Here is a 143,194-nt window from a genome sequence, read left to right on the forward strand (position 1 = left end):
GCTGCAGAACTTTAAATCGCAAAATAAAGTGGAAAAAACAGCCATATAAGGCCACTGGCTTTATCATCTTGTCTTGGGCACAGGCATATCATCAGTGAATTCTTAAAATGAGCCTTGTTCCCCTTCATGAAGTCTAGTAGTGGGTCCTAACTTGCCCTATCACACCTGTCCACTCTCCTCAGTTGTTACTACACAGCAGCTGCCGGCCGTAATATTGACAACTCACGGGTCATGTGGAAGATGCCGTCACAGGCACTGATGTGGGAGAGAAAGGCATTTCCAAGTCCCTGTCCTGAGTGAGCTCCCTTCACCAAACCAGCAATGTCCACAACGTTTAGGAAAGCTGGAACCTTACTAAAGAGACAAAACAGCCAGACAAGGAAGTGATCGTTGGTGAGACAGAAGTCCATCAATGTTGGACAAATAACAAAAATCAGGAAACACAGTCATAACACACACCTGGCTGGTTTGTGGTATTGGCAGAGGAACTCAAAGCGCTCATCGGGAACTGGTACCCTGCTCTCATTTGGATCGATGGTGCAGAATGGGAAGTTCTCTGCAGAGGCTTGGCTTTTGGTCAGCACATTGAAAAAGGTGGATTTCCTACAAGGAAAGAGTCAGGGCTGTCAGCAATAGTGCACTAATAGTGCACCTTCAATGATGAACCCAGCACTTTACAAAGACCCACATTAATTATAACATGTACATACCCGACATTAGGTAATCCCACGATTCCAATTTTCAGAGAGGTCCCAAAACGTCCGATTAATGGAGGTGGTTTGGGGGCTTCTTGCTTTTTGGGGGGCATCTGCAAGAATTACAACAAGTTGGTTACACCATGACCCCATGACAAAATACTTCACCAAGGCCAGACTTGTTTGTGCCAACACGTCACTACTACTAAAAATGATTGCCATTTATCTCCAAATAGCCCCATCCTACTCAACTAGCCCCACTGAAACGTGTAAAGCCTGCCCCAGTCATATGCTCATTCAAACACAGCATGCTAACGCTAGCTTCTGGTTAACTGAGACCACTCCTAGCTACCTGTTAGCCACAATATCTGACTGAACTGACACTACTGCCTGCATTTTACAGTCACTACAAGTAGCTCGAGAGCTAAATAGCACAGAAAATGTCAGTATTATTACCTTTATATCCTCTTTTAGCCTATGGTCTACGTGGTGTTCACTCCTGGTTTCTGCTCACACCAGCCGCTCCGGTGGAAAGGCAAGTTGGAGAGCAAACCGGAAGTGTTTTCACGCGAGCCGTCTGTGATTGGTCGGAGAAGGAGCTGGAACGCAACGTCAGAGATGGACTAACTGACAGACTACATAAAGTTACGTTTTAACGTTATCTGTTAGCATATTTTCATTTATTAGCATTTTAATGTAGTATATGTTAACTAAGTTCTACTATTCTTACGTTATTACATTTTTAAATAAACGGGGAAATATCCTAAAAGTTTACGGCCTTTACATGATGCGTTCAAGGACATACATACAACCAATAAATAGGCCTACGTACTGATGTATGTGGTAAAATGGGTCATCCTGATATGCACATGCAACAACATTTTTTCCCCTAAGAATTACTTCCCTAATATTGTCTTTCAATAAATTAAATTAAATGGTCTTCTTTATTACCTAAACAAATAATAATGCACAGTATTTTTTTTAACTTTATTTTTTTACCATGTCCCAGCTTAGATTTTTCCGTCATGTTTATCTGTTTGTCCCTAAAATCCCACCCTTTTAGAATGCAAACCACTCAAATATAATTCTTTCTTAACTTGTTTAAGGTATTAAATACATATCTTAAGTGTTTATGTTGATGGAATTTTTTTTTTTTTTTTTTAAAAACCTTTTTATGTAAAGGCAGAGCATATCATTTTGGAAAAACCTCAAGCTACTCTCAGTCAAGATGAAAAATACATATTCAGAAGAATCACAGCACTGAAACAGATGGAAAGTGACTCACAAAATAAGGAATAGGGAAGATGTGCTTGAGAAAAGGTGGCTTATAGAAGATGGGAGACTATAACTATACTGTCATTGTATTAACTGTGTAATTCCATTTTTTTCTCTTTCATTATTATACTGTGAATGTATTGGTTGTTTATATCTTTTATATAAAAAAAATCCTTTATCTCTGACTGAAAATTTTCTTCGTCATGAATTGTGAACTAAAAAGTACAAATGCTGTATATATGAAAACGGGCTTGAAAAAAAAGTATAAAAAGATAATAATTATAAAATCCCTCCCTTTTAGACTTAATTATGGAGAACGTTGATAAAATTCAAAAAAGCATATGTATATATATTTGATATACTTATAAACATTATGTGTAGGTTCACAAGCTAAATCTGTTCCTTTCAGTTCAACAAGTCCATCCATGAGGATTATTTTTCTCCCAAGCTATCACGCCAAAATGTTGCTATGTAACGGGTATGACTCAAACCGCCCTAATTACTATATGATCAAATAGTATTATTTTAGAATGAAAGTCTATTCTTGACCTGAGAAACATTAAAACAACAAAACGTCATCATAATGTAGAAACTGTGCTTTAGCTTTTCATCCTTAGATACTGAATGCAGTTGACCAGTTGTCATGAAAATATAAAATGTTTTTCTTGTCTACGCTGTTTTAAAAACTGAAGTGTATTCTTGACCTTTAAGACAGTAGTTGACAAAAAAATCTCCAACTAGGCCGATTATTATTGCAGTAATATGTCAGTTTTCTTTTGAGCTTAGTGCGAACAATCTTTCTTGTAACCGCTTCACATTGTTTCGTATTTGCATTCAGTTGCACAACATTTGTTCTCCTTTCATAACAGTAGTCTGGGTGTTACTAAAAACAAAACTTCAATCTTGGCACAGCTGTCCAAAACATACTACCACACTTCTGTTTGCAGAAAGCATGTTATCCTGTGGGACTTAAACACAGCATTACAGACAGGGCAGCCTGAAGGCATCATTTGCATGTCGGTTTTTTATTTCTGTCAGGGAAACAGAAAAAAAAAACACCAAATAATATTTCAAGATGTTGGATACCTGCAGCGCTCCTGCCTCTAACACTGCGGGGCACTGTGGCCAGTATAATACACAACAATGTTACTAAACAACAGAGCAAATGACCCAAGTATTTCTTTATTGTTTATGTACAACACTCCAAAACAATATTTTCCACCAGAAAAACACAAAATTTAAAAGAAACATGGTATCTGAAACAGTTCAAAATGCAAACTAGGATCTTGACAGATAAAGAAACCAACTACACACAAACAGCAAAATGAGAAACAGTAATTTAGCCGCCACAGAAAATCCTGCTTTATAAAAACAAGTCTGTTAAGCCGAGCAGAAACAAGCCAGCCCTTCATGCGATTACCACCACCAAACAACTTGTGCATTTGAGTCCTGTTTGTTAGCTGTAAGGAGGGATACTTAAAAACATTAATTCACAGATTTTCTCCAAAGAGAGGGGAACAGTTTGGCCTTGAGCCGATAAACAAGTGATAAAATCCTGGTGCTGATCCGAACCTTTTTTAAAGGCATTTCAGGTTTTTCGTTTTTATGATTCTTCCTACAAGTTTGGTCATCTCTATAAACCTATATCTGCACATAAATGCAGGATCTGCAGGCAACATTACAAGATTTGGTATTGGAAGCATTCTGGTTTCCTTTTGTAGTCCGAGTAGTATATCATGCAGGTTAACAGTCCGTGTGGAGAGCAGAGGGGGGACATACTGAAATGCAATGTTACTGTAGGTATTTTTAATGTATCTGCATTCATATAAAGACATCTGTAAATAGATCGTCATGACGCCTGAAGTCGCTTATCAAACTGTTAACAATGACGGGCAGGCATAGGAGTATGTCTTGATCCAGAAATCTATAACGATTAATTCACCAATGACATTGTGGTTCTTAAACAGACTTCATCAATACGGACCATTTCTTAAACTTTCTTCAATATATTAACAAATCACATACATAATCTGGTCCGAAAAAAAAAAAAAATCAAAAATCAAAAGACGAGCATCTCAACAATAAAACTGAAACTGTTGATGACTCGCCCCTCCCTGCTCAGTAGTGACCTGTGAGAAAAAAGGACAGTATATATCTGTTAGTGCTTCTTAATTTGTGAAGGGTTCATAAAAAAATCAGTGTTAATGTTCAAATCTCTGCGATCTAATGATAGAAACTTGGTTTAAACATACGTGGAGAGTAGGACCGTGATCGGGATCGTGAGCGGTACCCTCTGCTGTAGTAAGGAGACGGAGATCTGCGTCTGTGGAGAGAAAACAACCACATTACACTTGAGGCTTTTAGTGTTACACATGTTTAGGATCACTTAAAGAACTAGATTAATATGAGCCATAAAATTCTAAAAGCTTAATGTGTTTTTATATTCTACTTTAAATTCACTTAGCCAACTAAATGTCAGTCAGATTTACTCTTGATCTTTGCTAGTACAGGAGTAAAAGTATTCTAATATGATACTCAATGAACCATAACACTAATCAACAGACTAAGGGGCTGCGTCCGCCTGGAAAACGCGACGTCGGGAGCTGGGTGCTACTCTTGTGCTTTTTTTGGGCCAGCTATTAAGAGCACGGCAGCAGGTTGCATCTGAGATTGCTAAGCAACCTCAGCAAGCACAGTATCATGGCCTATTTACCCGAAATCCTGAGTGCAGAGCTGATCTTCTCCCAGGCGCTATTTATAAGTGTGTAGGCGTATTGTCCCTGGGACAGATATAAAGCTCTGGGTGGCCCTGCACCAAAACTTTTCCATATTTATCACAGACTGATATTTACAGAAGAAGGTAAAGATATCTGCCAGCTGTGATTCGTTGTTCCTCATCACATGATATGCAGTGTGCGCTGTAGTGTTGTTTTTGGCGGCCTGTTTTAATTTTAGTTTTAGTCTAGTCTTTGTGTCAAACTGTCATTTTAGTTTTTATTAGTTTTAGTCACGTTCATACTCTTTTTTGTCTAGTCAAGTTTCAGTCAACTAAAAGTCCGAGCATTTTAGTCTTATTTTAGTCAGAATAATCCATGACTATTTTCGTCTCGTTTTAGTCGACAAAAACTGATGACATTTTAGTGCTGATGAGGATGAGGGAGAGTGGAAGCTGAATCCGGCCTGAATCCAGGTTTGCCAACGTTTCATCAGCCGAACTGGACGAAGTTACACAGTTGCAGATCAATGTAAATACAAAGTAGCTTGTGAGTTCCTGGTGTGTGTGCTGCGTGACTGGGGGAACTGTTTTTTTTTTGCGGAGCTACATAACATACTTAAATAATTTATTTCATCACCTTTTGTTAACATTTCCTTGATCAGCATTGCTGTTTAAGCTGTTGTTGAACTGTTGTATAAAAGCAATATGTCATGAGAGCGAGTGATGTTGTACTGTAGATCGTCACGGCTGTAGTCCGTCTGCGCAGTGCGACGCACAGCCTAGGAAACAGAAATACTGCAAAATAATAATAATAACGCAACTAAACATTATAACGTTATTTCGTCTCGTCTCGTTTTGGTCAACGAAAATGAAGAGACATTTTAGCAGAGGTTTTATTTTGTAAACCACATTTAGTCTCGTTTTTATTCGTCAACAATATTGCATTATATATTTAATTATAGTTATCGTCACATGACCACCATTTCCGTTGCGTCTCATCTCGTTTTCGTCACGTGGTAAAGGTTCGTTGACGACGATATTTAGTCATACTTTTCGTTGACGAAAGCAACACTAGTGCGCTGCTACGTTCCAAAAGTTGAACTCAGTTTATCTTGGGGTGCAGCTCTTGCACCCTGAAAAATAGGCACTTGTGAAAGTGTGCGCGCCCTGACAATGTCGCCCTGGAGTTTGAGCACGTCTGCCGCAGGTCTACATTGAAAACAATAAATTTGAGGGTGCAAAAAACGCGGCATGTGTATGACCCCTAATGTGCCAAACAGGCTACAGGAAAAAGATCTCACCTGTATGATCTGTACTCTCTGTCGTCATAGCGATCATAGTCACGATCGTAACCTCTGTCATAACCTCTGTCGTAGCCCCTGTCATAGTCCCTTGAGGCACGCCGTGATGAACCACTGCTGCTACTACCACCGCCGCTGCCACCACTGCCGCCACCACCACCACTGTGAAAATACACAGAATAAAGTGGAAGATATCTCACACACACACAAAATAGCACCTGGAAAATGTCCCTACTGTAATGACAAAGCTGCCTGGTTAAGAAACACTCACTATGTGGGACGACCCATGTAGATTCCAGGAGTGGGCGTATGGGCTCGTTTAGTGATGGAAAAATCCACTCTGATCCTGCGCCCATCAAGCTCCATCCCGTTAGCACGCTCCTTGGCCTAAAACCCCCCCAGAAAAACACATTTTTTATCTAATAATATAACGAAACAGTTTGCATGTTTAACCTTTGCCCTGATCCCGAAGCACTGCAGACTTCCGACAAATGCTCCTTTCATACAAAGACATGTAAGACGTGGGCTATTAAAAGCATATTCAACCCGCACATAACCCAATTATATCATAGCTATCATTGCTTCATTACTTACTTACCACTGAAACTCCCAAAACATTTAAGTGTGATCAAAATGAACTGTTGTGTAATGGGTAGTGAGGAGTCAACATCATAAAAAACATAAAATCAGTGTCTTATCTTCCGTACCTCTTTGGAGTCCTCACAGTTTTCAAAGTAGACAAAGGCAAAGCCTCTTGAGCGACGCGACTGCTGGTCGTACACGATGTTGACGTCACTCAAAGGGCCGTATTTTGAGAACACCTCCCTCAGATCCCTCTCTGTGGTGTACAGACTCAGCCCAAACACACCCAGACAGTTGTTGGGGTCTGGGTTGGCCTGTTGGAGTAAAGAGAGGAGTGTGAAAGTATTGTGAGCAACTGACCTGCCATACCACTGCAATAAATCTGAGCAAATCAGGCCCTGGTTATCTGACGAGAGGTTTTATAGTCCTAAAGATTAGACACTGCAAAGAGCTTTTATACATGAAGTCAACATCAAATTGTTAAACACAGACTCTGAAAACCACTAATGAGACAATGAAGTCTTGTTAGATAAATACTAAATCGGGCATGCAAAGGAAGCACCTATCATATACCCTGTTGCCGATGTGTCTGCGACGATTTGACATGGGGGAACGGCTATGGCTCCTGTGCCGCCGGTACTCCCAGCTACGAGATCTGCTCCTGGAACGACGTCGGTGGGAGCGAGAACGAGAGTGGGAGTAGCGCCTGCGTGAGCTTCGATGGGAGCGGGACCTGGGGATAGATGTAGGGACAACTCTGAGCATGTGATGCTTTACACAACCTTCAGAAATATTTCGCTTGTCACAACCTAACTTTGAAAACACCATCTTCATATGAACAAGAAAACAAAACCTGTCTCACCTGGATTTGGATCTGGATCGAGATCGGGATCTGGACCTGGAGCGGCGGGAGCCATCTTTTGAACGTGCTGGTGAGCGGCTGGTGGATTTTGCTGACTCCCCAGGGGACACGCTCCTTGAGCCATGCCGCGAGTCCTGGACAGACCAGACACTGAGATAAAAACCCTCCAAACCCAAATGTGTACCACACAACAATAATAAAGGGCCAGGAGGTGACCGCATTGCCTTCTACATGCCCCCTCCAGAAAGAGTTGAACACATTTTGGCATTTATAAAGTTTGACACTACACATTAAGGGTCATATATTGCAAAACATATCTTAACAAGAGATCAAGTAACTTAAGCTAAAAGACAGGTTTTACAAAATAAAGTCAACCTAAAATATATGGAGGGATTAATCAGTGATGTTTCTGATAGAGAGGAAAAAAAATGTGCATGCTTAAGAGAAAGAAACAGGATGAAACAGAATAGCATAGCAGGCTGTTAGGAAATTACTCATACCCTGGAAAACTTCTGATCTTAACTTCATAACTTCTGTAACTTCATTACTTCAAAACAACCCTTCATTTCTTCTTTCTTCTGTTTGACCTGTATGACTTCTTTTTCCTCCTCTTCCCCCATTTACCATCTGCCATTACAACACTAGTAGTGGGGACAGATCTTGATCGCTTCTTTTTCAGCAGCCAATACATTAGCATGCATCAACACCATCAGCGCCAAACAATAACAACTTCACATCTGACACGTCTTCCGCCTTTTTCTTTCTTCCAACCTCAACCTTAACAAAGAACAAACAAGGGTGATAAGGCATGTTGGTTTCTGTAAGAGCCAAGAGGTACAAAACATGACAACCAGGAAAACAGAACTAACTTACATTAGCTGGATAATGTTGCACGATTGTAAGTTAGCTTGATATGGTCTTGACTGGTCCTAAATTATTATGTACGGAGTCAAATATGAACATTACAACCACTATGTATTGACTATACGTCATGATTTAACGTTTACCTGTAATATATATGTAAATAATCCAAGTTGAGTAACGTTAGCCGAATGGTGCTAAAGTCGAAGTAGCTAACGTCGTGCTTTGTAGGCCGTTTGCTATAACGTCAAACATTTACGATTCACTCTGTACTCTTTAAGTTACTCAAAAAAAAGTGTGTAAGAACATATTTCAGTCAGGTTTGAGGCCAGTTTAAAATGTGTTGCCATCGCCCGACCTGCAAACGCAGCTAACGTCTAAGCTAGCTAGCTAACCTAGCTAACCTAGCTTAACGTCTTTCCAACTGTTATCTTAACTTATAACAGTAACTCACCTGCTCTCTAAAATCGTTTTCGTTGTCACTCATGTTATTATAACTATACTGCAGATGTGTAAATACTACGCGGTAAACTGGCTCTAACGACCGATTTCTCTGCCAAATTCACCGTATGTCAAACCGGTTTGATCCAAAACAAGCTAGCATTAGCTACCGAGGTAAACATCAGCAGCTAACACAGACCATTTCCTGTTACGGGGTGACTGTCAAAATAAAAGAGTTTTATTTGACAGAAAGGGCCAACAAATAATGTAAAATTCATAATGTAAAAAAAATAAAAATAAATAAATAATAATAATACCTCTACATTTTATTGGTCAGGTTCACAATTGCCTGAGTCGGTCTCGATCAGGATGTTTTCCACCTTGATGTCACGTGAAAAATGTTCTGATCCTGAAGATCGAGTGTTGCATCGACGAGCTACAAAAGCTTCTAAAATCAATTTAAGCCCATAGGTGCTAAAATACTTTTCCAGTGGCATGGGTAATAACCTGTGTATTCTATTTGTTAGGCTGAGCTAGGGCTTCTGATTGCCTAAATTGCAATAAATAAATAAATGATTCAAAGGGACTGTTTGGATTTTTTAAAAATGGGTTTGCATGGAGTACTTCAACATAGTCAGTGTATTACATACAGTAGATGTCAGCTAGCATGTCCACAGTTTGAAGAAGCACGCTAGAGTCTGAAGCTAAGCAATCGACTGCTGTGCATGGGTCAGTAACAAAATGCATTTTAGCCCCCTAAAAAGAGTCCCACCTATGATTATCAATATCAGTTTAAGTGTTCGCTATATCGAGAGTATTTTCACCACATGTAAAACCATTTCCTTTTAGGGGGTGTCTTGCTTTTGCCTCTCCATTGCACCTGATGTCATTTTTTTTTCATTCATAAATCTTCATGTTTGGACATCACTTGTGGAGTCCCACAGGGGTCAGTTTTAGGGCCAAAAGTGAAAAATTGTTTGTTTTGTATCAGGAATATTGAAATTCTTGTTATTTGCGGATGACACGAATTATTAATGCTCTGGGGACAAATTATAGCAGCTTCTGAAGGTGGTCACATCAGAATTTAATAAATTAAAGATGTAGTTTGACTCAAACAAATTATCAATTATCAACAAATTTAGCATTTATTAAGAAAGACAATGTTATTATTGTATATGAAAACGAATTCCTTGGTGTGATAATAGACCACAAAATATGCTGGAAACCACGTACATTCAAATGTAAGAACAAAGCTGAAAAGGAGTGTTGCAGTTTTAGGTAAAGCCAGACACATACTGGATTACAAAGCATTATACACCTATCAGCCAAAACATTTAAAACCACTGGCAGGTGAAGTGGATTACATCGATCGTTTTGTTACAGTGCAATGCTCTTCTGAGGAACCTTGGGTCCTGCCATTCATATAGATGCCACTTGACATGCTACAGCCACCCAAACCACATGACAGACCAAGTACATCCCCCTACTGGCGACTGCACTCCCTGATGGAAGTGCGTCCCCAAGGCAGGACAATACACCATGCCACACCGCAAAAAGTGCTTAGGAATGGCACCGTGGACGTGACTAAGCTCAAGGCGTCAACCTGGCCTCCAAATTCCCCAGATCCCAATCCAATCAACATCCACTGGGCATGCCTGTACCTTTCCTCACAACTCACAGGACTCAAAGGATCTGTCAACAACGCTTTGGTGCCAGACAGCACAGGTAACCCCCAGAGGTCCTGTCTCCATGACTCACCAGGTCAGAAGCTCCACCTTAGATCAGACTTGGCTCTGACCAGTCGAGGCATGGACAAAGTTCCTCTGGGGTACTGGTTTGTCCCACAGATGCTTGATCAGATTGGGATCTGGGGAATTTGAAAGCTAGGCTGATGCCTTAAGCTCTTTGTCACGTTCTTCTGTTTTTGGACAGAGAAGGGGGGCACAAGTTAAGAGATAGACTAAATTTGAAACGTTTTCGCACCACTCTGAAAACTGTGTATATCAGTTTGTGGGGTGATTTAGTGGAATGCACTGGGTGAAGAAATCAAAGTAAAGAAATTAGAAGATTAGAAGATGTACAAACACAGGATTTTCACAAGGTACAGAAATGATTAGCGGGAATGTATAGCACACTCAGGGTGAGACTGTTGTCGTATTCTTAGTTCGTATATTCATATTTGTTTTATACACGGGGTAATATTGGTTCTCAGGTATTAAGAAGTGCAGTGGTAGTGATGTTTTGAGCAGTGTAATATTGTGATGTAACACTGAGAAAAAGGTTACAAGTTACTGAAACAGAGATTTTAGGTGAAGCCATCCGGCTCCAGATGAACCCTTGTAGCATTGCACAAGCCATTTAATGTATCAAACTCCAATTTAAAAAATGAAATACTTTATTACAGGGAGAAAAAACAAATCACATTTTAAAGCATGAACTCAAACATGCATATGTGTACAGTAGTTTGCTATGCAGTATACTATACTGTAAGTCAATGTAATAGCCCTAAGTAGCCTCTTGCAGTATGCTCATGGAAAAGATTCACAGATCTAACAGCGCCTTATGTTACATATGGGGTAAACAACTATTAATGCTCCAGTCAAGGAGGGAAAACAAACCATACACACAATCTGAAAACACTTTCTCATCCAGTCAAGTCATAAATAATAGCAATACAAACATACTACAAGCGTACAACCATGCATCTTTTGTCTGAAGGAGAGGGGGGAAGGAGGTATTTTGATTTTTCATTGTCTAAATTTCACACAGATTGAGTTTCCTGACTAAATCATATTGTAGTGCTGTCTGCTCTGCTGATAATCAGTAGAAGAGGGACGTCCAAATTCCAACAATCTAATTCTATAAATTCTGACTTTTAAAGTTGTATGTGACCACATCATTTCTCAAAATATACAAAAGCATTTTCTCAGTTGAGCTCAGCGTCAGAGGACTGAAGGCACTTCAGGCAGAACGTCAAACAGCAGAACCAACAATCCAAAGTCAATTAAAAAAACCCATTCAGTCAGTAGTGCCAAAGCTTGTGTAACACACACACTTCTTCCATTCCGGTAATGTCTCCAATTACAACTCAGAGATTACAATGTGTTAATACGTCCCCCGACAGGAAACAGGACATAATTAAGACTAGTGTTTTGTTTTTTTTATTCTCCAGACCAGAACAGCTAGGCTTGGTTAGGTTTCAGTCAGTTGAGTCCATATCTTTGGCCCATTTGTTTCTGTTTCTTCACCATGTTTCTGTACACACATGCTGCTCCCAGTAAGAAAAACACTGTTGTTGTTGTTGTTGTTAGGCGGTTAATTGAGATTGTTGCGACCCTCTATAGCAGCTTCTGATTGAGGATTTCCCAAATCATTAGTTTCCTGAAGAGAGGCATGTGACACTGTAGAGAAAGAGGAGAATGTTACTTTCAGCATTTATATTTAAAAACAAATGTAGAAAATAAAATTTAACCAAAAAATAAAAAGGGGTTAGAGATACAGTGATTGCAAATTTCTCTGCTGATTCTGATTTCCGATATTTAAAAGTCCAACCTGCTGCGTATTTGAGCCTATTCCAATTTTACTTCTTTCTAACAACTATAACAGACAGTATACACAAACATATTTGGAACTTTATTTAAAGCCACTAGAAACTTGGCTTGAAATAGTAAAAATGCATATATGCTATCCAAGATGAGAGCCTCACAAAACTCTGAGTGAAACTAAATGTTCGTAAGTATTAAAAAACCTAGTTCAAACACAGGTTATCTGGCAGCTCAAACCATTTCTCAGGATTGTGGGGGTGTGATCAGATCACACTTGACTAATAGCTCTGTTTCAGCTCAAGAAATAATACAATTTTATATTCCTTTCAAACACTAGCATTAAAACATTTTACTACTGTATAAACTATCAAATCCTATCAATGGATGCTACTTGGAAAGAAAGCTAACTAGACGCACTGGTAAACTAGGTTAGACCACCCAAATCTGTGTTTATATTTGACTATACCCCCTGAAATATGGCGCTAATTGTTTAAGCATTTTCCATTCACTTACATGAAATTGTTAGCATTAGCTTTTTTATGTGAAACTTTTGAGTTCACCATCAACTACCCCAATGGTCTAGTTATCTTTAAGACCAGTTCAGACCAAAAATTTGCGACGAGACGAGTTGAAACAGGCGACTGACTACCTGCAATGTGCCAATCTGCAATGCTCTAAAAACCTGCCAGTTCACACCAATGCAACTAGATGACACAGTGTATCATCTCTATGCAACAACTCTCTGTACTTCTGTTCTGATTTCCAGCTTTTCAGGCCTATTTTGTGGCTGAATATAATTTGTAGCTTCTTAAAATATGAATGAGACAGTTATAGTGAGATACTGGCTACAGGTGAATTTGTAGTAGTGATGAAACGGTGAAAAACAGAAACAAAACGAGCATCAGATGGACTGTATTCATAATCAATACGCCACAATAATATAAGTAAGCAGCACCAATTAATCAGTCAATGAGAATGTGTGTGTGGGCGAGCAGCAGCAGCGACCCACTGTCTGACAGGACGGAAACAGAGGGCTTGGCGGGGACAGACAGCAAGTTAACATGTTGCCTGTGGTCATTTTGACTCAACCAGCAGGTGTCACTACAAGTCTGTAGAAACAGGTGAAGTGCTTTACTTTCTAAAACCAGGCGCTACGATTTGACCAATGGTGTTGCAGGTGACACCATCAGCCTGCTTGAGTTGAGCTCAGACGGCCAGTTCACACCACTTTAACTTTTCTCTGGAATGTCCTACAATGGTTTGGTCTAGTCGCGAATCATTGGTCTGAAGTGGGCTTTAATAATCAGCTACCAGACTAGCTCATCATTTTTGTGTTTTTATTGAGTTATACCTCCCAGACTGAAATGGTTAGCATTAGCTTTGCTATGCTTCCATTTCGAGATATTCATCAACTCCGTAATTAATAGAGATTTGGGTGTTGTATCCCAGTCTGCCAATCAGCTGAACACAGTGGATTTCAAACCATGTGCAGCATGAATGAGAATAAATTACAATTTATGAAAAAGGTTGCAGCATCTGTAGTCAGTTACTGTCTGTTCGGCTGTTCGAAAACATGAACCACTGTGCTGCACATGCAAGTAAATTTGACCAGCACGAGATTGGCCATGTCTGAGACGTGGCAGATCAGGCTAAAATCATCTGATCAAGGTCACCAGCCAATCGATTAGTGCATCTCTGATCTTAGGTGAATATAAAGTGTATACCTGTTTAAAGGTGAGAGGCCTTCCTTTTGCGATATAGTCAGCGTATTTACAGGCAAAAACACCACAGTCACTGCCGTTTTTCTGCTGGGGAATCTCCTGCACAGGTGCAAAACATTAATCTCACAGTAAAAACAAAAATATTCTGTTTATTTATACGTCATTCATCCTAATGTGACTTACAGTGGCCCTCAGGCTTCCAACGGTCCATTTGGTGCAGTCGAGCTCTCTGCCTTTCTTTACTTTGTGCTCCTCTTTCAGGTAGAGTCTGGAAGATGAACATATTATTGCATTAATGTGCCAGAATACAGGGTGATATGTGGAGAAAGTATTTAAAATGGCAAGATGGACAAAGCGTAAATGAACAATGAGGACTCACAGTAACAGACTGCAGATGTCATCGTGTCTCTGGCCCATCGAGTCATACGACCTCACTGTCCTGGACTTTAAATCGATCACCTGGAATGAGAGAGAAGGAAGAATATTATCACCCCCCCTGAAAATGTTCTTTTTTCCCTACACTGAACCAGAGTGGATGTAATTCGGTCAAAATACACAGACTAAAAAGCAGGGGTGTGACATCATTGTGGTTGTGACTCACAGCCATTGCCCAGTGGACGCCCAGGTGCAGAGGGACCAGGATGAGGTCATAGAGGAAAAGGTCCACAGCCTTGGTCCAGCGCTTCACAGAGGCGTGTCCTCCAGCTTGCCCGCCTCCTCCACCCCGCAGCTTCGGGAAGAAGAAGGTGCTGAACGAGTAGATTTTAAAACCTGCTGCTTCGCCAGAGCAGCGCTCCATGACCAGGGACAGGTAGAAGTTCATCACCTTGGTAGAGGAAACATTTTAAGACTTTGTAAGGACCCATAGACACCCCGATAATTAACTTACTCTCTTTGCATTCTTAGCACATACCTCATCGTTGAGCCAGCTGCCTTCCTGCAGTGTGGCCAGGTCTCTCTGTGTGATGCGCAGTTTGAAAGCGGCACTGAGAACCAGGTTTGGATCACTCTGCGCCAGAGCACAGCTCACCTCCGCCGCCATTTCCTGCACAAAAACACAGCAATAAAATAAAACAAACTGTATCCATGCTTTCACCAACACAGTGACTAAACCTCACTCCTGAGCATCTCACCTTGGTCAGCCTGGGTATGTCCTCATCGCTGTGCCTCGTGTGTGATAAGTGTGCAGGATGTGTGTCAGGGAGACTGACAGCAGGAGTCTCTCTGTCCACTAGATTGAGGCGAGTAGCTACCTCTGTAGAAAGGTCCAAGTCTGCGGCCTGTTTCTGCTAAGAATACAGATATAATACATTTGCTTTTTTGCCCATAATCATAACTTATTGGGTGCTTTGACATGTCATGAGAGAGTGAGAGAAATGCCTACCTTTGCACATCTGACAGTCTGTGTGTCCTCAATGGCTCCACTGAATGTCTTACTAAATGTCAAGCTACCCCGCCTGGAGATGAATCATACAGAGGTTAGTAAAATAGTCAGAATAACACACACACAACAAGTATGAACTCAGACATGCTGCACTGACCTGTCTTTGGTTGCTGGTGCATTCCTCCATGTAAACACACTTGGGGCAGCTGTGCAAATAGGACACGTGTCAGTCTAACAGTAGATTCATTAGAACATGTTTCATATTTAAACAATTAGTCTGTTTATTTAAAGTATCAAAAACAAACACGTCACTTTCTATTAAGGTGAACAAGCGCCTTACCTGTGTATCCCATCTTCCTGGGCACTGATTCAAAGGCTTTTCCTGAAGCAGCAGTTTTGTGATCACCCTGTGAAAGCGACTCACTGGGAGCAAGAGGAGAAGAGGAAATGAGAGCAGCTCATGTCCTGCGGTGTCTTGTTAAATGGACCTTGATGAAATTTCCAAACACTCCACATGAAAAATGGGGCTATACTCACTGTTGCGGTTTCGTTTGGTTGAAAGGTAGTGGTTGGCTTTTGCTGTATTTCTCGGTCACCATCTCCAGCAAGCGCCTGTAGTGCTCCTTATTGTTCTGTTTAATGGCCTGAAGGGAGAACCCAAATACATGATTACTAACACAGCCTAGTGGTAGAGATTCTTTAAGCATGATTAGTGGTGTTATGGGGTGTTTGTCTTGGTACAGCTCTCTGTGGTCTGGCTACAACTTGCTGTCGTTTCATCCACTGCATGGTGTCATACCACACTGGGAGCATTTTAGAAACACAGCATTTCGCTACCCTAATTTTTAGTTTTGCTGATTTTGTTCTGTTGTGTGCAACGGGCTGTGACTGTCAACAAAAAGACAAGGCGTGGATTTTCATGAGCTTAGTAGGTCGCTTCTGAAACGCGTTATGGCACGTCTGTTGGAATTACAAAAATTGAACTCTAGTCTAAGGAGTGCGCTTCTCTAGTTTTAAAAGGATCCCTATCAAGATTGTTTATTTGTTTAGGTGAAAAACATATAAGCTCACATTCATTTTTAGACTTTTTTTAAACTCCCAAATATTGATACCAGTGTCGGACTGCCTTTAAATTTAACATCATAATTTAGACACACTTCTACAGAGACTTCCAACTTATGAAAAATGTGTAAACAATACTGGATTATGAAGTATCTTTACACAAATCCAACCAATAAAGCCAAATTATTATTCTACCTCTTCCACAGTAAGACTGGGCTTGTAGCAGCGGTTGTGTCCAAAGCCATTGCAGGTTGGATCAGGGTTAGTGGTTCCCACCCTCAGAGCAGGTCTGGAGGGCAGCAGCTGGAGGGAGCCTCTCCTCTCTCTGTCCTTCCCCCTGTCGGGGAGCCCTGCAGACAGCCCTGCCCCACTGGATTCAAAAAGATTATGTATATTAGCAAGGGAGCATGTTCAAAAGACACATTGATGGATATGCAGACCTGTAGGTATGTTTACAGCAAACTGGGGGCGTGAAGGTAACTGGATTGCATCTTACCTGTATTTCCTCATTAGAGGAGGTGAGGAGCTCTGAAAGGGATTCTTCCCACTCCTCTCATTCACTCCTCCTACTGGTTTACCTGTGGAGAAAGAACAAAATCAACCAGATGAAAATGGGGATACGGATGAGAGGACCACACAGTTAAAAGATCATTCTCTCCTGCAGTAAAATCTGTCTTCACTTACTCATTCTCCACTCAGTACTGTTCAGCCACGAGGTGTGGAGCTCATCTATCCCCATCAGAGTAACAGGCTGGACCAAAACAGGAAATGCCAGGCAATTAAACATGGAGAATACAAAGCAGGAGGATTAAATTTAAGTCGTGCTTACTTCCTGATCTACTTCTCGAAACTCAACAGGATAAAAGCAGTTTTAAGTATCACTGCAGCTCACACCTGCAATGCAACTTAAGTCACCACCTGTGTTCAGATTTTACTTCTTGGATATGACATAGAGGACTCTGGTCACGACGTTACAGAAATAAATACAGAGAAATAAGGACTGTGTTACCCCCTTGACTGAAAACGGTGTCTGGGTTGTTGTTATGTAGGTGAATCAACTGTGTCCACGTGTTTTTGTAGTTTTATTTTAGTACATACAAACTACAAAAAGTGCGTCGGTAGATGTTTAAAGAAGTCAGATCTGTTATTGCTACACATACAATACAACATTCCTAAATGTGTCCTCAGTGCATTTTGTATGAACGCCTTTATTCAGAACTGTTTACTTCTGATCACTCAGGAAGCATTAAAGTCTGTATCAAACTTAAAATTGACGTGTGTGATGGAAGGAGTTGAAGCACAAACCTGTGTCTCTTCATAATGTCTAGGCTTCTCAGACTTCGTTGTCAGCGGGCGCCGCAGCCTGAGCAGACCTGCTACCCCGGCGACAGTCTTCTTCACAAAGCTAATGACTACATCTGACACACAGAGGACACCACAAATCAACAACTGTCTTCATTTGTGGGAGACATTTTGGAATGAATAAAAATTTTCTGCTTCTTAAACCAACCTCGTCTCCGTCTTTTCACCTCGACCTGGTCACTCTGGCAAACACCGTCTGCAACATCAACACTGTAACAAGAGAAACAAGGTTTGTCAAAACAATGTCATGACACATTTCAGTTAGCTTCGATTTGTGAATATTTTATATCTTGATTAAAGTTCTTAATGTTTTAGGTTCCCCTTTACGGTTTTACAGAGCTGTTCAACTTGATGATCAGTCTATGGTGCGTTTGAACTGTTGTGGTTTTACCAATCAAACAATTTATTTGTCACATGAAATCATAAAATATAATTCCAGTGAATTGTAACTCCCTAAGTTCCTTGAATTTATGCATTACAAAAAAAAGACTGTAATAATGAATACATGTTGGCCAGTCTTAGGCAGGGTCTTCATTTAGGATCTTTGTGGCCTGAGGATAGAAGCTCTTCCTGAGCCTGATATATCAGGTACCTCCTTCTTGACCATCACACAGGTTGGGTAGAGCAGCTCCTATTTCATACTGAGCCAAACTAACAACTCTTTGCAGGGCCATGTGGTCATGTTCTGTGCTGTTTCCGTACTAAGCTGTGATGTTTACTGCCAGGATGCTCTCGACGGTGCAGGAATAGAAATTCCTCAGTGTTTGAGGGGATACCCAGAGCGTCTGAGGTCAAACAGTCTCTGCCTTGCCTTCCTCACCACTGAGTCAGTATGTAGAGCCCAAGTCATGCCCTGGGTGTTTCAACTGTTTAGTCTACCAGTACTGATGTGAAGGGGGTAGACAAAATATTTGAGTTGCAACTAATGATTTCTATTGTTAAGCAATCTGTCCAGACTGCAAAATGTAAAAATGTTGTGGAGGAAAATGCCTATCGTACTTTCCCAGGGTCAAATGTGACATCTTTAAACATGTTTGGGTTGTCTGAGCAACAGTCCAAAACCAAAAGATACTCAGATTCAGTGATATAAACAGAGAAAAGCAGCAAATCCTCACTTTTAAAAGGCAAAAAAACTATAATATATAGTGTTTGCTTAAAAAAATAATCCCAAGGATTACAAGGCAATCAAAGTAATTGCCAGTTAATTATCTCCCACAACAAACTGTAACAAAAATGTATTGTTATACCTCACTAATATAAATGGGGGTGACATAACATTTAAAACACATCTCTCAACACAATACAGTTCAATACTACAATAAAAATCATGCCCTGGATGTTTTGACTATTTAGTCTACCAGTACTGATAGAAATGAGGAAGACAAAACGTGTGGGTTGCAACTAGGGCAGGGCGATATATTCTGAAAATTATATGATGATATTTTTAAGCTTTATGTCCACACATAATATATATCTCAATATGTTTAAATCTCCTCAAAAGCACTTGAATTAATGCTAGGACTGGGAGACAGAATCAAACATAATTTATTATTTTATTATATACTATTTCTGACCAAATACCCTCACTGATGCAAAAAAGTTGTACAAGTACGACTATTGTTTTGTTTTTTCAAAAAATATTACACAATGAGATTTTTGATCAATAATCATCAATATGTGGATATAACTAAGTGGGTTAAGGCAAGCGTTACATAAAAAGTCTGGTAAATTGTGCAATATCACGTTACAACAATATCCAAAATCTAAGACGCTTTATGGTCTTATATCTCAATAACAATATAATATCTTCATATTGCCCAGCTCTAGTAACTAAGGATTTTACTGTTCTTCAAACATCTTTGAGTTGTCTGAACAATGGTCCAAAATCAAAAGATAATTACATTCAGGCAGCAAATCCTCACTTTTAAGAGGCTGACAACAGATAATATATAGTGTTTGCTTAAAAAATAATCTTATGGACTAAATGACTATCAAAGTACTTCCCAATTATTTTTTTACCACAACATAAAGTATCGAAATGTATTGTTATACATCACTAATATACATGGGGGCGACATAACATTAACATTTTAAACACATCTCTCAATACAATACAGCTCAGCACATCTGTACCATTTATAACAGCATCCATAATGACCACAAAGTTGAATCAACATCTCTTTAAAATAGTTCAAACAAAAAATGAACATTACATCTGCTGCTGCTGCTGCTGCTGCTGCTAATAACATGTCCTGCTAGTGTTGCAATGTTGGTCTATATTGCCTCTAGTGCTTTTAAAAATGGTATGTCCTTTTATATCAACTTTGCCTCAAGTTGTAGCACTGAATCACATGTTTGATAATCATTACATTCTTGTGACTAAAAAATCATGTTAAAATCATTTCTTATTGATGTGCTCGAGAAATGTTTTAACTGTATGCACTGTTTTCTTTTTTTGTGTGTGGCTTTGTTTTGGTTTTTGTGCTTTGTTGTATTTTGGGTAGCCTTGTGTAACATCCTGGCCAAGGGACTACAGATGGAAAATAGCTTTTTGGCTAAGTTCATTCTGGCACTTTTATACCATGTGTATTTATCAATTTGCACTGAAACAACCTTCATGAAAGACTGTATTAGCTTGTGTTAGGTATAGGAGTGTACATGATAATACATGTAATTTGTGTTAGCCTAAACATAACATTTAGGTGGCTTCAGGTGCCTTCAGAAAATCATATTAGCATACAAATGTAACATATGTTATTATATATTTTATATGAATGTGTTAAGTTATGCTCAAAAGAGTTCATCGATTAACTGAAATGGTTTCTGTGTGAAATAAAGGAAGTGTTTAAGCTAGCAGTGTGACAGTTTCACAATAACTAACAATACCTGATGATAACTAAGCTAATTTAGCCGTTACTATGTTATGTTGCTCATTGTTAGCTCTGGTCATGTACCAACCGTTAGTTAACGTTAGCTAAAGTTAGCTAGTTAGATGAGTTAACGTTACCGTTAGCCACTCACCTCCTTGGTTATGTTATCGATTAACAGCTATAGGTAACGTTAATCGAAGCATTAATTAGCTAAGGAGATATAATGGTGAATTAGTGAACACCTCAACAGAGTAGAGAAACAGCTTAAATCTACAACTACCGACCTCTGGTAGTTCCGTTTAGCCGGTCTGCCGTGGTTCTCCTGCCGCTGTGCTCCCGCTTCTACGCCAGGTCGCGTGGATACCTCCTCGTGAACGTTACCTTTCCCGGGCCACTCGGTGGGGTTTTGCCTCGTAACGGGCTCAAACAGCGACGAGATTCCGTCAACTATCCATCCATACATCCCAGACAAATACGAGAAGATTGTAGCGCGGTCTTCTACGCGGTCCAGGACTAGTTCACCACAGGTAAGATGTCACACAACGATCTACGACACACACCCTGCCATTAGGTTAGCTTAGCGTTAGCAGTGCGAAGGATGTGCGTCATTTACTGTTGATGTTTCACGAAGAGCGAACGATTTAGACGCGTGCGGAAAACGGGTGAGCGGGGCTCTACAGTGCAACAGAAAAATACACGACCGACCACAAGCGGCTTCTACGGAGATAATAAACAAACAAACCCCCTGACCGAAAGGGTAACGAGCGTCAGTGGCGGAGCAGATGATCATTGGCTGCTGCTGAGACGCTCAAACATCGATTATTGTTACATAATAATGATCAATATCACTGTTACTACATCTCAGCGACTCTCAAGAAGAGAAATAACGGGGAAAGGTTATGTGTTGATTGATTTATTTTATTTGCCAAGCTTGAGAGATAAGACAGAATATTTTGATTATGACCGAGCTGTAAAATGTACTGTAATAAAAATGAAATGTGCCTTTTAAATCTTGTAAACCCATGAAGGTTGGGTCGTCTAGTAGGTAATAATATATATATATTATACATATAAATATGTCCTGAATTAATGGACAAATAATCTAGTTTTGTAGTCACATATTTTGCCATGAGTAGACAGAAAGTAGTGCCAAACAGCATTGGTGGAAAAAACTGCAGTATTATCTCATTCATTTTATTGGTTGAATATCTGTCTCTACTGCTCGGCTGCCAAAAGACTATACACACACTCCTGAAGTAATTTAACACATCAGTATATATTGCAGAGGCATGCTAGCAGAACTTCATATAACATCACCAGATGAAATAAAAATGCTCCTGCAGTGGAGGAAAAGAAAAGAAAAGAAAAGAAAACACACACCCACACACACACACACACACACACACACACACACGACAAATAGTCCATCATCAGCAGGGCTGCTACACTCTGGTGTCTGAGGATAAATGTCTTGCAGGGTTTGTATCTATTACACCAGGTGTGGCTTGTTAAAGGATTATTATGCTTAAAATAAGTGTGATCAATTAAAAAAAAATAAGGGAAGGCAATGTCAGATAAAGGAAAACATTATGAGATATACAAGAATAAAAATGCCCATGGTAAGTCAGAAATAATATTAAAAAACACAAAGTTGAAATATACGGAAGCCCAGATCGGCCATATTCCTAATTAATGTTTTAATGCCTTTATCTTACATTTCATAATCCCGAGAAAACAAGTTCATTATTTAATAATTAAAGCTGAAAATATCAGATCAATGAACACTTTACCACCATTGCCTTTCAGCTTAAATCAGTTGCTACAGTTGTCAAGATACCATCTATGCACACTGGCATGACACTCCAATCCCCACACTACCATACTATACAGTGTGCCAGAGAAAGATTTCGTATGTCCCAATACATAGTATGTCAAATGCAGTATGCCAAAAATACCAGGATGTTCTTCTGTATCCAGTCTGATTTTGCAGTGTGCAAGTAAGCATGCTTTTCTGGCTATTCTGACCCACAATCATCTACGCTGTGGACGATATGTCACATCGACTGAGCTGCAAAAAGATGTCAGCTGATTGACAGCTGTCGGAAGTTGCAATGCAGATGACAGCGCATTCAAGTAACTGATGACTAGTGAATTATAACAGGAATATTAATTGTTTAAGTGAACAAAATAATCATACATATTACTAACAACAAAAGGGTGCAACTATAAAAATAACTGATGGAGAACTGCAGATGTAATTTCATTGTCGCAAATATATTATTATTAAATCGATGCAGTTGTAACAGTGCAAAGTAACAACAGCAGAGCTCTCCGGGTTGATCTCTGTCTCTGGTGAACTCAGTAAGTGGTGTTTGTTTATCTCTAAGATAACAGTTATAAAAGCGTGAGGGTCAAAGTTCAGGGCATAATGTTATGACAGTATTTCCTGATCGTGTGCATACTGCATGCAACAGTACGTACGTTTTAAGGACAGCTACAGAACCTAGTGAAAGTAAAAAGCAAAAGTATGCGATTTAGGATGCATTCCTGATCTCTGAACATAATTAGCCTAACAAGAGGAAATGCTTTTTAAATTTATCTCGTTATCTGGACAGTACAAAGCTCCTTTCTTTTTTGTCTTCTTTTAAGATTATTTTTTGGGCTTTCTGCCTTTAATGAACAGGACAGAGTGACATGGGGTGAGAGAGAGAGAGTGGGGGTTGACATGCAGCAAAGGGTTGCAGCCAGAATTGAAATTGTAAGACAGCTAAAAATTGTATGAGCCTGTACATTGTTTATTGTCTGTTACAGCAGAAGAAAATTCTGAGAGCTGCCATGAAATAAACCCAGTCTGTTTGCTTTGTAAACACATTTAAAATATTTATCAACTTTATGGTAGAAACATAGATAATACAAATAACACATATGGTTCACCTTTATGCAACAATGTGCTCACAAGCTGTGGTGATCGTGGACTTCCAGTAAAAATCAGTGCAAATTTGGACGCTTGTACAACGAACACCGGTCCTATTTACATAGCACAAACGTGTATAAAAACATTAGTAGAAAAATAACAAACAGCATTTAAAATCATGAAAAACATTTCTTGTTACATCTCGAGCGTGACCTTCAAATACCCCCGTACAGAGAATAGAAAAATTACAAATAGAAAATATTAAAAATAATTTATGTACTTATAAAATCACGTCATTAAAAAAAAAATCAACATGTGTGATATTTCTTTCTACATATTTCTACATGGGTGTAAGGCATGGACAATTTTGGATATGCAGACAGCAGACGTTTATTCATTCAGTGGTCGGATAACTTCGGGTCGGGCTGGAGAGCAGATGCTGTTAGGACACACAAAAAAAAACAAAATATTAGATGAGGCGATCAGCATCCAGAGTTTAGTGATATAAATCCGCACATAAGATATTGTCAAGTTAAAGACAGAACCACTGGTGATGGTGCGACTTTTCATTTTTTTGAGTAAAGACAACTGTGTATTTGTTAAAAAATATATTTCAGGACAAATATATGTATATATATTTGTCCTGAATTAATGTATGAGCAAAGAATCTAGTTTTGTAATCACACATTTTATCCTCCTTTGAACCTCCTATATCATCAGCAGATGAAATATTCAGTTCAGTAAAACAATAAATGAGAAAATGCTCCTGCAGTGGGGGGAGAAAAAAAATAAAATAAAATAAAAATCACACATGACAAATAGTCCATTATCAGCAGGGCTGTTACACTCTGGTCTCTGAGGGGAAAAGTCTGCAGGTTTTGTATCTATTACACCTGAGGCCTGTACTACGAAGCTATTTCAACTTACCCAGGATATCTTTTCATTACCTGGTTTGACTAACCCTAACACTGGCCCTTTGGATAACCAGTACTACAAAGCTGGTTATCACCTAGTTCAGTCATCTCTGGGTTTTCTTTTCCAGCCACGTTCATGTGAAAGAGGCGAGGGGGTTAATCACAAGCGACATCATCAGAACCATGAATGAAATGGGCTGCTTCATAGGATAGGCTATGAAACAGTACCAAAAGTCACAGTAAAATGTCAGTGGTGTCTGGTGTATAAACACTTCTCGGTAATCTCAAAATGGCAAGTCTAGAAACATTGAAAACACTGAATTACATCCAAGTAAATATTGCTATTTAGTTGGACGATGATGAATATGTCACATAAAACACTGACTGTTCTGCTACTGAAGTGCTGGAAAAGTAGCCCAGTGAATGACTGATGAGATCTGTCTGTCTGAAATGTAGCATTTATAGTAACGGGAGCCAATTAACAGTGTGTGGATTATTTTACTAATAAAACGTTATCTTTCCTCACAGTGTTCACGACACAGGTGTCTCATGTTATTTATGAGCTGCAGCGATGGAATCAGAGTGTAAAATTAGTGGCACTGTCACTGCAAACTAAGATAAACTTTGCATAAGTTAAAATGCTGCTAAAATCATGTGTTGAGTGTGTAAACAATCTCTCTGTTTGTTAGAAGCTCTGTTTTAAAACCTGTGACCTATTGGCAGGCAGGCAGAGGACGACCTCTTCTGACCTAGCAGTACAACAGAACAGAACGCATATGAATCAGTGTGCAAGGCTTCTGTGTGTAACAATTTTTTCAGATAATGGATTTAAAAAAAAAAAAAAAAACACGCATCTGAAAAAATGGACTCAGTGTGCAGAAGCCTTAAGTCAGAGGTTATACATGTGCACTCAGCAGAAAATGGGTTTTAATAAATTAACATAATTAAAAGGAGGACAATAAGCATGCAGTGCGTATATGTGCCAGACCACAGTGTCATCACCTGACAGTGCACCCAGTGACTGATAAAGAGTCAGCACCCACCCCCACAGGTGCACTGTGCTGCCTTATAATTTGGTGGAGTGAGTACGTTACACTCACACTCACCTGGACCTTTCAGGTAAAGGGGCGACAAGCAGCTCAGGTACAGCCACGTCCTGTTCTCCTGCAGCCAGCGCTGCCGATAACCAATCATATCAGGGGAACAGGCTGACTGTATCCTCCTTTCCTCTTTAGGGGGCGGGGCTAAATGAGTCTCGCTTACTAGGTTGGGAGATGATAGAGCACACAGGTTTTGTGGGGTTTAATAACATGCTGTTTTGCAGGAAGTGTTTGGCCGCCCATCACAAAATCACTTCCAGGGAAACGAGTGACCAGATTAGGAGACATGCATCTAATGCTGGGATCAGACAACACAATACTGATGTCTTTTGATATAGTCAGTGTGTCACATTAGGCGATCAGGAAACATTACTGTTCCACCTGTAGACTGTATATAAAGATGGATGACATAACAGCTCCCAAAAGTGATGCCAAAACATCTCAAGCGCCCCCTGGAGGCTGGCTGCAGTACAGGTTATAAAGCCCGCCCCCTCCCTGTTAGCGGATGGGACATGGACCAAACTAAAAACTCAAAATACGCATCAAATTAAGTTTTTACCAAAGACAGTTTCTATCTTATTAGGTAGTTCTTATCATGCTGATGTTTGTTAAACTGTTTGTTTTTCTAAAAGGTTAAATTAGTTATCTGAAATGATAAAAAGGGTGGGTTGATGTCATGATTGACAGCTGTGTGCGCCAATCAGTGTGCTTGCAATCAATGGCGCTGTTCATGATTGGTTGGACCGGTGTATGGACAGGAACTTGATAACCCTGACATATCTACTGCATAGACTTTGGCTCCAAATGACATCACCAGCGCAAGATTGCAGCGACTGTATCCAGGATATTTTGGCTTCATTTTTGTACAGTGGGAGAAAGTGGAGACCTGTTGTCCATCTTTATATACAGTCATCGGTTTCACCTGTCAGCACCGACACGAATTACAGTGAATCTGGGAGCATTCCCAGTTGCTTAGCAGTAGAGGTGGGTTCTGTCTTTTTCCTTCCCAGGAATTAGAAAGTTGTGAATGTGTAGAGGGTGATGCACATTCTTGTGGCCCAAGGGTGAGATCATAAGACATAATTCCTCAATTGTACATGTTTAGAGTTGCCAGTGGCTCTGTCGTTTTCCGCTATGACAGTGAACAGGACATCACAAGGCTGATATTGTGTGGTCTGATCTCCGCATGAGAGCTATAAAATATAAACCCAGTGCCCTGTAACATCTCCCAGTGTGATATCACTTGCTACTGTTTTAACTAGGCAGCTCAGAAGCGAACAAGTTGTGCTAAATATTTGGCTGTTTTTGAGTGGGATGCCTTGAAATTTGTGGGTGCCTTCACCAGTGTAATTTCTAATGTAACTACACACTGCTCAGAGCCTTGTACATCAAACCACTGTTGAATTAAAAACAAAAACATGAAGCCATGACGCAAGTGCAGTGAATTAAAGCCAGGAAGTGACAGTGTCCCAATCCTTTAACCAATGAATTCAAAATGTCATCCACCCTGGTGCATTCAACTCCATCTCCATCCCCATTTTACCTCACTTATACTTGGTGTTGCTCACCTTGTCTTGCTCCCACAAGCCGCTGTTGGACTTTCTCTAGATGGTGGATATATTCTGTCAGGGATCGCTCTGGATCCTGAGACGCTCCTCCTGAATGCCCCGAGGCCAGAGCACTGCTGGAGTGCAACCTGAGGAGAAAAGAAAATGAAATTTTACTTTAATACCATTAAAATATTTGTGAAGGCTGCTACTTCACAATCTGAAGTTTAAGGAGAGCTCAAACCTGTTGTGCAACCTGAAAGGTGATTTGGCGGGTGGGACGAGAGCTGACACTGCGTCTCTGTGGACGGCACTACTGTCTCTGTTTGGTGGTGAGTCAAACTTTAATCTTGGCTGTTGTTGTTGTTGCCTTAAAACTTCAGCTTTAGGTCCTGTAAGAGACATTAAGATTAAACATCCAGCCACTCATACGCACATGTGGTCAAGTGATGCTTATGATCAGAAAACGTATTCACTGAGCTGACCTGCAGCGTGCCCATTGACAGTCCCAGATACAGATAATCTTCTGATCGCTTTCTGCCATTTCCTGGTCAGGAACCTCATTCTGAAAAAAATATGTGGTCAGTTTTATCCACACACAAAGCTTGGTTACTTAAACCTTTACATCCTGGTTTGCTCCCTACCTTGATACAGCAATGACAACTCGTACAGCAGCCCTGAATCGTCCCAGGGGTCTGTTCTGGGAGGAGAGTGGGGGTGACGGCCGTGCCCCCATGTGGGCAATGAGACACAGCGTGGCCTGCTCACACTCCTGGAAACCTCCCAGCAGCAGCAGCAGGTAACGTTTCTGGTACACCAGAGCTTTCCTGAAGCTCTCAGCACGCAGGTAGCGCTCGTACAACCGCTGAATCTGCAAACCAATAAACACAGGAAAATATATTTGTCAGTGATGCGCTGTATTTAAGTTACTGCTGATGCAAACTGAATATTTCCCACTGCTACACCTTCACCTTCACATTTAAAATTCTATCAATAGAAAAGAAAACAATGCAGTTGTTAATTTTGTAAAAGCTGTTCTTGGATAGCTGATCCCAAAAACTATTATGGCACTCATAACAAATGTGTGTGTGCATGTGTTTCATACTGACCTTGCTGTTGCTCATCACATCATTGATGGGTCTGTTTTCAGTCTCTGTGGTGACCTTGGCGAGCTCGTTCTCGGTGCGCCGCAGCTGTCGCTCCAGGCAGGTGAGTCTATGTTTGAGGGTGGCTCTCTCCTGACTCAGTGATGTCAGACGCTCCGTCAGCTCCGAGTTCTCCTTCAACAACCTTTCCAGCAGAATGGGCGATGACGGCGTCTACGCAGAGAAAAGTAAATTTATTTTACAACAGTCCAGTAAGTTTACGTTTCTATAACACCAGCCATAAAGTGCAGGGGTCTGTGGCAGAGCACCAAGTTCTAGTTTTTACTGTAGTGTTTGTGTACCTGCTGGTTTTTCTGTGTGCTGCCTGATGGGAAGTCACTTTGGAGCTGCTGTGAAGATGCAGCCGCGTGTTGCTGCTCTGTGGTTCGTCCAGACAGCCTCTGAGCAGCCATCTCTCTCTCCTCCCTCTGCAGCTCAGACAGAGTGCGCTGCAGCTCCTGCATGCGCTGCTGGTCCTGTTGCCTCAACAACTCCAACTCACACTAAAAGTAAGAAAGATTCATGGAGGTGTTTGTGTGGATCCGAAGTTATCTTAAATATGTCAAAAATAAGATGATTACATCTGTGAAATTGGTAATTAAAGAAGTAGGTTGATGATATTTTACCAGTTTGCTGTTGGTCCTCTCGTGTCGCCGCTCCCTCTCGATCTGCTCCTGCCTCCCCTTCCTCCTCTCTCTGTCCCACTGCTCCTCCCTCTCCCTCTCTTTGTCCTTCAGCAGTCGCAGTCTCTCCTTCAGCTCGGCCAGTTCCCCCCTTTGGTGTCTGGACCGCTCCCGCTCCACCTCTAAAGCACAGGTGGCCTCCTGTTTCTGCTCCTTCAGCGTCTCCATAGCTACACGATGTCGGGTGGCAGCCTCCTGCTCCCTCTGCAGCTCCTCCCTCTTCGTTCTGTCCTCCTCTTCCCATTTCCTCCTGCTCTGCAGAAGCTCCGCCCTCAGTTTGTCCATCACAGCTGCCAGCTCCTCCCCCTGCCTTCGCTCCTGCTCTAGCTGGGCGCGCATGTCGGAGATGAACTTCCTGTCTCTGGCTGTGTCCGCCTCGTGTCTGCGGCTGAGTTCATCCACCTGCCTGGAGCTACGGTCTCTCTCTTCATCCAGCTTCCTGTGAGCATCCGCAAGCTTGGAGTGGATGTCTGTCAGGCGAGACTCTGCTTCAGTCAGGAGGCGCTCAAGACGAGTCTTATCTTGCAAGTTGAGCTCTTGTTGGCGAGCAGAAAGTTGGCGTTGATCTTCTAGCTCCTTCTGGGTGTCGGTGAGGCGTTTCTCCAGCAGCACGCTGCGGGACTGTTCGATCTGAAGCTCTCGCCTGAGGTTGCTGCAGGCCACCGTCTCCTGCTCCAGCTGACCCTTCAGAGTCGTGACCTCTGACCTCTGCTGCTCAGAAGATACATGCACAGCCTGGAGAGGGAAGAGGAGGGTCATCTATTAAGTTTAAAAAGGGAAAGCTAAAGTGCACTCTGGTTACACATTCTTGATGAAACAGATAAAAAATAAATAAATCAGGCTCCTCCTGGTGCTCCTAATGGCATTTGCAAGAATCCACCATGCCTAAACAAAAACAACAAATTAAAGCCGAGGAGTCTGTAACACACTGTCAGTCACTGCTCCTGCAGTGCGCACGGCCAACAGGGCAAGAGACAAGTAAGCAGAAGAAGACCTGTGAAAGTGACAACAAGCCTTTTGTTGTCGGTCTTCTTCTATTTACTTGTCTTTGCGGTGTATACTGTTGTTGGGAAAGGGCAATGGACAATGACCGGAGCTTCTCTTTCACACATGTAGCACACAACCGGAAATTGTCTCTGTCAGAAGTGTTCTCACGTACTGGAAATACGCTGTTGAGTTTAGGTGAAAGGTTGTACTTGGGTAGAGCGTGCAGGAGGGTGACACCATGGTCAAGTAGCCAGTTCACAGTTTGATCTTAACCAACCAAGTAACCAACTCATCTTACCTCTCTTTGTTCCTCCACCTCTCTGTCCTTACGGAGACTGAGCGCTCTCTCCTGCTCCAGTTGTTGTTGGAGCTCCTGGACTATGGTCTGCTCCCTTCTAAGAGCCTCCTCACCCTCCTCTACAGCCAGCCTGAAGGAGAAAAAAGCAAAACTGAAACCTCACATTTTATCAGTTTGGTAGCATTACATGAAGTTCGTGTGAGTGTGACAACATGGTGAAGAGAGAGGAAGTTCATATCAGCACCACCAACACCTAAAACAACACAAAAATCCACTGAAGCTAAAGGACTTCCCTAAATCATGTTGTAACAATACATAAAATGTGATTATTTGTAAATTAGGGAGGCGAGCAGTTACACCAGGCACTCACTGGTTGATGTAAGCGTAAAAAAAACCTTTTATTTATTTGGATTTAATCTAATTCACTAATGTTTAAATATAGTTTGAAGAGCTATGGAAGCCGAGAACAGCCATGTTTGCAATTACCTTTTTTAAATGGCGCTATATCAAGATCGGAAGTTAATCATTTCCTTATCACAAGAAAATAAGCTTTGTTATCCTCAACATCCTCTTATTAGACTACTTATCATGTTTATCAGAGAACAGAGGTCCTGTGCCAGCACGCATAGATAGCGTCTTGACAACTGCAACAACTGATTTAAGATGAAATTGTCAGATAAAGTCGTACCCATTATTGATTAACCCTCATGTTCTCTGGTGGTTCTTAGTGTGGGCCTTTTCAGCCCTTTGAAGGCAGCAGGTATCTGTTCCGTCTGCAGTCTCTAACTGAAGTGATGTTTTGCACTATGAAGCACTGGCGTCAAAATATGAGCAATGAGACTTTCAGGCGATACAGTAATAAAGTGGGAACACTGTGTCCTCTTGTTTGCAGACACCACAGGCTCTATTATCGTAAATCACAGTGCAGCCAGAGCGAAGTGCGGCAGGAGCATGCCAAACACACTTTTGGTAATGTCATGGTTGGGCTCCCTTGGCGTACTTGTGGTGCATTTGGGGCACGAGGTGGAATAAGAAAGAACACATTATTATAGATGGAGCCATTAGAGGCTTATCACATTAACTACTTTCACCCCCTTTAATCACAGAGCATATGATGCGCTGATAGTTTGTGAATCCTGCAAAGAGTTTTCCTCAGAGGACACTTATTGTTGTCTGGGACTTGGGACAAAAATGTTTTTTTAAGTTCTGAACCTGAACAATCCCTACCACATTACTGATGATCATTTTCCACAACTTGTGAAGACACTGTGCTTGAATGCGGCTATCCAGTGTGTGTAATATACCTCAATGACTGTATTTTGTTCTTCTGCTCTTGCTGAGTGTCGTGAGCATATTTCAGCTGTTTATGGCTCTCCTCCAGCTCAGACCTCAGCTGGGATTCAACCTGTCCGTCAGTCCGGAGTTGATCTCTGTGCCAGTCGCCTTCATCTCTGTAGTCAGTCTGAGCAAGAAAGAGCGTAATCAGCACAGATACTCAACAGAACTGAGAGATTAACTCAGATTAAAGGTTGAATCTCTCTTATCTTAAACTTAAATGAAAAGCGGAGGAACTCTGACAGAAATGTCTCAAAGCCAATGAGGTTAAGATTTAAAACAAACTGTCCTTTCACTGGATGATTGTAAAGTCTCTTTAACACCACAGAAACTCACCTGTGTGTGTCTCTGGGCCATTCGACAGAGCAGCTCTCTGAGAGCAATCACAGTCTCCTGCAGTGCCCTCTTCTCCTGCTGCCAGCTCATGGGAGGGTTGGAGGATGAATTGTCCTGGCGGTCCCTTATAAAGGAGCTATCTTTAGAGTGATGCTCTATGTGACTCAATGAGAAGGCTCTGACATCGGAGACATGAGGTTGTGTTGAAGACGTGGCACGGCGTTGGGACAGAGTGAGAATTCTGCAGCTTTCTTGATAAACTTTCTTCAACAAACCCTGAAAAAAGAAGAAACTGAGTAAAATCTAAGATGACTGTCAAATGAACAGAATCACTGCAAAGTATAAATGAGGCCTACCTGAAGCTCAGGTGACAACAGGTCATCACTGTAGCTCATACTGCCTGCAGCACTGTCTGTGTTGACTGTGGGGTTCATTCCTCGGCAGCGGAGGTACTCAAGAAACTGAGCATCAAGCCTTTCAGTCTGTTCCAGCTCCACTCTCAGCCTCGCACCCAACTCTGAACTCACGTCTGAAGCACAAGAGGAGAGCACAAGGGTTACATTTATTCTTTCATTTTCTACAACCACTTACACCCTGGACAGGTCGCCAGACTATCACAGGGCTGACACATAGAGACAGACAACCATTCACACTCACATTCACACCTACGGACAATTTAGAGTCACCAATTAACCTGCATGTCTTTGGACTGTAGGGGGAAGCTGGAGTACCCGGGTAACACCCACGCTGACACGGGGAGAACATGCTAACTCCGCACAGAGGGGTTCGAACCCGGGGTGGGGGGTTCGAACCCCTCTGTGCGGAGTTTACATGTGGAACCCTCTTGCTGTGAGGTGACAATGTTAACCACTGCACCACTGTCACAGAAGAGTTTACACATCTGGTGATAATCTATATACAGGGCTCCTACACTTTTCCCAAAGTCAAATTCAAGCACTTTTCAAGCATTTTCAAGGTTTTCCAGTGCCTTACAGCTGTGGTAAATTACATATTTATATTCAGTACATACACTCAGTGGCCACTTTATTAGGTACACCTGTACAATCTCGTACAATCCAACTTATTTTATTTCTTTATCTAAAAATGAACTATTAGGTCAGACGGTCATTTATCATGGAAGTGGTGCAAGCACTTCACTAATTCAGGCATTCAAGCACTTTGCAAACCTTGAAAACACGACATTAAAATTCAAGTGTTTTCAGGGCTTTCCAGCATCAATACGAATCTTGCCTATCTTTCTTATTGTCAACATACTCCAAAAAAAGATCAAAACCAACAATAAATTGATGCTGCTAACTAATTATCGTCTATCTCAGCAGTTTCCAACTGGTCCAGCCACAGGGTCCAGATTTCTCCTATGTCATTAATATATTCAGCGTCATACTTGCATTTGGCCATGTTGTCTAACTAGTTTGCTGTCTATCTCAAGTAGCTGTCAGTTAGTCACTATACTAGTCAATATTGTCCAAAAATTATCTAAAAAAAAATGTTAATACTCACTGCTGCCATATCCATCACTGGCCCATTCTGGTGCTGACATGGAGGAGGTGGAGCCAAGAGGAGATGGAGGCTCTGTTAGGTCAAGATCTTCCAACTCATGCACCTGAGAAAAAGAAAAATTAAATATTTAACCACATCTGCACCAAAGGAAAAACCAAAATGGCATGTCTGTAAGTGTAAGGCCACGTACTTTATCAGTGTCCAGCGAGTCAAGCATGGAGAAGTTGTCAGACACCGACACAGAGCCTGGGGAGTGGGTACTCTGTGTGGCTGGATCTGGTGTGATGGTCCTGGAGTGTGGTGGAGGCTCCATCAAAACCCTGGGAGATGTCTTGACCTGGTGGACGTCCACGCCCGTGCTGTTCAGAGCGCTCAACTCAGACAGACGAGAGCCGAGAACAGAGGCGTGGAATCGTTCTGGGAGTCTGTCCTCGGAGCATTCGAGTCTCCTTAAAACCTCTGGAGAACTGAGGGAGGCTTCGTCACGAGAGACGCTCACAACATCCTCAAAAGCTCGGTGAGAAATATCTGACAGATGGAGAACATGTGTCATGATGAGAACATGCTTCTGTTGTTGTGCCTTCGTTTTCAAAGGTTCCCTGTGAAGTTTGAGAGCTCTAATAGTACATAAAAATAATTTGCAAGCTGGGGGTGTGCTGACCACCATCTACTAACATACTGGATAAGTACCTTATGCAACCCCACTTCAAAACATCACAGCTAGTACTCACCCTTTTGTGGGTATCCTTGTTGGTGAGGAAGTGCGTCCTGCCGGTGACAGTGTTGTCTGAGTTGCTGTAGTTCTCTTTTCTGATAGGCCAGTTCCTCTTCCTGTACAGCCAGGTCTTCTTGTAGACCTTGGAGCTCCTCCTTTAGCCGCTGGTTGTCAGTCTCCAGGTCGACGAGGGCACGGTCTTTGGTCTGAATGACAGACGTAAGTTTACGATATTGACACAGACAATCTCACAACAAAGAGTCTCACTGGTGTACAGTTTATATCTGATATTCTGTACTCAGTTGTCATATCCCCACCTGTCCTTCCTCATGTAGCTTCTCAGCCCTCTCTGTACTGGTACTCAGACCCTGTTTCACCGCAGTCAGCTCCGCCCTCAGAGCCTGATGCTCTGCTCTCAGTCTGCCGAGCTCAGTCTCTCTCTGTCTCAAGGCAGCGTCTGCTTTAGCCAGGGTCACCTCAGCATGGGTCTGAGACAAAGACATACATTCCTGTTAGCAGCAACATGGTGCCTTTCTTAGATTCATAATCATGAGATCCTGCATCCACATCAGTATTTAAACTTTTGTTCATAGTTTCCAGAGTGCTCTGGAAGAAGTTGCTTACACAAGAGCAACAACCAAACCTGCTTTACAGTGTAAAAAGCAATTTAACCGGCACCACATGTACATGCCGTTTTTATCTGTTACATTCTTTTATATCTACTGCTAGATACCTCTTTGCACTAGAATAATGGCTACATTTGCCTCAAACAGCTATCAACTTATCAAAAACAGATCAGACTGCAAAGACATGCAGCAGCTCAACACATGCACTACAGCCTCCATGCATTCTTTAACAACCACAACTTCTCCTTACCACATCCTGCCAAGATACAGCGTAAAGAAATGAAAGATAAAGTGCATCAGAGCTTTAAAACAACTACAGCTAACAAAGATTTTCCCCTGTCTTCCTCATTTCAGTGTCACTTCCTCTGTGTTAGTAAGATTCTGCTGCCTCAGGAGCGACGCTCTGTTGTGACGTGTTACAGCGGTTAATTATAGCCAGATGTGGTCCCGCCTGCAGCCGCTGGCACAGCTGTATGCTCGCGAAAAAAAAGAAAAAGTAGCAGCAAGATATTTCCTGTTTGGACATGGGGCCTGTTGAAGCAGGTTTACTAAATTATCTGAGTGACTTTGCCAGTAGAAACCTGGTTCTTGTTCTGGTTCTTACGACCAGATTAAAAAGGTACAATCAGTGCTTTTTTTGACCTCATAAACTTCCAAGTAATGTATATTCAGAGACACAATTACAGCGACTGAAAAATGGTGTGTTTAACTGCTGTATCTTTAACTAATTATGTACACAAACTTCTTTACACCATTAAAATCTTGGGTAATTCATACCTTACATTTGGTTATTTTCTAGATTAGGGTTCCTACAGCATAAGGCAAGTTAGATTTACGACTTTAAGACTTTTAATGCCACCCGCAATGAACAAAAGACCACTTTTTCAATTACTAAAATTATAGAAAAGAAAAACATGAACCAACATATTTCACGGCAATGTTGCCCATAATAAGTCTCCTACTCCCTCCTTTAACACCAAAGTATCTCTGAACATTCGAGTGTATGCCTACACAGAAAGCAGAGATCTGTTGCTGACCCTGTAGTGGTATCGGAGATGAGGGTGGAGGCGTGACAAAAATGAGGGTAGAACAGAACTGGGAATTTACTGGGGTTTGTTGGCAGGTTTTCTGGATTTTATGTTTCTCACTCTGCATGTGGGATTCCACGACCTTCATAGCCATCGTGCCGAGTTTGAAAAACCTTTTTGCATAAAATACATGGACCCTCATACACATTGTCTTGTATGGGTGTCCGGCATGCTCCGAAATCTTGGTTAAATAACCAATTTTCTGTGAATTTTATGGTACAATGACAACTAGCTACCAGACAGTGCATCCTCTGCTCTGAGCATCCTGGCTGGACACAAAATACAAGTGTTGGTTCTGCTATCCTGGGGCCGTATTCACAAAAGTTCCTCATACCAAGAGTTGCTCCTAGTGATGAAATTCTTAGAAAATTCTAAGACTAAGATTTTAAGACTAAGATCAAAGTTATTCGCAGAGTATTTTAGCCCTTAAAAGAGCTCCTAAGGTGAAAAACTGGTAGGAGTAGAGAGGAGGACTTTTAAGAGGCTTAAGAGTTCCTTAAGTAGAGGAGAAAATGGTGGAAACACAAAGAGGTCGGAGAAATATTTTCATTGGATGAAAGCGAATAAATGAAATGCTACAGATTAGACTGTGCAGGGATAATATGTGTGGTAGATATCATTAGGGACACGCACGTATTTCCCACCTAACACAATACAACGATATTTGGAAAACTGGAGAAATTCATCAGTGCAGCAGTGATGACTTGAAGTCTGTCTCAACCTTCCATCAGCAGAGTGATCACACTAACAATGAGAACACTGTCACAGTCAGCAGTTCATTTCATTTCCACTGGGTGTCCACACCTTGCAGGCTTACTAAAGGGCATGTCTGTGACAACCAATCACATCTGTTAAAACAATGTGTCACATCTAGCAACAGGGTCAACCACACCTGAGGTAAAAGTTTCTGTCCCTTTTTGCTCTAAGCTGCTCTGAGAACTTTCCTAAATCACTCCTAGGCTAGAGTTCCTTACTAAAACTTTTTAGGCTAAGTTAGGAGCTCTCTGAGAGTTTTCTCAGAATGTTTGTGAATACGGCCCCTGATCTGTGAGACGTTAATGCGCGTGGTAAATCGGTAAATTATTTTTAAAAAAAATAGGTGTTACCAAATATTTTGAGGTTTAAAATGCAACGTCAGTTAAAGGGTCATTTTTAGATTCATTAATTCAATGCCTTTTAAGACTTTTTACAGATTTGTGGGAACTCTATAGATATTTATTGCCTTAATTAAAAGGCTCATCATTTAACTGGAATTTTATTTTTTTTGGTTTAAATTTGCGTTTAATACAGTTTACTGTGTAGCTGACACTCACCAGCACTTCCTTTTGAGCCTCTTCTTGACTGTTTTCCCTCTCATCAAGCGTCACTGTCAGGTCCTGAATACGGGCTTTCATTGAGGTCACTTCCTGCCTGAGTCTCTCAATTTCCTCCTGGAGTTGCCTCTCTCTTTTCCTCAACGCCTCACGTTCGGCAGAAAGCTCCCCCTTCACTGTCTCGAGGTTTATAATCTTTGTCCTCTCCTCAGCAACCAGCTCCTCCATGTCTACCACCTCAGCTCTCACCTCCTGGACTTGTCTCTCAAGAGTGAGACTGGTTTCTCTCAGGGCTTCCATTTCTATTTTCATCTCCTGCTCTTTTGTTTTTAGAGTCTCGATGACGCTTGCGCTCTCCTGTTCTTTCTTCTGCAGTTCCGTAATCAGAGAGCTGAGGTGGGCGTTCTCCTCGTGAAGGGCGCTCATCTCTTTGGCTTGACTGTCCCTCTCCTCTTCAGATATTTTCCTCTTCTCCATCTCTTCTTTCTGGGCTTTGATTTCCTTCAGCTCAGCTTCTCTGACTGTGAGGACATCTTGGAGTTCATCTGCCCTCTCCCTCTCAGCTGTCAGCCTCTTCCCGAACTCCTCCCCGTGTCCTCTGTACTCTTCCTCCTGGGTGAGCAGTAATCTCTCAAGTCCCTCTTTCTCTGCCACCGCAGTCTCCAGCTGACTCTGGATGGCCTTGAAACGAGATCGAAGGGAGCGTGAGGAGGTGGAATGACTCAGACTGAGCTCCTGCTTCAGGCTGTTTGGTCCTCCCCTCCTCGCTTGTTCCTGGATGGTGTAGTGGTGAGGTTCGGGGCTGGGAGCCGGCGAGGGAGTGATGCTGTCACACTCCTGAGAGTCACTGACTTCATGGAGGTTGGGCCCTAATGTGGCGAGTTCTGCCTGCAGTGTGCTGATGACCTCATGAAGGCGCTCCTCCTCTTCCTGTTTGTCCTGACGCACTCTCACAACCTCAGACTTTAAGTGCTCCACCTGTGTGCGCAGATCTTCCAGCTCAGCCTCCAGAGCCTTTTTATCAAAAAGATCACAATTAATCAGACAGTTACATTTCTCTCATCATCTCTCACTTCTAAACTGTCTTCTATGTTTCCTGCGTGCACATATTCTGACCTTGTTGTCCTTGGTGTTCTCCAACTCCTGCTCCAGTCTTTGGATCTCAGCGTTGAGGTGGTCAATCTCCTGATTCTTCTCCTGGAGTAAGGCTGAGGGGAGATTCTCTTCCTCTGTATCCTCCACTTCACTTTGTTCCTCCCTCTCCTCCTTCAGTACGGTGAGAACAGACACATTTTCCTGCAAACAGAGATGTTCATATCAGTTTAATTATGCCATACATTTTAATTTGTAGGTTTCCTTCTTTGTATTAAGTACTAATATTTTGTATGATCAAGATAATAAATGGAGAATAATAAACAGAATCACAAAGGCCTTTTAAAGATCTGGGAGGAATAGAACAAACATTTGAGGGGAATTATAAAGAGTAAATATTTTAATTTGTTTTATTTTATTTCAGTCTTCTTCTAACTTCTACAACTCAAATACGAGACAGTAAAAAAATAACTATAATTAAGTCATTACCTCTGAAGCAGTTACACAACAAAGCAAGTTTATGCTGACAACAAAGGTGTAGGTGAAATCCATAGTTTATTACACCCACCCTTTTTAAATTAATTATTCTGTACATCTGTATATCTACAGATATATACACTGAAAATAAATAAAGAAACAAAACAAAATGTGTATTAAATGGTAAATGTATTACACATTTTTTATTTCCTTTTTTAAAACTATTTCATAAATTAACTCATTTGACTATCACACAATTTTTTTTTATTTTTTTTTTTGCATTTTGTTATAATCTTTGATTTCGTAAATGTACAAATTCCTCTGACTTCATACTGACTCACTCTAATTTTGAACAACTTTTGGATACAGTCTGGGCTGGAAAAATCATATATTTTTAACTTATTTTTTAAAGTCTGAATCTCTAAATTTGAGAACATGTGAGTTACTACATAATTTGTCTGTTGGTTTGTAATAATCAGCTCCATTTACATTTTTTTAGGTCTCTTCTGTTGCAATATAATACAATAGACACACCATGGAAGGCTACAAATTACACAGCATGGTCTGTTTATGATGCATATCTAAATATCTTGTCCGTGGGACTAAACATAAATAATCAATTTTTTCCATTTCTCAACAAATATATGTTTGGATTCACAGATTGTAAGTAATTCTCTCCTTTACATAAATATTGTACACCAAGTCAATACATTTGTCAACTCTAAGTTATCTATCACTTCAGCATTTTGTTATGAATATCTGACCTCTTTTGGACAGGTGTACAGAAACAGTCTTCATGCGTAATTCATTTTAAGAGGGAGCACATATTGTTTTTTCACTGTCCTCTACTTATAACTTATAAGTTTTGGTTATAAAGCAGTAAATAAAAAACGATAACAAAATGGTATGAAGGTGACATGGCATTTACCTTTAGAGCAGCAATCTCTTCTTGGAGCTCGTTAACATGAGCTGCATTCTGATTGGTCAGCAGCTCCAGCTGTAGTGTGAGGTGTTTTAGTTCAACCTCTTTGATGCTCAAGTCTCTCTGCACCGTCTCCAGTTGGCCAAGGAGGTACTCGACCTAAAAGGACAAAGGCAACCTTTTAAGAGCCACCAATGAGACTAGAATTCTGTCAGTCTGCGAACACCTATACATTAGCACCAACAGGTGGCACTGCAGCCAAACGCATCGATCAATAACCACCACTTATCAGCCCAAATCATCTCAGCTACTATAAACCGGCTTTGTGTGAAATCTTACAGACCTCTTGCTCTTTGCTCTGCAGGCTTTGCTGAGCAGCGTCCAGGGCATCGCTAAGCTCCTGGGTGGGGTCACGGGCGTTGTCACGGTAACAGTGTCTCGTCTCATCCAGTTTGGACTGCAGGGCGGAGATCTGGAGCCTGTTGGACAGGTGCTGCTGCTCCAGTGCCTGCTTATCCTGACAAAAGGTGAGCACATGTGTGAGAAAACGAACAGCTGGGTACAGTGCAGTGATTTAAAGTTTATTTACAGGACATTTTCGTACCTGTGTGAGCTCCTGTTCTCTCAACTTTGCTCTGTGGAGCTCTTGTTCCAGTTGACTGATGGATCTCTTACTCTCAGCGCTGTTGAGCAGTGCTTGCTCCAGCTCTCTGATTCGCCCTGCTAACTTGTCTATCTCTTCGTTGCGCTCTGTGAGATCACGCTGGGCTTGCTGACTGGCTGCGAGCAAGGAGGCGTGGTCCTCTGTCTTGTCTTTGATGATAGCTTGTAGACTCTCCACCTGCAGAGACATAGAGGGGACAACATTTAGGATGCCAGGATTTTAGAGTTTTAATTAGCAGAAAGGGATTTGTGAATGGAAAGCTACTGTCTTGTAGATAGAGAAGCCATTCCGGATCTGTAGCCACTGGTATCGAGCAGCGAAGTTAAAGGGATAGTTTGGATTTTTTTCGAAGTGGAGTTGTATGAGGTACTAATCCATAGTCAGTATTACAGGAGGAGTATCGCCACGGACGCTAAACAATGTACTGCTGTGGTTAGCTGCTAGGCTAATTTACACAATGTAAAATGCCATAGGCTTGTGCTAATAACGTTAGCATGTTGTATTTGTGGGGAAAATGTGTCCAGATAAAGACAAGTGTTTGTCTGTGAATGCTGCGAGTTATAGTGAAGCTGATTTGTGTGCTTGTGTTTGAACTGAACAGCACTTCACAGAAACCCTGCCGCCGACTAGTGTTTCGGAGGTGTAACTGCAGAGCGACACAGACTCACCACCGGGCAAGTAAAAATGGTCAACGGCGTAGGCCACGTGCGTAGGCTACGACGTAGGGTCTGCCGCACAAGTATAAATCCTCCTTAAGACACTAATTATGGAAAATTACCTCATACAACCACATTTCAGAATCTCCAGACTATCCCTTTAAGGCCATTCCAGAGAGCAGTGATATGAAGGTGAAAGACAAATGAAGTGCGAAACGGAAGCAAAAGAGTATAAACAAACGAGGATGAAATGGGAATGAATGTAGAACATGTGACAGGCACATAGAAGCAGTAAGAATTAATCTACGGATGATTGCACAGGAATAATGATGTACGATACACGCCATGCACAAGAGTCAGAGGAGCTAAGAGAAGTATGCTACAGTCTGATTTCATACCTGCAGAACCAAGTCCTCAAACTACAGCAATCCGTTCAGCACAGGGATAAACACATGGCAAAGGTCAGGCTCATCAACAAACAAAATGCATTCATCACTTCAACCTCTGTAAGTACTACTACTACGTATACTTCAGTTAACTAGCTCATAATCCCATCAGCAGAATTAGACACTCATCACAAAAAACACATCAAAAACACACACACTGCAAATGCAATGCACTTTCTTTATCTGGAAACAGAAGCATTTTGTATGATAGATTAGATGTAAGTGTATATACTCGCTAAGAAGTGAACGAGCCTCACCCTGTGTCCCTTGTTATCCCCACTGGCTGACTGTCTGAGTTGAGCCTCTAGCCTTCGGATCTCCTGCTGGAACTCGTCTCTCTCGTGTTCACGCTCCACAGCCTGCTCCTGTATGCACAGGGAACAAGTGGTGTGAGAGACTGTGTCCACAACATTAAACAGCAACATGAGAAACTGCCTGTGACACTCTCAAATAACACTGAAAAGAAAGTACAGCGAGTACATGAGATAACTGTGACGGTGTAAGGTTTAGATAAGAGGAAGCAAATAGATAAGGATCATTTTTAAACTTTCAGATTATTTTCATTTGTCAAATCTCACCTCTATAAACTGCCGGTCGTGTTTCAGCTGTTTCTCAAGTGCTTGGACGCGCTGGTTGAGGTCTTCGGTGTGGGTCTTGAGGTGCTGCTCCGTCTCCAGGCCCTTTGTTTCCTGCTCCTCCAGCTCCCTCTCCAGGGCCCTGAGGCGCAGCGACAGAGAGCTGTGGTCCTTCTCTGCCTGCCGCTGCAAGTCCAGCCTATCCTGGGTTAAACGCTCTGTCTCTGCCAGTAGAGCTTGAAAAATAAAAGAGGAAGATTAGGGCAATTGTTTCGAGGAAATTTAAATGGAAATTTAAAAGCGAGCAAGACATTAGAGAGGTTAAATACTCAACTATTATACATACTGTCCCTTTCGTCCTGGAAAGGCACTGAATGCATTGACAGCTCTTGTTTAAGAGGTAAAAATGACACAGCACTCACAGATCCTTTGCTACACGCTACTGGCAATGGCAGTGTTACAAACAGCAACCTCACACAACACTGCAAACATACTGCATATTCATCCCCCACCCCCTCGTCACACACACTCATACTCCACTCTGACCCACAAACCTGCGTCAGGATCTAAATTGAGCCAATGGCCTACGGAGAGAAGACACATCTGAGCATAGACATTATTATATGTGTGTGGTCAAGCTCGCTAAAGAGGTCATGTAACGTTTTATGCCGACAGAGACACATGATGTCATGATTTCTCCGCTCACCTTTCTCCCTCTCCCCCAGACCGGTGGAGAGATGCTCCTTCTGGCGCAGGAGCAATGCGTGCTCCTCGCTGAGCTCCTGGTGCTTCGCTCTGAGGTTGTCCAGTTCCGTGGAGAGGCTCCGCATCTGGTGCAGCTTCACCTTCAGGCCCTCCAACTCCTCCACTAGCCTCTCCTCTTGGGCCTCCTTCTGCTGCAGAGACTCCTCTAGGGCTGCTTTCTCAGCCACGTAGCCCTCCAGAAGCCCTGAACAGATTATATTATGTTATGTTTGAGTTATGTTTCAACTTCAGTGCAAGTCCAGTAAGTGGATTCACTACTGTAATTTGGCAGCATAAGAGGAGTCAACTGAAGCAGAGCCGCCAAGGATGCAGTGCTCACCCTCTGCCTTGTGGAGCTCCAGCTGGAGTTTACTCTTCTGTTTTGCCTCCTGATCGAGCTGCTCCAGTACGACCTTGTGCTGCTTCAGGAGTTGGGCTGAGTCCTCTTTGCCCTGAGAGAATTTCTCCTCCAGAGAAAGGTGGACACCATGAGTCTGCTCCAGCTGGAGGAAAAAGTGACAGCAAACACTACTATGAAACAGAAAAAAACAACAACATTTGAACAGAAGGTTTTGTTGAGATATCAGTGGGTCTATGCATCATTTACCTGTGTGTTTGCCTGGTTGAGCAGCTCCAGCAGTGTGTCAACAGTGTGACGTAGCCTACTGCAGGCGTTCAGGGCCGCTTCTTCTCCCCCAGGATTGAGCTGACTATCTGAAACCAGTAGGCTCTCACAGAGCAACTGGGTCAGCTCCATGTCCTCTGAAGACAAGTCTGCCACTGAAATACCTGTGACAAGAACGAGACAAAAATAATTTGTTATATTGATGCAAATAGTTAAATAGCAAATACAAGAAAAGCCCTTTCTAACATAAACTAGACTAAGCCAAAAGAAAGCAGTAAGGGCTTAGTCACACATGAGTAAATGCAGGAGAGTGACCATCGCCTGCCGAGGCAAATGTGGGCAGTGCCAGATGTAACACACATAACTAGTCCGCTAGCTAAGAAATTATGTTAGGTAGCTTGCTAATAAACACCAGAAATATGATGTTATTGGTACATTTCTTATGTTCCATGACCATCTCCAGACTAACTGGCAGCTGAGCAGCATCTCTCATGTGGGGTAGTTTGTATTTTTCATGGCCAACACAATAAAATATTGGCTGGTTACACAAGGAAACAATTAATGTCTCCTCCATCTTGGCTCACTTGGAGAACTACAGCCAATGACAGTCACATTGGGGCAGCTACACATGCACAACTTTGCTGGTCAAAGTTCACAAAAGTTAAACTCCACAATGCAAAGATGCTTCGGCACTGGAAACAAACGTTTCATTTCCCCCCTTTAATCGCACTAAATGGAAGTGAACGAGAGGCAAATATTCGCCAACTTGCACACGTGACCGTAACCTAACATGCCCTGCAACTTCAGAATGAATGAGGGGCCGACAGACCTGATTCTTGTGCATCTTTGTTCCCTGTTGAGCTCTTCTGAAGGGTCGTCCGCTCAGGAGTTTTGGCTTTGGCGTTGATCTTGTGTCCAATCAGGTCTTCTGTTGCAATGGTGCTGCGGATCATCTCAATCAGCACCTTCTTCAGCTTTTCATTGGCCTGGTGCAGCTTACGTCTGGGAATACCAAAGTGACATTGACACTGACTAAGGAAAAGAACATGACTACGCTTGGAGACTAAATATTTGCTGCATTTAAAAAGCTGGTGTCTGAATTTTCCCAATTAACTTGAAACAGATGTGAAGAAATAACATAATTTCAAGGTTAACAAACAGGAAAATCAAATAAAAATGTGCATTTTAAGCCACAAAGTCACAAAGAGTATTCACTAAATATACAGCTCATTTATTCTCCAGGTTGGGAGGGCAAACTGAGTCTGGAGTAGTCTGAAAAAAAACCCAACACAGATCATATTACCTCATGGCTGGGGTTCTTGCCATAAAGACACATCTCAAAATATAAAATTCACTTAGCTGTAACTGAACATCACTTACCTTTCCTCTTTAGCCGCCTGCAAGTCATCAGTGAGCATCTTCAGAAGGTTGCCTCCCTCCTGACTCTCTCGCTCCCTTCGCTGGAGGAGAGTGTCCAACGTCTCCATCTCTGCACGCTTCCCTTTTAACTCCCCCTGCAGACAGCCAACCTCTGCTCGCAGCTGGAAAAACAAACACAGAGAGATAACTTTTTAATTCTGCTAACTCTTAGCACAAACCCATTAACTAACTCTCTCCCATCTGTGCTATGACTTATTTAAGAAGTATGCATGTGTGCAACTGAGTGCCAGGGAGGGGAGAAATAACTGAATGACACACAGTTATGGCAAGAAAGTTTGTTGAACAATGAACATCTCAAAGACTGGCACACTCCCCACCAAAACTCAAGAGGTAGCCCAGCTTAGAACATAAATACTATGCACATGTTCACGTCCGTTATGTTTCACCATCCAGTTGGTTCAGCTGTAAGGACGACAGCCTGGTCTTACACAATAATTATAAGCGACCATAATGGCAAGAATTGTGTTTTAAATTAGTACTTTTCTGCATCCAGACATAATCTTTTCAGAGAGATTTGAAATGCATTCAGAAATCTGCATTTCCCCGTCTCCTTCACAAGAGAAACACAATCACATGGCCACAACATCCCGTCAGTGCCAAGAGCATGACAAAAGCAGAAGGCATGTTCTGTATCCAAATGAAAATCAAAACCAGATGTTGATTGTTAGAGAAATCCTCCTTATCCAGAGAAAACAGCTAGCACCACTACCTAAAATACATTGAATAAATCCACTGTAAGACAAAAAACACATTCCTCCTCCCTTACAACCAGCCTAAACCAGCCACACATACACACACATACCGACTGTAATCATCAGGCATCCTTGGCAGAAGTTCTCCAGCTAAGAGCCAAGTCAGTGTGGGATTGAGGCGAGCTCAACTTCTGGATACACTGCTGCACTTTTTCTCAGAAAAGCCTTCATCAGCGTTTTCTTACACGTCAGTAGTAGATTTTTCTTACCTTTCGTTCCTCAGCCTCTTTATTCTCTCCCTCTCCTCTCACCACATCTTCCCTCTCTTTTTCCCTCTCCCTCCCGCTCCCTCCTATCAAACACGTCTCATGCAGCCACCTGTCTTGACAAAACAATGCTGTTGCCCTGACAACAGTACCCTCCCAACCTCTCTTTGCTAACCTCAAGGGGGGGTGAGTGTGTGTGCGTGTGTGTGTTAATATCACACTATCAAAAGCCAAGCTGGGAAGGTGCCATGGAAACAAATGTATACAGACATTAGCCACATTTATGCTGACTGTGCCAAAGGGATTTATTATGGATTTACTGAATTAGTGGAAGTAGCAGAAAGGTATGGACCTGCAGACATCACACATTTATGTTTTTATTATGAAGCCAGTCCCTATGCAGCCAAAATCTTTGGGTTTTTTTGGAAATAGAAATTTAGGCCTTTGGTGGTAGCGACCATCTTGTTAGTAACCAAGGGGACAGTAAAACATTAACATAAAAGTTTCAGGATGCGTCATATCTCCACAACAACCACCAACAAAACAAAACTTTGCTTCAATTCCTTCTGACAGGACAGGCAAAATCTGATCGAATAAAAGTGAGTTGAAAGAAACAGAAATTTGAATGAATGCAATGCATGTTCCTGTGCATTTGAGTTTACAGATTATTCTGCCATCAAATGTACAATGAACTATTTTCTGCATGACCATTAAAGTACCCATGAACTCTATTAATGTTAATTTTCTTTTAATCACGTTTGTCTTGCACTGATCTTCCCTATACACCACTATCAGGCCCAATGATGACAAGTAAGTCGTTTTGATGGTATTCGTAACGGTATCTTAGAGTCGAATTGTTATCTCCCTCTCCCATGACTACAAATTCTGCCAGCTACCGACTAGTGTTCATGAGCTACAGGCTAGCCAGCAGTTATGGAGCACTGTCGCACTGTTGGACGCTTACCGCTGATTAACACTGTCCTAAACCACAGTGGAAGGACAGTGTTGTCTTAGAACCTTAACACCCACTCTCTGGGTCCCCCCGACATCACCCCCATAGAGTGTTGAGGGATAATATTTTGTAGTGGGCTGACCCAAAGGTTAGCATCGCTATGGTTATCTCGACAAAAAGCCAATGGGATTCTTCCATTGGATTTTGGATTATTACTGAAAATTAATTGTGCCAACAAAATTTGATACTAACACATTTTGTTCAACAAGACAATCCTAACAAATAAAGACCACTTTTATGATTTTTGAAGCCTAAATGCAACCACCATAAGTAAAAAGCAAATGTTAGACTATAAACAAACTACACCATGGTCGTATGATTTCAACTTCACCACCACCACTAGAGTAAATTAGTGTAAAGCCGTGGTCTGCATGATGACGCTCTGTAGTCTCATTTAGCCACTTGTCAGCAACCACCTTTTTTAAGACAGGTTAGCGCTTCAAAATTCCCAAGTGGGGTCTTTACTGATGTATTTTTTGTTGCAGAACAAACATGAAATCTCCTAAACTTGTGTTAACCACAGACATTATTTCAGGCATCTATCCAAAAACCGATTCAAAAATCCCACTGACTTCAGGATGAGGGAAGCTGGAGTGCTAAAATGCTGACTCATTTCCAGGTTTAAAGTCCATTCTCACTGAGGGCAAATATCCGCGTAGATTATTCTCGCGGAAAAATATAAAAGTTGATTTCATGGGTTCTTAGGGAAGTTTGCACACCGGGGCGGAACTTTCGTGCGGTGAAAAAAGTTTCCGCCCAGACTTTGACCCCCCGCGGAATTCGCCGGTGGAACTACACAGCTGAGCCAATGAAATTGTTTGTTTATAGTCGCGCAGACTGGGAGAGTCCGAAATCCAGTCAGGCAGGACAGTATGGGAGAAAGGCTGATAATTTCACAGCACCCCGTCCTTTTTGATAAAAGACGGGATGATTTTATGAACAATGAATTAAAGGACAACGTCTGGCAGTCCATTGTCCAGCTTGGTGGCTGCGGTGAGAGTGGTAAGTGCTAAAGAAAGTTGATGTTGACGCTTGTTAAACTTTAGCTTGCTAGCCTGCTGCCGCTGCTACTCTCGTCCATGTTCATCTGCACCCGTTCATGCAGCGCGGACTTGGAACACAACAACGCGAAATTCCGCACCGCATCCGTACCGCGCCTGTGTGTATGGTTTGAGCGCGGAGAGGCGCTGCATTTCTGTATCGCAGCAGTGAGAATGAACCTTTAGGACTCATTCCTTCACCACTCTATTAACATCGTTAGCTTTGTCAGCATGTTGTCATTGTTAGCACCGTTAGCAGCCGCCATTTAAGCTCAGCCACCTCCATGTTTGCTTGTGACATCAGATTGACTACTGTAAACACCAATCAATATCCTTGACATGTCACTCTCTAGCTTCCTGTTATCACAGGAAACACATAAGTATGCTGAATCAAACAGCACTCTGCTAGCTGTTTTGAGGAAACTTTAATCTGCCAATTATCATCTCTAATTAATCTTTAAGTCTACAAAAAATAATTTAAAATATTTCCTAAAGCCTAAGGTAACATCTTTAAACGTATTGTTTTGTCCTACCAACAATCTAACACCATAAAATATTCAGTTTAATCACACAAGACAAGCAGCAAATCTTCACGTGAGAGGGAGAAGTGACCAATTTTTTAAAAAAGTTGCTGATTATTTTTCTGTCTATTGACTCAATGATTACCCAACTAATCATTTCAGTTCTGCTGCACGCTTTAACCAAGAGAGCATGACTACACGACACACACATCACACACACGAGAGATTAGTGTGGCGATTCATTGATATGATAATCTCTTTAACAAGATGTAATCCCCTGCGAAGAAAAGAGGGAAATCTAGTCTATGGATGCCATGCAGCAATATCCTCTCTTCACTCTCAATTCCCAGACTGTCTGTTTTCTATTTACACTTTCTAAGTCACCATAACTTCTTGATTTTGTCCTTTGAGCCTCAGTTCCCATGAAACACACATTTTTCTCAGGCCTGTCTAATCTTGTCCCGAGCAAAGTGAAGCTGCAGGTGTCATTTTCATTTGCACAAAGAACATGACAATGTATAACATGTAAAGACACGACACTAGGCAGGGATTTTATGTATGCATGTGTGTCCAGTACCTGGGCCACCACAGCATCCAGCTGCTGCAGCTGGATAGTAAGCTGGCTCATTTTGCCCGTGTAGCTCCGCTCCTTCTCCTCCTGTTCAGATGTGAAGCTCCGCCTCAGGTCCTCGAGCTCCGCCTCCTTCTGCTCTTCAAACTCCGTCTTCAAAGAAAGCAGTACATCAATTAAAAAATGCAGATCACCATCTTAAAAAGTCGCAGTAAAACGTAGGTCTGTTTGCTCCTCAGCCGAAGAGATTTCCAGCCATGTCTCACTGGCTTATGGCGGACTACCGGCTTGCACATTTCAGATGGTCAAATGCCAAATGTCTGAAAAAAAAAAAAGTACCTTCAGCCTTAAAACCTTCTGCATCAGAGGATAAAAAGCTTAGGGCCATCCCATTTAGCCACTGTTCAGATGGCGGCAACACAAACACACCCACAGCACAGCAACAGAGATTCAGAGAGCAGAGAGACAGACGGACAAGGACACTTCTACATATATGATGATGGTGGGATTATGTGGAAACTGGGTTTGAATAAAGCTCCAGTGGGACAGAGTCCAACAGGAAGAGCTATCCTGAGGAATGAACTGGTGCAGCTGGAGCTTAGAGAGGGCAATGCCACAACACACAAACAGCTCTCAATAATCCAAAGATATTACATAATGTTGTTTCAAACAGGCTTTCAGAGTCAAATAAAGACACAACTTAAAATAAACTGGTAAAAAACATTATTATTTTGCATAGAATTAATAATTATATGCAAAAAATATTGAAGATCTTTAGCAAAAGGATGCTTCTAAGCTATCCAAACTGTCATCATTTTTCTCATCAGTCCTCTTTTACCTTCAGTTGATTAATCCTGTCCTGCAGTCTCTCCTCCGATTGGACTTTGAGGAGCTCCGCCTCTTCGAGGAAATGCTGACGTTGTCTCGACGACTCCTCTTCAAGCTCCCTGCGACATGCCTCCAGTTCCCGAGCAGAGACACCCCTTAACTCCTGCAGCAGCAGACGTGTGCCATGTAGTTTGTTTAATACCACAATATGAAGTTGGGTCAAGTGCTCAGATTCACAGTGCACCCAAATAAATACTTTGTGCCTCTACTTATAAATACACCATTATGAAGGATGAACAATAATTCTGTGTAATCCCTCCTCTAATGGGCCGTAAGAGCCACAGAGACAAGAACCCTATTGACAACCATTAAAACAACTCACTAGGCAGAGAGCTGCATGTTAAAGGGATAGTTTGGAATTTTTGAGGTGGGGTTGTATGAGGCAGTTATCCATAGTCAGTGTATTACCTACAATAGATGGTGGTTAGCGTGCCCCCGTGTTTGGAGAAGCAGACCGAGGTACCAACACAGAAACTAATAAATGTACTGTTGTGGATGGAGGCAGCAGCCAAAAATATTTTGACCACGTATAAAAAGGCCCAGCTTTAGCTCTCTTTATGCTGTCTCCACAGCCACCAGACTCCTTGACAAAAACAGTAATTTTACTTTACAGAACAAGGGAGTTGGTGGTGTACCGCTGCGGCGATCGGTTAGATTGTTTGTGTTATTGTGTGAGTTTGGTGTTATAAAGGGTTAGTTCATATTTGAAAAAGTCACACAATAAGACAAACAATCTAACTGATCTAAGCAGCGGTAGACCAACAACTCCCATGTTCTGCAAGGTAAAATTACCATTTTTGTCAGTGAAGTCTGGTGGTTTTGAAGAAAGCATAGATGGATATAACAGCTTCAGTTCCCTGTTGGAAAAAGCTGTCAGCAAGAGCTGATGGTAGTGAAGATATTTTAAATTTAGCATACACTTAAACTGGTATTGATTTGTTTTTAGGTGGCTAAAATACATTTTGCTGCTGACCCTGTCCACAGTCTGTGGTAGTACTTCTGTCTGCTTCTCTAAACTGGGGATGTGATGCCCTCCATCTACTGTAGGTAATACACTAGTATCTATATACAGATATATATATATATACATATATACTGTAGGCAAACCCCGGAGATCTTGCCTCCGGAAGAAGAGCGGAAGAGCCCTGGTTTCCAGTTGTAGGCTGTTTGTAGTCCGCGTGATACTGACCAATCACGTTTGAGCCGGCTGCAGTTGTTGCCAGGTTAAACGGTTCGTGCAGTGAACTAACGAGGCGGAACATAATTGGCGTCACTGCAAACTCTGAATCCATCTCAATGGTTCAGCATATTTACTTATATATAAACAGAAGTTGGAAACGGAAATTCGCCTCCTCCGCCCAAATCAAACCGCAATGCCAAAAAATCGGGGGTCTGCCCCCAGAGGCTGTATCGCCATCTGCCAGAAGTAAGACGCCGAATACAGCTGATGGGTTCCGAGAATGGTAATACACTGACTATGGATATGTTTCTCATACAACCCCACTGCAAATAATCCGTCAATCATGTCAATATCGACTCATGAACTGCGGTCAAACTTCCAAACTAGGCAGCGCTGATCAAATATAATTCAAGATTCTGTTACTGTATTGCCTATTTCTACCCTCATATTGTTTTAAGAAACATTTTTAAGTGTATTGTTAAGCTGTAACATGAGAACGTTTGTGACCCGGCTGCCATGTTGGATACAGTTAAATGGGAGTACCAAGCACTACTGAACACCTACCAACGTTCTCATTTTACAGCTAAACAGTACACTAAAATGTGTCTCTGAAAACATTTGAGGTGAGAAACAGGCAATGCAGACACAGAATCTTGATTCATATTTGATTGACATGACAACTTACATAACTGACAGCTGCATTAGAGAGTACCCTGCTCTGATTTGTTGTTGCTGCCCCATGGCAGTTTGAGTCTAGCAAATGTCATTAGAGGAAGCAGGAGAGGAGGTGGGGCACTCACAAACTGTCTCATATACTTATTTAAGAATAAAGTGACAGTTTCAACAAATATGACAAAAAGTTATTTCATTTAAGTTACCAACTGTATCTTAAACTCACGCTGTAAAAAAAACACAGATTCACACACACAATCAAACACACACCTGTAGCTGGCGCTGGTGCTGTGCAATGAGTTGCTCTTTCTCAGAGGCGCAGGTGTGTGAGAGCTCCTGAAGGGCAGTGCTGTGTTGTTGCTCCAGTTCTAAAACCTGAGACAGAAGATTAAAACAGAGAGACCATTAACAGACGTGCCCTCCAAAAAGATTTTATAGTTATTATTTTGCATTTTACGACAGTGAGGAAATGCTGTTTCAAGTTAGGAATGACAGTGGTATGTGATGGCCAAGCACCAATATGTTCTCAATCAGTAGGAACGACTTTTTGCTGTGATTAGATATCGAATTTCTTTGCATCTGAAAATAACATCACAGAATAATCAATATGTCTTATTTATGTCAACATGTAAACTGCAAACTATTAAGCCATAATCGCCAGTGTCCTCATGAGAAGACACTTAAAATTTTGGCCTTTTATGGGATTAGGAAACAAAAGTACTGGTAAGTACCTGCTTCTTAAGGGTCTCCAGGGCTTTGCAGTGTTCAGTATCTAAGGCCTCTTTCTGAGCAGCCAGCTCCGTCTGTAAAAAAAACATTTTGATAAAAGTCAAATGAGGAAGTTGTTGATTATGTGTAACTTTGCTTGTTGATTGAAATTTTAAATTTGATTGATGACTGTATGTCTCACCTTGTGAACGTGGCTGAGCTCTGCTGCCATGGCACTAAACTTCTCTATGTGCACCTGAGCCAGCTCTTTCCTCAGGTCCTCTCTGATTGAGAGCAGCTCTGCGGCGTGGCGCTCCATTATCTGCTTATGTTCTGACTTGTGGCGATTCAAGTTTTGACTATATTTCTCTTCAAGTTGCACAATTTCATCACGCAGAGTCTGAGATTAAAAAAAAGAAAAGATGTTGGCTTTCAAAGTACTGACAAACTGAGAAATCCTAAGTGACAGCAGTGTTGTGTACTCAGTGTGACATTACAAATTCTGTGTCCCTACCTGCACTTCCTTCAGGTATGTGGCCTCCAAAGTGTCCATATTACCCAGCATCCTCTTCTCCAGTTCATCCCTCTCCTCCTGGTGTCTGCGAGTCAACTCCGCTTCTAAAGCCTCCAGCTGAGCCTGATTGGTCTCCTGAAAAACGGCCTCCAGACTCTCAAGGTCTGCCTTTCGTTTGGAATGGAGGGCTGCTTCCAAGGCAACGAGCTCTGCGTTGTGTTTGGACTCAAGCTCAGCGGCCGTAGCTGCAAGCTGATCCCTGTGACTGGCACTGAGTGAATCTTGTTGTGCTTTGTGTTTGGCATTGAGTGCGTCCTTCTCTTCAGAGTGTTTGTTTAGTAGTGTCGCTCGCTCGTGTTCCAGCTCAGTCTGATGTTTGTTCTTCAGCTCTGCCAGAGAGATTTCTGATTTTTGGGCCAAACTCTCCTCCAACGCTGCTTTTTCCTCTTGGAACCTAAAGACATAAAATATCACCGATTGCTCAAAACAAAGCGTTTTCAAGGATCATTGAGATGAAACTGATGTGATTTTGTTAGGATTTAAGAAAAAAAGACCAGTCCCAGAATGCTATGCACCAAATGACTTGGTGTACAGCATTTACTTTTTTAAATCATACAGCAACACTAGCTGAAATTCTGTCACATAAAACAGATGTTAAAGGGGACTGTCCTTTTTTTTTTAGCCTTCCATCAGCACATTTTTTCCCCCAAGAGTTATTTGACTGGTCCCGCCCTACTGCGCCGTTACTGTCTGGTACTCGTCACGTCGACACATTGAAGTCGGACACAGTTAGCGCTAAGGCAGGGAGCTCATGGTTAGGGTTAGCACTAGCCGATCACAGCACAGCAGGGCGAGACAAGGCAGAAGACTCTTAGGGAAAAAAGTAACGCCTCTCATTACCTACACTGCTGAAGTGCTGATTGACAGAAAATTACACTATATTTGATCAGTTAAACATTTCTCAAACATTATATTTGCTAATATTCTGTGTTTTAATGTAAACTGAATAAATTTGGGTTTTGGATTGTACGTCACAAAATTCCCACTTTGACAACGCCATTCTGGAAATTATTTTTCTAATTATTTTTACATTTTATATAATAAGCAATTAACTAAAAAAAAAAAAGATATTGACTTTTGAATTTAATGTCCGTACCTATCTGCATCTCTAATGGTTTTTTTTTGTTGTTTTTTTAAGAAAAGAAAAAGTATAAAAAAAATTAGACTTTATTTAAAAAATAATAATAATAAAATAAAAATAATAAATAAATAAATAAATAAAGATATATATTTTTATTATTTTATTTATTAATTTCTGTAAAAAAAAATTATAAATAACAATAACAAATGTACCATAGTCAATGGCAAGAGACAAATAATATTCTGATCCCACCTGAATTGTGCCATAAATTACACTTGATGTTTTTCAAATCAAAAAAATAATTTTTCAGGTCAAGAAAGTCAAACTTTGTTGGCTGTGAAATTACATCATTAGAAAGATTTAACAGTTGCCTAAGTGACATTTTAACCCTCTCACTGAAGCTACAGTGTTCGTGTGTTTCATGCCAGGATGTAACGTTACTCATATGAGCAACAGGTCTTTTTTTTTTTACTACCCAGCTGATAAATAAGACAAGGAATCACTGGATAAAACACATCAGATAAGAAAAAATAAAATGTGCCAAGGTAACGGCCATGTTGGTGTTTGTGACATATATTGTGTGAGACAAGAGATGTAGCTCATGAAGTGGTTTCACACTAGATGACGCTATGACAAACTGTGACCTTGTTGCGCTGCAAAATTCTCATTTAAATTGACAAACATCACATGTGTAATTCATGGTATAGGAGCCATCCCCAGTGTAAAATGTATGTGGGATGCTAATTTTTGGTGGTTCACTGGAAGGAGAGGGACTGTAGCAGTAATACAAACATGACTTGTGTGTCAGGGTCTAACCACCAGCCCCTTTTAGATAGGAATTGTGCAAATTTGCAGGAAAGCCCAATCAGTCTTTTTTTCAGCATTGGCAGTATAAAAGCAAAATCGGGGAGTGCAGCAAAATGCCGCCTGCCTACTTTTGTTTATACAGAATGCGCCTTTTTTCGGGGCAATGGGGGATGTGAGCAAGTAACAAAACATGTAGCTCAGCGTGTGACGTAAACAGTGACGTGGGAGGGAAGCCGCGGCTGGTCAGTCCTTATGCGATTCTCTCGTAAGTCAGCCCGTCCTTCACCGTCCCCGTCATCTGACGGTTAATGGCCTCTTTGTTTGCAAGGACAAGGAGGGCGTGCAATTCTTTGTCTCCTCAGTTGCTCATCTTTACAGTGTCTATCAGGTTTGTGTTTCCCTCTTGCTACTAGCTGTTCGCTAATTCCTGCTATCAGCCGTTTCCTGTTTATCCACCGCCAGTGGGTCGCACGTGCGGCGTCATCAACAGCTCCTCCCACAAGTCATCAACAGCCCCTCCTGTGGCGGAAGGTGGCCTCGGCCTTTTTAAACTAAAAGGGTTCTGCCAATATGACTACCCTACGAGGCGGAAAACTGGGCACCTCGGATCAACTCGCCAATCTGGCTCTGTGTGTCTAAACACTCGCAGCTTGCCGGCAAAACGGCCCAACATGCTTGGAAAATCTGGCAGTGTAAAAGGGGCTACTGACAAATCATTGACCTCCAGCTACAATCAGGACTTCAGGATTTTGAGTACAGTTCACCTCTCTTGTGCTTGGCGTAGCTGCTCCTCAGCCTGCTCTTGGAGGAGCTTAGTGAGCTCCTTGATTTCTGTTGCCATGGTGCTCTTTGCCCTTTGCAGCTCACCATCATACTGGGCCTTCAGTCGCTGCCGCACTATCAGAACCTGTGGGCCTGAAAGACAGGAAAAACAATGTTACAAGCTGATGGGAAACCACCTCTTAAGTATACTCCATTTCCAAAGATATCTGATCTGACTGGAAGCTGTAATGATCTGACATGAGCCTTTACAAATGATCTTACTCTCATCGTTGTCCAGTGCCACCTGTAGAGACTTTAACTTCTCTGTCTCCTCGTGAAGTGCTTTCTCAAGGCGTGTCCTCTCCTCCTTCATCTCTCCATGCAGGTCTGACCTCAGGGCAGAGAGCTCAGCTTCATGCTTGTCTTGGAGCTCTTCCCTCAGCCTCTTCATCTCCTCCTGCACATCTTCTCTCTCCTGTTTCAGAGCCTCCTCCACATGGACAAGCTCCACAGCAAACTCCTGTTTCAGCTGTAGGAGGAGGCAGGAATATATATAAGTGTCACAATTTGAAATTCCCATCTTGTATCATAAATCTGTGTTTCTGTACAGCTATCAGTATATTTGTAGCTTAATCGTATGCAGACCTTGATATGTACCTTTTGTGTATTCCTTTGCAGCCCTTCATCATGTCGTTTACTCATGGCAGCCAGTCTATTCTCCAGGGTGTGGATGGTGGTCATCTTTGTCTGCAGCTCCTCAGTGTGACACCACATCCTCTGCTCAACCTCCACCTAATTAAAATCACCAAAAACTCACATTATACAACACATAAACTCAGTGTGCAATTTGTTTCATAGATGATCTGATTATCTTTTCTCACCTCAACCTGCTGTGCTGCCTCCGAGCGAACTCTGGTGAGCTCTGCGACAAAGATATTTGAGTTATTTAACTTTAGTAACTTCTTAATACCATGTCTGTGCTTTTCATGTGTGTGTGTGAAGTACCTTGTAAGTGACGGTCAGAAAGTTTGGCTCTGAGTTGCTCCAGCTCCAGGGCATGGCGAGTCTTCTTCTCCTGCAGCTCCTCATAGTAGTGGTCAGTGAGGTCTGAGCGAACCTAATGCATGCGTAACAATACAAAACAAGTAAATGAAAGAGTAAATGGGGCAGTATACTCCAAGAGAACTGCTTGTTGAACAATCAAATAGCGTCAGAAATCCACTCTGCCAACATCTTTCCAGCGCTGGATTAGGGCATGCTGTGTCTATGTAACACTCTGAAACTGACAATCCGACATTCACACTCACATCACAGCATGATTACTCAGCTGTAAGAGAGACCTGGCCGAGGTAGCAGCCAATCAAAACACATTAAAATGCAACGAATACAACATATAAAACAAAAATCCACAATAAAACAACAACCATTCAAATATAGTGGCCTCTCAAGAAAAACAAGCTCATGTCTCTGTCACCACATTCTTTATGATGCCAGGAAAAATACAGGAAATTATTTACAAATTGAACACTGAACTTAACACAAAAGACATAAATTAAAAAAAGGAATGATAATTACATTTCAAAGAGCAGTTACCTACTGATAGTCCCTTTTATCCAGCTCAAAAAAAAGCAAATTGACACTGCAAGGATGATTAAAAAAAAACTTTAGGTTACTTGCGTAACCCTAGTTCTCAGATTAGCATGAGTGAGATGTCTCTCTCATGTTATGAATGAGACAATACTGTGCGACTCTACCCAGAGCTTCTCTCATATCACCTTCTTCTGTTTTGTATTTACAGAGGCATTAAAGATCAAAGTTAGTAGTTTGTGTCTGACCTGTCGCAGCTCCTCCTTAAAGGAAAGAGTCAACGAAGATCGTAGACTGGCAAGCTCCATGGCGTGTTTCTCCTCTAGCTGAAGGTGCAAACTGTCATGAGCTTCCTGGATGAGAAATAACATGATGTTAAGATAATTGTGATAAAGAGGAGAGGTTGTGGAAGATAAGGAAAACTAAAGGGGAAGATACAAGAAATCAATTTACCTACACTGCCTTATCTGAGTTACGTTCCTATTCTTAGACTTAGATTTGTGTATTTTACTCAGTATATACACATTTATTTAATGAATTCATTTTGTATTATTTATTTTGAAAAATATTCTCTCTTTTTAACTTGTTCTTTTTTCTTTCTTTTTTTTTCCTTTTTTTTTTTTTAAATCAAGGTCTATTGTATCTTTAAATATAAAAAAGTGGACAGCTTGAACACAGAACAATTACATCAAATCTCTGTAATTAAATAAATAAATAAAATAAAATAAAATCAATAATGATAATATGACAAGTATATAAAAACTTGGGTTACATAGATATGCTGGTAGCTGCTGTACCTTCTAGAAAGGAAATAAATGGCTGCCATGTGATATAAAATTTTCTGGTGGACTCCCTAGTGGTACATCTAATTTCTTCTTGGTGGATGCGACACATAATTTCTAATCCATTGGCCATTTTACACTGTTCCAATTTCAAAATACTATCTTCTTTAATATTATCAGTGAATGTACATGAATATAATCTTAGAATTGTTTCATATAAAAGGAAATGAGCAGTGACAACAATAAACTGTATGTATTAAACCTGAAATTCTATTAAAACATTTCAAAGTGCTGAATATCACACATCAACAGAAGGTCTTCAAAATGCCTTAGACATTTTATTTCCTCACATAAAATGTACGCGCCTGGTGTGTTTCCAGTTTGAGGCCAGTGTCAGAAAGCTCACGATCTTTTTCCTCCTCAGCTTGGCTCTGAAATATGAAACTGAAACAGAGAGCAGAGGCAGTGATATTAAAATAATTTTATCCAACTTTGCAGTACATGTATCTGGTCACAGATATTACATAGTGACCTACCTGTCATCTGCAGTTTTAAGCACAGATTCCTCCAAGGCACTTTCCACCAGCCTCAGCTGGAGCAGAGCAATCTCCTCTCTGTAGCTTTCCTCTGTTGCACGCAATCGCTGCTCAAAGTACCTACAGGAGGATGAAGGTAAAACATGTATAAACTGGTCAGTGAAAGGGCAGGAAGAGGACAATTCACAGATTAACTGACAATCTTGTCTGTGGCTTAAATAATGCAGGATGTGATAAACAACCACGGTTTTTATTCTTAACATTTCAAACCTTGAAAAACAATGGAGGTAAAGACATTTATGAGAGTAAATGCATCAAGACTGTGCTCTCGTACCTCCTCAGGCTTTCCAGCTCAGCCTCATTCTGCTGTTTGATTTCCCGTTTTTGTTCATTAAACTCTGTCTTCAGGCGCTCAATGTCATCAACACGAGATGAGCGAGCAAGCAGCTGCTCCTTCAGCTCTGTGAGAAAATAAGGTCGACGGCAAGGAAAGAAAAAGGTAAGAGCACGCATGCAGTCAAGTTCTTTTTTCCTCTGTGCATCATGTCACATCACAGACAAGAGCCGTCGTTGTCGGGAACTTTTGAATATCTTAACTGTGAGTAGTTAAATAAATGGAATGAATATAAATACAGCCTTGTGTCAAGCAAATGTCAGACTGGTGCATCAACCTCACCTCCCAACTCTTGGCGACTGGCTCTCATGCTCTCCAGCTGGGTCCACAGTTGACCTACTTCTTGTTCTGAGCTCTGTTTTAGCGAGGTCTTCTCCTCCTGAAGGCGCAAAACCTGGTTCACAGAGGTCACAGAGAGAAATCATTGTTTTAGTTTTTAAATAAAACTTACTGTTCTGTGGATTTCAATTTCAAGGAGCTGTATATGACCTTAGAACAACTATTTGCATTGTAAAGATACAGCTGAGTGATGGCATCTTTAGCAGAGAACTTTATCTTATTGTTGTTTAACCTTTATTTAACCAGGCAAACAATTAAGAACAAATTCTTATTCACATTGTCAGCCTGGCAGAGAGGTGTCTCTACTGTCCACTTAATAGCAGGTCGAGATTCCTATTGTTTTATAGATTGATGCAAGATAAATGGGTAAAATGTCTGCAATATGAGAAAAAATTCTAAATAAGCTCCATGGACTTAAATAAAAAATAAATGGCAACTTAAATACATGTTAATGTGTCTCAGTGAACTCACCTCCTGCTGCAGTTGCTGCTCCTTCTCCTCTAGGTGGAGTGCTAGCTGCTCTTTCTCCTTCAGCACTGCCTTAGTCTCCTCCAGAGCACCTAAGCAATATTCACAAAGGAGTGAGCAAAGCAATTTATATAAACTAGAACACGAACAATGATTGTACAAAGTTCTAATATCGGCAGACATGGCAGTCAGCATGACTGTCTATCACCATGTGTATTCGAATGCAGATTAAAATTATAATAAAATAGTTAAGTCAGAGGATTGTGCAGCCTTACTGGATGAATGCACATTGAGTTTGGAGGGGAGGCAACTCACGAGCAGCAGTGTCTTGGTCAACCCGGGCTTGTGTCAGCTCCTCCTCCAGTTTCTGGTGCTGCTCCTTACTGGTGGTCTGGAGTTCCTCCAGCTTGGCACATGACTCCCGCAGGTCTGACTGGGTCTGCAACAGAGCTGCCTGGGCTTCAGCTAGAGATTTAATGGTCTGGTTGAGGGAGGCCTGGGTGCTGGCGAGTTCTGTCTGGGTGGCACTGAGGCTGTTCTGGGTCTCTGAGAGAGATGTTCGGAGGTTGCTCTCAACGTCCTTATCCCACTGTGACTTAAGAGTCTGAGAGAAAGAGAAGACGGATTGAAATAAATGATCAAAAAGAATCAAATATGATATAATAATGAAATGGCAGATGTTTAAATTAAAAATGCCCTATCAGATGCAACATCTGTATAACAATTTCTATGAGGCTTGACCTGTATCTCTTCGGTCTGCATTTCCTCCATGGCGGCTCTCTCCTGAGCAACACGAGTCTCCCACTGCTGCTTCAACTCATCTGCACATATGTACACAAAACAAATGATAAGATTCCCCCACATCAAAGAACGTGAAGGCTACATCTGTCACTGTGCTCTACTTTGTCTACTTCTAAAGAATAAAAGTGACTCGCCCACATGCATAATGGCTCACATGTTGAGTGCACCTACGGGCGAACATGAAAAAGAACGCTGACTGAAGAGCTGAACAGCACTCCAGTCTGCACTCACCCATGTCTCGTTGATGCAGCTCACGCAGTCTCTCCTGCTGCTCCTGGTTCTGCCGTCTGATCTGGTCCAGCTCTGACTGATGCCGGGCCTGCAGGAGTGCACTTTCCTTGGCAAATGTCTCCCTCAAGGAGGCCTGGACCTTGGTGAGAGCCTCCTGCTCATGCTGCAAATTCGTCTGGGAGTGTTCCAGCTGGGACATGTGGACGCCGGTCAGGCTCAGACGCAAGGTTTCAAGCTCGCTGGTTTTTTGGACCTGAAGGAAATGGAAGCATAAGGTACGATTTGTGTGAGAGCTTTTCCTGAGCCGAGAAGTGACTGCATGTTGGAGGGAAAAGGAGGATTAAGTGTTATATTTACATTTTAGGCATTAAGCTGACACTGTTATCCTCCATAGCAATCTATAAAAAGTAGGATTCAATGTCTAAACTCCAAAGTAAGTCATTGTGTGTGACAAAATCCCTTTCACTATGAAATGGTTATATAAGGGAGGAAAGAAGCTAAGACAGAGAGACAGAAGATTTATCATGCAGCATGTTGTGTCTGACGATGTTACACTGCGCCTTTGTGCGCATATATATATACTGTACCTGCACCTGCTGCAGTTCAGCCTGGTGGGCAGCCTCCATGCTCTCCCTCAGCTCTAACGACACCTCTGTCCTCAGTTGACTGAGCTCCTCAATGTGTTTGGCAGTCAGCTCGGAAATCATCCTCTCGTGCTCACGTTCAGTCACCTGGACGAGACAGATAATGGGAGACATGAGAAGCTGAAAAATAACACACGGAATCGCTACAGAAAGCAAAAAGTTTAATAACTTAGGGACTTATTAATTTGATACCTGTTTGATTAAGCTGATCTGTCTCTTCTGTTCCTCCTCCATAGCGACACGCTGCTTCAGCAGTTCTGACTCCAGGTGAGTGTTCAACTCAGTAATCTAGGAATTAATGGAGTCAAACATATCCAGAAAATTACAAGACAGGAAGGTGCCAACACATATTTTAGCAGCACTAATGCCACACAGTCCTCTTTTTTTACTTTAATGGTCCATTTTTACAACAACTGGGTTCCTACAGATTAAGGCCAACCAAACTATTAACCAAAACCTAAAGAAAAACAAAAAAACATGAACCGACATCAAGTACTCAGGGTTAGTAACAATTTTGCCCCAATGTTATTGTAATATAAAATATGACTTTTTTGTCTCATGACGGAGACAACGATAGAGAAAACTGTGAAACACCTGCTGTTTGTTGGCGATTTTGTGTTTCTCATTCTGCATGTGGGATTCCATTGCCTTGATTCCTATCGTGATTTTGTATAAAATAAAATGAGCCTTGTATCAGTTTCAGCCATGCTGCGAAATCTTTGTTGAAAAGCAAATTTTGGTTGAATTTGCACTTTGCCCAGGGCAGAGTGACAGCTTGGTAGCAGACAGTGGATCATCTGCTCTCAGCATCGCAGCCAAAAACAAAACAGGCGTTTTGAGGGTTCTACTATCCTTATTTGTGTGACATTAATGTGAGGAGCATTTGGTCAATTATTTTAATGTGTCTGAAGAGAGATATCTGCACATCCAACTGTCTCAGATATAAGTGTGTTGGAAACTATCACTTGAGTCTTTGAACCGAAAAGCCCACACACTGCTCTCATTCAGCTTGACAATTTATTAGTAACACTAATGTTTTGGTCCTACTGAACCTTCGTCAAGAGTGTTGAACACTCTTTATGTTTTTTAAAGATTATTTTTGGGCCTTTATCACAGTATAGCTAGACAGTGATGGGAAAGGGGGAGAGAGAATGGAGAGGACACCCAGTAAAGGGCCACAGGATGGAATTGAACCTGGGTGAGTGCAAAGGGCTCAGCCTATATGGGGCAAACACTCTACTCACTGAGCGAGAGGCTGCCCTTAGGGTGTTGAAAACTCTTGACAAAGGTCCCAGTAGTGTGTGGGATTTTCTGACTCAAGTAAGACTCAAGTAAATTATTTTAAAAAATAGATGTTAATTATTTTGAGATTTTAAAACGCAACGTCAGAGAGGGAAAAAAGGTTCATAAAATCCTACTTTGCATGTCTTAGCATTTTTAGGGCTTTTGAAAAGATCAAGACATTTTCATATCAATTGAAATTCAAATTATTTTTTTAAATTAATATTTTAAATGCTTTCAAGACATTTAAGAATCTGCAGGAACTCTGGACAAATATATACTCTGAATCCATATTAAATTACTCAGTGAGACACAACATAAAAATGGTCGAAAATTCCCTCTTACAATGCTAAAAATATTTATATATCCTGATAACTAACCAACAAACATATACGGTCAATGTGGGTTTCAGCACCCCCAAATATAAAAATATTGTTAGACGGCATGTAATGTGTGTATGAATACAAAAATGCACAAGTAACTAACTACAGAGAAGTAACCATGGAGTGACATGAAAAGGAAATATGGTTCCTGGGAGTAAAAATAAATATTTCAAAAATGAACACCATGATATATCTGTAAAAGCAATGACATTTCTTTAGTTTGTAATCCCACCTCCTGTTGATGTTTCTCCATCAGGTCTTTCATCTCCTGTTGATGAGATGTCTTGAGCCTCTCTGTGGCCTCCTCAACAGCCATGAGCTGCTTCTCCAGGAGAGCCTTCACCTCCTCCTCCTTCTCCCTCCTCTGCTCCTCCAGGTGTTCCCTCACATCCAGGAGCTCTTTCTCCTTCTCCTGTCTCTCCTCCTCCCATTTCTCCTTCTCTTCAGTCAGCTGTAAAAAATATTTCGTACATCATGTTAATCTCATTCTCACAGAGCAAAAATAAACCAACTCTTAATACTTCATATATCTCACCTCAACATCCTTGGCTTTTAGCAGGTTCTCAAACTGTTCCAGCTCCTCCTCTAAGACTTGTTCCATTTTCTTAATCCGGTCGTCCATCTCCTCCTCTTTCCTCCTGTGCTCATCTCTCTCCTGCGCTGCCTGAACCTGAGCCTCCTCCAGGTTGGCCAGGTTTTGTCTCAAACACAAGATCTGAGACTCCAGTTCATTTTTCTCCGTTTCAGCAGTGTCCAACCTGCCCTGGCTCCTCTCCAGCTCCTCCTGCAATCTTTCCACCTCTGTTTGAACATTCAGAACCTGCGCACGTGTAGTTTTGAGCTCCTTTAATGTGTTGTCCAGCTCTATAGTCCTTTGGCCTAGTAGGGCTGCTGTGGTTTTGTGCGTTGTTTTTATCTCCTCTAGCTCCGACATGAGAAGTTCACATTGAGCCTTGAGAAAAGGAAGAGAAGGAAATTCTTTTAGCTTTTTTAAGCCTTTAAGCACAACACATCTCTGCTGTCTATTGTTACTCCATTCATCCTAAATTGAGTTGGGTAAATTAAAAAGCAACTGCGCCCAGAGACTGGCATGTTTACAGTCCTATTAAGCTGTTCACACAGACCCACTTATCATACTGGTGTACCTGTAGTGTTTGCAGCTGGTTGTCATCTCTAAGCTCCGGGCTCTGTTTGGCAGAGATTGCAGGCTGCTTTATCTCCTGCGGCGACAACAGCAGCAGCTCCTGCTGTTTTTGATGAGACGGGAAACCAGCCTCCTTCTCCTGCTCATTTTTTAGCTCCCCCACCAGTTTATCTTCCTCCTCTGATGGAGAGGTAGCAGGGGCCGGTGGGGAGGATTCAGCAGCTTCCTCTCCTGTCAGCATTACTGCATTTTCTCTTGTGTTCATTAAGGCACTGAGTTTGTTCTTCAGGTTGTCTTGTTCGTGGGCATTCAAGTTCATCTCCTCCTCAACGTGTCTCCGCTTCTCCTTCTCCTCGTCAAGTTCCCAGAGAGCCTGTCTGAGCTCTTCTGTTACCTGGGCCCACCTAAACATACAAACATAGTTCATTAAAGTTATTGAGTTGTTTCAAACTGTAAAGTAGCTGTGAGCAACCAATGAAAACATAGAGCCACTTTGCATGAGATAATACACCTATTTATATTTTTCAGCACTAGTAAATGAGTTCAGGTAAATTCACTGTTATCCAAAAGCTTTAACATAGATTTTAAGATACTTTCAGGATAAAATTCAGTCTGATAAATACAGTATAGTTGATCATTTTAGTTCAGGGCTAGCCGCCCCCTGCATGGCCCCTAATTTCCAGGGCTGGTACTGCGGTTATTCCACAGGCTAGTTAATAACATGTCGGGCAGGAAATCCAAAGTGTGGGATCATTTTGAGAAGGTGAAGGACGAACCCAAGGTGATATGTAAACTCATCGTCATTGGTCGACTACAAACATAATGTATCATCTGAAACATGGAAGTAGCTACATGCCCATTAGCCACTTACGTCATTAACAGGCGGCTCGCTCAGTGTGTGACGTGCACTTGTAGATAAAATATAGGCCTATATTAATGAAGGTTCATTAGTACGGTTTTGTATTTCTCTGTAATGTAGCACAGTGTTAACAATGTTACTGATACTATTCTTTCTCACACCTTCAACTCAAACCACTGTGTTGCCCCACCCAGAATATATCATCTAATAATCAAACTAATATCGTAAACATGTGGGCGACTAGTCGACTAATGGCCCTAAATGACGACTTTTGGTCAACTAGGAAAATTCTTGGTAGGGGACAGCCCTAGTGAGTACCAAGAAATGATACATTTATAATATAATAAACTGAAAAATTAAAATCCAAAAAAAAAAAAAAGAGAGAGATTGTGAATTATCGCAACCACGAGGTCTTTGAGCATACATAAGTGTGTATACAAAATATTAGGGCTGGCTGGTTCAGTAGCACATGAGATGAGCTGCAGACCGACAGATACACACATGCACACTCACATCCAAACTCATGATCCCCTCCAGGCTTACCCGTGGCAGAGACAATTAACTCCATTACCTGCTCCTGGCCTCCTCCAGCTCTTCAGCACTCTGGATGACTTCCTCCCTTAACACATTCAAGTCCCTGTCCTTGAGAGCCAGCTCCTCGCGGAGCTCCTCACACTGCTGATTCAGCAGTTCCTTTTCCAGGTCAGTCTCCTCAAACTGCTGCTCGGACAGCTTGCTCATCTCCAGCTCGCCGGCAGTGGAGCTGTGGAACCACTGAGATGGAGACTGAGGGTGGGAATCATCAGCCACGGGGATGCCAGGGGAACACTGTGGGGTAGAGGTGTTGTGGCGGTTGTCGCTTTCTTCGGGGATCCGGTTTGAGATTGACAAGAGAGGCTCGTCTCCCAGCACTTCACTGTTGAGCTCAAAACTGTGAAGGAGAGGCAGGGGGAGAAATTAGGGGATTAAATAAGCCTATAAAACAGAAACACAAACCGATAACAATTAGCATTCCTCTAACCTGTAATCTGCAGAGATGTCCAGCTGACTGCAGTGCTCAAAGCTTTCATTGACCACTGAGGATTGTGAGTGTGCAAGAGGAGCTGAAGACAGGTAGCGCTCCATCAGAATATCCCCAGGTATTGATACATTCATGCTGTCGTCATCAGGTCCACTTTCCATATTGGCCTCACCTACACTGATCTTCTCATCATAACTAAAACCAGCTTTTGCTTGGTTCTGCCGATTCTTAGAAGCTTTGAGTCCTATGACCTCCTCCTCTCTGAACCTCAGCTCTTTCTCCCTCTCCTCCAAAAGCTGCCTGACTCTCTCCACCTCCTCTCTGTGCGACTCTTTGAGCCTCTGCATCTCCTCCTCCTGTCTCTGGAGACGAAGAGCAGAGCTGGCCACCTCCTCACTTAACCTCCTCTCTGCATCGCCCTCCTCCTGAAGTCTTTTCCTCAGCTCCAGCACCTCTCTGTTCAGCTTCTCCTTCTCCTCTTTGTACTGCTGCATCTCAAGGCACTGAGTTTGGACTACGCTTAACTGGGTCTGGAGGTCTTGCAGCTGTGCCTCCCTTTCTTTTCGCTCCTCCTCCCTGCCTTTCTTCTCCTCCTCTAGCAGGGAAAGCACATATTGGTGTTTCTCCATCTCCTCTGCTAGTTCAGCACATATGCGCTGGCTGTTCTCCCTCTCTTCTTCAAGCTCGGCCCTCAGATTGTGCAGAAGAGTGTCTGTCTCGCTGTCGATGCCAGCGCTGGAGCCTTCAACACTTGACTGGGAGCCAGGACTTGCATTCCCAGATTCCCCTGATGGTGCCTCCTTATGATTGATGTCTGCATCTTGGGAGCAATGGCCAAGCTGATGCTGCTGTTGAAAGCTGAAGACATCGGCCCCTGACTTACTTTTGATGCGCAGGAACTCTACACTCGTCTGTATGGAAGATAATTCAGAGAACAAGTTCAGCTGCTGTGCATATTAATAGTGATGTGCATATTTGTTGGCAACAATAATCCTGAAGTGCTGCTGCAGATTAGCTTTGAGTGGCACTTACCTGCTGGAGCTGTCTCTGTAGCGCCTGGATCTGTCCAGCGAGTGACTGTGCCTCCAGTTGGACCTGGTCTCTGCTGGCCAGGGCCTCCTGCAGGTTGGAGCTGAGCCTGGCAATTATCTCATTACGCTTCTCCACAGCCTGCTGTAACTGCTGCAAGTGGGATAAATGTATGGGTAGAGTTTTTTTATTAGAACATACTCTCTATATACACACTTATAGGGCTGAGCTATATATCGATATGATGTCAATACTGCAATATGAGACTAAGTATCGTCTTAGATTTTTGGTTATCTGAATATCTTATGTGTAGTCTACTAATTTTAAAGACTGCATTACAGTAAAGTGATGTAATTTTCTACCATTTGTCTTCATCCACTGAGTCTTTTATACCACATTACTTACTTTGATTATTGATCAAAAATCTCATTATGTAAATATTCTGTGAAAGCACCCGTCAATCCTACAATATCGATATCGAGGTATCTGGTCAAAAATATTGTGATATTTTATTTTCTACATATCGCCCAGCAGAAAATAAGACTCAAAGACAGTACTGTTTGCCTACAGCATCAAAAGACACTGAATCAAACACTTTAAGGTAGGGCTGGGCGATATGTCCTGAAAATTATATCAATATATTTTACGGCAATATCTCAATACACGATCTCCTCAAAAGCATTTCATAAATGCTAGGACTGGGAGACAAAATCGTGAATAATATTTTTGACCAAATACCCTCTCTGATGCAACAAAGTTGTAGGGATTACTATTGTTGTTTTTTCCCCAGAAAATATTAATACAATTGCATTTTTTTTTTAATCAATAATCACCAATAATTAACAACTGAGTGGGTTGAGGCAAGCAATAAAACAAATAGAAAAGTCTGGCAAGTTGATACATTTACATCACTTTACTGTAATGCTGCCTTTAAAATGTGGGAAAAAACATTTATGCCATATCACAAAATCTAAGACGATATGTAGTTTTATATATCAATGATGATATATTATCTTTATATTGCCCAGCCCTACTTTAAGGCCACATCCACACTGATACGTTTAAGGCAGGCAAGGCAGCAGGAAACAGACTGGGAATCGTTACAAGGCACAAACATTGACATGTGAAAGCGTTACTGGCCAGAAGCATTATCCTTTGCTGCAGGAAGACATGGCAGTGAGCAAGGAGTAACCACACAAAAGGGAGGGATGGATGGGAGCTGATAAAAGCAGGTTAAAGTGCAGTGTCTATTTTAGATTGTTTAGGGTGGTTATTGCAGAGGGAATGAAGGACTTCTTGTAGATGTTTTTCCAGGCCAGTGGGACTTTGTCTGCCTGATGGCGGTAACTGGAGGGAGTGGTGGAAGGGGTGAGAAGGGTCCTATGTGGGTGGCTTTCCTGATCACTGAGCGGTTGTACAGTTCAGAGAGCGGAGTTTGGGGTGAGCCAATTATTTTGTGGCCTGATTAATTATGCTGGAGTTTTGTTTTGTGTTTGGTGGTGAGGGAGTTGTATCAGGATTAGTGTTGAAGGTGAGAATTCATTCAATGAGTGAGCGGTAAAATGTCCTTGCAGGCATGAAAAGTCCTGACTTTTCTCAGCAAAAATAAAATCACAAAAGGTATGTAGGCCTTACTATAATGTTTTGACTTGAGAGCTGACAAGTTGGGAAGCAAATGTGAATATCTGCGTCATCGTTTCCAAAACTCTAAAACGCAAGTCTGGAGTTTTCAAACTAAAACAGTGTCGGCAGCATTTTCAAAGATCTCTGTTTGAGGGGCTCTAAAGTGCGGGAGAGGTGTGAACGATAGCAGTAGTAATGCATTTTAAAACAAAAACGTACTTGTGTGGATGCAGCATAAGACTTCTAAAACTGAATGCAATATGTAATCCGCCATGTGACACTACAGCCAAGACAATTTGAGGCCTTGAATTCATGTTAACATAACTTCAGGCATTTTACATTCCCACAACATGACACACCCAATTTAAACTCATTCCCCCACACACACATAATGTAGAGGAACCATGCTGTATTTTCATATCAGTGCAGCCAAGCAGCCATGCAGAAGAGCAGACAGTTACACTCCCCATGGGATGGTGATGACACAGAACACAAACAAACACTCACACACACACACACACACACACCCACCCACCCACCCTCTTAATCACACACACAGAAATACCATAACAAGACTCCAATTGTCTTCCATATAAACAAAGCATGAAGACAAATTACTCCATATGACCGACCAAATCTAAACACACTGCATGTAAACAGGAACGCTGATTTATAGAGGCGGTTCAGAGCCCAGTTTCCACTGCGTGAATTTAGAGCCTGAGATTATAATGTGCAAGTATGCATTCATGACATTAAACCCAGTCATATTGAGTCACAGCTAAGCCCAGATGAGTCTTTAACAGCAAAAAACAGACGACATAAAAGAAGATGCTTTAACATGCACTATGAAAAATGCTCCCCTGTAGAAGCAAGTCAATCTCTGTAAATGTTAACTTATTGACTGTACATACCTTTAGCTGCTCTTTGCCAGTGAGTGCAGCGAGCTCCTCATCTCTAATATCTTCCACAGGGGACAGGCTTTGCTCCAGGATGGGGGGCCGATCCTTCTGTCGTTGGTTCTTCTCAACCTCCGATTTCTCCGGCTTCTGGGGTTCCTATAGGATTAAATTGTTTTAATTTTTCCCACTCTTCCTGATAATAATGTGAACTTTCCCTTTAAAAAGGCAGTAAATAGTACCACCGTTAAGCCTGACCAGGTTACTATGACAACATGCCCCACAGGCAATGTAATGGTTAGTGACCTATTTCTCTAATGTATGTTTACTGAGCAGGGGGCACGGGCCACTTGTTAAATCATACAGTGAGCAAACAAGATTAGACAAACACTGGAGGTCATGTAGTGTGACCCCTCAACAGTCCTCAGGGATTTCATGCTACTGCTGGATGAAAATAACCAGCTGCTTTTAATTAAACCAATAATATAAACATCCATTCAAATCAGATTTCTTCAGTCGCCTCTGTAACTCATATAGTTGAGTTAGCAGGCTATGTAGAAAATCAGGGCTGTATTCTCAAGCCATCTAGTGACTGTCACAACGTGACTTGAGCAAACAAGTTGTCGATACTGAAACCTGTAACACTTGAAATTATTAGCTGTGTCTCAATTCACGGGCTGCAGCCTTTGAAGGATGTGGCCTTCGCGGTCGACGTCAGCCACATCCTTTGAGGACCGCATCAGCCAAATAGATCAGTCTTAGAAATGGGACGGTCTGGTCTGCAGAGGATTTCCTGGTTGCATCACCAGTTGTTCTCGCCCCCACCCCTTGGCATTACTACTATTACCTAGCAACCAGCAGCGCTTGACGAAAGACGAAGTAAGCTACGAAGTTATTTAGCCCTAAATCATGGACACAATTTTTTTTTATTATATGGGTTTTTTTATTTAATACTTGAGATGATTCACCACCAGAGACACCACAGTTTGATATATTTCAGGCTGACGGACCATTTTCAGGTTAACTTATATTAAATTAAGATTGTTTAAGCTGTGAGCTTTTAGCTAACAGTAATGTTAACAACAGTTAGTTAACTTAATATATAATCGGCGCGCAATGCATCTAGGGATAGGCTGGGCCACGAAGGACACATCCATTGCATCCTCCAAAGTCTAGGAAAGAAGGCTGCATTTTTTCGGCTGCATTTGAAGGACCCTTCGAAATGGGACAGCCTTGGTCGCGCCAATGTGACGTAATCGGTCTTCAAATGCAGCTTTGAAGGCTGCAGCCCCTGAATTGAAACACAGCTATTGTTAGGAACCTTAACGCTTCCTTTTTGTAACAATAGCTTGTTTTCAATCACGTGACTATTATGACGTGCTAAATTCAAATGGAGGGCAAAAGTGATACCTCCATATACTGCGTGATTTGTAAATAGAGGAATCTGCAGGCAGCGGGTAATGTCAGAACATTGAAACCCATGTTAAAAGTGATCAGTATAAAATAAAGAAAAGTAACTTTTCACACAATTTGACCGATTTCCCCAGTGTGGACCCCATCGTTGTTACAAATTACTTCACCCTCCAGACCTCCTAACTTTACTAACATTACTAGGGACGGGAATTTCCAGGCACCTCACAATTCGATTACGATTCAGAGGGTGACAATTCGATAATAAAATGATATCGATGAATCACAATGCATCAAAATATCACGATATTTAATCTTGTCTTTCTTTTAAGTATAGCATACTGTATTTTTGGTGATCCATTATTAAATAAACAGATTATTTTACTTGCATACAGTGTGGCCCTTGTCCAGGTCCCTTTCCCCTTTAATCTACCTCCATACCATTACTTTTGAACCAGGGGGTGTCTGTCGGACTGTATCTATCTGTGGATGCTAACGCTTATCCATTGTGGGATATACATATATATGGGATATACACACGCCTGCGAGCAGCTCCTCTCTCCGTTACCGCTGGAGAAAGCGGAGACACTGGGCAGGCCAGGCGCAGGGATTTTAAGGTAAAACAGACTGAGCAGAGTTATTTTCTTCACCACAGAGGTGTTTTTATTTGGTTAATGCTGCAGCCTGTGTTGGTCAGCTGGTTTACATGCTGATCGCTGCTCCTCTCATTAATGTTAGTCTCTGGGTGATGGCGTAAGTAAGTATTCACAATATACTTCATGTTCCCCTCGCAAGTGTAATTATTTAGACACTGAATTAAAACAAGCTTGCAACCACCGCTGTCTTTGTGAAGATGAATTAATACAAGTTAACTTGAGCTCGTCTGCACTGTAGACTGTCCAGGAGCCGGGTTCCACCTCTTTTGTTCCGTCAACATCATGTTATGACCAGACATGTACATAATCAATTACTGACATTTGTGAATCAATGCTGAATTATCCACGTCCGCATTGCAATGCATCTAGGAATCGTTTACCCCCCACCCCAAAATGTTACACAGGGAGCTGATGAAAGCATATAAGACTGTAATGGGCTATAGCTCTTTTGTACATGGTTGGGTCCACGACTGAAATGAGGTGAGTAAATGTGCTTCAATACAAGTGTCTTTTATATTTTTACTCTGTACATGCACTGCTGTCAGGCTAGGTCAACCGGTTCCAGAGATCAGGTGAAACACCGTTAAAAATCTGGGTCATGGCTAAAAACACGGAGACGTCATCACAGCACATTGCAACTACATCCAAATCGAGGCATCTTCAACACAAAGCTTTATGTTAACATTTGACATTAGTCAACTTCTCCCCTTTACGTCATACTATTTTTGGGACTTACAGTGGCCGTTGTTTTTTCCCAATTTGACCAAGTGTAACAGCAGTAAAGAGTGCAAATCATAGGCATTGGCCTCCAGTTGCTGCCCCCCATCTGGACAGCACACCAATGAATGATGGCATATGCAAAGAGGCTATTGTAGTTTTACTCTTTTGTCTTTAGTTTTTAATTCATATGTGGCAGATTATTTTCTGCGCTGATGTGTTGAAGTACAGTATGATTATTTCAATCCATTTCCTAACTGAACTTACAGAACAATTACTGTATCATGATATATATCGTTACCTTGATATAAAATTACATATACCGTGACAGAAGATTTTGGCAATATCGGCCACTCCTACTCAGTGACGTACCTCATGGTTGGTCTTCTTGTTCAGCTCTTTGTCACTGGCTGAAGGAAGTGCTGGTTCTACGCGGCGGCCTTGCGTCGCTCTGTCATTCTGCGAGTCAGCCTGGCCCGTCCTCTTCTGCGTCTTTTTCGGCGCCCCCGCACCGTCGCCTTTCGCCCGCTTCTGTCGGTAGCTAGCAAGCTGCGCAGGAAGGACAGCGAGAGGTAGATGGACACATAGGTCAGGACCACTGAGCACCACCACACGATAAGCATGGTGAAGCTCAGGGGTCGAAGGTGAGAGAGAACTGGAGTCCAGATTTATCTCCTCAGTTGAAAAATGAAAAAGTTATCACAGCATCATTCTGAAATCCTGTTGCAATGTCTAAATGCATATGCGTGCAAGTTGCTCTGTAGAAAAGAAACCCTTATTCTGATGAGTCAGAGTTGTGCAGCAAAAAAGACAGCGCCCAGTGAAGCGAGAAGAAATCCCAAACTCACACCCAAAATAGGGCTACACCATAGCCTGACAAAGTAGTTTGAAATGAGGTGACGATGCTAAATATTCTCAAATCTCCAGGGAGCTGTATCAAACCCACGAGAAGTGCAGATTTTAGTGACACACATCGGACAACCTCTCCGCAGACCAGAAACAGCACAAGGTTAAAAGAATTTCAAAAAAAAGAAAGTGCACATCCATCTCGGTCTCTGCATTTCTCAGCAAGCAGGAAAGTTATAGTGAGAGACGGAGAGACGGCTGAGCTTTTGGAGGCATCACAAAGTTCCCCTTGAAATCATGACAGGACAAAAAAACACGAGAGAAGTTCATTCACAGTAAAAAACATCGTCCCCAATCATATCATGATATTTAGCTTGAATTCCAGCGGGACTGATTTGGTACAAATCCACTGCAGGCCGTTTCTCTTTGCAACACACTCCTCCTCTTTTTACCGCTGCCTCTCTCTGCCAGTCTCTCTTCTTTAAGCAGCTTAAATCAGATTACAGCAGTCCATATTGTGACAGAGACCCTCATGAATCCCTCCATCAATAACTGACAGTCAATCATCGACTCCGTTTCTTGCTGCTGGTCAGACCTGTCAATTCCTCCTCATCAGAGCAGCTGCTCTGCTGTCCAGATGTTGATCTTGCAGTCTGAAGGCAAAACCACATTGTGCCCAACCTTTTTAGCCTAAAACTCCCTGCCACAGCCAACGTACAGTGCAGAGGGATCCACAAACTCTGGATAGGGGATGGCATGTGTCTAGGCTGAGGGAAGAGGGTGGAGACTGGGAGATGCATTCACATGGAGAGGAGGAGACAGAGCCGTGTGTGTGGCGAGCAGCATCAGAGTGTGCATGCTCTATTCAATCTGAGATTGCATGGCACCTGGGGAGCTACTTGTTGCTTTGTGTGATGAGTCACATGCATGTGCATGACAACATTGTGTGTGCATGCACATTTATTCTGATGACGTGCTACATGCCAGGTTATAAAACCGCATTGTAGATTTGCTTTGTGCTCCCATTTAGCACCATGCAGTGCATCCATCAAATCATATCATCCTCCTCTTTTGACTACTGAAAGCAAAAGCTTTGCTTAAAACAATCTTTACCTTAACTCCACCGCACTTAAATCTCTTCCCACCTCACATTGCTCATCTGCTTTCATACAGATTATCACTTGAAACCCCACCCTTTGTGTCCTTCTATCACCCTGCTCACCACCTCCGCCTGCCACAACACACATCACATCTCAAAGAAATATTAGCCAGATGAGCAGCGTTTAGCCCAAGGCCGCTTTCTTCCGCGCTACTGAGAGTCTGACTAACTGGCTGGATGGAGCTTACTGTGGCCACATCTTATTACTAGTCTGCTGAATAATACTATTGTGTTTTCATTAATGTCAAAACCAAGACCATTTGATTTATTTTTGGGGTATGTTTGTGTGTAATTTGTATCCCTACGTGCAATGCTTTCAGCGTGGCAAATAAATCTGAGCATTGTGATGCGCAAAATACAGTAAAGGCAACTGACAGCACTGCATTACCATAGCAACACCATCCATGTGAGATGCAAGTGCAACATATTGAACCTTGCCAAATCTCATGGGCTCACTGCACCACCTGATGGCCTGCAACTAGCATGACAGGGTATGTATGTGTCTAACTACACGCAGGTGACAAATTAAAGGAAAACCTGAATAAATAAGGGGAGAAACATAACAAATGCAGATGCCTCTATGCAGGCGAATTGCATGGTAAATTTAAGCAATCAATATCCAGCCATGCTCTGTAGCATGTATAAAAATGAGTCGACACCTGATCTTAACCCAACTGAACACCTATGGGAGATTTTAGATCAACTCATTAGACAGCACTCTCCACTACCATCATCAAAACACCAAATACAGAAATATCTTTTGGAAAAATGGTGCTCCAGGGACTTGTAAAATCAATGCCAAGGCACACTGAAGCTGTTCTGGCAGCACATGGCGGTCTAACACCTTACTAAGACACCTTATGTTGGTCTTTCCTGTAATTTGTCACCCATGTACATTAGACATTGAAATTATTAATGCAAAACAGATTTCCTCTCACGTTTGCAGTCTTGATAACCTGCATTGAGAGTCAGTCTTTTACGAGCAGCAGGCTTAAATCTCAACAGCTGACAACAATCACATGGTGCAGAGAAGCAGAAGAAAGCCCTGATTGTCCACCCAAGAGAAACAAAACAAAACGCACAAAGACTGAAATCACAAAGACATAATGTCCACGAACCCACAATCCCATGACAAAATCAAATATCTGCCAGCCACCAGTTTCTATACTTACCGACTGACTTCGGGGCATGTTGGAGGATTTCTGTTATGAAGAATATCAGTTGAGTTATTTCCTAAGTATGCATTATAATGTACCATCTTCTAAATGAGTTGTACCATGAGCTGGAAGTGAACTACATCCAAGAAACACAATTCAATGAGCTACTCTGAACAGGTGACCTAATTTTAGCCTATATCTAGTTTTTAGACAACACGGCCTGGTTGTCAATATAGGGTAGGCCATTCTTGATTATTGGCCCATCACTAATACGACCTCCTATTGAAGTAAACACAGCTGCTTTTTTTCTATCTTGGAAACACCACAGTAGCAATTATCACAGACTAGTAGAAAAAATGCCAGAGGAGACACTCCATATTGTGCAACCATACAGTCATCCCCTCATCTAAGTGTCAATTATGTACAACTTTAAACTGTGGGGAACTAAAAAGCAAAATAAGACCGGGCAACATCTAACAACTAACACTACGATTCAGAATAAGTCATTTTATTGTTTGCAAGCCTGTGAGACTGTGCCGTAATTCCTGTATTACACAGACAGGGAAATATCATGTCCGAAAAATGTGCTGGTATGTTTTGGTTGCAAAAAGCAATAACTCAGTGGTTCTCAAATGGTGTGCCGTGATGCAAATCCAGGTGTGCCGTGGGATTTTGTGATAACCACACACTATTATTACAATATTAAACTAGGCCTATACAGAAAGTAATGGATGAATCACAGCCATTTCCCAACAAAGAGGCAAACTCTAGCTAAAAAATGTAATTGAATTTGACTTAATTTTATAAACCTTCCTGGTGAACCTGTAAGTGTGTGACACATCACATTATCTTACATTATTTCCCACTGAAACTGCTGTTATTGTTGCTCTGATGTAATTTTAAAAAGTTTAAAATCAATTCTTGAATCACTTTATAACATATTTCAATTGTTATTTTAAGTTAGTAAATAAAAACAAACATTTATGTCGTGATAAAAGTGATGACACACCTTACTGAGGCTATTGTGCATAGATATAAATACAGGTGTGCCTTTAGATTTTGACTTGTCCTTTGTCTTGGGCACAAAAAGTCTGTTAACTACTGTAATATCTACTTTGAAGCTAGTTTAACCACAGGCCGAAAACATTGGGTGCACCTGCACTTTGCCTTGACACAGCTCAAGGGCAACATTCTTGAAATAAGTAAAATATATTTCACATATTAGAAAATAATTTCCCTTGTCTCTGTAAATGGGTGCATGTTTCTGTCTCTGCTGGACTCCAAGTTCAACGATGCATGAAGTAATTCAACTCATTAGCCGACTACCCTACTCCATAAATGTTATTGTTATCGTTAGCTGTGTGCAATCTCAGCTAATGACTAACCCGCGGAATATGCGCGGCAAATTATTAAAGTTACGAGTACTTGACATTTAACGGGCAAAACAGAACCTAAGCAACGACAAACAAAACGTACAATAACGTTGAAGGTGGCTGCAGTGAGCAGTGGACAAACGCAAAGCTATGACAAAAGAGTTGGCTAGCGTCCACTGTTAGCATTCAGTATTAGCGTGCGTTAAATGTTAGCAACAAACCTTAGCTTTTCCAGCTGCTATTTTCTTTTGCCGTTCATCGTCATCCATCTCTTGGGTTGAATTAAACCATTAAGAGTTTAGGACATCGGTCCTAATTCAGCTTAAAAGCACAATAGATCTTCACTTGTGGCATAAGTTGGCTAAAACTAAATCTTTGAGCTTCCTTTAGACACAACTGTCAACAGATAATATTCAATATGGCCGCCAAGTCTGCTCAACTCCGCCCTTATCGAGTTTCCTTGAATGAATGGACCAATCAGATTATTACATTCCACGTCTTCAGCCAATGGGAAGGCGTGTCACTTAAGAACCACCTCCTGTCTTGTACATCATTCAAAACTGGAGTCTACTTGACCAATGAGATGGCTGTATTTTGGATTGACGGCTCTCGTAGCCAATCAGAGCGGACTAATACAAAACATACCTCTGCTCACCCCTATGTTTTGAAAGTGAATGTATGGAGTTCTCCACTGACTGGAGGAACTTACTTACATATGACAACTGAGGTGTGGTTACAAAACAGGGTCAAAAGGCCACCTCCATTCATATTACGTCTATTCAAGCCACAATAACCGGTGTGACCTTTTGTTTTATTTGTTGGAAAACCCAAATGATTACACCAATTTATCTAGACATCTAAAGACTAGTTTTTCTAAATAAAATTAGCCCAGAATAGGCCTATATTCAAACAGGACATTTCAGTGACTTGATCAATTTCTTAAGCTTTAATCTAAATAAAAGTGCAATCAAGGGAAAGTTGGATCTGAACTAATCTAGTCAGGTTATTTGATGTCGAAAGTCTCACTCCCTCTTCTCTATCTCAGCATGGAAACCAAGTAGTTATGCAGGTCATTATGAAGAGCCAGTGGTAAACAGATGTGTCCCATGGCAACCACTGTCTGGCTTTAGTCTAGACTCAAACACACCGGTGTACACAAAAGTCTGTGTGTCTCCAAATGCCAAGATTTCAGGTAAATGACATATTTAAAGGATATATTTGCATATCTGTTTTTATGTTTGTGTCTAGTATTTCAACAAATTATATAAATTCAAGCACACAGCAGATGTTACAGTAACACAGAGGCTTTTTGTAATCCTTCAGCATGACAGTTCCATGGTTGATCAGATGACAAGACTTAAACTCAAACTGCTGAAGAAGGTAGGTGAGAGTCTGCATTTTGTTAATGTGGAAAGACAGTGCTTGGATTTTGTTCACTTTTACAATTACTATTCTCAAGTGAAATAGTTCAGCATTATTTGTCTGTTTTACTTATATTTCTAGAGACTGGAAAACAAAAAGCACAACATGGACAACAGAGCAGAATCTGCCCAGTCTGCAAGTAAGATAACAAAGACTTCTTTGTTGTTGTTTTTTACACTTATTTGTGTTACACCAAAAGACATACAAATAAAGAATAAAGACTTCTTTGTGATGAAAAATGTCGAACTGTGGAAGCTGTCAGCATAACCTGCCTCGACAGAATATTTACATTCTTCATTATAGACATTTAGCTTGTCCTGTGACCTCAAAAGATGGCAATTAAAAAATGTAAAATGAGTTTCTAATACTTTAACACAATAAAAGGTAAAATTAACTTGGTAATAAAAGTTAGGCACTATGAAGAGACTAAGACTCCTAAAAAGGTAGATGGACGTTTATTCACTTCAAAACAAGCTATTAGAGCAAGTAAATGTAGCAGACATGGGGAAAAATAAAAAGTATTAAAGGCATTTTTCAACCTGGACCCTATTTCCCTGTGTAAATTGATCAGAGAGACAATTTCTGAAATTATTGCAGTACTGAGGGAGCCTCAGTGGCTGGCAGCCATGAAATGAGCTGCAATGGAGTCACATAGGGCAATCAAACATTGTCATTCTATGTCTATTAAAATGATTATTTTTGACACATAGCGGTTCATATTGTTATTATAAGTGTCTGAAGTGTCTCTTTACCTTGACCTTGATGCAGTCTGTTTGTTATTGTCTCTTTCTGAATTATCGCGAGATATCACAAGATGTCACTTGCAGGAAAACAACAGTGGAAATGTGTGTGAATTCTGGAGAGAGTATAATAACCAGAGTGTTAGTAGTAGGAGTAGTTTTTGAAAACTTGATTTGTCTGTTCAGGGAGTTACCGGTATGATGGACAATTAGATCAACTTCACCGTGCTCTGAGGCGAAAACAGGACCTACTGCAAAGACTCAGGGTTTGTACAAAATACTTCTTTGTTTTCCAAGAATACAAAGTCTCATCTGTTGATATATTATTGTAATTCCTTGCATACCTACATTCAGCCATTAAGACAATAAAACTATAGAAAGACAGACGACACACCCAGCAAGTTAGAGTACTTAATGTCTTATCTTTCAGCTGTAACTGTGTGAAATGTATAATCATTTGTGGACTGTATCTTCTGTGTAGGAGCAGTACATGTTAGAGGACCTCAACAGACCTCACACCTGGGGAGGGTCACAGAGACAGTACAAGTCACATTTCTACACTGCCCCTCAGCCACCGCCTCCTCTGCCATTCCACCAGCCAGCCCCTGCTCTGCCCTTTCTGCCCCCTCCACCGCCACCACCAGCCCCGCCTCAGCCTCCGCGCATCATCCAACAGACTGTGAGACACTTAGCATTGACCTCAAAAACACCCCAATCCTCCAGATCTGTTTCTCTGTTTCTATGCGGTCTGTTAAGTGTATTTAATCCTCTTTTCCATCTCCTGATCTCCTTTTTCTCATTTATTTTTGCCCCTCTATGTTATTTTCACATATATTGACACTGCTACCCAGACTGACTTGCCAGGAGTTCATTAATTAAGGAAAAGACTTAATTATTTCCCCATCTTTGTCTGTCTCTGCAGCTACCCCAGCAGCCTGCAACCATTATACAACAGCTGCCACAACAGCAGCCTCTCATTACTCAGATTCCCCCACCTCAGCCCTACCCTGCACCTGCACCACGCTCGGGCAGCATCAAAGAGGGTATGCAACAGCAAAGAGAGAACTACCTTATCTGAGTCTCACTGTATTCATGTGTTTTTTATATGTATGTGTATGCTGTGTGTTAGATATGGTGGAACTGATGCTGATGCAAAACGCCCAGATGCACCAGATCATAATGCACAACATGATGCTGAAAGCCATGCCTTCTATATCGCCACCTGGAGGGCCAAATGCTCCTCTAACTACATATCTTGGGCAGGTACACACACACACACACACACACACACACACACACACACACACACACCCTCTCTAAGAAGTCTCAGTTCTGACCCTTCACAAAATTGTCCTCTCTGTCTGTCACAAACTCCCTAAATGTGTATTTCCAGGACAGTTACCAGGGAAACCCTATTTTCGTAAGGCCAGATGTCAAACCAAGAGGAAGTGCTGTCCATCATCACCATCACTATGCCCCTGCAGCACCACAGCTGCCTCCCATCTGTCACCCTACATGGCTACCAACGGTGTCATCTGTCCCAGCCGGACAAGCAGGGGCACATTTACCCTCCGTACACCATGACACAGCCACTTTCACACTCCCAACACTCAATGTGTAAGGTGCACATGTACTCTGTGTCTAGTATTTCAAACAATTCATTTTTACTTTTACTTTTTTTTAGCCTTCATCAGAGCTGAGTTTGGGCCTGATGAAGGTCACTAGACTGAAACGTCAGCATGTTTGTTTGACATGGTCAGAATAAAGTGGTGAAACTGAGATTAGCCAACTTTGTCCTGAAGATCTGTGTGTGCTACCTTTTTAAATTGGATATTATAATGTTGAAACACAACTCAGAATTTACTCTGAGAGTCTCTTCTTGTCTCTGAGTTGAAAATGAACACTTGTTGGAAGTGATAAGTCTGGATGTCTGCATAAGACTGGTCAAACATATGACGGCTAAAAAGATTTAAAAACTTAAGGCATGAGCAGAAATTACAAATGCGCTTATGGAATTATTTCTAATGGAAAAGTAACATACTTAAATATGTCCAAAAGATATCACGTATTAATGGCAGTGAGACAAAAACAGGGTATACTACTTTAACTTTTAATGTGCTTGGTCAACTCTGACCACGTGGGTCAAATTCGAGGTCCCTCTGGAACACCTGACACACCACATAAGGTAGGCTAATCATAGCTAAAGTTAGCTACAACAAGTTATTCCCCAAATAGTAAATTCATTTTTGTTTGTATATCCGAATAACATCCAAATTTACATTAAATCGATCTAAGTTGCATTTTAATTAAACGTCTCATGATAAACTTGAGTCCTTGTACAACGCTCCTCCATGCAGTATAACAACCTGAGCAAACACATATAGGATAAGTAGGTTAAGATTAACTGTATTTTAACACAATTAAATAAACCATTTATAATATTAAATAGCTGTTAGATCAAAGTTGATGGCTNTTAAACGTCTCATGATAAACTTGAGTCCTTGTACAACGCTCCTCCATGCAGTATAACAACCTGAGCAAACACATATAGGATAAGATTAACTGTATTTTAAATAAACCATTTATAATATTAAATAGCTGTTAGATCAAAGTTGATGGCTCCGTCATAAGAGCAGCCGGAGATGTGAAGTAAGAGAAAAAGTATCAATGCACGAACTCGGACCTGAGCTCCCGACCCCCACATGATGGTGACCCCTTCATTAGAGCGGCTGTAGCCAGGTCGGAAAAAGCAAAAGAATCACCGCCCGAACAGGGACTTGAACCCTGGACCCTCAGATTAAAAGTCTGATGCTCTACCGACTGAGCTATCCGGGCTCTGCACAGTGAAGAAATTGGGCGAAATATGAAGAAAATTGTTAAAAATTCAATATCTTCGTTTGTACAGCCATGGAAATCTCAATAACTTTGGCGCATTAAGAGCTAACGATAACTAGCAACCTGAAGTGTCAAGATAGTTACCCGTATGCTAATTCTAGAGCGCTGTTAGCAGCTAACGTTAGCTGGCTAGCTAGCCACAGCCAGCCAGCCAAAGCAGTGGCACAGTTAGCCGTATGCTAACTTTAGAGCGTTGTAAGCAGCTAACGCTAGCTAGCCACCGGAAGGTGTAAGATAGTTAGCCGTTCGCTTACTTTGGAGTGTCACTAGCAGCTAACTGATGCTAGGTAGCTACCCAAAATTCAAGATAGTTTGCCGTATGCTAACTTTGAGCGTCAGTGGCAGATAACTGGCGCTAGCTGGCTACCCAAGTCAATAGTTAGCTGTGTGCTAACTTTAGAGTGTCATTAGCAGCTAACTGACGCTAGGTAGCTACACAAAGTTCAAGGTAGTTAGCCATATGCTAACTTTAGAGTGTCATTAGCAGCTAACTGATGCTAGGTAGCTACACAAAGTTCAAGGTAGTTAGCCATATGCTAACTTTAGAGTGTCATTAGCAGCTAACTGACGCTAGGTAGCTACCCAAGTCCTAAGATAGTTAGCCGTATGCTAACTTTAGACTGCCATAGTAGCTAACTGATGCTAGGTAGCAACCCAAAGTTCAAGATAGTTAGCCGTATGCTAATTTAGGCTATGCTAACTTAGGCTAACTGTATACACAAAGACATTGGAAACGTTATCGCTAATGACTGAATGCAAACTTATAATGTAACAGCTCAAGAGGCTTTTAACTACAAAATATGCACATTTAGTCAGTCACTGTGTGTCACTTTGTCGTGGTAGTTGTTTTTCAGTCTAACATAACACACAGAACCTTTGCATCATTGCCTTGCCTTTAATGGATGAATTTACAGCTGTACAAAATGGTATTTTACAGGATCTATAAAACAAATAACAAAAGCCAGATACAATCACTTTTCATCTAAATTTACCGCACTACATCACTGCACCCTTCACCACACTGGGTCAACAGTGTGACAGTGCTTCTTTATCCCCATCCAAGTGTACAACATAATACCAAACCTTTATTCACAACAGTCAATCATCATGGCACATCCCTCTGATAAATAAAATAATTAAAAAATATATATATACGAAAACATACACATACAAACAATCCCAGTTAAGTGACACCCTCTGCATCAACAGATTATTAAAGTGCATAAATTCTTCTCTTTTAAAGAAATTGCTGCGTAATGACAGGAGAACGGGGGGGGGAAGTCATGCTGTAATCTAACAGGATGTGGAGGACAGTTAGGAGAATGTGTGGACAATGGTCATGCACTTGTGCTTGAGGGTTTTTTTGTATGGCACAGAAGTCAATATTACATGCTTAAAACAGCCTCCATTGTTTCCTGCGCCCTTATAAAAGTGTTGAAAAGTAATGAATGGTTAACAATGAAAACCTGGGTTAAATCAGATTAAAATGTGCCTGTCTGATTACACGTCACAGACTATTGGCCTTCTAACTGTGTGAATTTAATTAATTAAATATTCTGAATGATTTCTGTGAAATAACCTGATGACATTTATTTACACAGTGCATGTGTGCGAGCAGAACGCTGGGCTACGCTGTACAGTGGTCTTTTAAACAAGCATCTATGTGTGCAAACTGAGCCAGACTCTGGGAAAAGCTTCTTAACGGTTTGGAAAATTCACATGAACTTTTTAAATGCAATAAATGCAGAGAAATAAAAAAAAATCCTTAAGGAGTAAAATGATATGACTATTTGAGGCCTTCATTTGTTTTGTGGAGAGGCAGAAGCTGAAATACAAAGCACAGGGTAGGATACACAGCCTCCTGCCGCTGGTACGGTAACATAAACACAATGCAAGTAATTGTGTCACCAGAATCTTTCTAAACACATTTTGGTGAATGCTGCTATTGTCAGAGAGACACCATACATTCTTCAAATTTCACCTCCCGGGCAATCTGATTGTAAAACAGGGAAACAATACAGACAGCACAATTAGGATTATTGTGACAACATTTTGGGCAAACTGTTGTGTATTCTTCTACAGCACTAGCGCCATACTTTAAAGGATTCACTATTTTCGTTTACATCCCAGCAGCACATGCACTTTTATGATGTTATCTTTTGATGTTATAAAAGAGCATAGCGTTATCTGATGGTTTCAATGGCTGTTAGAAATAACTGGATCCTGTAGGTCCTCTTCTGATGCACACATACAGATATTTACCCTGTTTGCCTGTGTAGGCATGTAGTAAGTCTTACAGTGTGTTTGAATGGTCGATGGTGGCATCAGTCACAACTTATCCGGATGATTTCACTAGTAAAGTGTTCGTAGGGATCATGGTACTCCTCTCTGACACATCTTCACCTGTGTCAGTTTAGATGGCTGAGAAACAGTTTGGTCAAGGACGAGGACATGTGTGTGGACATCGATGGAGGGTGGGGTGCTGATATTTATTCACATGGCTTGGTTATGTGATCTAAAGTAAGAGAAAGAGAACAAAGACGTCCATTTATTTGCAGTGCACACAGGTTAATTAACACCACTGTTCCAATCACACACAAACAGCATTCACCTTGTGTATGTGAGGAGGCATTTCATCCTCTGAGCTCTCCTCTGGTAGTGGCTCATGGTGTCGTGGTGCTGCCTGACCCTCCTCTGCCCACCCTCCCATGGGCACACCCCGGGCTGACCTCACTATTTTCCCCCCTGAACCTAAAGCGTCTGGAAAGCAGAAAGACAGAGACAGTATTGTCAAGTGTCAGCAATTAACACTGATCTGTACAGGACGTGTACAGTTACTGTGCTGAGAAAAGGGCCGTCCATGCCAAGAACAATACTATCCTGGAAGACTTAAATGTTCTGGGCAATGTTCTGTTTCTAGTAATTCCTGTAGCTTGCTTTGAAAGCTATGCATTGGACGAGGTACGGCTGATTTGTGAAGTTGAAATGAGGAGTTATCTATATGATACTGTCTCATTTTACCTAAATAAGGTAGCAAGTTTAAGGTAAATGACCATTGCTAAAACAGCCTACTTGCCGTTTTGTATAGTCATGAGTGCAATAATATTAAAACAAGCAGCACTGAAATGCATGTGATGTGAAACATGAGGAGATAATAAAAAAGGTACCTGTGGCAGGCCCACTAGAGCGCTGCTGGCTGCTGCGCGATGAAGCCCCCTCCTGGCCCAAAGTGGTACCACCGATGGCTGAAGCTGAGGTGGGAATGGCACTGGGACTGGGAACTGTGGTGGGGAAAGTGTGTGAGCGAGGGAAGTGTCTGGAGTGAGGGTTAGGTTCACTCCTCACTTCATCCGGGATGCTGTCACTGCTTTCATCGCTTTCCTGCCGGTGCCATGTGTGACGGGACAGCTCGCCACGGGACTGCTGCTTGTGTAGCTACAGGGGAAAAAAGAAAGGAAGAATAGATAGGAGAAGATCTGTGAGATATTTAGGGTAAGAAGACAAACATGGCAACACACTGCTTTATTCAGTTTGTGCCTCACGCAGATATCCTCCACTCTCCTCCCACACATGCTCACACACAATTACCTCGTGCATGTAAAGAGCATGGATGCTCATCTCAGTGGAGGCGTACTCTGACAGGACCAAACTGGTGAGCTGACCCTCCCATGCACTGCTGCCTGAGCTCACAGTTCGGGCGTCAGTCCTACAGAAAGACAATGCAGACGTGTGGAGAAAATGAGGACATGAAGAGGAGGTGACAGGGATGAACAGATGATGAAAAGAGAGGGTTTAAACTAGGTTATCCATGGCGAAGCACATTTAGATTTTCCTCCAGCTGCTCAGTAAATATCTAGTGTTGCACAGAGCCTGAAAAGGAATTAAGTTGAGGCATGATTGTCCTACCCAGAGCCTGCCATTGCTTTGTTCATAGTTGAAGTGTGGCCGGACGCCCTGTGAGCCGCACTCAAACTGCCTCTCAGGTGAAGACTGCTGCTGATTGGGGAGAGGGAGCGTAGGGCGGACGCCCCGTCGCCTAAGCCAGCCACTGCATGATTGGTCAAAGAGCTGTCCCTACCGAAATGAACGGAGGTCAGCGTAGAGGGACCCACCAAGAGGTTTGCGATGAGGCTCCTTGGCTGCAAGAGGCAGGAGAGTAAATCAGTTTTTACCTCTGTGGGTGTGATGACATATAATTTATGACCACTGTGATACTTGACGTCAGTTTATCACCGTACCTCAGACTCGGACAGTGAGAGTGGATGCGAGTCTGAAGGAGCCCCCGTGGCCTCTCTGTGAACTCGTTCTTTCAGCTGGCTGATGAAGTGTGTGGTCTCCCGAGGAGGCTGCCACTGGGGGTTGGTGATGGCAAAGTGCATCAGAGACAACTCCGTCTTCCCGTCCTCTGCCTGTTGGTAGATGGACGCCTCTGTCTTCCCCTCTGACATCCACTGTAGAGGAAGGACAGAAGGTCAACCCACAGTGAGCACACAGACTCTCATTCACTCATATTTCACTGTTGAATGAATGAATCTAATGCATGTTACAGTCTATTAGAGATGCCACGATGAGAACATGTTCTCACTGATGATGCTCAATATCTCTTCTGTAAAGTAATTACTTTAATCTTTAACTGAAGATCTAAAGCTGCGTTCGAGCTTTCACTGCAGGGCCCTGTTTTTACAGCCTCAATTTTATGGTGCGCTTGAAGGTGTGTGTGTAGATAAGAAACGTTGCTTCCACCTTCATCAGGCAAAGTTTGCAGATTGCCTCATTAACATTATCAGGTGTCCTATTAGCACTGGGTTTAAATCTGTAATACCGCCAAATATGCACTTTTGCTTTTCGCTTTGACACCAAATCCTTTGCCATTGTCTTTATCAGTCAACTCCCCTTACTCGTCACATGATGAGTGACATCTGACTCCTGCTACTTTGTGCTGCAACTCTGCTCCTGCAGACACTTTCAGTTTATAATTGTAGCATCCGTGGCCAGACTTAAATAACATGCTTAGTATTTTATATTAGAGTTTTTTGGCCTAATTAAGTTAAAAAGAAAAGTGTGACAAGACGGTGGGGGCAGTGGGCAAGTAATGTAATCAGTGTATGCTTGATCACCGTGTAGCACTGGTAACACCAATAACTACAGTCTATGCATAATTAATGTAGGTATTTTTCAAGTCTTTGTCTTTGTGACTGCACACCACTTGTGCTGGTCTCTTACCGCAGGGTGTCCATGCTGCCTGATGTCCATCTGGGCAAAGGAGCAAGTGTCTCCAACCCCGACCACCTCCACGGTGAAGTTCCTGAAGAAATCAATGATCTCCAGAGACTTCCTCCTCAGACAGAAGATCAGGATGATGGGAGTCACCACTGGACTTATCAGCTCCTCCAGAATAAACACCTGGAAGAAAACAGGGGGAGAGGGTTGACACTGTACATGCAGAAGGCAGAGTAGCGTCCATAACTAGCACTATTACCTGAATTTTATCGACTATTTCAGAAGCTGTACAGCTGTTTCATTACGTCTGCATTATGTGACCAACCATTATCTTGACAAGTGCAGCTTCAACCACAGGTGCTTTCCCTCTGCACATTTTCCAGCCTCCATCACTCGCAGCAATGACTGTTTCTTGATGTCTGAGTAGACTACACCATTTGCACACGATTTAAATTTGCACCGCACACTGAAAGCAGGTTTGTTTTTTTAAAGAAATTACTACACTTAAAATGGCACTGTCATTTTGATGGATGGAGGAACACTTCTGACTTTAAGATTAAAGATTCAAAATGCAACCAGCTTGGACTGTCAGGGATGTAATGTAAATCCCATTTCTTAATACCAGCAAGGTGCTTTTTAGCATGGCACTATTGCTTCATACGAACTTCTTGATAGCAAATAGCAGAAATATTTGGTGTTACCAAGGTTTTGTTTTTTGAGAGTCGTCATAGTTCTGTAGAAGCAGCACACACATAAGTGAAAACATTAATGATGGCTTGATGTCCTTGAGACAGTTTACACACTTGCAGGGCCTTGAAACTGGCATATATTATTATTATTTATTGCTGTTTCTTGTATTTTTTGTTCTTTTTTCTGCATGCCTAGTTTTTTAAGTTTTTAAATATTGAAATCTTTAATTTGACTCTTTACCCTTGACTGCTGTAACACTGGAATTTCTCAATTGTGGGATCAATAAAGGTGTATCTTATCTTATCTTAAATATAGCCATCATTGATGTTAATTACTTACACCTCAGATTTTATGACAAAATGTCCACCATGTATATAGCACACTTTTAAAAAGTAAAAGATGCAGTGTGTAGGATTTAGGAAATGTACTGGCAGAAATGGAGTATATTTTCTGTGGTGTTTAATCACCTTAAAATAAGAATTGTATTTTTGTTACATTAGAATAAGCCATTTATATCTACATAGGGAGCAGGTCCTTGTCCACAGATTCTGTCATGTTGTACTGCCATGTTTCTACAGCAGCTCAGAATGGACAAGCCAAACACTGGCTCTAGATAGGGCCATTCGTGTTTTTGTGTCGGCCACCATAGTCAGCAGCCCCTCCGCGATAAGCAGCATCGGAAAAAAACAGATTTTTTAACTTGAAACTGCTTTATTCAGTGTTTTTTCTGGTTTAAATCACTGGGTAATGATGGAAGGGACCTCTGTGGATTATGTGGCTCCTAGTAAAAACCTCTTGAACATCTGGATCTTAAATTATTTGAGAAAAAATGTGAGCAGTGTTGAGCAGCGTCGGAGAAACACTGATTTGCAATGGTAAATTGCTTTATTTAGTATTTGTGCCCGTTTTAATCACATGGTCCATTTGTTTTGAAGAGGAAGAGACTTCTGTGAATAGTTCAGCTCCCGGTTAAAACCTCCTGAACAATGAACACTGAAGGAATCCTAACCGGGAGTTCATGTTTGGCACATGGGAGGAGTCTCAGCTCATCACAATCTGCAACCCTCACCGCTAGATGCCACTAAATCCTACACACTGCTCCTTTATTCCCTCCTAATTATTCAGAGTTTCGATATTTATTCCCAGTTCAGTATTCATACTCACTGCTTTGTACTGGAAGAGCTGGGAGAACTGGTCACGAGTCTCATATCTATGTGCATTGCCCTGCCAGTGGTCGGGCATGTAGTGGATATGAGCCAGGATGACCCTCAACAGCTGCTCAGGACAAAACACCATGTGCTTATCTGGGATAAATGATCTGAAGAGACACACAGAAAGAGAGAGGTGGTGTTTACAAGACTGAAAACACTCTTAGTGAGGTATATTGAGATAAAAAAGTGGTAGTGAGGATTTCTTGAAGCAATTAACAAATTAAAGCCTATAGTTCTGGATGTAACTGTGAACACTGATGGATAGTTGAATGTACACGCTAAAAATATATAACTAGAACTAGATTTTTCCACATAGTTCAATTCATGAGCATGTTCCCAAATATCTCATTATTTCAATTTAGAGCTATTAACAGACATCAAATAGTCTAGAGCTACTTAAGGAAGGAAACCCTCTTATACTCATCAGTTATACAGCAGAATAAGCTGCTGAGGAGCATTAAAGGGATTACGGCTCCGGGTAGCTTTAAAAGGGCAATAAAGAAATGGTTCATGGTTAGCAGCCTTAACACTCCACGTAGTTGAAGATTTGTGTCTTCAATTCATGTTTTATATTTAGATCTGATGTACAGTGACAAAGGTAATCATTTATAGGTGATTAGCAATGATCTGGTGATGTCTTGTAGCTACTGTAGTTGTAGTAGTTCATTCTCTCCACCCTTTCTCATTGAGTCACAGTGGAAATAAGCCTCTATGGCTTTGTCATGTTACTCTGAATCATCATTAAATGATTCCTCTGTGTTTATAAAATGCTTCTGTTAAATAAAATCATCATGTGTGTTTAGATAGGTTAGATTATCAGACAGATTAACCTCGTGACACTAATCCCCTACCTGCAGACTGTGATACACACTCCCAGCAGAGTGATTGACGAGAGGACGTGTTCTACTGCGAGAACGTCCTCGTCGTAGATAGTCAGCGCGATGAGGACAGCCAGAAGAGACCCGGCAAAAAAGGCTACATTTTTGGCAACCACTGTCAGCAGTGGTGAGAGGAAACAGTTCATATACTTGGATGCAGCCTGAATAAAAAAGGAGAACAAAGGAAAAGGAAGAGAAAAATGAGGAAACGGGCATTTTATTATTGACTCTACAGGCAGTGGCACCAATATAAGCAGTAAGAGCATGGTATAGATGGGAGACTGGGAAATGGACTTGCATTTGTATAGCGCCTTTCTAGTCTTCTGACGACTCAAAGCGCTTTTTACACTATGAGTCACATTCACACACTGTGCAGAGTGCCACCTGCTACACAGCTTTAACACACTCCTACATCAATGGAACAGCCATCAGGAGCAATATGGGGTTCAGTATCTTGCTCAAAGATGCTTTGACATGCGGATTGGGGGAGCCTGGGATCAAACCGCTGATCTTCTGCTTGGTGGACGAACCGCTCTACTCCATGAGCCACAGCCGCCCTCGACATGTTTCTTGGCTGAGCTCTAAGGTTAGCTAGCTCAGTGGTGCTAGGTGAGCTAGCAAAAGATGTACGCTTCCTTCTGGACGGTGATACAGTTGGTAGGTGTAGTTCAGTATTAAGAAAATAGTTCCTAGATGCAACTGCTCACAACAAGGTCTGTGGATTATCTTGAGTAACTGGGTCATGATTTCTGGAGAGAGACATTGCTGTTGAGTTTTTAAAAATGTATTTTTGGGCACTTAATGCACCCCAAACTATGTTCCATCTAGTTCCATTATATCTGAGAGAAGGCAGACATCTCTACAGCTGATATCTCAAACACTTGACAACTCACATCAGAACAATCTAGACTGACAAACAGAACTTAACGTGAGAGGAGAAATACATATTTTTGATTTGGGGGTGAACTGTCCTTTTAAATAGCATCAACTACTGGCAGGAGATTCACTGACCTTGTAGCCTTTGCTGAGGCGTGACATGAGCTCATGGTCCAACTCATTAAAGTGACGCAGGTAACATCGACCGTACAGAGACCAGCATCTCGCTCCCAGAGAACCAGGCTCCCTCTTGATCACCTAGGCACACAAACACACAACAAACTATTGTCTAAAACTCTAAATAACAAAGGGAATTGAATAACATTTGTGTGTCTGTGTATGTGAAGCACTTACCTCTGTGTAACTAAAGAAGGCATATAGAATTTGCCACACCAGAATGACTGGACACAGCAGCAGATTGGCAATCCCAATCCACAGGATGCGGGATGCTAGCCTGTCGGCCAGCTCAAGCCTGTTACTTCCTCTCTTGTACTCTGGTTTCAGGCTCCACTCATTCTCAAACAGAGAGCCTACAGAGCAACAACGACAAAAAACAAGGGAGATAAAATGAAGCTCAGCCTTGAGAAATACAGTAGGTAAATATATGAGTGCATGCATGCAAATGATTCACGTCATGTGAATATGACACCACAGGAATGCAGACACATGCAGACTCAGCGTGTGTAATGAATCACATCAAACATAGACGCACCTGGTCCCCAAAAGAAGATGAGCTCAAAGTTGTACTTGAGACCCCGGGTGTAGAACACAGACTCCCCGAGTACAGGAAGTCGAAAACGCACAGGAAGGAGTGATTTATTCACCATGGCAACCTTGAGAAGGAAGAAAGTTTTGATTTGAGGTCACACTGTTTCATTGTGCTTGAAAGTAGCTGTGTGAGGCATAAATAGCTCAGCTGCTAAACAGCGAGATTAACGTTTCATCACAAACGGACACACCATGTAGTTTTTGAAGCGAAGGATGCGGTGGTAAATGTCCAGCTCTGTGAGTTCCTTTTTATGGATGCAGATCTGGTGCTCCTTTTGGATCTCCACTATCCTGGCCTGAACCTCCTGCCATGTTGCATAGGGGAGTTCTGACTGAAGAGAGAAAGTGACGGTTAGTGGTGCAATGACTCTTACAAGAAATCTACATGTATTTAATGGCCAAAAATCTTAAATATCCCTCTCAAAGATAATTGTATCTGTCTTACCATCGTCATTTTGAGCGCGTTAATGTAGAAGGACCGAATCTCCCAGTAGCAGCAGACATTGTAGATGAATTTGACCAGACGATGTAGCCAAAACACCCCAGAGATTATCAGCACGAAGATCACAAATGCATTGTCTCGGATACTGTGAGAGAAAATATGCCGTGCTATAATTCAAAGATGTTCAATATCCTTCTTAAAAAATGTCTAATTGCTTTAACATGTTTAATGTTTCCATACAGCAAAAATAAACACATCATTGCTAACCTAAATTTCTTAACTCATGACATGTTTCAGCTTTTTTATCAGTGACAATAAAACCTTTATTTTACTGCTCTTACTTAGGAGGGTGTTTGGGGTTTCTTATATCAAACATCACACATCACACTTTCAAGCAGAGATGGATATTGCTAGGATTTTATAGATACAACTACTCTTATCAATACTCCTTAGCGATTCAGGAAATAGTTAAGGAAATTTATGTTATGGAACAACTGACTTTTTCCTTGAGACATGCCCCTAAAACGTGAACAATACTGGAAAAATGGAAATCTAATTTGACTGGATGGTGGCTCATAGATGACTGGAAGATTTCCAGGGGTCAAAGTTGGGGATCATGGGGACTTTTGCGGTCTTGAGAGACGATCATGGACATGGAGGACTTCTTGTCACTGACACTGCAGTGTAGCCTTGCTTCCTTCTATTTTCTGTTTTGCTCAGTGTTGGGCATTTCACCTTTGCCTATGATGTCCCTGCCTATTGTTGTTAGTTTTGTCTGTTATTGGTTTTCATCAGTCAGCATCAGTCCTTCGTCCTGTCCTCTGTCCTCCTCCCTCTGCTGCTGATGTGATTCACTGCCTGCAGGTAATGTTACCGCTGGGCGAGGGAGGAGGGGCTGGTTTGTCTCAGCCAGTAGCTAACACGAATTAGCCAGATTTTAGGATACTTGGCAAACTAAGCTAAACAGTTAGACTACATAGAGACAATTTTTGCTCAGCTTGTTTTGCAGCAATTCACTATTAACTGAGGTTGTGCACTGTGCTTGTATAGAACAGTGTGGTGGTAACATCACTTTCTACATGTTTGCATATTTATGCTTGTTGAAGTTATGTTTTCTCATGCAAAAGGTATGACTGGGAGATCAACAACTAAGGCATAAATAACAGCTCCATATGATAATTCACATCAGTGGTTTTCAAACTTTTTGTGCCCAAGGCACACCAAAGGGTGTGCCACAATCTGAAGGCACACCTGTATTTATATCTGTGCATAATAGCTTCTATAACGTGTTATCACGACATAAGACAATAACAATCAGAAAAAAACAAGACAGGTAGCTTTCGTGATACTGTCTACTGACAGTGGTAGGTTGTCTTCACTGGTGCTTTGTTGTACTTTGCTCCGTACAATAAAGCAATCCAATGTCCCAGTCATGGCTTTCTTCTTTTAAATGTTACCAACCCTCACAATGGCTGCCAATCAGAGCTTTTGATGTGTGACACACCTACAATTCCCACACACCAACTACGACAAATAGGTTCCCCGTTTTTTTAGTAGCTAGTTTGCCTCTTTATTAGGACATAGGTACGCACAACATACCGCTGACTGCTATGTATCTCACAAACACCCTCCTGAGCAAACACCTCTCCTCGGCTACACACTCGCAGTAAAGTTACAACTGCAGCTTCGACAAAAAAGTATCATCAACTAAATCAACTTAACACAGTGTCACACTCACCGAGCACTGCAGACTTCCACGGGGCGGAAGGCATCAGGCAAGGTGACTTTAGATGAATCCGTGTGATTTACAAACTTGTTGGCGAACAGTATGTCATAGTCCACACAGTTAGCTAGGAACACTGTGAAGCCAACCACAAACAGCAACTGACTGCAAGGAGAAAGAGAGAAAGAGGATCAAGCTCTGCCATAAATTAATCTCGTACAGACACACGAGTCTCTCAGAAACATAATTTCTGATGGATGGGATACATACACCAGCTCAAAGAACTCTCCCAGCAGCATACAGGTGAATCCATTCTTCTGGTGCAGATTATAGACGTGATGGACGTTAAGGAATACTGCAAATTTATTTGATGGTGCAGAAGCAATAAAGCACAATTCAACTGTAAGGGAATACACGCCCATGTAAAAGGATATTCTCTGGAAAAACAGGTCCAGGTTTTCTATGTGGTGCCATTGGGCTGCAAAAGATTTGTTAACGATTAGTAATAGTGTTGATGTTGTTAGGCATCACTATCAGTGTAAAAAAGAAGGGTGAATTTCTGTGTGTGATAAGTTCGCGATTTGTGTATGTGTGTCGTACATTTGGCTCCTTCAGGCACATGCATCAGCAGGTTCTCCTCTCCAGGGGGAGAGTCGCTGTAGGACGCCTCCAGGCGCTGGTACTCTGTGTCAAAGTGCGCCATAGTGACGGCAGCTTCAGTGTCAACGAGTAGCTGAGCCCACTGCTACAGACTGGAGCACAGAGAACAGCAGGGAGAGAGAAGAAGAGGGTTGAAGACATACAGACGAGCGGTAAAAATGATGATAAGGAGAAGGGTTTACACATCATATGTTGGTTAATCATCAACTCACTTCAAGGCTTACACAACCTATATTTTGGAAGACAGCATAGACCACAGCCTCCACTGAGGCCTCACTATCAACACCAGCCTTGATTTTGAATTGATTTATTCATTATTGAATACTCTATTGATCTGTTAATCCCTCTAAGGTGAGGTCAGAGGTCAGGAACAGGAACAGAGCAGCAACGCCATAGCTGAATCCTTGCCGACAAATGGATTTAAAGGTAGATTTCCTGGTTAAAGGACAATCTGCCTCTTGTTTTAAATGGGCTACTCAACTGTTTCCACACATGCCTACATTTTGAGGGAGAGTAGATATAGAAAATGTGTCAGAAAAGCAAAGTAAATTTGTAGTTTGTGACTGATTCAATGACAAATTCAACGACTACCTAGTGTGTAGCCTCTATGAAACTTGTGGTATGGCGTCAGTTAGACCGAAACGAGTTAAGTGAAACAAAAACCAAACAAATGGGTCTTTGACAAGGGTCTCTGCCTCGAGATTTGTTAGTTATAGTGGTGTGAGCAAAATCCAAAAGCCTCCAGGTAGATAATAATACCACCAGGAGGTCTGAAAGACACCACAGATTAAGATTGTGTTGACTCAAAACCATGATTACAAGGCTTGGAGGACAAACAAGAGTCAGTGATGACAAAACAAGTATGAAGTACAACAAAAATAACCTAAAATAAGATTAAATATTCCTAAAGAAGGCATTTTGGCTTACCCAACTGTAATAACAATGAATCTTGTAGTGTGATATCATAATATGTAGTTTGTATTGTTGGTGGGAAAGATGGGTGACATTAACCTATTAATCTACTTCAAATCCAGACACACTGCCTCAAAGCAAAGCTATGGTGTTTCTTATGTCAACTGAAGAAATGAGCTTGATTTACCTCCATTGCAGTGCAGTAACGTCACGTCCCATCCAGCTCTGCTGTTTACTCAACATTCCCAGCTGTAAAAAAAAAAAAAAGGAAGAGACCTTTCCTTTAGTCTTGTCTGGGACCATAACAGACAGCAGGACATGGCTGAATGCCATATTTATACTCAGGCAGCATACAGCACAGCACAGGGCTGAACCCACACAAAATGGCAGAAATAGCCGAGTGTTTGAAAGTAGTAATTAACAGCGACACATGAACGTACGAAGCCAACAGAGGAGAACTGATTCAGGTGTTGTTGTCGTGGTTTGACAGCACAGGCCTGCCTCCCTCACAAAAAATATGTCGCCGCGTGGAGTCCTTACCGTTGGGTACCTCCGCCTCTGTTGTGCCGGGGTGAAACACTGTACCCTCCACGGGAGGTTTAAGCTAATACCAGTCTTGTTTTCGTTTTCTTTTCGCTGCCTCTCGCAGTCAAACAGCAGCCAGTTTCATTTTCGAAACAGCTAGCACTGTGGCGTCTGTCACCGCTGACGGACAGGGGCGTCGACCAATCAGAGAGAGAGTTCCCTAACTGTAAGAAAAGCAGCCAATCCGGTGCGAGCAGAGGCGGGCTCTATGAGTGTGTTGTGTATATACAGGACGTCTGTGACACGCCCTGCATGAGCCTCCATCACATTACTGTGGTTTGACTCATTGCTGTGAATGATGAGCCTTTACTGCCACCTGCTGGTCGGTTGCAGTAGCTTCACAATACAGTCAGAGAGGTACTGTCATATTGAAAGCACACTCTTGGTGATGCTGCTTCATGTTTCGTCAGTCCCTGACATAATAAGTATTATCTTACTCATGGGTAAAGACCATATTAATTCTAGTGAGTGGAGGAATAATTTGATTTTAATTTTAATTTGATAGGGATGATTAAATCTAGCATAGAGAATGGGACTGATGTGTTGCACACCTCATGTCCCTAGTTGGGCTTTTATGTGTAGACCTAACATGTTATCAAATATATACAGTTTAAAACATTATGCAGCCACAACACACTATAAACATGAAAGACACAATAAAACACATAAACCACAAGACATACATCACAACATATCCCACAATACATCCACTACAATAGACATACCACTATATACATACACTTAAGTGCACATACCACAATATACAAATACATTTACACTAATAATTGGTACAAGTAATTGTTTATAATTGACTTAAAGCTGTGTTTATCGTCACCGGAAAAAAAAAGAACAGTGACAGGTCTGCAAGAAAGAAGTATTGACTTTTCTCAGCTCTTGTTGTTTTGAATTATGGTCCTGCTATGTCACATTTGGATTGCCTGGTGTTTTAATTTGATTGCTTTTTTTTTTTTTTTTTTTTTTAATATTCTCTATTTATTTATATATAAATCTCCCCCTAGTCTATTTTATTTTGTTTATTTATTTTCCTCATCTTCATCAAAGTTGACTATTATTTTGCTCTGTATTTGTATAGAAAGCACATCGTCTACGAGATGTTTTATGTTTATGCTTTTGTATGTTCTCCAAATGTTCAATAAAAGGTTCTACATTTATATTAAAAATAATAACATGCTCCTATTATGACGCAGACTTTGAATATTTTAAGGCGTCAAATATTTGTTGTGTCTTATTTTGAAATAAAATGGAACATGTGATGTTAGAGGAGCCTACTACTTTTGCTTTACTGTAATACATGATCATATCAATGATGAGTCATCTGTAACATCTACGTAATTGCTTGCTCAAAGCTTGTGAAGGGAAAGTGAAACGATATTGCTAACAACATGTACTGCATAAAAACATGCACTATCCTCCTAAGACCTGAACTTTTGTTTGATATGCATCTTTAATTTCACTTAGCTATTTGGGATCAGTAGGACCTGATAAGTTTTAAAATTTAACATTGTCAACTTATTAAAGTCCCAGTGTCCTTCAACAAGCTGATGATAAATTCCCAATATCTTTAAATGAGTACTTCCTAATTAACAGCATCTTATCTTGTCACTGTTGCTAAAATTGGTTAAAATTTGTTGCCATATCAAACTACAAACATTATTAATCACAAATAAACAAGTTTAAACCATAAAATGTGATCAGGTTTTGGACCTTGTCCACTTTTGTGTTGGCATTGGCTGCAGACTGACTTGGCAGAGATGGCTGCCATCTTGTTTTTACATGGATTACTGTACTGTGCTCTTACTGCCACTAGATGGCACAATAAGTGTCCACGAATGAGGACAACAGGTCTACATTAAGAAGAATGAAGTATAAGGTCCAATAAAACCAATATGTGATGTCCTTATATGAGGTCACGAGGTCTCAAGAGGATATACAGTAAAAGAAAAAAAAGAAGATTATTATTATTATTATTATTATTATTATCATATATTATATTATTATCATTAAGGGGCCTCCCTAGTGTAGTGGTTAGAGCACTCGTCTTCCATGCGGAAGGTCCAGGGCCCAAATCCTGCCGGGGTCGCTGTCAGCAAAGGCATGCAGTTGCAAGAGGTTCCCACCGCCGAATCAAATGGGATCAGATTCCTTAAGGAGGCCTCAGGATAAGAAGTAACTCTAGAATCTGAGCCAAGTCCTCAACAAGAGTGCGTCTCAAGCCCGTTGTAGACACGAGGTTCCAGACATAAAAGCAGACCCCTGGGAAGAGCTATGTAAAAGTGCTAATTAGAAAAATAGAGACAGTAGCCAGTTGATATACTTCCAGTTATTTAATTTCAATTAATTACCCGAGTGTTTTAATTAATGAAAAAAAAAAAAGCTTAATTTCTCCACAGGCAAGATCATATATACACTCAACAGATATGAACCATAAAATGTCAAATAATAAATGAATAATAAATAAATTCTTATTTAGCCTATAATTAGTGCCAAATCCCAGTGCCAAAGATTCTGACTCAGATAGAGAAAGTAGCACAAATACTGAGACTGGAAAGGACAGTACGGTTAATAATAGCCTACTAAATATTGCTAAATGAAAAATATTAATCTCCTAACACTGGTATTTGCCTGTGTGTGGTATTTCAGTGAGCCTACAGTAGATGGGGTGCAGGAGCTGACTCCAGGGCATCGAGATGATGCTCTACAAAGCCAAGCTCACCTTCTGCCGCTCTGTGCTGCGATGAATATTCATATATGATTGTTAAGCCTCTGGAGTGACAGCTGGGCTTTTGTTCACTGTGTCAGTGTGTTAGTTACACTGTTAACACCAATCTGTGTGTGTGTGTGTGTGTGTGTGTGTGTGTGTGTTTGTGTGTACCTTTGTGGACTGAATTTAGTATAATGACTATTTCATTAACCTATCTCCCCAGACAGCAGTGAATTGGTAAGTGAGGTTTCCACCACACAGACACACACACAGAGTCATTAATGTTTGCAATCTGACAGGTCGGCAGTTCTCTGTGCTCCTGTTGCCTCTCTCTGTTACCACAATAAAGCTTTCACTCTCTTCCTCTCCTCCCTCCTCATTTTCTTATTTCTCCTTACGTATGTGGGACTGTTTGTGTGTGGACGGGGTGGGGGTGGATTTTAAAAAAGGGGCAGGGGTGTCTTGAGTCAGGGGGGAGTCTGTGTAATCCAGTTATTATAGTGATCTGGGTAATTTAATCTGTTCTGATTAGGATTAGGCTTCATTCAGTTTAATCCAGTTGAAAAAATCTGCCACACCTGAGCTCACTGGCTGATAAACACCAAACAGTAACTGAGATATAAAAGTCATTTAATGTGAACTTCAGAGTTTCTCACCATAAAGCAGCGTCTCTGATGATCACCACCTAAATTAGAGATTTAACCACTTTATTTTATGTTATTTCACTTAATTTACTGACATCTGTAGAGGGAAAATTAAAGGAGCAGTCTGTAAGATTTAGGGGGATTTAGGGCCTGTGTCTTCATAGCATTTCAGTTGTTCCCGATGAGGAGAGAATGTATACAGCAGCATGCGGCCCCAATCCAGCATCTTTTTTTTTTTATAGAGTTGTTCAGCCACTCCAAGCGCTTTTGGTTGAAAATCTCTGAACATTTCAGAAAGGCACTGGCGATGTCACTGCTGCTTCTTTAGCTAGGCCACTGTCACAAGAGTGACAAGGCTAATTTATACAATGTAAAATGCCATAGGCTTGTGCTAATAACATTAGCATGTTGTACAGGGAAAATGTGTTTAGTATAAGACGAGCATTTGTGAATGCTGCGAGTTATAGTGAAGCCAATTTGTGTACTTGTGTTTTAAATTTTCTCTATTAAGTCATGTTTAACGTGTGTTTAATGTGTGTTTTGTGTTTTGAAGTTTGGTTAGAGGTCATCTACTTTTTTCTCTACTGAAGTGGGGTTATTAATGCTGATTTTTTTTCTAAATATTTCATTGCCACACTCATTGAAAATAACCACTCATTGTATTGTGTGATCTACTGTGTGTGTATGTTTATATGCGTGTGTGTGTGTAAGCATGATAGTGCTCTGCTGCAGGCTATAGCCGGCTGATTAAATTACCCCACTGTCTGTCGGGAATTAGGGGGTTGCAAATTACCCCACTGTCTGTCGGGAATTAGGGGGTTGCATTGACAGCTAATTTGGTCCAAAGACGTGTTGTCATGCTGCCATGGGTGGTGCTGGGATAGTAGGGGTGGGGGTGGGGTAGTGGCAGGTTGGGGTGCTGGGAAGAGGGGGGGGCAGGGAAAAGGGAATTAGGATGAAGTCTTCTCTCTTGAGCATCTTAATTAGATCAAGCTCCTTCCTGTATGAGCACCCATGTGAACCCAACACAGCAGGTATGAAATCTATACACACACATGCACATAGATTTACACAAAGGGCAGTGCTGGACTCCTTAACAGAAAATTTACATCATGGCTTGTCTTCCTCTCCCTGCTGGTACCCCTGGGGCCGTCTTCCAGCAGCCTTAATTGTCCCACTTCCTGTTGGGCTTGGCAATCATACCTCAAAATACTGTTTTGTAGCATATAAACTAGAAATTGAAAGATTAAGTTTCAACATATCTGCTACATATGAAATGTATAAATGTAACATTTGTGGTTTGCAGAAACGTACAACTTTTATTCTGGTGACAGGGTTTCATTTTTCCTGTTATTTGATCTGTCAGCTGTTATATTTCCTATAAATTATATTTCCCAGAATGAAAGTCTTCTCTACACTGCTCGCCTCCAAAGATATCCACGGTCTGGGCCTCTTTATATCAACACAACGCAAACAACACTAGAGACCAGTTACACATGGTCAGATATTTCTTATTAAAAAAATATTTTCAAGACATTCGGTGACGTGGAAGACGGTTTTCTGCTTATATAGCAACATATATTGTGGTCCCTTATTTCCCCTGACAGACGTTTTGGACATTTGTGGACAGAAAATACACACACACACACACACACACACACACGGAATGACTCAGTTTGATATCAATTTCCTGTCCGTGTTTGATTTAAGTGAAGATGTTTGACAAGGTTAGATTGTTCTGATTAGTGTAAGTGTGTGTGTGTGTGTGTGTGTGTGTGTGTGAAGGATACAGGAGGAAATAGAAGACAACCTGAACAAAGGAATTACTGATTGCTGAGCTCATGTAGAGGGTGAGCAAGGGATCTAAATCACGGTGTGCTTCATCTGGTGTATGATAAAAATAATAATCACACCAGAAGTTAAACAAGAGATTGAATAACGCTGTGTGGAGGACAGAAGAGGAGACGAGGCCGAGCTTTCATTCATAATTTGCTGCTGTTGGCCTAACGAGTTTTTTAAAAATAGTCCACAGCTGTCTCCAGATAGGAGCGATGATACACTCCACATTTTGCTGACACTTATAACTTCAGCACCTACAGTTTGTTCCATATGAAAAGACGCCTGGTCAGTAAGTTTCCTCCAGAATGACCTTCTTCAGTCCTCCTTTATACTCTGAAATCTGATTTCAGTTTGAATCCAGGGCCACCAAATGTGTGTCTGCTGCATGAGTCATCCAGATCGGGTGACATCATATATATGTCACTCTCTGAGTTTGTGTTTGTGTGTGTGTGTGTGTGTGTGTGTGTGGGGAGGTGTGCAGCAGACATGAATGCATGAATCATTGTATCGTTCAGTGTATTTGTCCTCAGGGAGTGAACTCTGACACCAGACTGCATGGATTGTCTCTCAGTAGGCACCACAGTGGCTCAGCGTCTCTGTGTTTCCACTTGACTCTTTTTCAACCTTTGTAATATGGAGAGCCAATTTTAAAAACATTTGTTTATTATGATTAAAAATCAGGAATTCAGACTGCATCTTTGCACAGCAGTTGTTTCTTCATGTCTGCTTTGTCTCTTTGTCCTCTCTCCCTCCATCCCTGTTGTCCATGTATCACAAATGAATTAATATTGTGTGTCCAGACATGCCAATGTCCTTCAGACTTGCTCACTAGACAGAAAGGTTAATGGTCAATATCAGCAGTGTGGTTAATAATCAATACAGAGGTAGAGATATGGAAATATGTCTGCATGGAGGGGCTTAAGGTAGTTACAATGGACCCCAGTGCATGCTATATTTGTTATACGCCTGAACTAGCTATCGTCACATGATCAAATAGAGTCTTGACACTGGATAACACCATCATACATATAACCCAGAAATCATCATCACATATATAGGACAAAATACCAATGGAAATGAGGGATTATTCATTTAATTCTTCTCAGCTTTTCAGTTTAAGGACACTGTATCCATAATTATGAAAGGGTTTGTGCTTAAATGTTTTCTTTTAATTTAGTGAGTCATGATGTGTTGATGAGTGACTAATGTGGAAACATTAGTGGTGTGGACAGGACTGTTTGCCCTCCGCCTGCTGGCAGAAGTTTAATACTGAGTAATTCAAAGTAAATTAAATTAGAGAGACTAAGTACCTTCATCTGCTCGATATTACATTTCCTCGAGAGTGAGTGTGAGAGTTTATTTATGTGTGTCATTGTGAACCACACAAACCATAATATATATACCTTGGCTTATTGATTAATATAAGAATGAATTTGGGTATTAGGCATTAAATATTTGATTTATTTATTTTTTTCGCACAAGGTTTGTTTTTGCATTTTAAATAATAATAATAATGATCACTGATTTTTATAAATAATTATTATATATAGATAAATTCTAAATAAAAAATAATTTAAAATAAATAATAAATAGATAAATAATACATCACAGATACATTTGGAAAAATACAAAATGCCCCTCCCCCAGTGTTTTTGCACAATTAACAATTACAGGTACATTTAAAGAAATTCAATGTGATGAAAATTGTAAGTGAGATACAAAAAAAAAATGCAACAGACAATCAAAAATGTTAAAAAAAAAAAATCAAAACAAATGAGTAATAAGATAAAATAAAATAAAGTAAAAATAAAATTAAATGAAATAGAATAAAATAAGATAAAGTAAAGTAAAAACAAAATAAAATAAAATAAATTGCTGCAATTTCTTTTAAAAACATGGGCAAAAAGGCAACGAGCAACTTGGTAAGACACATAAAAAAAAAGATTTAGAAAAGTATTTTAAAAAATGTGAAAAAAGCTAAAGAAAACCTATATTTATAAATATTATTATTATTTAAATTTATGTTACAGAATTTTAACTATCTTTCTTTTCTTTTTTAAAACTAATTTTCTTGTTTTTAATTTTATTTTATTTTATTGATTTCTTGCTATTTTTTGGGGTTATTTCTTCTTTTGTTGCTCATTGCCTTCTTCCTATATATTTTTAAATAAATCAAGCCAATTTGCTCAGGTTTCAAAGGGTTAAATTAGAGCAGACAATGCATCTCTGTCTTTAAAAAGTCAAAAGAGAGCTTGTTGAGGATCAAATTTAGCCCCCAGGCCTTGTTTTGGATTGCCCCATTTTACCAGTTAACCAGAACAAAGTAAGGCTGATGATCAATCGGGGCATTTTTCACATTGCGTCCCTTTAATTCAGCGTGTCCTCACAGACCGCCATAAACACATGTGTCTGTGGGGACAGAGTCGGGTCACAGGAGAGGGGACACAGAAAGAGGTTAATAAATGAGGAGAGATTTATGGATACGCTGGTTATAAAACTGATTAGCTGTGACATTGTGAGTGATGCCTATTAGTGCATGCAACATATGACATGCACACACACACACACACGCCCACACACTCACACACTAGATACATGTGTTGAATTATATGCTTGTGCTATGTAAGTGTTGTTTGTCACTTCCATAGATATGCACATACAGATGAGGGGCTCGGCTTTGAGCTCTTCAGTAATCTGCCTGCGTTTTCACTAAGAACACCCAAGGACCTATTGATGAGCTGTCCACATAACACACTTCTCTCTGATTTACAGCCCACACACACACACACCCACACCCACACATATTCAGTGTGACAGTAAGAAGAGAAGGAGACATCAAGGAGAAAGAGACAGTCAGAGAGCTGTGGTCAGATGAGTAAGCAGAGTTCTGCTCCTGACTCGCCGGGAACAAAATCTATCACACAATTCACCGCTGAGGGTCACTCAGTCCTGGGGTTGTCATGGTAATGAGAATTTAATAGCCCAGACTTTCTAACGTTTGTGTATTTCAAAGCATGTGTGTATACATGTGCATGTTGGATGAGTTGGGTCGATGGCTTTTAGGCATGTTATCATGGGCAGCCCCCCTCTGCCTTTCCACTCCAGGGATTTCTCTCTGCAAATTTGTGTCTGTTGCATTTGAGAGCTATTGACCTCCATGCAGACCTAGATCAAAAGTAATGTTAAGAGCGCTTGTTTTATACACCCTGGAGTGCCAGCCGGGAGGGGTTTAGGGCAGTCCTACAGCCAGTCTTCTCACTGATGGTCTTGTTTGCTCATGTAGCTCACACAGAGCCATCAGTGTTAAATTGAAACTGTTTCATAATCAGTTAAAACCTCCTTGCAGTTGCTTGATGATGTGATTAAGCTCATTAATTTTCTCTTCATTAACTAATTGATTAATCAACTAATCGTTTCAGGTCTGATAAACACAATCTGAATTGTTCCCGTGCGATAAACCGCCCTCATTACTTTAAAACAAATGCCTAAAAATAAACTCAGTTGCATCTGCTTTCAGTCTTTGGTGCTTTTAGAATTTAATTTGCTGTGTATCCTGAATGGTTATAAATGCACTGTCTATGCAGAGTTTTTCCACTACGGGCAGAATATAAATCTCCTTTTTTCTCACAAAATGACCAGTGATGTCAGAGTCCTGCGGAGCTTCATTAAATTTTAAAAGAAACACTTCTGAGGAAACAGCTGAGATAATTTGAGAGTCCATTATGATTCGTAAACGCCGTCGCGGGCCACCTAATCAAGCTGACAATGCTGTAACCTCTGTTAGCCCTGTGTCAACAAACTGCCGCTGGTGCCTGAATGCACCACGACAATATGACACCAGCAACTGTTTTTAGTTAATGTAACTGAATATGTGCAGTGACTTGTAACTACCAACAATGAAACATCTTTTTGACTTGATCTTTATATGTATATTTAAATAGATTGATCAACTGTGCAATACACTCACAATAATGTATACATTCATACTAGTTTACTGGTATTGACAATAACTGTGATATTTAAAAGTGAAGTAGTTACACATCTGATAATATCGTGTATTCCATCCAGTGCTTCTTAAATCATTTCCCCTTCTTTCTGTTATCACTTTGTCTCCCCTCCCCTGTGCCATCTGGTTCCCTTTTCACCATCCATTAGGTGTAATTGCTCTTTTTGTTTGCTTTTGTTAGTTATGGTTACAGATTCTCTCTCCACCTCCTGACAGTTGTATTTTGAGTGCAATTTATTTGCAAATAAAGAGAGATAAACAAAGTTAAAGATGAATTTCAGTGATAGAATAATTTCATTTATTTATTCTTTCACATTTTCTATTGATATCGTGATTATGATGTTATCCTGAACTCTTTTGGCTATGATAATCATGTACTGAAAATGTTATCTAGTGCTAGCCTTAATTTATACTGCACATTTCAGCTAATATACTTATTTAATTCTTATTTATACTACTCTTGCATGTATATTTAACACACTTATAGATCATATGTCCAGGCCAGCTGTGAGGATATACAGGCAGGAGAACAATATTTTCACAAGTGGGCCCCTCATCCACACCAACCAGAGGTGGAGGGTCCCTATACGTTTTTATACTTCCTGCAAATATAACCCATAGCAACCCATGCAGTATAACATGGTTAGTACCAATGGATGCCTTAGGTCCTTCAGTTTAATATGATACCAGTGTCTTCACCACAGCTTTAAAACTGCATGTGATACAGCAGGTTTAATTTGTTAAAAATGACTCTGCCTCACTTCTCACCTTCAGCTCTGCCTGTACCTGCTGCGTCTTCACATTTTTCTGCCAGACATTTGGCTATTGCTTCTCAACTCCTTTCCTTTTCTTGTTCACTCTGTACAAATAGCAGTTCACCTCACATGTTTTCATCAGCAGCACTTGTGTGTTCTGTGCATCGTGCACCTGACCCATGTCAGATGGACTGCACCATTTCACAATACCTGCAGGGGAATGGGAGTATCAGATGGCAAGTGTTTTAATGGCATGTGTTTTAATTATAAAATTACATTTATTTATCATGTAAATACATATAACTCTTGATTTAAGTCAAAAAATGTCAATAAGTAAATTGTTGAACTTGATCCCATATAAGGGTCAACCACAGACCTTTTTATGGTCCCCCCTTGGCCTTTGGCCGGGGTCATCTGTACCCTTTGGTCCCACCTGTCTATGTCTAAGCTTTTTTATTTTTTTTATTTACACTGTGGCTATATCCTCCTGAGACCCTGTATCCTCATATGATGACATCACATTTTTGGTTTCCTGCACCTTATAATTCATTCTACTTAGTCTGGGGCCATTTAGTGGCCATTTTGGTAAGCAACCGGAACCAGGGCGAGAGAGACAGGATCCGGAATTCGATGGATGCGCCTTTCCGTCAAAATAAAAGCACCAAGCTAATAAAAATGCAGTGAAACTTTTTAATTTAAAGAATATAATTTACAAGAAAAGCCCCAAGCCATTAAGTTAACCTTTTTCTTTTATTGTATTTAATTGTATTACAAGTTATTGTCTATTTCAGTTGCCTGTTTTATTTAATAGGCACTTGAGTTTTGTTCATTATACCTGTAGTTTGTAAATGCATTTTTTCGATAAAGTTTGGGGCGGTGGGGGTGGAAGAGAGAGGAAAACTGGGTGATGTTCGCCATGTAGCATGCTCTATCAACCAAGTTTCTTGAAGAACCTCTTCTAAAACAGACTGTTGTACGTTCATGTTTAAATGATTAAAATGTATCGATCGTGGCGACAGTCTTCACTCTTCTTTCTTTTCCGATTCAACTTTCCAACGTGGAGAAACCGGAGACGGAAATTGATGGTGCGCCAGAATTTAAAGTTTTACTTTAGTGAACACTTTCACTTTGGTGAATTTGGTGAATTCCAGATCCGGTCTCTTGACCGGAACCAGAATCCAGACAAAATTCAGAGTGAATGGAAACCAGGCTCTTTGCTGTACGTGAAGAGCCTGGTGACGCGAGGCTACATTCTACTTAACTTAGACCTGTTGTCCTCATTCGTGGACACTTTTTTGTGCCATCTAGTGGTAGTAAGACCACAATACACTAATCCATGAAAAACAAGATGGCAGCCATCTCTGCCAAGTCAGTCTGCAGTCGATCCTGACACAAAAGTGGACAAGGTCCAAAACCTGATCACATTTTATGGTTGAAACTTGTTTATTTATGGTTAATAATGTTTGTAGTTTGATATGGCAACAAATTTGACCAATTTCGGCAACAGTAACAAGCTAAGACGCTGTTAATTAGGAAGTACTCATTTGAGGACATTGGGACTTTATTATTGTTGACAATGTTTAGTTCTTATACTCATAAGGTCCTACTGATTCCAAACAGCTAGGAGAAATTAAATATGCAAACCAAACAGAAGTCCTGGTCTCAGGAGGAAATATTGTAGCATATTTGTACGCATTTCTTATTTTCTCTCTCTATTGTGTTAAATATTGTAGCATAATGCACATATTACTCCTTTTTTGGGTTAATTTTTCACATAATTTCTCCTTAAAAGCAAACATATTTTTGTGTCTGTACAGAAGAACGCTGTATAACCTAGTTTGTTTGTTGTGTCAGTGTGACAGTATTGTTTTGGAGATCTTGTGGTGTGTATCAGGGGGTTTGGTTCATGATTTATATCCTCTGTTTACCCAGCATATGATAGTTTAAATTCATACACTACTCCTCCAGTTTAAGTCCAGACAGTCTTTCTTACAGTTAAGCGTTTGCATGAGCTTGTGATGAAGTGCTGCTGCAGGTTCTCCACACAGTAAAAGACAGTATTAAAGATTATAAAGCTCATGTCTCATTTCCTGAGTGTTTGTGTATGTCCATATGTGTGTGTGTGTACCACTATAGACACACACAATTCTAACAGAAAAAGAGAGGCCCAGTTGTTGGGGCTGTAGCTTTTGAACTGTCCCAGTGATGAAGATGGAGGGCACAGTTAAATAATACCTCCAGACGTGCATATAGGAGGCCCCTTCTATACCTCCAGGGCTCCAGAGGGAACAGGCTGAGCCTCACAATGCTTTACCCCAGAGAGGCCTCACCCTGCTGGGCTCCTGATGGCTGCACCTGGCCCCTGCAGCTTCTGAGCAGAATAAAAGCACATACGGTCCACATCACATAAACCAGCTGTCTATCTATTTCTACCTCATTCAAACAAACTGGTGTCTTTGGGGACAGTGTGTGTTATCCTTTTTTTCTCCTCTGTTTTCCCCCCGATGTTCTGGTCCTGTGTGTATATGTGTGTGTGTGTGTGTGTGTTGTGGGATATCATTTTCCACCCTAAAGGGGGTCTGAGTAACCCTGTAACCAAGCCTCCACCTCCTCCTGTGCAATGAGAGGTAGGCTTTTTAGGAAAGATCATACAGAAATATTAACTCTCCCCCCTCACTCTTCCTCTCTTTGTGTGATTTTTGATACACATTTGAGCGCTGCTGACAGCTCGTGCCTCGTGGCTAATTCAGATATCATCTCACTCAGTTAGCAGGGATTTCTTCTTCTGTGATGTTACATATTCATACCCACTCAAGCCAACTTGTCAAACTTCATTATTCCATCCTTTAACAGTAAATTTTACTGTGTAATATACATGCAAACGTATAGGCACACAGGGAAATAAAAACTGTGTGATGAGTCAATGGGTGGATTACGAGGCAATGAGCCTCTGGGCACAGACATGCAGAAGACACACAGACTGTACAGTTGTTTGTCGTTGTCTGCGTCTCTTTGTAGTTGTTACACATCTCTCTGTGGTTCTGTCTCTTTTTGTGGTCATTTTGTGTCCAATCATGGTAATTTTGTGTAGTTTTTTTGTGTCTGTGGTTATATTGCCCATTTTTGTAGTTGTTTTGCATTCCTTTGTAGTTGCTTTGTGTCTCTTTGTAGTCATTTTGTGTCTCTGTGTGGATGTTTTGCCCCTTTTCTTGGTCGTTGTGAGTCTCTTTGTGTCTCTTTGCAAATGTTGATCGTTTTATTTTTCTTTGTAGTCATTTTGTGTCTTTGTGGTTGTTTTGCCACTTTTTTGTAGTCATTTTGAGTCTCTGTGTCTCTTTACAGCTGTTTTGCATCTATTTGTAGTCATTATGTGTCTTTTTGTGGTTATTTTGTGTCTCTTTGTAGTCATTTTGTGTCTCTTTGTGGTCGTTTTGTGTCTCTTTGTGGTTGTTTTGCCTCTTTTCATAGTCGTTGCGGGTTTCCTTGTGTCTCTGTGCAGCTGTTTTGCATCTTGTTATATTCATTTTGTGTCTCTTTGTTGTTGTTTTCCCATTTTTATAGTCACCATGAGTCTCTTTGTCTCTCTTCACAGCTTTTTGCATCTCTTTGTAGTCTTTTTGTGTCTCTTTGTGATCATTTTATGTTCCTTTGTAGTCATTTTGAATCCCTTTGTTGTCATTTTAGGTCTCTTTGTGGTTGTTTTGCTCCTTTTCATAGTTGTGGTGAGTCTCTTTGCGTCTCTTTACAGCTGTTTTGCATCTCTTTGTGGTCATTTTGTGTCTCTGTGGTCATTTTGTGTCTCTTTGTAGTCATTTTATGTCTCTTTGTGGTCATTCTGTGTCTCTTTGTGGTCATTCTGTGCCTCTTTGTAGTCATTCTGTGTCTCGTTGTGGTCATTTTGTGTCTCTTTGTAGTAATTTGTGTCTCTTTGTGGTCATTTTATGTCTCTTTGTAGTCATTTTGTGTCTCTTTGTGGTAATTTTGTGTCTCTTTGTTGTCATTTTGTGTCTCTGTTGTCATTTTGTGTCTCTTTGTGGTCATTCTCAGTCTTTTCCTGGTTGGTAGGTGTTAATTTGAGTGACATTTTACAGGTGAAGGCAAGGGGAGCTGTGACATTTTGTGCCCGGTAGACTTGTTTATTAATCAATATGTGGATATGTCACCCTTTGTAAAAGGTTTTTAAGTTGTAACAGAATACTTTGATTGTCAATAAATGGCTCACCAATGTTTTATTAATCACTTACAAGCATATAGATGGGCTTTTGGATCATTCATGCAGGCAGTAACAAAGGGTGATAGACAATCAGATCTGTAGTTGCATATATTAATAAAGGTATTGGGCTTAAGTCTACAATCGTAAATGTATGTAATTAGTAGGGGGTTCTTACAATAATGCAAGTCTGCAGTTATAAGTGTTAACAATTTGTTAATATTGAGTTTGGTCCAGGTGCTCTGCAGCTCTTTTCAAGATGATTAGACATTTAACAATCCATCAGAGGAGTCTTCCTGATGGATTAAAGAGCTAACACCACCAATAAAGGCCATAAACTGCATTAGCAAATTATAATGAATCCATTAGTTACAACTTTTTAGAAAGCTGAGAGATTTTTTTGCACAAATCCTTGTCGAGGATCACTGTTGCATGAATTTAACAAGCCTGTACTGCTGATGAACAGTCTGCTTTACTTCAGGATCAGCACCTGTAATTGGGCCAAGTGGGACAGAGGGTCTGTCATCGGTTCTGGTCACCAACCCAAGCAACTTCTTTTTCTCCGGGATGGTGTATGGTGCTTTAGACAACACAAAAACTGTGCTGACTGCAGGAGAAAAAAATCCAGATGTTGTCAGACCACAGCAGCAACACCTCAGACCTACAGACCACCTTACATCTGCCCTGTGTGTGTGTGTGTGTGTGTGTGTGTGTGTGTGTGTGTGTGTGTGTGTGTGTGTGTGTGTTGGAGGAGGCTGTGCCTGCACCGCCCTGTCGGTGTGTGCGGTGGGCAGCGTCGAGCTCATCCTGCCCCCGGACTGGTCCACGCACTATACTCACAGCCTCTCACACACACACACATACACACACACACACACACACACACACACTCATCCACACACACATACACATGTCACAGTGAAACGAGGCAGGCCTGGAAAACCGGGGCGCTTCAATTAGCGCTCCACCGACGGATCCCTGGCGTGGACATTTTTAATTTTTCATCACAGCCTGCTTGGATTTTTCTCATGTGGGTTTTTGCGCATAGAGCTCGGACTGCTGCTGAGGTGTGTTTGGGCGATTGAAGCATTTCGGAGATGAAGACAAACGCTCTGTGAATGGGAAACACCAGCACGGAGACACCGCTACCTTTCCCCCATCTTGACGAGCACGCTCACCCTTCCGTTGGTGAGATTTGCGCACACGGGACCGAAGCCGGTGTCTGCGCTCTGCGGGGCCGGGCGCGCGTCGTCTGGGAGGGGTAGGGAGGATGGAGGCGTTTTTCACGGAGGTAAGCTATGGAGAATGTGTGTCAGCGTTATCGACATGAACATTAATGTCAGATTGAGCATGTCGCGGTGTGATACAGGCTACATTTGCACCGATGCACGGCCTGTGCTGCAAGATGCTTTTTGATTTTTAACGGGTTTGGTTACGGCAGGTGTTGCTTTTGCATCCGTCGACCGTTCCCAACAAAACCCTGGCCTGTGCTTTTACTGCATGTCCGTGTCGATTGAGAATAAACACAGTTTATTTTATGATCACTGCAGAGCATCAGGGCCTGGCTGCCGGCTTGGTAAATTAATTCAGAGCAGAGCCGCAGATAAATTGGCCAAACGAGAGCTGACACGGGCTTTTGCATCCATACGGCTTGCTCCCGGATTAAAGCCAATCTGTTAACGGAGGGTAGACCGTGTTGACCTACAGCAACAGCCCTCCCACACCGTGCTGCTGTGAAGAGACCCTGTCTGTGCTTTTTAATAGGGATGGAGCTGGGATCCATGGGTGGGTATGGGTCGGTACACGGCTGCGGGAGTTGGGGAGGGGGTGAAGGAGGAAGAGGGGGATGAGGGATGTTTGTGTGCATGTGTGTGTATGTGGATGAGCAGCCTAGGTGAGACAAATAATTAACAACTGGTATCTAATTGAATATTAGTTAAATCAGTTTATTAATTCAGCCTTCATTCCTCCACTGCCTGCTGGAGACAACTCTTCCCTTTTCACCTCCAGCATCCTTATCTGATTCTCATAAAACCAAACCTGATGGGTTTTCCATTCAGATCCACAGCGTTCCAGCAATTCACCTCCTCTATATCTCCATCCCTTCTTCCCTCCATGTAGGGTCTTCATTGTACACTGTCACCCCCCTCAGGAGATGTAAGCTCTTACCTCTCCCCCCTCCCTTCATTTCATTTTGGTCCATACACACCATTCAGTGGCCCGTGTAACCACACCATCTCACAAAACGCCGTCTTGTCCGCTGACTTTGATGCCAATATCCGTCCTCTCCAAGCTACTTATCCTCCCCCCTCTTAAGTTAATCTGATATGGGTTTAAATGCCTCTCACATTGGCAGTGATGTCATGCCATTTATTAGTGTGTGTGAGTGGTTGTGCGGGTATTAAGTTTGTGCGAGTACCAGGGCCATGGTGAGCAGTGGTGTCCGAGGCCCATCGTTTTCTGGCTGTTGCTGGGAAAACTAGAGGTGTGATCAACTGTAGCCCAGTCACCTGAAAAAAATGTTGCCACTGTAGATTTCTGGAAACCACAGATATGTAACATTTGCCCAGTTCACGTGATATGTTAATGTTTCATAAGTGATGTAATATATGGCCTGTCTTTGTCACTGGGAGGAGGAGGGGATGGTGGGTGACGTGTCACCTTGGCGAGACGGCTGCCAAGTTGAAGACCACTGCAGACCCTTGTTTGAGACCAACAAACAACAAAACCGGTTGTGATTTAGTGAGTCATTGTTGTGTTTCCAGCTTTTTAGGCACCAGACATGAGTGTTTTGTAGCGACCCACCACTGTTTGTCCAGTGATTTATCAACCACTTCACAGTGGTGTTTTGTAGCGACCCATCACTGTTTTTTCAGCAGTTTTTTAGGCACTAAACGTGGATGTTTTGTAGCAACTCATCACTGTTTGTCCAGTGACATTTTAGCCACTAAACATGGGTGTTTTGTAGTGACCTGTTACTGTTTTTCCAACAGCGTTTTAGGCACTAAACGTGGGTGTTTTGTAGCCACCCGTCACTGTTTTTCCAGTGACCTTTTAGCCACTAAACATGGGTGTTTTAAGTGATCTGTCACTGTTTTTCCAGAGGCTTTTTAGGCACTAAATGTAGATGTTTTGTAGTGACCTGTCATTGCTTACCTGCAGATTTTTAGGCACTAAAGTTTGCAGTTTTGTAGCAACTTGTCACTGTTTATTCAGCAGCTGTTTAGGCACTAAATGTGGATGTTTTGTAGCAAACTGTCACTGTTTGCCCGGTGACTTTTTAGGTCCTAAACTTGGGTGTTTTGTAATGACCAATCACTGTTTTTCCTGTGGCTTTTTAGGCATTAAACATGGATGTTTTGTAGTGACCCGTCACTGTTTGTCCAGTGACTTTTTAGCCACTCAGCATGGGTGTTTTTAGTGATTTGTCACTGTTTTTTTAGCGGCTTTTTAGGCACTAAACATGGGTGTTTTTTAGTGACCTGTCACTGTTTTTCTAGCGGATTTTTAGGCACTAAATGTGGATGTTTTGTAGCAACCTATCATTGTTTGCCCAGTAACTTTTTAGGTCCTAAACATGTGTTTTGTGGCAACATGTCACTGTTTGTCCAGTGGTTTTTTAACCTCTAAATGTGGGTGTTTTGAAGCAACTCATCACTGTTTTACCAGTCACTTTTTAGGCATTAAACTTGGGTGTTTTGTAGCAACCCATCTCTGTTTTTGGGGATAGTGCCAAGAAAAGTGGTTGTTTTTTACTGAAACATTGCCTCTTTTCTAGCGGGGACTATGCCTCCAAAACTGGGTTTTTTAAGCCAAAACACCATCTATTCCTAACCATTATCAATTGGTTTTTGTGCCTTAACTTAACCACACCATTGTTGAAATATAAAGTTTCAATGTATCTGCTACAAATTCCCCTGCATACAATATCCATGGTTTGCAGAAACATGCAATGCCAACATGTTTCCTGGGGATTGGGTTGTCCATTGAATCCTGGCAATAATTTAGATGATCATACCACAACAGCTAAGTGTAACAACCATCACTCCTGCTCCATTTCCCATCAGTCTGTTTGTAATATATTGATCACAGTATCGATTCCCAGACCAGCACATCACAAACCCTGCAGCCCCACCACGCAGCACAGACTCTGAGAGCATATGTGAGACCTGAAAATGGAGTGACTTATTGAGTTATGATGTTCAGGCCTGCAGTCCTGCATAAGCTGCATATCTGATACCCAGAAACATGACTTCATGCAGTGGGGCGCTGAGTAATCAATCCTCTTGAGAGGTGTCTGCCCAACATCCACTTTAGTTTCATTCCTCTTCTATCTTCATCACTCCATCCCTCAATCTTATATCCCGTATGCGTCCCCCCACTTGTCTCTCTATCCCTTAAACCAGGAAGAGTGAACAGCTGACCTCCCTCTCTCAAGCCAGGCAGAAAACATGATAGCTGGCTGACCGGCCGAGCATGAAATGTCAGGTGGCAGTAGACTACTGTATAATCCCCTCATATTCAAACTGGATTGGTTAGTAGTGGGGTAGTTGCAGTGACATTATGGGATCTAAATACAAACAAGAATAAGTCTTTTTCTGGTTAGCTTAGCTGAAAAACATGCATGAGAAAAGCTAGAGGATACTACAGTAGAGAGTACAGTGAGAGCTCTAAAGGGTCATTAGAATACTGCAGATTGTTTCGATGTGATCTTGGCATAAATGTCCTGAACATGGCCAAGAAGTGATCTTCATGTACTACAATACAAAGTTTGGGTAATCCCTTCTTTGTTGTTAATCAAACTAATCACTACTGAAGCAAATCACAACTACACTCAGCCCCAATTGATTACTTTAGTACCAACCATTAAACTGTGCCTGCTCAGTAAGCCACTATAGTTAACTGACAGTAACTGGGTGTCAATATTCAGTAACAGCTAGGGCTGGGTATCGTTTAGTCAAATCACAGCACCAGTGCCAGTACAAATACCCTTAAAGTGACACTGATACCAATAGAGTACTTCATTTGATACCTTTTTGTCCACTTCATTCGATACCCATCATGTGAATGGAAACATTCAGTTGCGTAAAATGCCACCAAGCCACAGGCTTGTAGTACTGCCATACTTTGGAATGTTTTGGTGGAATCTCAGCACAAATTCTTCAAATTCACAGCACTCGACTTCACCACACCACAGACTATGTCCTGTAGCTGCTTTGGAAATAGGCCAATCACACACGTGTTAAATTAAAGAGCACTAGTTTGGCTACTACTTCGTACCGGGTCATTGGTCGATACCTTAAAGGTATTGAGTACTGGTACCCAGGCCGTTAGTAACAACTAACCCTCTATGTAAGAACTAATTATAGTATAGATTTCCAATCAAACCTTTTTTTTTTTTTTAATTTAGCTAACTTTTCCTATTGATAAGCTAATCAGAATCAAATTCAGGGCATTGCCCAAAGTCAGTACTGCATTTTTATTATGTCAAAGTACCTTAGAATAGAATCAAAAAAGACAATAGAAGAAAAGTCCTTTAAGTGCTCAGAGAAAATGCAAATTTAAACATCTACAATATGACAACTGGGCAAACTCCATCTGCTGAGAAGATCATAAAGAAACTGTGACCATTCATAATGACTTTGCATTAGCATTGTTTTATCGACATTATTTTTCATTTATACAGAGTGCCAGGAATGAGTCCTGAACCCAGAAATGAGTTAGCATTTTAGCACTCCTGGTTAGGGTTGAGCCAAATAGACATAATGTGCTTTTTACGAGTACGATTATCATACGAGTAAAATGTGTCATTATCTGTGATAAAGGAAAATCCTCATTTGCATAGTGGTGTTTATTCTGTTACTCTTGTGATAAAAATGATCTGAAGCTCAATTCTGAGGCTGTTCTGTAAATACTTTTCTCATAGGTAATAAATATTGCAACTTCTGATTAATCCATTTCAATTTCAGGCTTAAAATAACAACTTCTGATTAGGCCCAAACTACTTTCAAATTAAGACCCACCCACTTGTGTCATAAACTCCGCCCACAGGTGCAGATGATTTATTTGGTTGAACAGATACAGACACAGCTACAGATAATGGTGTACTTGCTCATCCCTACTCCCGCTTCCCATGTATTTAAGTCAGTGAAGTTTTTAGATGCCTCTGGTTAACACAAGCTGAAGAGACTTTCATGTTTGTTCTACGACATAAAATACGTAACTAAATATCCCACTTGTGAACTATGAAGCTTCTGTGTGTCCTAAAAAAGGCGGTTGCTTACAAGTTGCTAAATTAGACCACAGAACGTCATCACACCAAGCTGTGTTGGACACAGCTTTACAGCCACGTAATGGTGGTGACGTTAAGTCATATGACTGTAGTGTAGTTCATTTATAGCCTAACGTTAGCTTTTTATGTGTGGCCATTGCATTTAGGCTTCTATATTTATGAAAGTGGTGTTCATTATCTTGTTGAACAAAACATGTAAGTATCATTTTGTTTGCCAAAGACTTTATTTTTGGCAATAATCCAAAATCCCATACACTTTTGATGAGGGAACCAGTGCGATAAATAAAACGTTATCCCTGGGTCATTCTATTTCGTTCCCATCACCATGTACTGCATTGTAAAGAGGTCATGCCCATTTCACGTACTTCTGTGTCATAGTTGTGTAACACAGTGTAACGGAGGACGTACATTTCTGTATGTGTGAGCAAGATGGATGACATTTTGTGTTTTCATGGTGTGTGTGTGTGTGTTAGGTCTGGACCGTATTACAGGTGCACATCCGCCATGGGCCGATAACCAGGAGATAGACAGGTGTGAAGGTGGAAAGAACAACTTTGACACATTGTCTCAAGCCTGCTGTCACTGTTGCTGTATCATATCTGCCTCGCTTGCTGTCCTGTCTTCGCCCAGTACACAGTCCTCTCCTTCTTTTTCTGCCTTTGCTCTGTCGTTTCCCTCACTCTGAATGGGCTGTAAATAATTATTTACTACTCAATTGCAATTTGTAGAGTGGCCACTACATACCCTGCTGAATATAATTATAGAGCAATAAAATCTTTTGCACAGTGAGGTTGATTTTTCATGCAAAGAGCAGTAAAATATTAATCAGCTGGATGCATTCTGTGCGGCAGCTTGCGTATAGGCTGTGAAACATACATGAAAACCACGCAGAGAGCAGCTTCCATGTTGAAGCTCTAAAGTTAGGGTGTTGTCTAATTGCTGGAACAAATCAGCCCTTTCTTTTGTGCAATGCATTGTGACGTCAAAAGCTCTTAGGGGTAAATTTAGCAGTCCATAGATTGTGGTCCAAATTATGCAGGATTTCATATGAAGTGCATGCTGCAGGAAGCTGGTTCAGTGGAGGGAAGGGAACAGTCACTGGAGATGTGTGACCTATATTCAGCAGCTCCAAACACATTTGTTCTGCTCAGGAGCTGCATCAGCTTTGCTTCTCTCTCTCTCTGTCTTCTCTTCCCTTCCCTCTGATGCTGTCTCTCTCCCCGCGGCCACTCACTTGGTGCTTCTCCATCTCAGTCGACCAAACACTTTCGGCTCTTCTCTGCCAGTCTCCCTCCTCTTCCTGGCATTTCTCCAGCTCTGTCTTTCCCCTGTCTCTCCTTCCCCCTTCTTCCTTCCTGTCTCACTCTCCTGCTTGTTCTGCCTGTGTAGGTGTGAGACTACAGATCTGCTTCAGTAAAATGCATCAAAGCTTTTTTTAATGTGTGTGAATAAAACAACTCCTCCCAGAATCCTTTTCTTCTCTTGAAAGGGCTGTGGTGGAACTGGGTGATATAACTATGAAAATTTACAGAGGATTAGTTTGATAACAATAAATGTAACGATGAGTATTTCTTTTGTGGTACATTGCAGGATATTTAATTTCTTTTATACATGGGCGGATTAGGAGACAATGGGCCCTTGGGCACAGACAGGAAGAAGGCCCCACCACCATACACCTCAATACACAGGAGCAAAACACACAGATTTTATAGTTGTTGCGCATTTCTCAGCGCTACTTTTGTCTCTTTGTGGTCATTTTGTCTTTTTGAGGTGGTTTTGAGTGTCTTTGTTGTCATATTGTGTCTCTTTGCAGCTATTTTGCATCTCTTTGCAGTTGTATGTTTCTTGGTGGTCATTTTCAGTCTCTTCCTGGTCAGAAGCTATGTGTCTCTTCGAGTGACATTTTGCTGGTAAAAGCCAGAGGGGTCCCTGGGCCTGTGCCCTGTAGACTAGTTATGTAATCCATCCATGCTTATCTAGGCTCACTCGTGAGTTAAAGGATCATTTCTTAAGGTGTGTTTAGACAAAACGCAAATTTTCTTGTGTTACTTGCAAGAATTCGGCCACTGACGAGTATGCTGGGAAAGCCAGCTGTGCCAACGGTTGTGCTAACTAACTTGGGAAGGCAGCTAATGCTAACGTTAGTGCTAACTTGGTTCATCGTCAGTGTTGGGGAGTAACCAGTTACATATTATTAAATTACAAAATAAATGTAATTGATCAGTTACAGTTATCAATCAAAATGTTGGGTATTACACAGGGGTTACATCTGAATATATTCTTCTCTGTAAAAAAGCACATATGTAGAATATAATATTAGATCTGTTGCTTTGCGTTTTTTCGCCACGCAGGAATAGCAGTTATAACATGAAATTCTGTGTCCCAGGACCAGACTCCATTAAAAGTTTTTTTGAGCTGTTTTGTGGCTAGGGTTAGGCTTTAGGGGCTGGGTCACGGATTCTGACAGGGTGGGGTTAGAGTGACTATCCTATCTTTACATTTTGTCGGACATTTTCAGCTTATATTTGTTCAAAAAGTAGCCCAATGAAAAAGTAATCACATATAATGAGTTACATTACTTTGATGAAGCAATTAAAATAGTTACATTATTTATGACATTTTTAACAGGGTAACCAGTAATCTGTTATCTATTACAAAAGTAACCTTCCCAATACTGTTAATAGTAAAGTACAACCGATATCTGGAATCAAGTAACAAATACATATTTTCAAAACTTTCCACGTGGTCCCATGGCTTTGCTCACTTTTTGCCGAGCCCTGTCCTTTTTTGTTCTGTCCTTTGCTTCGGGTTCCCACAGATGACGACAATAAGTTTGGCCAACATTTCTGATTCTCAGTGACATCAGGAGAATCTCAGCTTGATACACTATTAAACTGTTGTGACACAGCGTCCTGCAAAAGTTTCATTTAAGCTGAAACATTTCGACATCTAGTTGCGTCTTTACATTGACTTTGTAAAAATCTTCTTCATGTTTGAACTGAACACACCTTTAGAATTTCCAGACTTATGTAGGCTTCTGCACTGAGGCCTGTTTGAATGGTTAAACGAATGGTTACACAGGGCTGCAGCTAATGACTTTTCTTATTATTGATTAATATTCTGATTACTTTATCATTGATTCAGTTAATTGTTTGGTCTGTATAATGTTAGAAAACTGAAAAAAAAGAACAAAACGCCAAGCACAATTTCCTTAAGTCCAAGAGGACATTTTAAAATGTCTTTTAATGTTTAACCAGTAGTCCAAAATCCAAATATATTTACTTTAAATGATACATAACACAAGAGCAGAAAATCCTAACATTTTACAAATGAACCAAGCAATGAATTTTGGGGGATTTTTGTCAGAAAAAAATGACAAAAATGATTATTAAAATAGTTGCTCTGTAAAGTATTATGAAATAGCCAACAGATTAATTTTTTGGGTGATTCAGTAATCTATTACCAGTTTATATTGTCAAATTAGGTATTCTCAGATCAATTATATGGGACTCAGATAAGTGAAATCTGCAGTATAAGTAAACTTGGATTGGTAAGAGACTGATTATGTCTCAAGTCTCCATCACCATACTGGGATATTAATGTTTTTCCCCAGATTGCTTCATTTTACACACTCAAACATACTTATTTTTTCACTTTGTATACAGTAAAGTAAATTGTAATTGTAAATTGCAAAATATAATACATAAATACAAACAAATAAATAGAATAAAAATAGTAAATAGAGGAAAATAATGATACAGTACACTGTATCCCACAGTCCTCTCCACCTGAACACCATTTCCCATCATCCACCAATGCGTGGAGGAGAGAGGCTGTTTCCATGGCGCCCTGTTTCCACACTGTTGCCGTGGAGTCTTGTTGCCAGGGTGTTGTTGGGGGTGGGGGTGTGTGACTGTAGTTTAATCCAAGATCAGAGAGAATGTGATAATTAGCAGACTGCTCAAAACTGGCCTCTCAAAGAGGATTTGCACCATACAAACACACACTCGTACACACACACACACACACACACACACATTAACAGCTGCTTCAATCTGGAGCCTTTATCCCTGTTTGTAATTTAGCAGTATACTCTGATCTGGTTTACTTTGGATAAATCATTCATGTGTTTGTTTTGGAATTGAGGACAGGTCAAAAGGTTATCCATCTAAAGCTTCAGATATTCCAGAGTAACAGTGAAGCAGCCAAACGGGGAACACGGTGCACTTACGTACTTAAAACCTGCGGTACTTGTGTATCTACAGTAGCTCTGTGTGTGAAGGAGCTTTGTATCGTTAATACACAACGTGCTCCAGGCACAACATTTTGCTCCAAATCCACAACACCAGCCTGAAAATGAAGGAAATCTGAAACAACTGCATTAGAGTCAATGGAGCACAGCTGGGTTGTTGTCGGACCCTGGTCTCTGAACTGGCCCAGTGCTACACTATGATTGGTCAGCCTGCGCCAATCATATTTAGCCATCCTATAAAACCTTTAATTAAAGATAATTATGTGCTTGAGAACACACATCTTCATTTAATACATTGACGTATAGAAGTATTGTTCAGAAAGCCATACCTACAGTGTTGAAATTCAACTACAATCTCCTTCACTGACAGATGTGACTCATATAGGACAGGTGACACCCACCCGCACCCGTAAACACACCCAAACACATGTTGTTGCTCTCCTTCCAGCCGCCATAATCTGCTGAAAGCCTTGCTGTCCTGATTGTATTATCACCTTTAATGGAATATTACTGACACAGTTTAGGGCCCTGACACAGGCCGGGCTGCACCAGAGGAGATGGATCAGGGAGCTTTATCACAGTAATGTTGTAGAAAAAAAAATGGCAAAAGCAGCAAGTCTCTTGAACACACACACACACAAATGCACCTGCTTCATGTACGATAGCCTTCATGAAAGCCATCTCACAGGGCTTTCACACCAAAAGTGAACAGAAAGGCCATTATTGCCACAAATAATCTGGGCTCCATAACAAGCGTCCAGTAGGATTCTGCTGCTGCAACCCTTTCTACAGACAAAAATGTTCGCAATGTGCATTTCTTTAAACCATAGGTACGTTATATTTGTATGTTACAGCAGATACATTGAAACGTTACATTAGGCTAGATTTGGTTAGATTTATGCACAAAAACAGTTATGGTCAGGAAAAGATCATGTTTAAGCTTTAAAAACCTGGTTTTGGTGGCACAGTCATGGCTGGAAAAGCTGTTGAAGTCTCTGTAAAAACAACAGCTTTTCTTGGGGCTGTCTCTGGTGGAAAAACCGCAACGGAAAAAAAACACCCACGTTTGGTGCCTAAAACACACAAGTGAAAACACAGGTTTTGCTTTTTGTTGGTCTCAAACACAGCTCTGCAGTGGTCTGCAGGTTGGCAGGCGTCTCGCCAAGGTGTCACGCCATCCATCATCCCGTCCCCCTACCGACAACAACGTCAGCTCATATATGTCATCACGTTAGAAATCTTGATTTGATATGTTATGAATGTATGATTGTAACATATTGATGGTTTGCTGAAATGTACAATACCAACATTACCCTCTGGTGACTGGGCTGTTAATTCTGTGCATCTCTGAATTTCACAGAATGCTTTAATTTTGAATTTAATTATGAATATAATGGTTCAGTCCTGCTGGCACCTTTGTTCAAAAGACAGGAACATTAGAGACAATAGGGGGTTGCAAGATTATAGAATATTAATATTGTGATCATTTACATCTTGGTAATAGCCTGCAGCATCTTAGAGGGCTGCTTTGCTCGATCAGGAGCTCCTCTTTACTTTGCACTTTACCTCACACTAAGTGTTCACTCTTATGTGTTTGGTTAGAAACCACAATGCTGCCTTTACATGTAACTTGTGAGGTTGCTCTGTATGTTCGCCATGAGAAGTCAAGTACACAACATGTGTGGATTGCTGGTTTATGTTTTAAGAACACTTGCTACATGACTAAGTATGTTCACATGACATCAGAGAAAATCGGTTTATCGTGTAAGTCCGACTAAAACCAGACTTTTAAAATACATGGTAACACGTTAGTCTGACTAAAATTGTACTAAATCGAATCTCTTAAAGTCGGACTAACACACCCAGATAATGCGATCAGGAGTGGAATTACTCCTGCATGTATACAGTCAATTGGTCCCAAACTGGCCTAGTCGCTCGGCGCACGCTCCACGAAAATATCCCCACACCATTACACCACCACCACCAGCCTGAACTGTTGATACGAGGCAGGATGGATCCATGAAGCCAAATTCTGACCCTACCATCTGAATGTTGCAGTAGAAATCCAGACTCATCAGACCAGGCAACATTTTTCCAACCATCTATTGTCCAGTTTTGGTGAGCCTGTGTGAACTGTAGCCTCGGTTTCCTGTTGTTAGCTGACAGGAGTGGCACCTGGTGTGGTCTTCTGCTGCTGTAGCCCATCTGCTTCAAGGTTGGATGTGTTGTTGGTTCAGAGATGGTCTTCTGCAGACCTTGGTTGTAACCAGTGGTTATTTGAGTTACTGTTGCCTTTCTATCATCTTGAACCAGTCTGGCCATTCTCCTCTGACCTCTGGCATCAACAAGGCATTTTCACCCAGAGAACTGCTGCTCACTTTTTGGACCATCCTCTGTAAACCCTGGAGATGGTTGTGCGTGAAAATCCCAGTAGATCAGCAGTTTCTGACAGATCAGCCCATCTGGCACCAACAACCATGCAACATTCAAAGTCATGTAAACCACCTTTCTTCCCCATTCTGATCTCGGTTTTGAACTTCAGCAGGTTTGAACAGGTGTACCTAATAAAGTAGCCGTTGAGTATATTTTATACCATTTCCGCCAATAGATGCCCCTTTCTTCACACTGGATCTTTAAGCTATCACATCTGTGTGTCGCTCAATTGGACTTATGTTGTGATCACTCCACTTGAAGGCACCATATAACATCAATTACAGAAACAAGCCTTCCATCCAGGATTGATAAGAAACAGATTGGCCAGAGGATCCCCCCCTCCTCGCCCGATTACCTCACATAAGCACTCACAACCACACCCACATCCACTCTCCTTAAAGACATCCGTCATTGCAGCGAGAGCACAGCTTGGTGGAGCTTGATGGTTGATGGCTTAAAATGTTAAAAACAAGTCATTCTTCTTCGCCAGCTTCGGTGTCAAAAAGTGCCAAAACACAGAAGAAAGGAGACAGAGAGGCAGCTGAAACTGCACTGAAGATATTGTTATGTTGAATTATTGATGGCTGGTTGTGTTGTGTGAGTCTCGGATGTGTCTCCGGTGCTGTTTTAACACTGTGGTAGAGGTAACTGTAGTTGATTAGCTCGCTAAAGCAGCCAGACAGAGAGGCAGTCATCTAAAAATGCGACTTTGACCTTTAGTCTCCAGAGATCCCACTGTGTCCTCCCACTGCCACGCTGGTCTTCAGTTTCCTTCCATTAGCTACTGACTGGTCAGCTGTTTCTGTCATCATTTATTCATCTGTCTGTCATTCTGTGTCTTCGTAAGCCTCCTTTACTTTTAACCTTTGGTCCCGTTTTCTTGTGTCTGTGTTTTCCACTATCATCACCATTGTCCCTCTTCTCCCATTCTTCTCTGTCGTCGCTGTCTCCTCTCTTCTCCTTTAAGTCGATGACAGCGAGGTTGTCAGATTTGCTTCTGTTCCTGTGAGTCACTCCTTTTCTCTCTCTCAGTCTCTGTCATTCATTTTTATCCTTGTCTTCTATGATTTTCTTTACTTCTGTCTTTTTTACCTTTATTTCTTACTGCTTTTTAGCCAGCTAGCCATGTCACACTAGTGGTGTAATGTCAGTCGTTCCACCACTTTGGTCCAGACTGAAATATCTCAACAAACTATAAGGTGAAGAACGACGTAGCAGTGTGCTCCAGGACCGTCTTTATCATATGATACTCAAGAAACAACACAAGTGCTCTTGAAGAAAAGGGTCAACACATGGGAAGAAATAATTAACTTCAGGCACTCGTGCGTGGAGCAGGAGCAGATGCATTTGAATTATGCTTTAATAATGCTTTATCTAGAGCTGGCAAGATATATTTCGGCCGCGCTTTGGAAAGCAGAGCTAAATGGTAAACAAACATGGCAGCAGACCGGTATGTTCTCTGACATTTATCCTAACGATATGAGGCGGAATTTGTGGAAAAAAAGCTTGTTTAGTGGACTAACTTTGCACTTGAAGTATGCCCATTCACTTACGTTTTAACAGGTCTGACACTACTATGCGCCCTGGCTGTATCTAGGCTAACGGCTAACATGCTAACTATTATTTTTATGTCACTAGTCACTTGAAACAAATTTAGGACGATAGGAGACAGGTTGAAATAAACCAAAATTTCCCTTTAAGTTAAAAAGGCTTTATTCCAAAACATGGCTGCTCCCATTACACAGAGTGCAAAAGGGTGGACAGGAGTCAAGCAGAACATTTTTATAAGCTTGGTAGGGGGTGTCACCAAATCTTGATTATTAAGCGAACACAGGTGGGGGACAGCAATGGATTACAATGAGAGGCCATTTTGAAAGTGACGCCTCCACAAGTGTTCAGAAAAAGAAAAAGAAATTACTGTAACAAAATGAAAAATACTAAACAAACATAAAAATCAAACATCGCCTGAATTTAGCATAACTTCTTTCCGATACAATGGCATAAGGGCCGGGGTCATTTGTACCCTCTGACCCCCCTGATGACAGGCTCTAAGAGCTTCTCTGCTCTTGGTTGAGGACAAAAGGCGGAGTGGTTTACCGGGGAGCAGACGAAGCAGGAGAGTCAGCTGCAGGTGTAGTTGGCAATGAGGAAGCAGTCCAGGGATAAACACTGGAAAGTCTTGCATGATATGGTGAAGAACAATCTGCAAATGAGGGTCTGTGAAGCTGGGTCTTTATAGTGGCTTGAAGTAATGATCCACAGGTGAGAGCGGGCATGGCTGACCAACAGGAGCGGGAAATGTGTGGACAGGTGATAGGCTGGCAGGTAGACGTGGTGGAGAGGCGGGGTGAGTTGAGAACTACCGAGTGAGCTGAGAAGACGGCATGTATGGCAGGTCATAGGTGCACACTGTGATAAAAATTTAATGTTCAGGTTTGAATACACAAGGAACACTACTGGCAAGCTACGTAATGATATAAAAAACTTTATAAATGGAAAAAAGAATTGGACAGGTCATTTAAATTACTGTGCCCTTCTCTTCTTTTACTTTACCTTAATTTCTCTTTTCCCAAACTGAAACACCTACATGAACATTTGAGGTACTTGTGTGTGTTTTTATGCAATGAGGTGTTTTGATGTATCAGGAGAGACCTCAGAGATTTGAGTACACTGCAGTACAAGAGGTCAACCATGACGCCAGCATGTCTTCATCAGAGTTGTATTTATTGATGCTCAGTTGAGTGGCTGTTGAATGTGCAGTTTGGAGTTTAGGATTTGTGTATGCCTGCAGACAGTAATCGTACGTTTGGGTCGGTGGTCAGTGTCTATTGGGGCGTGAGCGTCTCTCAGAGGGAGGGGGTGGGGGTCCTTCATCAGAGGCTGTCTCCAGGGTGATGCCTCAATCAAATGGCACGGGTGTCCATGTGATTGCCCAAGCAGAAACAAGGCCTTTATCAGACACACACACACACACACACACATGCCTGCATACAGCTGTTCAGGACGCCTAGGCTGAATGCTCTGGGGAATGTTCAGTAATGAAAGATTATTAGATGGTCAGGATTTTCTTAATAGTTCTCCCATTTTTCTTCTTGGTATAATCATTTTATGATAATATAATCAACCCTGCTGAGCTTTAGTTTGCACAGAGGCTTTGATACATGGAGGAAACTGTGTGAGGAACAGCAGAGGATTTACATGTTTGAACCCATAAATTACGAATCATATAATCTTAAAGTTATAGATTTCTTGCCTTACGGGGAATTCTACTAATGCTATGAAAATAAAATTATTGAGTTAGGAATTACCTTAAAAAGACAATCCTTCACACTGAATATGCTCTTGCCTTTATTGCCTTCAGCTTCAAGCTGTCTGTCTTTGTTGGGACTGTCCAGGATGACCTAACAACCAAAATTTGAGAGACAACAGGCATTACATTCATAATGCATATCTAAAGGCCCAGGCACACCAAACCAACTTCAGAGAACAAGCGGTGACAAAGGCCCTCTGCTGCGTTGCCTCATGTTGCTCTACCGTGGCCAAAAAAGTTGCAAATGAACACACCGCGAAGACTTGTGAGAGAGAAAATAGCCCTCCACACCAGCAGATGGTGGTAGTTTGTATTCGTCATTAAAAAAAGGGAAATGGGAAGACCATCTTGATGCTAGTTAGCCAGTTAGCACAATATAACACAATCCCAGTGTTGAAAGAACAAAGCATATTTACCGTGGGCCAGTGAACATTAACACAGACCATCATGAACCATTTTTGCTAACAAGCTCAATGACCCAAGTTTGTGTTGGTCTCACTCCCTCTTGACTTTAGCTTTTTGTTTACTTTCCTCACTTCAGTTTTTCTTGTGCGCTGAGCTGAACCGCCAATTAAAGTGATCTCACTCACCGAATGGTGCAAGACACACCGCAGGGATGAGGGCCATGGACACCCAGTCGATGGCCTTACATCAATGGACGTCTGACCATTGGCTTGGTGTGTCAGGGCCTTGAGACAAATGATAGGCAAACATTAGCCATTGTACATTTCTGCAAACCACAGACATGCTATATTTGTGCGTTATTATGTTGCAGATATGTTAAGTCTTTATGTTTCTGATGGTATGATGAACTCAGGTAAAAAAATCCAAACAGAACACAATGACACCAAGAACACAGGGGGTGAGTACAAGAACAAGCACAGGTTTGAACGCAGACAAACTGACAGGGAACAAAGGGAAACACACAGGTATATATACACAGAAAAGTAATGACAAGAACAAGACACAGCTGGAGGAGGAGGACATGGGCAAAAGGAGGGAGATGGGGATTGGCTAACAACAAGGGTGTGGAGGGGAACACTAGGGTGGAGCAAACAAGACTAATACAGAACAGGTGTGAAGGGAAGACTGTTGGAACAGGGAAGGACTAACGACACAGGTGTGACAGAAACAGGCGGGAAAACACACAGAGACAGGAAGTAAAAGCAGACACGACACATGAGGAGAGAATCTACAAAATAAAACAGGAAGCAGATTAAACATGAATGACGAACATGAAACAAGGAAGAACACAAACGGAGACCTCCAAAACGAAGTCCACAAGATACAAGAATATAAACAAACACCCAGGATCATGACAAATTTAAAATGTAGATTAGGCTTGTATGAGACATGATCTGTTTCTTGCCTCAATTGCAGCTAGAAAGAAATGCACCTTTTCAGAATAGCTGTGAGGCTGAACAAGTGGTGCGTTCATCCAATCAGGTGCAGAACAGAATCAAGTCTGAGTGGAGGGAAAAAGCTAATTATTATCTAACTTATAGCTTACTAAAAATAAAACTACTGTAAGAACCACCAGCTATGTTCTCTTTACTTGCACCAAGATAGAACGAAGTAGCATTCCTCCCTGAGCTGCATGTTTTGGTACTCTTTCAGCTCCTGTTGGTCAGAGAGCATGGTGTGAGATACGAGGTCAGGGGTCATGTTGTGAGGGTAAAGTGACAATTGAGGTTTAATGGTGCTTGACGAAAAGGTGATGGACGGAGCCTGAGGCCCCGCTTTGACTGCGGTTCGGTTTGAATTTCACAGCGTGAAACCGAGAGGGAGTGTTTTTGCCATATGTGCAGTTTTCAGTGCACAGAAAGCACCGGAGTTTGTTGTCATGCACGACCATTCCTGTCTGTCTGGGCCGGTAATGGGTGGGGGGAGGGGAGGAGTAGTACGTGGGTGTTGGTAGGTGTAGGTTGTAATGCTGGCAGGTCATTTATAACCCGCTGTTGTCCCCTTGCTGCATTTTCCCCAGCGATAGCATGTGGCTCAGGCAGAGTACATCGATCAGGGACTGGAGACCAATTTACTTAGAGAAGAGACAGATAAAGAGCGAAAGCAAAAACGTGCATTATATTTTTATTGAGGGAGAAATTAGGAAGAGAAAGAAGAGTTTATACATATTACTCCACTATCAGAGGTAGAAGTGGGGTCAGAGATGATTTTATCAGTTAAAACAGAATGTGGTGAAGTACTGTAAGCATAGAGCCTGAGGCCGCGGAGGTTATCAGGTCAAATCACGGCATCACCATCATTATAACGGCTCTGTGTGGTGAAATCTGACGGACAGACGAGGTGGAGTTAGGGCTGAGACTACAGAGAGAGGGGGGATCTAGAGGGTGGATGACCGAGGCTATATATAGAGAGTTGCTGAGGAGAGAACAACAGAGAGGCTCTTGAATTTTTTAGAGTGATTCTAGATGTATGAGGCAAAGATTGGAGTGAATTAGTGTGAAATGCACATGCAGGGGATTTCAGATCTTAGACTTTAATGCCCTTAGCAGCTGCTTTCCATAAATGTATTTTTGTGTGCATTTTGAAGTATGCCTTGAGAGTAGACGTACGAAAATTATAAAATACTTACTTGATTGCACTTAAAAGTTCTTAACTCGCTTGAGGTATGTTTGCCTTTGTCAAAAAAAGTTGACCTCCTAAACTGAATATGGAAACACCTTTGAGTTCTGACAAAGCGGGAATTAAACTCACATGACTGATCAGCTGTTCCCACTGTCGGTGTCTTTCTGGATATTCCCATAAACAAACATACAGTTTTGCCTTCATCTCTGGACAGCATGAAACATAACCAATATTAGCTAACATGAATGAACAATTGAATCATGTCCAGTCTAAATGAATTTCTGAAGATCTCTAAATATTTCTCTCAGTTTGATGGCCAAGGCGAATTGTTTTGTTTCCGGGTTGCACCTTCTACTTCTTCTACTCTGTTTGCTGGCAGATTACAGCCATTAAGCCACATCTGATGAAACTACACCTTGTATAGCCAAGTTTATTTGTTTTAAACCAGTTAATAGTTCTCTCAGTTTCAAGGTGGGCACCCAAGATTACTGTCACCAATCCAGTATCTGATCAAATGTCTCCCCTTCTGTTCCTGAGATATGACGCTGAGTAATGGCCAGAAAAGTGTTTCATGCAGAATATTATGATGTCACAGTGAAGTTGACCTTTGAACTTTTGGATATAAAATGCCATCACTTCATCATTATATCCTGTCAGACATTTGTGTGAAGTTTTGTCATAATCAGCCTAAGAATTCTTGAGTTATGGCCAAAAACATGTTATGTGAGGTCACAGTGACCTTGACCTTTGACTTTCGACCACCAAATTTGATACAGTTTATTCTTCAGTCCAAGTGGACGTTTGTGTCAAATTTGAAGAAATTCTCTTAAGGTGTTTTATCATGTTCACGAGAATGAGACGGATGCAAGGTGACATTGACCTTTGTCCTACAGTATAACCACCAAAATCCAATCAGTTCATTGCTGAGTCTAAGAAGACGCCAAAAGATGCCAAGACGTTTGTGCCAAATTTAGATCAGCTCTCTTTTTAGCTTATACAATGTAAAGCTGCAGCCATGAAAGGACACAAGCACATTTTTGCATCTGTCACTGGATCCATGTTTGGAGGTGATAACATACCTGTCATATTGTTTTAAGTGAGACTGTGACTTTTGTAAGAAGAAACAACTTTCAGATTAAAAGCTGAATTCTTAAGGCAAAATCCCACCCTTGCTCAATTTAATACATTCAAAGGTTTTGTCGACAGAGAGTTTGTTTTTTCTCAAACGACAGCAGTGTTGAACTCTGTATCCAAAATTCATTCAGACATTCTCTCCCCCTCAGCCTCACCTTCAGCTACCCAGCAGTGTGTATATTTGGTGTACTGTATGTGTGTGTAAGTGATTTCTGCCTGGTTAACTCCACAGCCTGGAGCGCAACTGGTTTTCTATTATCATCAGTGTGTGTGTGTGTGTGTGTGTGTGTGTGTGTGTGTGTGTGTGTGTGTGTGTGTGTGTGTCAGATTGATAAAGAGCACAAGAAAGAGTCAGAAAAAGCCCAGAAAGAGAGAAAGAAGCAGAGTTAAATGAGAGAGATAAAAGTTGTCAGGGAGCGCTTTGGGCCGAGGGACCATCTGTTGCTGAAACAATTCATTTCCAGCCTCCTCTGCTGCTCACTTCATTCACATGCACACATCTGGTGTCTCGCAGCGTCGCTTCACTGCTCAAACATCCACTCAGGCTTTAGGCCCGAGTAATTATGTTCAAGATCGTCCAAAAAATTATCACTTTTGTCTTCAAGATACAAATAGATAGGTGTATTATTGTGAAGCTTGGGCACTCAAAACCACCTGAAAGACTTTACAGCAGAAGATGGAAATGAAGTAAAACTTAAAATCTGCAATCAGGTAATCATTTTGACTATCAAATGTCAGAACAATGAAATTGCTCATCGTACTATTCTACAACCAAAGATGACGTCTTCAGTTGTCTTGTTTTGTCCCCAAGAAATTCAATTTACTCTAATATAAAACAGAGCAAATCAGCAAACCTAATGATTTACCAGATGAGACTTGGAAATCTTTGATGGTATAAAATCTGCTCTGGATAATGGTGCTCCTTTACAAATTGTAACACTTGTTATTTTCTCTGTTTACATTCAGAAATACTGTATATATACATACAGCATTATTACAAGCTTTGAGCAGCAAGTTAATCTGTTCATTATCTTTGATTTGATTAATTACAGGTTTGAATAATTGCTTGATTTCATTCCTTTACACTATTTGATGACATCCTCTAGAGCAGTGGTACTCAACTTAAGGCCCCGCAGGCCAAATCTGGCCCCCAACAGGGCTTTGCATGGCCTACCGACCATTTTCTAATTCACAATGAAAACAAATGCATTCATACTGGGATTTTTTAAGTGTAATTAAGGTGCCAAAGTGCATAAAACGGCATCAAAATATACTTTTTACATCAAAAAATTGCCAGGAGAGCATTCTCTGAACCTCTGTCAGAGGTCGGGGCTAGGGCCAGAGTATCCTCAAATCCTGGAAATACCCTTGTGTACACCAGACCTGTGTGGAGCTGCTCGTCTGTTTTTGCCTCTTGGCAAAGATGAAGGAAGACACGCTGAAAGGTTGAGAACTGGCAATTTAATGAAAATTAGACAGAAGAATTTGCCTTCATTTGCTCAAATAAATACTATTAATGTTTGTTTATTAACTGGCCCCCGACCTCCTGTCATTTTGCATTAGTGGCCCCTGGGCAAAGCAAGTTGAGTGTCCCTGCTCCAGAGCTCATGCTATTGTACATTTAAAAACAATTCAGAATTGGTGCAATAGACTAAATTGCACACATTTAAGGGAGGTAATATGGTCCATTTCCTGTCTTTACAGTCCTTCAGTAGCTCTGTTTACTGCTTCTTCTTCTTCTTCTTCTTCTTTTTCCTCCCTTGTTTCCTTTTCTGTCTTCTTCTCTGTTTTGCTGTGCCTCTTTTAAAAGGTTGGAGGTCAGAGGTCAGGGACTGTGTGAAAGAGGGCTTTGTCTGAGTGGAAAGGTCTATGAAGAGCACACTTCCTCTGACACTGAGTCAAACACACACACACACACACACACACTCTTACATACAGATGTCAGGGATTGTTGCTTCACCTTAATACAAAGTCCAGATGTTACAGTCTTTGCATCTCATTAAACACATCTTTGACATCTGTCTGTGCACCCAGGCACACTCATCATACATATATACATACTGTGTTACATGTTGCAGGTAAAACTTAATGACTGTTGGCATCAACAGTCAGTTAATATGCTCCAACAGAACTAGCTCACATAACGTGCAGTCTGACCATGTTGGATCAATACACAAAAAACATTTTACTTTGCACTTTGCTTGACATCATTCTGCTCTTTACCTTTATCTTACTGTAACTCACTTTTATTTTACTGTAAATGGACACTTCATTGCAGTGTCAAGAAAGTCTTATTTGATTGGGTTAGCTGGCTACGAAGGTGGTATTATCATGTAGAATCATTATGATTTAGCAGTGAAAAATCATTTGTTTAGATCCCAAAACACAGGGAAATGAAAAGCACGGCAAGCTGACGGTCAGCTGTCAGACAACGTCCGGTTGACAGTCCTAGTTTTTGTGGTGTGTCCCACACTGTTGGCACATGTTGGCCTTTGTCGGTTCTTTTGGGCTGATTTAGCATGTTGAATCAGCATCAATGAAATCACTCTGATTGGCAGTTCAGCTCAGTGCACAAGAAGAAAAACAAAAGTGAGGAAAGTAAACAAATGGCTGAAGTCAAGAGGGCATGAGATTCAAATAAACTTGTTATATTATGCAAGATTTTTTTTTAGCCATTGAGCTCTTTAGCAGAAAAAGTTGTAATTGTTTGTGTCGTTGGTGACTAGCGCTCAGTAAATATCCTTTGCTCTTTAAAGCTCCAGTAGGCAACATTGTTTTGGTATAATTGAGTAAAAATTTTATAATATCCTCTTTATAATATCCTCTAAGCATAATGTAAATCAAGTGGTCTGAGACAAACAATAGGTTTCTGCACCTTTCTGCAGCGCTGCTGCACGGTGAGGGAGAGCCGAGGCTCCCAGAGAGGGAGAAACAGAACCCAGTAGGATAAAATACTCGCGTGCTCGTCTGGTAGGAGGGGCTCAGGGCGGAGACAAACGAAACCTAACTCAGATGAGACTCAAATTTTCAGGCTTTCTACCTACTGCAGCTTTAAGCATGGTGTTGTGTTGTTAATGTGCTAACTGGCTAACTAGCGTCTTGAATCCATCCTGTCAGTCTTCCTGTTTCCCTTTTGAATGAGGAAAACAGACTACCACCGCCTGCTGGTACGGAGAGTGGCCTTTGTCACCACTAGTTCTCTAATGTCAGTTTTGTGTGTCTGAGCCTTGAGTTGTGTGTGCTTGGTGTTGTGCATTAGCGAAACACTGTGACACACTCTCAGAGCTGACTTCTCACATTCCTTTATTGTTCTGCACCGCTGTTATCTACTGACATGTTCCTCTCAAAATAAGAGCACACTGCATTACCAACTCTGACTCCACCATGTCTGCTCAGAGCTGGAAAACCACTCTGGTCACCAGAGGGTTCATCACCTTATGTAACCAAATACTCCTCTTTCCTGCTGGATGTGTTACTTAACTTCAGTCCCTATGTGTGTTTGTGCTCCAGGGGGCCCGTGTTTGGGTCAGAGAGAAGGAGCAGCTGGTTCCCGGCACAGTCAACTCCTGCGGAGATGGAACTCTTGTCATCACAATCGACTATGGCGAGGTAAGAAATGTATACACACTCACAGGGCAGCTGATACACACTCACCTCCTATAACTTCCTACACAAGACATTTTTATGCCTTTGTTCTTCATCTGTGATGTGAAAATATCAGATTGTCACACAGTCAGAGAAGTGAAAAGTGTGCGTCCTAGACATAGTTGAGTTTTACGGTCGTAGCACAGCACAGAGCACCTCTCCTGCGTGACTGCTGACAGCGCTGTCAGCAGAGGAGGCAGTCAACCTCACCAGAAGAGAAGGGTATACCAGTGCCTGGTTCAAAAGTAGTTTAGTCAGCTTTGCTAACGTTCTGCACTGCAGCTGAGAGCATCGGAGCGGCGAACAAAACTGCCATTTTCAGAACGCCTCCTAACCCCTCAACCCTCCCCTTTCCATCACAGTTATTTTGTAGTCAAGTAATTCTGAAACAGGACTCTGTTTGTAAAGCTGCTTTCCTGTTTGACAAAAAACCTCACTAACACCCAGTAACATCTTTTGTCTTTAGTGGGAAAGGTTATAATTGTACTTATACTTGTCTGCAGAGTCAGGCAGAACACATGACTGCTGTTGTCACAGGTATTTATCTGCTCCAGCTCCAGTCAGCAGTGATAGAAACATGACACCCGCGTGGACATGCTAATTTTCGCCCCTTTTCCTGCACGACCATCGGTTACTCTTTGTCACCTCAACCAAAAATTCTGGCCAGCTCCATCCAATTAGTGCTTGAACATCTTTCCAAATTAGTTGGCACTGAGTTTGAAAGAGAGACTGAATAAGTAACATGAAAAAGAAGTAACCACCTTAACATTGACACTGGCCTCCATGCCAGGCCCCTAGGTAGAGCTCCAGACTTTGAAACCGATTTCACAGGGATTAAACTGTGTAGCTACAACCTCCTAGTCTGTCATGTGATGCCATGTCAAGCCCATAGACTTACACTGGGAAGACGTCTGTTTATCAGTGGACATATTGTTTTTGAGTGTCACAACCCCACCGAAATGAGTCGTTCCACCATCGGAATTTGATCCATTTGGTCTGACAACATTTGGAAGGCCTAGAAGAGCTACAAGATTAAATCATTTGATCCCCATTCAAGCTAGTGAAGGGATAACCGTAAGTAGCTGGCTTGGCTAACAGAAGTCTTACTCTAACTGCTTACGGTGCTTACTAGATCCAGGTAATTTTACACCCGCAAAATAGAACTTTTTTGGCCTTGAGCGCCACTGAGCAACTTTTATAGGAATGAACAGGGCATCGCCTCAAACGCTGCATCCAGTTCTCTCTATACATCCATGCTACATGCTGCTTTTTACTGTTTACTAACCCTGTTTTCTGGTGACATTTAACATGACACACCAGGGAAAAAAAAAAGACAGAAAGCCATACTCATCTACTGGCAATGGGAGAGCAGTCTATTGCCTATTCTTAGTGGCTTTCCCTGTGCTTAAAAAACCAACATCTATGTGTTTTTTGGTAGAAAAAGGGTATAAGAGTTTACAGCCTTCCATGCTGGTGCTCCCTCATCGACATTTATTCTCAGTTATTTATTTGTATCCCCATTGGCTGCACCTAAAGTAGCACCACTCTTTCTGGAGTCCACACAAAACATAACTTGTAAAGCACGACATACAACACATCTGAAAGAAGTCTCAGAAAGCACAAGTAAAAGTCAAGTGAAAAAGTAAACATCACAAAACATCAAACTCCATTTTAATTTTAATTGCTTACGTTTAAGGGGCAGCCTTCAAATAAACCCATTTTAATTCTGGGGGTGTTGCTGTTTGTGGTTGGCGCCTTGGAGAGGCCACCACAGTGCCTCAGTTACACAGGTTCTTCATTAAAGCTGTGATGATCTGGAAAAAATATTATTTTTTTATGTGAAGGAGGCTGTTTATTTAGCAAATAGTATAAACTGGAGCAAATTGCAAACACTCTGCAAGCTGAAAACACATTTAATTAGTTTCAACCACACAGGAGAGGTAAACAGTGTCAGCATCAGATGACTGCTGAGCGAAAGCTGCAGTTGTTGCCTGCTATATGTCACCTGGACTGTGCATCAGATAAAGATCAGAGTGAAGGTGAAGCAGCTGTGCAGGTTCATCCTCTCCTGTGTGGATCAATCAATACAAACTCCTGGTCATGATGCTCCACTTCCCTGCCCCACTTCCTTCCTCCTCCTCCTCCTCTTCCTCATACATATGCAAAATTCATCCCTGACACACATTCAGCCTCCAGAGGAGAGCTAGAATAGACGGAGAGCATTACGGGAGCACAACTGCACATTTCAGGATGTCAGATGTCAGAGCGGCTGCTCCAGCTCGGGCCCTTTAACACCAAACCCCCTGCCAAAATAATGGAATTGAATGTTTAAATCTCATTATGAGTGTGTGTATGCGTGTGTGTGCTCATCTAATCTGCACCAGAGCAAGGACATGCACACGTTGGATTTAATGTTTTTTTGATGGCTGATGTGTTTGGCACACACACGCATACAAACACACACATGCGCTCCAGTTGGCAGCGTTTAGATGGAGCTAATAATAGACTTGGTTCTTTGGCCCGAATTCAAGAGTCTCAATCCTGCCTTTATGCCCCCAAAGAACATCCACATGCAGGCCCTCTTTCACAGACGTACAATGAATTCATGTTTGGCCTTTAAGACATAAAATGGCCCAACGCTGCTCTAAAAGCATCGTCTTTTGATGTAGCTGCTTCTCTGTTCTTGTTCGGGGACACAGCGGGGACGGGTAGGCATTTCCCAAAATAGAGGATTGGTTATAGGAGCAGGCATTCTCTTCGCTTTGGATTATGAATGTCCTTAACCTCCCCAACCCCCATCAACCCAGCTCTGCCTAGCTTTCCCTCCTCCGTCCTCCCTCTCTGCTAGCGCGTGGTGTTTAAATGTTAGCTCTGCAGGAGCTGGTGAATATTTGATAGAGAATCAGCAGGACTGGGGGGCTTTACCCTGTTACGACAGGATCTGACCCATGCAAACAGTCCCAGGATCCCCATCGCTCCCTGCTGCTCTGCCCTTGGTTCCCATGATCATAAATTCATTTTTGATTCAAGTGTCCAGAGCGGACCCTCGAGGCATTTTTAATAGTTGGTGGCTGGTAGAACAAGAAACATGCAACATTTAGCAGTGTTTGACTGGTTTCTTTTTTGTTTTACTTTTACTTTCCTCTCTCATATTCTGCTCCCAGCTGCCATGTCACTCTGGTTCTGTGATCTACAGGCCCTGACCCAGTTCAACACATTACCAATTCTGGGTTACAAATGCTTTGGCTGCAAAACTACAAGCCTTCATGTCAAATCAGCACAGCTCACAACTACCAGGGGTATATGTGCAAGCCTTTACATCATTCATAGTTTTACCCTGAGTGAGTTTTCAGAACAGACAACATCCTACTAATGTTCAAGTTTACTGTGGATGTTTGGAGTGAGTTTGTGATGACCTGCTGACCGATCTTTTGTTTTGTGAAAGTAGTGATTTTACGGTCTCATTGATTGCATGGTACACAATCACCCATACTTTAGCCCCTCTTCTCTCTACCACATAAAGATGTGAGCATCTTTCCTACGCTGCAGAGTGCCAAGTGAAAAGAGTCGGCCTCTGCGGCTGACATGTTGCAGCTCAGCTTGTCATCTCAGAAAGGTTGTGTGGATGTGTGTTGCTTGTTTGATGGGATATAAAGGCTATCAAGACTGACTTGACCCTTTCGCTAAGTCCTGCCCCTCAAACGCAGACTGGCCAATTATAGTGCATTGAGTGTTCACTTCAATGCACCAAAGCATCTATATGTGAGTTGAATACACAGCAGCATGGCTCTCAAGTCAAAGGCTGACGTCTGAACTCTTCAGCTGTAGTGCAAGCTGCTGTGATCCATTGATTCAGCTCCTCTTGGGATCTCCCAGGGTGCTCCCATCCCAACCAATACTGGATGTTTGAGGAAAATACAGGTATTGATATTGACTGTTACAAGAAAGATAGGTAATGTTTTCTTTGGATTGACTCTGGGGTCTCCACCCAGTTGGATGTGACTAGAATAACTCCAAAGGTTGGCCTCCAGGAGGTATCATGAACAGATGCCTGCAGCACCTCCACCTTTCCTTTTTAAAGTGAAGGAGCTGTGTTTTTATGCCGAACTCCTTTCAATCTGAGCTCCTCGTGCTGTCCCAGAGAGCCCAGACATCCTGCGCAGGAAACCCATTTAATTTGCTTGTATTTGCATCATTCTTCCAGTCACTACCTTAAGTTCATGACTGGAAGGTAAATTAATCAGTAAAACATGTGGATCTTGCTTAGATATATCATATTATATAAGTCATGTATCATCCAAGGTTTTGTCTTTTCTTTTTTAAAGAGATACTTTGCCGATTTTCAACCAGCTTCGTGTCAAAACAATGTGGGCAGCATGTGTAAATAAATTGTGGTAAACTTCCCTCCATGTAACCAGTGCCTAGATATCCCCCCTCACTCCCTGGCTCTTGGGCTGTCGCTTCAACTACAGGCTGTACTTCTGCATTTTTTCCTCCACTGTGGACACAAAGAATATGGAAGCAGATTGAGAAAGATCCATCCCTCTTCTCTCGCACCGAAATCCGAGCAGATCAAACGGTAAAACTATAGGCACTGCTGATTGAATATATATCAAGATTATTACTGTATTGCCTTTTTCTCCCATACACTGTTTTTAAAAAAGTATTTTAGTAATGTGTTTAGCTGTAATAGCAAGAGTTTGTGAACAGGAAGTTGGTGCCATACTCTTTCCTGCACAGTGAAATCAGAGGCCGAAAAAACTGACATCAAATGCTGATCACATATTAACCAAGATTCTCTTAGTGAGTTGCCTTAAATGTTTTCAGGAGCATGTTTTTAACTGTAAAAGATCGACATCCATTTTCAAACGGACGTGTTCACATTATATCACCCACCAGCGGGAGTCTTTATTGGTCTGGTGTGGTGCAGTGCTTCTGTATCCTTCTTGAGCAAAAGTGTCCTTTTCCTCTGGTTCTGTAGCATCAATTTCAAAAGTATTTTCATCTCTCTACTGCATAGACATCCTAGTTTTATTAAAAGGCCATCTTCTTTAAATCTGTAGGCTATAACTTACTGCAGAGAGGAAACGATTAGATTAGATCAGATTAAAGGAAACTTTAATGAACCTGTCCTGAAACTGGGTCAGTGACTGGATATAGATGAATACAGAGCAAAGAGATGGTATGAAGATAATGTACTGAAAGAACACACTGATGGTAATAAAAACTAGAGATAGACCACAGTAGTTTTGGTTGTATTGGTAATTAATTCACTGATGTAATGTCTGTCAGTTATTTTAGATTTAAACAGGAAACTAACTGCAACATGTCTGAAAATGTCTGTTTAAAATGTATAAGTGTAGTTTCTAACTGAGATGCTTCACCCCAGTAATTTTTTATATGATAGTAGGATTGTGGCCTAAGTTGATTGACAAAAAAATTGACCACTATTAATAATATTCAATAACCGTTTCAGTCATCTTTAAAACAAATAGACTTTTAGACAAAACATGCAACTTGTATACATCATATTTGGCTCTTATTATATATATTTTTATATTATATACAGATTTTGTAGCATTTTATAATTACAATGATAAATTGAGAAAGTAATTACCAGATTAATCAATAAGGCAAATTATCAGTTGCAACCCCAGATGAAAGTTTATATTTACAACCCCATATTCATAACCAGACATGTTTAGGCAATTCTGTGCCTTTCAGAGATTTTCTTGGTGTGGTTGCCATGGATACAGCCACAGGGTTAGCATCAGGCTCCTCCTTATACATGCTATATTTGTGATGCCCCAATGTATAGCTCTATAGGACACACTTCACCCACACAGGAAAGTATTGCACATGGGAGAATATGAACAAACACACAGAAGTCAACACACACCTACATCCCTACACTTAAACAACACACATACACACACACAACTGAACATGCACGCATACACATACACAGGTTACGTTAGCGATGAGTTATGGATAGTGTGTGTTATGTGACCTGGATTTCAGTAGCTAGCGTGAAAGCTGCAGCGAAAGCTCACGCGAGCACAGAACATGCTGCAGGGATGCCTCACTCCGCGTGCACACACAAAATGACTGCAGACTTGAACACACACACACTCATACAGAAACCGACACACTCCGTCAAATGAAAAGCGCAGAAATGACTTGTTTTGTCTGATCTGGTGCAGAAACAAGCTGATGTTGCTGTGTGATCTCCTGACCCACATTCCTCTCCACAGTTTCATATTCCTACCCCTCTGAGGACCCCACAGTTACTCACTTACTCGCTTACTATCATATAATGAGATTAACTTAACTCTGATACGCAAACACACACACACACACACCTCCCTATCTGTCTCCTGCCTTCTGTCTGTCTCTCACCATCCCTGTCTCCCTGCAGTGTCCCTTATCTGTGGAAAATGTAGCAGAGGTTCCCCTTGGGCTGGGATGAGTGAGGGTTTAAAGGATGATGACATATGAAAGGTGTTATACACCCCAGTGCTGAATGGGTGCTGTGGGGCAGAGGAGGCATTAACAGAGTTAAAGCTTGTTATTAACCTCCTCTTCCTAAATCCAACACACCAAGATCAGCAGTAACAGAAAGACAAGGGGTCCAATGCACTTTGGAGGTGTGCAGCACAGTCAATTTTACATGGCACATTGAGGGAACTAAGAGGAAACAAAACACGTTTTTAAGTCCAATGATACATTTTGCTGCAATAAAAATTACTTAAGTGAAATGCACAGACTGAAAACTTTATTTTAATAGATAAAACAGTTCAATCAGGCCACTGGCCGCCCACATGTAAGTTGTCGACGATGACAACGTGTGTGTCGGCTTCGTGGAGTGTACCAAGTGCAGCTCGATGCTGGTGACAGCAAAAAGATGGGGACCTCGACACGTAAGAGGCACATGACGAAGGCTTGCCATGGAAAGAAAGACGAGAGTCAGCCTTCAATGTTCATGTTCGTATCCTTAAAAAAAATGTCGGGTTTAAACCGGGCTCACAGTTAAAGGGACGGGCCGGGCCGGGCTCGGGCAGAACATGCACGGGCTTGGGTGGGGTGGGGCTGGATTTTTTGGGCCCGATCTAAGCTCTAGCTGGAGGTGAATGGGGTGGAGGAGGGCGCGACGATTCCGCCTAAAATGGCAGCTGCGAGGAGCAGGTAGTACAGATTTTAAGTTTGGCAGAAGCAACATGAATAGTTGAAGGAGATCGTAGCAAAGTTTGATTGGCTAACTAGGAGAGGGAACACCCATAGTCAGCTGATTGGTTTGATTGTATCGTTACTTTAGGCTCAGACACATCAAACCGACATCAAAGAACTATTGGTGACGAAGGCTGACTGTTTGCCTCATGTGTCTTGGACAGAAAAACTTGAACACATCGCAAAGGCTAGAGCCACCGGCCAACTAGCATGTATGTTCGGCGGCGGTCGTCTGTTTTTGTCATTCAAAATGGGAAACCAGAAGACTGACAGGACGGATTCAAGACGCTAGTTAGCCAGTTAATCACATTAACAATAAAACCTAAGCCGAGAAGAACTGACTAGAGCCAGTGGTGAGGGAAGCCTGACATTGACCAATGATTGACCGGTGGCTTGGTATTGTATCGTTGGGTGTCTGATGATTCCCACCTCTAGTGATTAGCATTTTCCTTTAGACAGCTGCACAGGAGCAAATCACAAACCTGGCTAATGTAGCAGGTCCAGCAGAACTCACCATGACACTTGGTTTAAAGATGAAGAGACTTGCCCAGCACTGGTGGCTGCTCCTTTAGCTTCTAATATATTCTGAAGGGTCAGATTACCCCCTGTGTGTTCCACAATCCTAATCTGACGCATGGAGATCTGCCACATCAGATCCAAGGTCAAAGCGGAGAGCTGCAGGTACAGTGCTGTGTGATACTGTATCTTGCTCTGAATAGAGGTCTGCAGAGTATATAGGTCACTGTGCCCACAGCGCTCTATCTTTATCCCTCTCGTCCCCTCTCCTCCTCACTCTGGCTGCTGCTAATATGTGAAGTCAGACGAAGAGGCTTGTCTCCCATGGCTCTCCTCCTGTTTCATGCAAAGCAGCTTCAGACATCAGAGGGCTTTACAGGAAGGCCGCTCCGTGCACTGTATGTATGCGTGTGTGTCAAAGTGTGTTCACATGTGCAAAAGCAGGTTAAGGTAAGAAAAAAGCAGCAGGAAATTATGGAGGGGAAGAAGTCAAGTGTGTGTCTGAGAGAGTAAATACTGTCAGATCCATGATTGAATCCCACCAACAAGTATTGTCATAGCTTATTTCTCTGAGGCACAGACCTCCATCTATCCTCCTCCAAATTTCATGACAATCTGTCCAATAATTTTCAAGACCTTTCACGTAAAAACACAAACCTCATGCTAGAGGTAAAGTCAGAGGATCACCAAAATTATTGGGACTTTTTTTCGAACAAGAATGTGCCAGTCCATCCAACAAATGCTGGATAACACTGGATAATTGAAAACTTAAATTAGCTGATGGTGCTAGAGGAAGTCAGAAGAGGTTTCAAGTTTAACCAAGAGTCATCCCCTGGGGACCTCAAATGTCTCCACTAAAATTTATGGCAGTACACCCAAAAGTTTATTTCTGGGTGAAAGCCCTATGTCCTTTTTACCCATCCACCACCCCTCCCTCTGATACTGAATCACCTGACTTCCTGCTTTGATTCCATCATAATTATCATGGCCATGAGAGGCTGCCGTCCAACAATAAAGGGCCATTTTATTGTCTGATAATGGCCTTCTGAACCTAACAGTAGGTGTGCCAGGGTCCTTCTAGCCCATATCAATGATGCTTATAACCACTGATAGCTGCTATTTAATGGCCTGATTACAGCCAAATGGGCAGCACTGACCAAACAACATCCATAGACCCTATTTACGATAAACCCTTTGAAACGTGGCACAACATCACTTTTTTTGTGCTGCTTCAGACATCTTTCGCAAGTATTTAAACCTTTGAACCCTTGAGCAAATTGGTGCCATTTCTGTCAAAAACATGGGGGGGGAAAAAAAAAACGCATTTATAACAATTATTATTATTACATATTTGAAATTATGTTACAGAATTATTAGAATTTTATAACAGTTGACCCAGGTCATTTCCTTGTTTGTTTGTTTTTTATTTTTATTCTTATCAACTATTAACTACGTCAACTATTAACTTTGAAATAATTCTTGCAATTTTTTTTATTTACTTTATTTACTTTAAGAAATCCAGCCAATTTGCTCAGGTTTCAAGGGGTCAATATGGACACTGTAATTAATTTTAAGTTAATCCTACATACATCATATTCATGCTGTAAATACTCACTAGTGTACCAAATGTGTATAAATCCACAGCTGAAAA

The 143,194-nt window shown here is 41.5% G+C and overlaps 7 protein-coding genes and 1 non-coding gene across 21 annotated transcripts in view; 2 read left to right on the forward strand and 6 right to left on the reverse strand.

Moving 5' to 3' along the window:
- LOC126400829 (obg-like ATPase 1) overlaps window positions 1-1,246 on the reverse strand; it is a 2,922-nt gene extending 1,676 nt beyond the window's left edge. Inside the window, exons 1-4 of the mRNA XM_050061801.1 lie at window positions 1,152-1,246; window positions 711-808; window positions 460-603; window positions 227-354 (exon numbers count right to left, since the gene is read on the reverse strand). Of these exons, the coding sequence (XP_049917758.1) occupies window positions 227-354; window positions 460-603; window positions 711-808 (370 nt within the window). The 5' untranslated portion in view covers window positions 1,152-1,246. The remainder of the gene's footprint in view (window positions 1-226; window positions 355-459; window positions 604-710; window positions 809-1,151) is intronic.
- Window positions 1,247-3,115: 1,869 nt separating this feature from the next.
- On the reverse strand, window positions 3,116-8,930 carry LOC126401350 (transformer-2 protein homolog alpha-like). Of its 4 annotated transcripts, XM_050062555.1 has the most exons (9): window positions 8,747-8,930; window positions 8,167-8,208; window positions 7,432-7,565; window positions 7,143-7,302; window positions 6,695-6,883; window positions 6,259-6,374; window positions 5,988-6,149; window positions 4,223-4,293; window positions 3,116-4,099 (listed from the first exon to the last, which is right to left on the reverse strand). In XM_050062555.1, exons 1-9 carry the CDS (start codon window positions 8,777-8,779, stop codon window positions 4,089-4,091), a joined length of 918 nt encoding a protein of 305 aa, XP_049918512.1. In that variant the 5' UTR covers window positions 8,780-8,930; the 3' UTR covers window positions 3,116-4,088. The 4 variants fall into 4 exon arrangements, with proteins under 4 accessions (XP_049918512.1, XP_049918511.1, XP_049918509.1 ...); XM_050062554.1 differs by lacking the exon at window positions 8,167-8,208; XM_050062552.1 differs by having other exon boundaries at window positions 7,432-8,208.
- Window positions 8,931-11,105: 2,175 nt separating this feature from the next.
- On the reverse strand, window positions 11,106-21,342 carry senp2 (SUMO specific peptidase 2). 2 transcript variants are annotated; one of them, XM_050061136.1, is made up of 17 exons: window positions 20,962-21,342; window positions 17,956-18,017; window positions 17,751-17,863; window positions 17,130-17,196; window positions 16,942-17,023; window positions 16,641-16,815; window positions 15,921-16,027; window positions 15,724-15,806; window positions 15,541-15,589; window positions 15,384-15,456; window positions 15,133-15,285; window positions 14,913-15,044; window positions 14,601-14,825; window positions 14,379-14,458; window positions 14,183-14,267; window positions 14,003-14,098; window positions 11,106-12,134 (listed from the first exon to the last, which is right to left on the reverse strand). In XM_050061136.1, exons 1-17 carry the CDS (start codon window positions 21,138-21,140, stop codon window positions 12,072-12,074), a joined length of 1,824 nt encoding a protein of 607 aa, XP_049917093.1. In that variant the 5' UTR covers window positions 21,141-21,342; the 3' UTR covers window positions 11,106-12,071. The 2 variants fall into 2 exon arrangements, with proteins under 2 accessions (XP_049917093.1, XP_049917092.1); XM_050061135.1 differs by having other exon boundaries at window positions 15,133-15,288; window positions 20,962-21,337.
- Window positions 21,343-23,451: 2,109 nt separating this feature from the next.
- On the reverse strand, window positions 23,452-77,359 carry pcnt (pericentrin). Of its 8 annotated transcripts, none has more exons than XM_050061127.1 (61): window positions 77,172-77,359; window positions 75,593-75,622; window positions 72,788-72,964; window positions 69,648-69,791; window positions 67,117-67,266; window positions 66,085-66,995; window positions 65,635-65,994; window positions 64,206-64,608; window positions 63,596-64,012; window positions 63,293-63,511; window positions 61,589-61,684; window positions 61,346-61,483; window positions 60,753-61,005; window positions 60,462-60,541; window positions 60,036-60,324; window positions 59,724-59,812; window positions 59,196-59,307; window positions 58,854-58,980; window positions 58,520-58,639; window positions 58,334-58,427; window positions 57,450-57,554; window positions 56,620-56,731; window positions 56,496-56,536; window positions 56,272-56,406; window positions 55,897-56,143; window positions 55,617-55,767; window positions 52,905-53,358; window positions 52,593-52,790; window positions 52,414-52,485; window positions 51,953-52,057; window positions 49,781-49,933; window positions 48,949-49,095; window positions 44,781-44,941; window positions 44,230-44,402; window positions 43,383-43,564; window positions 43,116-43,278; window positions 42,738-42,980; window positions 42,035-42,267; window positions 41,714-41,821; window positions 41,409-41,429; window positions 40,295-40,531; window positions 40,034-40,207; window positions 39,697-39,849; window positions 38,316-38,495; window positions 37,200-38,213; window positions 34,490-34,660; window positions 34,189-34,378; window positions 33,648-33,985; window positions 33,458-33,560; window positions 32,293-32,465; window positions 31,937-32,212; window positions 31,570-31,727; window positions 30,266-30,395; window positions 28,924-29,715; window positions 28,600-28,800; window positions 28,262-28,471; window positions 27,797-28,023; window positions 27,638-27,717; window positions 27,397-27,544; window positions 27,174-27,301; window positions 23,452-24,030 (listed from the first exon to the last, which is right to left on the reverse strand). In XM_050061127.1, exons 1-61 carry the CDS (start codon window positions 77,217-77,219, stop codon window positions 23,990-23,992), a joined length of 12,585 nt encoding a protein of 4,194 aa, XP_049917084.1. In that variant the 5' UTR covers window positions 77,220-77,359; the 3' UTR covers window positions 23,452-23,989. The 8 variants fall into 8 exon arrangements, with proteins under 8 accessions (XP_049917084.1, XP_049917085.1, XP_049917083.1 ...); XM_050061128.1 differs by having other exon boundaries at window positions 58,349-58,427; window positions 61,340-61,483; XM_050061126.1 differs by having other exon boundaries at window positions 61,340-61,483.
- Window positions 77,360-78,078: 719 nt separating this feature from the next.
- Window positions 78,079-80,901, forward strand: zgc:112416 (uncharacterized protein LOC550509 homolog). 2 transcript variants are annotated; one of them, XM_050062081.1, is made up of 8 exons: window positions 78,079-78,142; window positions 78,274-78,330; window positions 78,454-78,511; window positions 79,299-79,378; window positions 79,594-79,791; window positions 80,035-80,155; window positions 80,242-80,375; window positions 80,506-80,901. In XM_050062081.1, the coding sequence occupies exons 1-8, from the start codon at window positions 78,128-78,130 to the stop codon at window positions 80,731-80,733; spliced, it is 891 nt and encodes a 296-aa protein (XP_049918038.1). In that variant the 5' UTR covers window positions 78,079-78,127; the 3' UTR covers window positions 80,734-80,901. The 2 variants fall into 2 exon arrangements, with proteins under 2 accessions (XP_049918038.1, XP_049918039.1); XM_050062082.1 differs by having other exon boundaries at window positions 78,081-78,142; window positions 78,274-78,334.
- A 973-nt stretch (window positions 80,902-81,874) lies between these two features.
- trnak-uuu (transfer RNA lysine (anticodon UUU)) lies at window positions 81,875-81,947 on the reverse strand. The gene has a single exon. It is a non-coding gene; the product is annotated as a tRNA-Lys (tRNA).
- A 941-nt stretch (window positions 81,948-82,888) lies between these two features.
- atg9a (ATG9 autophagy related 9 homolog A (S. cerevisiae)) lies at window positions 82,889-96,087 on the reverse strand. Of its 2 annotated transcripts, none has more exons than XM_050062326.1 (20): window positions 95,928-96,087; window positions 95,575-95,636; window positions 94,416-94,567; window positions 94,250-94,293; window positions 94,086-94,150; window positions 93,831-93,980; window positions 92,096-92,237; window positions 91,842-91,982; window positions 91,595-91,715; window positions 91,237-91,412; window positions 91,018-91,140; window positions 89,980-90,167; window positions 89,082-89,235; window positions 87,231-87,410; window positions 86,246-86,458; window positions 85,914-86,146; window positions 85,596-85,713; window positions 85,175-85,442; window positions 84,619-84,767; window positions 82,889-84,522 (listed from the first exon to the last, which is right to left on the reverse strand). In XM_050062326.1, exons 3-20 carry the CDS (start codon window positions 94,516-94,518, stop codon window positions 84,514-84,516), a joined length of 2,577 nt encoding a protein of 858 aa, XP_049918283.1. In that variant the 5' UTR covers window positions 94,519-94,567; window positions 95,575-95,636; window positions 95,928-96,087; the 3' UTR covers window positions 82,889-84,513. The 2 variants fall into 2 exon arrangements, with proteins under 2 accessions (XP_049918283.1, XP_049918284.1); XM_050062327.1 differs by having other exon boundaries at window positions 95,828-96,083.
- Window positions 96,088-111,001: 14,914 nt separating this feature from the next.
- Window positions 111,002-143,194, forward strand: part of myo10l1 (myosin X, like 1) — a 73,317-nt gene continuing 41,124 nt past the window's right edge. The window contains exons 1-2 of the mRNA XM_050062467.1: window positions 111,002-111,439; window positions 133,666-133,764. Of these exons, the coding sequence (XP_049918424.1) occupies window positions 111,419-111,439; window positions 133,666-133,764 (120 nt within the window). The 5' untranslated portion in view covers window positions 111,002-111,418. The remainder of the gene's footprint in view (window positions 111,440-133,665; window positions 133,765-143,194) is intronic.

This window comes from Epinephelus moara, chromosome 14 (genome assembly GCF_006386435.1).
Source record: "Epinephelus moara isolate mb chromosome 14, YSFRI_EMoa_1.0, whole genome shotgun sequence".
Lineage (NCBI taxonomy): Eukaryota > Metazoa > Chordata > Actinopteri > Perciformes > Serranidae > Epinephelus > Epinephelus moara.

Bases quoted from the DNA above. Each gene is read 5' to 3' on its own strand.
- LOC126401350 (XM_050062552.1), bottom strand. From the start codon at position 7,652: ATGCGGTCACCTCCTGGCCCTTTATTATTGTTGTGTGGTACACATTTG. The intron at 7,303-7,431 runs GTGAGACAGGTT...ATCTATCCCCAG, and splicing joins CGATCCAGATCCAAATCCAG to GTCCCGCTCCCATCGAAGCT. The intron at 4,294-5,987 runs GTGAGATCTTTT...TTCTCTCCACAG, and splicing joins AGAGAGTACAGATCATACAG to ACGCAGATCTCCGTCTCCTT.
- senp2 (XM_050061135.1), bottom strand. From the start codon at position 21,140: ATGTATGGATGGATAGTTGACGGAATCTCGTCGCTGTTTGAGCCCGTT. The intron at 17,197-17,750 runs GTTTGTGCTTCA...GTTTTGGTCCAG, and splicing joins GACATTATGAAGAGACACAG to CCTGTTACTCTGATGGGGAT. The intron at 14,099-14,182 runs GTAAGTCACATT...GCACCTGTGCAG, and splicing joins TTGGAAGCCTGAGGGCCACT to GAGATTCCCCAGCAGAAAAA.
- pcnt (XM_050061126.1), bottom strand. From the start codon at position 77,219: ATGGATGACGATGAACGGCAAAAGAAAATAGCAGCTGGAAAAGCTAAG. The intron at 52,791-52,904 runs GTAGGGACACAG...TTTTAATCTCAG, and splicing joins CATACCTGAAGGAAGTGCAG to ACTCTGCGTGATGAAATTGT. The intron at 24,031-27,173 runs GTGAGCAACACC...GTGTCCTAACAG, and splicing joins GCTTGTGGGAGCAAGACAAG to CATCTGCTCTCCAGCCCGAC.
- zgc:112416 (XM_050062081.1), top strand. The intron at 78,512-79,298 runs GTAAGATAACAA...TTGTCTGTTCAG, and splicing joins AGAATCTGCCCAGTCTGCAA to GGAGTTACCGGTATGATGGA. The intron at 79,792-80,034 runs GTGAGACACTTA...CTGTCTCTGCAG, and splicing joins CGCGCATCATCCAACAGACT to CTACCCCAGCAGCCTGCAAC.
- atg9a (XM_050062326.1), bottom strand. From the start codon at position 94,518: ATGGCGCACTTTGACACAGAGTACCAGCGCCTGGAGGCGTCCTACAGC. The intron at 94,294-94,415 runs GTACGACACACA...AATCTTTTGCAG, and splicing joins TGTGCCTGAAGGAGCCAAAT to CCCAATGGCACCACATAGAA. The intron at 84,768-85,174 runs GTACCTTTTTTA...TCTGCTTTCCAG, and splicing joins CTCTAGTGGGCCTGCCACAG to ACGCTTTAGGTTCAGGGGGG.